At 43.5% G+C, this 144,179-nt stretch overlaps 1 protein-coding gene and 1 long non-coding RNA gene across 2 annotated transcripts; one reads left to right on the top strand and one right to left on the bottom strand.

Annotated features, from left to right (window-relative positions):
* Window positions 1-41,442: 41,442 nt before the first annotated feature.
* Window positions 41,443-49,700, bottom strand: LOC142777447 (uncharacterized). The gene is made up of 2 exons (XR_012888098.1): window positions 49,420-49,700; window positions 41,443-47,191 (listed from the first exon to the last, which is right to left on the bottom strand). It is a non-coding gene; the product is annotated as an uncharacterized LOC142777447 (long non-coding RNA).
* A 26,298-nt stretch (window positions 49,701-75,998) lies between these two features.
* Window positions 75,999-119,325, top strand: LOC119175581 (beta-3 adrenergic receptor). Its single transcript, XM_037426485.2, has 2 exons — window positions 75,999-77,359; window positions 118,809-119,325. The coding sequence occupies exon 1, from the start codon at window positions 76,120-76,122 to the stop codon at window positions 77,083-77,085; it is 966 nt and encodes a 321-aa protein (XP_037282382.2). The 5' UTR covers window positions 75,999-76,119; the 3' UTR covers window positions 77,086-77,359; window positions 118,809-119,325.
* The last annotated feature ends 24,854 nt before the right edge of the window (window positions 119,326-144,179 follow it).

The following is a 144,179-nucleotide window of genomic DNA, read 5'->3' on the forward strand; positions in this document are numbered from 1 at the left end:
GATGCATGCATATGACATGTAGGTGCACGGTAATATAAAAAACAAGCGTAAAATATGACACACAAATAACTTTACCTTACCATGTCGCACAGTCCTTCTGAAGCTGCTCTGACGAAAGAGATGGATGACAGGCATCGCAGACGCAAGCGGACACAGTCTTCAGCACGGTGTGTGCCCACGGCTGCACAATAAGCATGTAAAATAGTGAGTCACACGTGAAGGAGGATGAATACAAATGCATGTGAGAAATACGTGCTAGGTGAAATGAAATCATAGGTGAGATATGACATGCTAATAATTTCACCGCGATGTCACACGTCGTCAAAGACTCATTTCGATCCCCGTAGCGCAACAGCTTAGGAGCGGCGGCCGCAGCCACACCTTCGCGAACCACCGTGCCACCAACAAGTCGGCGAGTCCTAAGCGGGCGACGTGGTTCAGCTCAAGCAAGCGAACGCGAGACCAAACACGGCGCCACACACGGAGTGTCTGCCACCAGTGAACTTCGAACAGGAGAGCGAGCGTACGCTTGGCCACCGCCACGAACAGCACCGAGCTGGTTTGGAGCTAGCGCCGAAGAAATCGACGGTAATGCGGCCCTTTTCCACAAACTCAAGCAAGTGGAGCGTGCAAACGCTAGTTCGCCGCTGCGGCCAACGTACGGCACCGAGCTGCTTGCGACCGACTGACGGGAAAGCCAACTGTAATGGCGACCAATTTTGAGTGAGTTCCGGCGCTAGTGAAAGCCCCGCGAGCCCGTGCTGGTGCACTTACAGCGTGCAACATACTACAACCATGCTCTATACGAGAACCCGTAACATGTTTTCGACGACTCCCAACACAGCGACGAGGTCTCAGCCCAATATCGTCCGCCCGGAGCTCATCGCGGTGGCGAAGACAAGCGAGCACCCGATGAGCGAGCGTACATGGAGGCCCATGACAATAGCGGCCAATTTCCAGGCGGTCGCAAAGCACGGGCGAACTGCTGACGCCGAAGGTGACCTTTGCGATGCATTTCGTGCGTGCGATATACAACACGACCGAGCCCGTTGCCGGCAAGCGCGATCGATATCGCACACGCGACAAGTAGAGTAGAATAATTAATGATAACCTACTTGCCTTAGAATCCAGCGCTGCTTTCTGCCCTGAGTTGGACTTAAGTATATATCCGATAGAACCGTTGTCTTCTCGGCCGCCATATTGGCCTTCCCAACTGTTGCTGTCGTGTGTTGGTCGTGACTATGTTGAAGCCAAACATATACAGCACGGCGTGGTGACGTGCCGAGACTTTCTCCAGACTTCATGGGTGCAGCGAAACGCAAAAGCAGCAGCCCACGCTCATCCAAGTGTATACACAAGCACCACGTCGTAATTCTTAGATAGTCGAACCATGTGGCTGTAGTCGAGCACTCCGAGCGCGACGCAACGCAAACCGTGGCCGGCAAAATTCGGGGAAAGACTGAGCCAGCAGAGGAGGAGAAGGGAGAAGGTGGGCTGGTCTCCTTGGCAACGCCTACTGATCGACTTCTCAAGTTAGGCCTTCACAACACTATCAGGGAACTTATAGACGCGCACCGCCAAGCACAATACCTTCGTCTCACACAAACCGACACTGGTCGGCATATTCTACATTCTCTTGGAATCCAGATACCCGCCAATGATCCCACATTACTCCCCATACCAAGACCCCTGCACCGCGAACTCCTCATTACACCACTTCCCCGTAACATGCACCCCGACCACCACGATAAACGTCGCAGAGCTCGCGCTAAAACTCTACACCTATGTTACGGCGCCGAACCAGACGCCGTATGGGTAGACGCAGCCTACGTGGGTGATGAAGCGGTCGCTGCCGTGGTGGATCACAATCTCTCTCCCATAGGTACACACACACTCCCTCCGGACACGTCCCCCGAAGCTGCAGAGGAAGCTGCCATTGCCTTAGCAATCGTAAACACAGAAGCACGGTACGTCTTATCAGATTCCAAAACCGCAATCTTAAATTTTGCACGAAGCCGAGTTCACGTCCCTGCTTTTTGCATACTGGATTCGCCCGCTGCAACCCCGCCCCGTCAAGTGGAGTTGATTTGGGTGCCCGCGCACTGCGGGAATCCTGGAAACGAGGCCGCCAACCTCTGAGCCCGAGGTTCTTTAAACCGGGCTCCCGCGGCCTCCGATCTGGGATTCACGAAGGACCACGCGCACACTTTCAACGAGCTGACTCAGGCCTATAGGGCAGCACGTCAGCTATATCTCCCACCGCACAAGTACCTGAGCAACCGACAGGCAACCCTCTTGCGCCAGCTACAAACTCACACTCTTCCCTCTCCTCTCATTCTATCGCACTATCACCCCTTTTTCCTCACCTCAGCCTGTACCCTTTGCCCTGAACCTCATGCTTCTTCTATACACATCCTTTCTCACTGCCCGGCGGATCCTCCCCCGCGGGCCCTAGAGCACCTAAAGACTTGGGAGGACTGGGAGACCCTACTGCGCTCAGAGGACCCGGTTGAGCAGACCATGGCGGCCGACCGGGCTGCCAGCGTCATGGACCACCACCAAATGAACGCTTGAGCGCAAAGGGGTCGTGCGGGGGCCCGGGAGCCTGCGTGCTCCAAACTCCTCTGTTGAATAAAGTTTTTCTCCTCCTTCCCTCTGTGGTTGCTCTTCAACGGTGTATCCGTTCTTCGCGCACGCCTATTGGGCTCCGTTACTCCTTTTTCGGGTAATTTTGCCTTAGAGTGTATGGTGTAGAACGCGAGGCGATGGGTAGGTGCCACCACCATCTCGTCTTAGCAAAGCGTTGGAAACACTCTCCGTTCCGTGCAAGCGTTGCATGGTAAGCGCAGCGTGAGTGATAAGCTCTACGGTCCTTAAAATTACTTATGTATGCGTTTTCTAGTAAGAGATGCATATGCAGAATATATGCGTGTTGTTATGGTGCCCCAGACATTCGTAATAACTTCTTTTTAATTGGCAATCGCACAAGCATGAACGCTCAACCTTGAGCAACATTGGTTGGTCACTGCGGAAGCGGTCGGCAGTTTCAAGTGCCCGATGCCGGTAAGAGTAGACAGACAGACAAATGTACCGAGAGACAGAAACACAGAGAGACAGAAAGACCAAAATTTTCGCGTCGAAGGTCGCCAAGAAAGACTATCGTCTTTAAAAGACATCTCAACGCGCTCAATAAGTGCAGAAATTCATGTCGACCGACTGAAGATGTCGGCCGAAGCAGTGATCCCGAAATGAACTCTTAGCACACTGCTACAGCCATACCCATCCCCTGAGATCTTTAAAATGGTGACTTCTTATCTGCAGTAACGTATCATACAATGAAAACTTTTTTTTGCATTGGCTGATCTGGTAGCCAATTTGACAGTACCCCCGAGCAGCATTAAAGCATCGCAGATTATTTTAGAGCGATAAAAAAAGTTTCCTGACCGTTCATGGCTTTCGTAGCTTGTCATTGTCACAGTCACAGTATGCAAAACAACAAAAAAACAACTTCTAAAGCACTGATATTGCCTGGAGAGTTGCTCTTTTCTACGGAGCAGTACGAAAATGCGCGCGTGCCGCTGCTTACCCGTGTGGAGCGTCGAACCAGAAGCCGTCGTATCCCACAGTTCGCTGCGATCGCCCATTTTACCGGTCACCTATTTATAGTCGATGAGATAGATTGAGAAACGACTGCCTTCATAATACCAGATTGCCCGTTTGAATTCAAGGTCACTTTCTTTCGTCGTTGCTAGGCACTTGCTACTTTCCAACCAGTCATAGATATAATCCTAGCTGGCTTGAAGAGGTATACTTGCCTCGTTCACTTGGAAGACGTCTTTGTGTTGTCCCCGAACTTCGACAAGTACTTCCAGCGCCTTGATTCCTTACTTCAAGCAATCAAGACTTCCGAACTGACCCTGAAACCAGAAAAGTTCCACTTCTCGTGCAAGGAATTCCTGTTTCAGGGTCACATGTTCAGCAACGCTGAAATATGCTCAAAACCTCCGAAAACATCTGCCACTGCACGGTCTTCCCGCCATCCACTGAAAAGAGGGCGTTATGCCGATTTCTCGGCTTGAGCGCCTCTAACAGTCGCTTCGTCAAGCCCTTCGCACGGATCGCCAAGCCACTAACGTCAAATTCAGGTGAAAAACGGTGCAAGTTGAAGCATCTCAGGAACTGAAATGACGCGTGCAAACGCCTCCGATAATTGCGCATTTCGAAGAATACGCCGACACGGATATTCACTCCGACGCAAGCAGCGTAGGACTCAACGCCATTCTTGTGCGCAATACTCACAGAGAATAAAGGGTTATTATGCTAGCTGGTCACTTATCTAAGGCAGAAGGGGACAATATCAAAACAGAAAAAAAAATTGGCAGACCCCACGTACAGTGGGTATCAATTATATGCGAAGCACGATTAAGGAAGGTTGATAAATCACTTTAAAATCGGTAAAATGTTACGAGGTGGAAATTATTTATGCCATACACGACTTCCATATCGTGATTATCATGTTTGCGCCGGGTATTTGTGTTCACCTTCCTTTCACGTCACGTACTACCAAGTTTGGTATATGTGAAGCTAGCAAAGTGATTGTGAGCGCGCTATGAGCTAGCATGTAGTCATGTCTTACATAGCACGTATATCATGATTATCATGTTTGGACGTGTCATTTACCTTCGTCGTCTATTCACGTCTCATATTACTAAATTTGGTATATGTGAAGCTTGTGAAACGGCTGCGAGCGCGCCTGAGCCTTGCATGTATTCATGTTTTACACGATGCGCATAAAATGATTATTATGTTTAGACCTGTCATATACATTCTTCGGTCATTCACGTCATGTGTAACCAAATTTGGTATATATGAAGCTAATGAAACAGCCGCGAGCGTGCTACGAACGTGGCACGTAGTCATGTTTTACATGACACGCATGTTATGATCATCATGTTTGGACGTGTCACTTACGTTCGGCGTTCGTTTGCGTAAGGTACTACTAAATTTCGTACATGTGAAGCTTGCGCAAAGGTCACAAGCGCATCATGAGCATCGCATGTAGTCATGTTCTTACATGACACGCACGCCATTACTTCCACTTTAGGGCTTGTCACTTGTGTTTGCCATGCAGTCAAATCATACCATACCAGATTGGCAGTGTGGCATGTGAACGAAACCATCGCAAGAGCATCTAGACCAAGATATGCAAATTATTACATTCATGACATACATGTCATAATTTTTATGTTATGACTATAGTCACTCTCGTCATACGGTCATGTTATGCCATACCGATTTTGGTATAGATCCCATCATTAAAACATCCAGGAGAGCTAAATGTCATAGGCGGCTAGATAGACAGATAGATGGATATGGTCAAAGTCACCGAAGTTCACTAAAAAAAGCTTCGCATTTAAAAAAGTGTCTTGCCATTATCCTGTCTCTGCCGAAATTTCGCTCCTAGCTTTAGGAAGGCTCTTCAGAGTTGTGAGCGACCACTACGCCTTGTGCTGGGTGGTGAACTTGGGAGACACTTAAGGTCGTATAGCATGACGGAGTATAAGACTTCAAGAATTAGACATTACCGTTGGTTTCAAGTCTGGACGAAAACACTCTGACGGTGACTGCCTGTCCTGTACCTCATTGACCAACCACAGCAGGACGACGAGGACAGTGACTTCTTTGCCGAACTTCACTGGATGACAGCGAGCCGATGTAGAACACAAATACCTTGTGAAATACCAAAAATGCAAGACCACCGTTTTTTCCTAAAGTATTCAAACGAGTACTGGAGCCGTTTTTTTTGTGAAATGGTGCTCTCGCAAATAAAAATTATGTCTGCCCTTTTCGGGCCTACTACTTCCTTTTATACCTTCAGCATTACCTCCAGAAGTTCTACGAAGATCTGCATGAAGACCTGAGGCTGGACATCTTGGCTTTTCCTGCACGCTCGTGAGGGTACAATAAAAACAATACTGGCCTTTCCTCCCTGCCGAAGTCTCCCACTACATGAAAACTTGTCGAGATTTAAGCGCCGGAGCGCACCAACGATTAGGTCAGGCGGAATTCTGCAGTGCATCGAACCATCTCTCCAGCCGTTCTAGCAAATTTGCGTGGACTTACTGGGGCCGTCCCCAACATTGAATGGCGGTATCAAATGTATTGTCTTATCTACTTACTACCTCACATGCTGCGCTGTTACAAGAGTGCTGCCCAAAAGCAGTACCATCGAGGTAGCAAAGTTCTTCGTCGATAACATCAACCTTGTCTAGGGCGCCCCAGAGACCCTCGTTAACAAAAGAGGACCTATGAAGGAGCCTTTACTACGGGCCTCACTCAAGTGATCCTGAGGTGCAGCCAGACAAGTCGCTACCGTACCACCACCTACCACTCACAGATCATTGGCCTCCCTTTGCATCTAAACATCACCATCACCGATATGCTGGCCTTGAATGTCAATGACGAACACAAGACATAGGACGCCATCCTTCCGTATGTGACCTTTGCATACAACATGGCCGTACAAGAAACGACGCAGGTGATGCCGTATAGATTCGTTTACGGAAGCGCTCCAGAAACGACGCTCGACGCCATGTCACTCAATGCCTCTGACGACAAATACATCGAGGCCACCGCACACTTTCAGCGCGCCGAAGAATCTTGGCAACTCGCCCGTCTACGCATCCAGAGCCAGCGAAAGACTGACAGCCATCGCCTTCGACAGTAGCGCGTAGAATACTAACTTGGTGACGACGTATGAGCCTGTACGTCAGTGTTACAGTACGCCGACGAGGACACTAAAGTTCCTTCGCCGATACTTCAGCGCATACAAGGTGCTTCAACATCTTGGTGCTCTGGATTACGAGGTTTTCTCGGATGGCATCACGAACTCTTGAAGGCGTGGAGGGTGACCTGAATTCATCCATGTCACGCACCTCAAGTCGTTTTACGGGTGATAGTGAACCTGAGGACGGTACTTCTTGCTTGTGCATTTCGCTTATTCTACCGTTTGCCTTATTGTTACTCATTCTCGTATGCGTTTCCACCCCCCCCCCCCGTTTTCTGTTTGAAGCATCGGCACGATTGTTTTGCAGAGGAAGGCACTCCCACGCGTGCGCTTCTTATTTTGCTTCTGCTGAATTCAGTTTACACCCACAAATGATTGTCAGCAATTCTCAGCGCAAACCATGCCTTAGTGTTTGTTCCATAACTTTCGCGACAAGTGATCAGGCTAGAAAGTTGGAAGGCGCGTTTCAATGATAAGCAACTTTAGATACGAAGTGCCTTATGGTCAAAATTCATCCGGTGTGAGGTGTGTGCACCCCCAGTGCACATGTGCGTGCCGTCACCCTCTCTCTCGCCTCCTACGTTCTCCCCTCTCGCCTCGCGAAGCCAACACAGACTGCACCTGCCTGCCCACACGCGTTCGCCCCTCTCTCTCCTCTAGCAATCTCTCTCAAAGGAGTTTACACAACCATTGCGAATGCGTGCCACCTACCTCTCTACTCTCCTACATCTCCCCGCTCTTTCTCTCACCTCGCAACGTCGACGCAGGCAGCGTCTGCTTGCGAATTTCCCGATTGAAGAAAAAAATAACGACTGCTCGCGCTATGTAACAGTTCACCTCCCACCCCTAATATGCACTGAATCTTTATCTCCAAGGTAGCGCTGGTGGCAGATTTCTCCTGTGCGTTGGTAAACAATAAAAATTTCTAGCACGCGCGTTATTTGAAAGTGAACTGTGCGCCTCTGTTTACAATCGGGGTTGGCTGTCTCTCGTTGCCCAGTAGCAGCGATGAACATGTTCCAGAAGGAGACAGTGGTCCATCACTGCGTGCTTTGCCCCTCCCCGCTTCCCTGCTGCGAAACGCCGCGATGATCGCCAGCGTCTACGCCGCCACCCGTGTAAAGGCTGTTTCACATGCCGCGATTGCAGCGAAAAAAATTGTTCCGTTCGCTCCAATCGCTCTGTTCGCAACCGTCGCTAATGGTGGTTTCGTTTTATATGGACCGCGAACGGTCCACGATTTTCGCTCTGCGACTGGAGTGGTGACTTCTTGCCACCACTCATTGTGACAGACACGAATGTAATGTAATAATATGTGCATTATGATATCATGAAGTTACCGTGAACGGTAACGAAGGGCGTGCTTGTTTTGTAATTCCAGTCTGAATTCATTTTAAAATGCACAGCATCGGCCATTACCAAAACAAACACACCGACTCTATTTCGACGGCTTGGCCGGACCAGCCCTATTTCGACGGGTCCCGACCAAAAATCGCTTCCGCCGCTGCGATCAGAGCGAAACTTTCCAACATGTTGGAAGCTCGCCGCGGACCGCGGCGGCGGGAGCGAACTGCCCTTTTTTTCTCTGCGAGCGAATTCGTAGCCTGAAAATCGCTACTTTTTGTGTAATCTGAAACGGCTTTAAGCGTTAGCGCCCGTTGCTTCGCATCTACACACGGTTCCCTTTAGCGAGAGATGGTGTAATATTATCCGATCATATATACTGTGTACCCCCCGTATCATTGTACAGCGTGCATTGCTGGCTGTATTTTCGTTTAGTTTTACGGCCACAAGTTCTGTCAAATAAAAAAAACTCACCTTGAAGACTTCCCTTCATCCCCATCACAACCCCGCGACAATACTATGCTATCACAATCGCAAGAGTGTGCTAGCATGTTCTTGCCTGAGAGAGGCCGGCTGTGCATTGTAATAGCTATTTGCATGGTTATGCATGCAAGGCAGTGAGGCCACGGCGGCTGGTATTCGATCCCGCGACCGGCGGGTTAGTCGTCGAGCACCATAACCCTTAGGTCACCGTGGCGGGTAGCGGCAGCAACCTCGTTAAGTATGCTTGCGTCGATTACAACAACCTTTAGATTGTAATACAAAGAAATGCAAGCGTTTTGTATTCATTCGTGCTTACATGTATATGTTGACGCGTTCAAACCTTCCATACATCTAAAATACGCTTCATGTGTTTACAGATTTTAGTATTCAGCTATAAATATAACAGATTTCGGAGCCTTTATATTAATAGTATAATATTATTTTATAATATTATTATTGCCTTATTATCAATATTAGGTTCTTTAATTTTAAGGAAGGAGATCAGGGAGGCTTGGAGCAAAAAATTACCTCGTATTCACGAACTGAATCATGATGAGTGGGTGAAGCATCGAGAGATAAATCAGGCAACCATGAATCTGTCGTAGGTTGCCCCCTGCTATAAGGAACTGAGTGACAACACGTGTTTGCAGCATATACAATGTTGTTTTATTTGGTCGTATATGGTTTGAGGTGTGGATTTCATTTTACATATAGAGCAAACCAAGTGCTCACTGTGTTCGTTATTGTCGACAATTTCTCGCTGCAGCACAGCAGTGGCTTTGGTCCGAAACTGTGCGTTTTCAATGTTGGTGATTTTCATGAAATTGTTTTGAAACGACTGACGATCGTATACTTTGCAGCTGTGCCCGAAACTCCAGTGAAAGAAATCGCGCTTCAACCGAGCATAGTGCCACCAATCTCGCGTAGCCTACGCTACCCGCATTTGTCTCCGCTTTCTGCGTTCTCGCACCTCCGGGATTGCTTGCCTGCGTCGCCGTACCTCGGTAACTTTACGAACCCTCAGTTCCGCTTGCAGTTGAGCCGCCACTTGCGCCTTCCTTTATTCGTTGTCATCGTCCAAAGTGGGTGTGTAGTTATCGGTCCCTGGCTGAAAAGCGAAAAAAAGTGAGCGATGAGAGGGAGCCCTTCGGAACCCCCGTACTCCTAACAGACTCCGACGTAACCAGAGCACGCGTTGACTAAAGCGCAGGGTCCTACTGGACTCTGATCAAACCATCATGACGACAGATTGGGGGACATGGCTCAACCTTAAGGATTCTCGCCTCTAAATATGAGAAGCAGCTTAACTACTTCCTGCTCCTACCAAAAGTACACTTTGGTGAGTTTACAGCAGTGCGCATGAATAGCCTCACTAGGAGGTAAATTATAGTGAGTGTGAAAAAATGAAACGATGGGAGCAACCACACAACGCATTTTTTCCATTTTCATTGGAAATATAGAGTAGAAGAAAAGATTGCAGAAACATATAAAACAAAGTTACACATCAAGTTTTGAAGAATTGAAGATTTACGAGATATACACTCCAGTAACAGCCGAATTTTCATAAAAAAGAACTCCGAAAAATTGGCAGATCCCACGTACAGTGGCAATCGATGATACGCAAAGCACGAAGGAGGAAGGTTGATAGATCACTTTAAAAACAGCACAACGTAACGAGATGGATGTCAGTTAGGCCATGCATAAATTCGATGTCGTGTTTATTATTTTTGCACTTGTCATTTACCTTCGTTGCCTATTGAGGACACGTGATGCCAAATTTAGTATGTGGAGCTAGAAAACGGCCAAGAGCGTGCTATAAGCGTGGCATGTTGTGATATTTTACATGACACGCATGCTATGATTAATAGGTTTGGATATATTATTTGCCTTCGTCGTCCACTCTCGTCGCGTAATACCGAATTTGGAATATGTAAAGCTAGCGAAATGGCTGTGAGCGCACCATGAGCGTTGCATGTAGTCATGTCGTTACATGACACGCATATCATGATTATTATGTTTGGATATGTTATTTACCTTCGTGATCTATTAACGTTTTGCAATACCAAATTTAGTATATGAGAAGCAAGCGAAACGACTGCGAGTGCATAATCAGTTTGGCATGTAGTCATGTTGTGACATGACACGCATGCCTTGATTATGATGTTTGAACGTGTAACTTGCCTTTTTGTCCGTTCGCGTCACGTAATAACATCTTTAGCATATGTCCAGTTAGCGAAACACCCGCGAGGACATCATGAGTGTGGCAAGTAGTCATGTTGTTACATGACACAGATGTCATAAATTTAGAAGCCAGATTTATAGGCGCTGAAAAAGTGTGTTTAAGGCGCCAAAAACAGACAGATAAAACACCGTTTTATGCCCCCAAAACCATTTATATAGGTACAATAAGTTTGTACAGAAATTTAAATATCCTAAAGCAATGACATCGGTGACTTGTATCTGCGGCAAGAAGCAAAAAAATTGATATTGTTTAAGGTAGCAGAAATGTACCAACGATTGAACATACGCATGTATTACCCGCGTGATTCGCAGTATGTGATCTTTCGTTTTGTTGTCTAGCATTGTGCGTCAAGTATCCACCCTTCAATTAACACTCTCCTGGGTCTCTTTCGTTTTGTTGTGGCTGGGAAGGGAGCGCAGGAGCAAATAACCAGACCACTGATACCCCAGAAAAGAGGGATGCTATGTCAAATTGTGTAGGATCAATTTCTTCGCTATCGGTGTACACCTTAAGGGGCCCCTCACTAACTAATGTTTGGGTATTTCGAGCTGACTAGCGCAATGGTGCACTGGGCTCTCCGGATCATTTCTGTGAAAATTTGCGAAACTACATGTCACGGAAAAACTCTCAATTTCTAATGAATGCCACTAGCCCATTCTCGTGGGTGTGCGCCCCAAGATCTAGGGAGTGACGCACAGCATGGAATGGTCCTGTTTTTACGTCGCTTCTTTATGTTGAAATTGGTTAGCTGACATCGCATACCATACGCTCATCATCAGAACTTCGTTAAAGGTTAGCGATATCTCCAAAAAAACAGACGAATTATGTACTGTCTTCCTATTATGTCCTGCATTTTAAACGGTACCTCATTAGGAGCGTTGAACGGGACATTACTCTACTTGGCATGTGCTATTTGTGTGTTCTGTTGTGTAGCATGAATGAAGAGTAGTCTTGTTTGGGCTAGCTGTTTCATATAATTTTGAAAGGAAAGCGCATTGATAAAGAAAAAAGAAAGACGGGGCTCTTTTTCTCTATGTCTTTCTTTTCCTTCTGTTTTTGCGCTGCCCTTTTAACATCAGAATAATGAATGAAAGCTGAGAAAAATAATAAAACACGCAAACAAAATCTAAGCTTGTTCTTATTTGTATTTTTGTTTTGAATAGCCTCAGAATGTTATTCACTAATCGCCCCTCGTTTCGCGTCCGCCTAGGGTGTACCGGTGCTGACCCTAATGCCGCGCGTTCGATTGTGGACTCGGCGGTCACATCTAAATTGAGGCGAAAAAGTAGATGCCCGTGTACTGCGCTACGTCAGTGCACAATGAAGAACACCAGATGGTCAAAAATTGCGGAGACGTTCACTACGGTGTCCCCCATATTCATTTCGTGTTTTTTAACGTAAAATCACACACACTACCATTGCTGCTGCTGCTACTACTACTACTACTACTACTACTACTACTACTACTACTACCACTACTACTACTACTACTACTACTACTACTACTACCCCGTTTCGCCTGCGTTCGTCTTCTCGTCGTTCCTGCATCGTGCCTCCGCCAACTCTGACCGCAGTTTCAGCGAGCGACGTGGCGTATCGCAGTCACAATGCATGATACTTGCCAGCCTCTCCACACGCACTGACTGATCCGTCCCACAGAAACTGGTCAAACACAGCAGAGAACGCCGAAACAACACAACATCGAAGGCGCACGTGCACTATTAGGCTTGGGCTCGTCATGCGCACGTGACTTTGCTTACACATGATATTCTTGGTGCCTATGCATCATGTGATTCTCCAGCTTTGATAACGAAGAAAACAGGGAAGGAATGAGGCTCGCGATAGCTACATGGGACGAGAGGCAACAGATTCAAGCTTGCTTTTTCGTATCATACTTTGGTTTTTCGTAGCGAACCAATTTGAAAAATCACCGTGATATAACGCTTTTCATTGGGCACGAAAGAACTTCTAGTGCATAACTACAACTTAATTTGTCACCTAGAGAGGGACGCCTAAAAAGTAAATGACAAACAAAACAAAAGCTGCGTGCACAGCAGATTTTTTACCCAAAGGCGCTGCAGCGGATGGGTTGCAACGTTAAAGAAAACAGGCCTTAGTTGACAAAACACACTTTGTTCTCTTTATAAGCCATTTCATTCTGTCATAGAACAAACAAAAACAAATTATGAAAAATTATATCTGATACGACATTCTAAAATCCTAATTACTATAGCGCGAAGAAGACTATTTAGGTGCATTCATTTTCGAATGTGAGTTTTACCATGAAATACTTGACATAGAAGCGTTAACCACAGTTTAATTAGACGTGATGATAGTATTTTCCATCCTAGTTTATTCTTCATATTGTTACAGCTGTCATTTTTGAGTAATGCCTTAGGACAAATCTTAAAGCCCTATTCTGTATTTTTTTCATTTTTATCAAATAAAGACTGATGACAAGGTGTCTCATACAGAACAAGCGTATTCAAGCATACAGTTATTGTATGCCAAATACACTGTTGATTGTAAACATTCCGGTGCCTATCTCAGGCTTCGCTGTGTAAAGTATAACCATTCAGCGACCCTCGCCCCCACTGAATCAACAAGAGAATTCCATGAGTGGTCCTACATGATTTTCCATTCGTTCTCCAGCTACCCACGACTCCCCAGAAAAATCTGCTGTTTCTTTCCCAACGCAAAACCCAGGTTTTCAGCGCGGTTCTTCAGTGAATTCCTTCAGGGCACTGGACAGCTGCCTGTAGAAGGCGGTCGCCGCGAACTCGGCCATGGACGTCGCTTTTTTTTGTTACCTTATTTTCAAATCTACCCTTCTCCTCTTGCAGACGCTGAGACGTGCTTTCACTTATGGGGCTGCAGAAATTGCCCCCTTTCGCACTCCTCTTGCTCCTCCTCCAAACGCCCGCAGCCTGTCAGCTTTGTCTTCGTTGAACATTATAGTATTTGGAAATATCAACTTGGTGCCTTCTCTACATGAATGGCTTTACATGAACGTCATGTTGAATTTTTCACACCTCGCTTCAAAACAAAATTTGGTCTTGAATAGCGCTGATATAGGCGCTCAATTGAAAAATAGGCACTTATAGACATTTATAAGCATTTAGGCACGAACACTCAAAGTCGGCAATAACAGGCACTATGAAAACACCATAAAGCCCTTTTTAACCTCTAATTCATACTCATATACAAAAATGGCATGATAGGAAAGCAAGGAACAAAACAGGCATTTGCCTATAATACGGTCTCCATTCATAATTACCATGTTTTAACGTGTAATTTACCTTCTTTGTCTGTTCGCGTCACGTAATACCAACTTCGGCATATGTCAAGTTTGTTAAACAGTCGCGAGTGCATCATGAGTGCGGCCTGTAGTATGTTGTTACATGACAAGCATGTCATGATTGTCATTTTTGGACGTGTCACTTACCTTCTTTGTTCGTTCGTGTCACGTAATACCAAATTTGGTATATGTGAAGCTAGCGGAATGGCCACGAGTGCAGCATGAGCTTGGAATGTATTCATGTGTTCACATGACATGTGTATCACGATTTCCACGTTAGGGTCTGTCACTTGTGTTCGCCAAGCAATCATGTCATACTATACCGCTTTTCCAACATGTGATGTGAATGAAACAACCGCAAGAGAAGGAAGACCAAGAAATGTCAATCATATCCAGTCGAAAAATCCACCAGTCCATGTCAGGTGTGTATTTCCCGTTCACACCAAAGCGGGAATTCAGACACGGTTTCTGACGTATACGGGCGGCCTGGTGTATACGGCCGTTTGCTGGTGTGACACGAACGGGTGTGTTTTGGCAAGACTCGGGCGTGTGTGTTTAGGGAAAACCCGGACTGGTGTGATTTGGTAGAAACCGGGCTGCTGTGTTTTTGTGTGATAGTCCTCGTGTGTTCCTTCCCTTTACGTAATACACGCATTGTGGTTGAAACTATGCACTTTTACGTGCCCATGTCTTGCACAGTAGTGTGGGACTGAAAATGAATTCTCTGTTTATTTTTACTGCGATAGCAGTTATATGGGCACTTTCGGCTAGATTTTGCCGTTGGCGTCAGCATCGATGTCATGCACCGTATATGAATAGGTATCTATATGTATATATATATATATATGTATATATATATATATATATATATGAAAACGGAAGAAAGAAAATGAAATTCAGGAAAAACTCTGGTGCACGGAATCGAACGTGGGACCTCTACGTCGCGAAAGTGAGGCGTTTACCACTGAGCTGCCCCAAAGCACACCCTTCACCGTTAGAACGGCAAGATACTTTCTACAACTTACCACTGCTCACGAGTATCTCGCAGGAAATTGTGTTTTCAGCATTACCAGCAAGATGGCGCAATGAGCGTGCGTCGCCTCATAGCGCGGCGGCGCCCGCTCTAATCTTCTACGCGTACTTCGCCTGGCGAGGAGGGAAAGGTCGTACGCCTTGCCTGGCCTCGGGCTTTACGTGGAACGATTCTGCTGTAGTGACCTGGTGCACAAATGTCACTGCAATCATTGCAGTCTCCGTTTACAAAAAAAGCGGGCGCTTTTCAGACACACCAAAGTAACAAATTAGACACTTATTCGCGTGCAACCGTACCTGTGAGTACACTTTGTGCGTGAGGAACGTGTGGGATTTTTCAATCTGCTTTCAATTCTGCGCGTGGCCTTTCAATTTGTTGCTATCGCGTTCATTGCTTCGCCGTTCCGGCAAAGCTGTGCTTTTTATTTTCTTTTTTCATCTCAGCTTGATCTTTGAGTTGACGTGCGTTGCTTCCTTTTCCACAACGCTTCAGGCAGTACTGCAGGGCATGGAAAAGACGAACAATTCATTAAAACTTTGACCAATTTGATAAATGAACTTAAATGTTTGTTGGCAGATTTGTGTTTTTACTTTCAGAAAAAAATTAACAGCGTGCAAATATTCGAACTTTGAAATATTTTTCGAACAGCACTTGATAGTCGATCATTTTACACTGAAAGTTTTGCTGTTAGAACTTCCCAAAGAGAACAGTCAATACACAATTACCTACGGCTCCTTCAAATTTTTCAATTGCTTTACTTCAATACTTTTTCGTTCTGCGGCAAAGCTGTCTTTCAGGCTAAGGTAGCAATTGCATTGATTCGAGAAAATGCTGGTTTCAACTTGGAGACGCACTGTGCCGTTACTGTCACCTCTTGATTTTTCTTTATATGCATCACCGCTTCGTGGGCTACGCTACGGGCATAATCAGACTGACTCATGAAAGCGCTGGTTAAAACCTTCATGGCAGGGGTATAAGCAGTATTTGATGTTTCAGACAAAATAGTCCGAAAAAAATGTACGAACCTTATCACTATCTTAAACTTCAGTAATTTTTATACACAGACATCTGCAGGGCAGAGCAGCAACTCCAGATTCGAAAAGAACATGCCCTTGTCCTACAAATCAGAAAGGTCTCCACAAACGTTGATGTGGAGGACGGGAGGAGGAACGTGCCACGTGTACACTGCCGTCGACACCAAATTGGTTGAACCAAATATAATAAATAAATACAATCCGATATGCAATGCGTCATCTTTGATAAAACAAGGGCGCACCTTCCCACCGGATCTTAACCAAGCAAGCCAAAAAAAAAACAATGCCATTTTCCTATCCCATAATAATGTGCTCAGAATTCTTTTGCAACTTTCCTTCTGTAACTTCTCTTGGAAGTATTAAAATTATTCAACAAATGTTCAAAATACTTTATTCACACTCACACTTCAGTATTAGAATTAGTTTTCCACACAACGTTTTGCTAATCACACAGCTGTAAAAAATAAAGAACAAAAATTCATTTCTGCTCATTAAGAAATGCTTATCGCTGAACTACGGCAGTTCATTATGAGCTCACAAAGGAAGCACTTGCAGTAAATGTACATTTGCAAAGAATCTTATGTGCTTCTCATACAGCCTAACCAACTAAGGAACTCATTTTTAAAAGTAGGACTATCGTTCAAACAAACTGTGACTAAGGGAAGGCTGACAAATTATGAAACAGCAACGGCTGAAATGTCAGTACATTTATGGATCACTGTTAAGGTTTGCCTTCCGCAGACCACTACACACAATGGAGGTACATGTGACCTAAGTTTCAAGAATACCAAATTATTTCTGTATGCAATGAATGACAAAATCAAAGTAGTCATGCCTTTTAGCATTTCCCCCATCAAGCATGTACAGCCGTCAGCAGCTTTACTTGAAAACTCTGATGCGTGACTTCGGTTCGCTTGAACTACCATCAGCGCCACCAAGAGTTCAAAATAATCTTCTTGCTGCAGTTAACAACAGATGTAGCGCACGTCAGTTTAACTAGTAAATTTATGTGTCAGCCTCGCTGGCGCGTCGAATGCACTCACTTCCCATACCGTTTTAGCCCCGTTTCACTCGTGGCTACGTTATCACGCGCGCCCATGGCGTTCTTTGTTCTATGATTATCTCGACTATGAACCACTGCGTGCGGCGGCTTACCAACCTTATGAGTTTCAATTCGCAGCAAGGCGTCACAAGCTGAGCAAACGCATGTTCATGGTGTTTATAAAAGTAGCACAACGAATAAGTGTCAAATGTGGTGGCGTTGTTCATAATCGCATTCGAAAGCCTTCAGACAGTGCCACTTGACCTGTTCTCACAATTTGGAGCGTGCCTTTCTGTTCGGTTCATGCTCCACACAAGATGTCGTATGAAGCGCAATGTTTGTACGTGTTGTCAGAGAGGAAGGTGCACGAATACAACGCAAAATAAGCAATTTTTAGTGCGTAGTTATCGCATAAAAGCTTAAACTGCCATCTCATCTTAAACTTAAATCGTAGTACTGGAACGCTAAAGCCCGGATGTTTACCCACTCAAATGTTGTGCCCCAAGACCACAAATTCTGTGCCGCGCAAACCGAGCAGAAGCACGCTCTAAATTGCGAGAGCAGTTGGATTCACGCTCTTTAAAAATTACTGAATAAGAACATGAAAAACGACACTGCATTTTAGATTTATTCTGGAACTTTTACGAACGTATTCAGCGTGCGTTTGCTCTGCTTTTTATACGTGTGATTCCTTTTGAGCAGCCGCTCTTAATTCAACCACAAAAAGTGCGTAAGCTGTCACACGCAATAGTTCTTTGTCGAGAAAGGAATAAGAAAACGAATGCCATTGGTGCACGCGATAACCTAGGCATGAGAGAAACGTGGTGAAAACGGGATATGAAGTGAATGCATTCGGCCCGCTGGTCAGGCAGTCTTGCAATAGAGATTTACTAGTGAATCTGACGCGCTACATCTATTCCTAACTGCAGCAAGTATATCATTTTCAACGCTTGGTGGCGCTGATCGCCGTCCAAACATGTCGGGGCCACGCGTCAGAGCGTCGAAGTTAAATGTGCTGATGGCTGTGCAGCGTCAGTTTTACTCTACCACATGGGACCTGCTTCGACTGATGCTAACGCTGCCAAGTGGTGGACACAGTTTATTTACTGCAACAAATGATAGATGAAGTGCGGGTTGATTTCTCGAGTAAATTTCCAGTTCACTTATGCATAACTGGCGGGTCGAAAACACACTGGGCAGGTCCGTTTTTACCACATTTTGCTTGTTTATATTTTTACGCAAGCCCATGAAATTCGTTACCATCGTTTATCTCATTCATGCCCAATTGTGGGTGACAACTCACGCACCTTTCGAGTTTGAACTTGCAGCTGCTGCTAAAAAAAAGCAAAGTCTCGGAAAATTGAGGAAACGCACATTCGCATTGCTTGTAAATCTTCCACAATAAATAAATCTGAAATGTGGCGAGTAAGCAGTTGATCTTATATACTACTATATTACTTCGTTCAAGCAGCAACTGCAATTTTGAAAACGAATGATGCGTTAGCTGTCACACACAATGGTTCATTGTGCGTGACAATTTTATGGGAGTGCATGGAACATAGCCGTGATCGAAACATGCCGAAAATGGAGTTGCCAAGTGAGTGCAATAAACCCGCCGGTCAGGCAGACATGAAAAGAAATTACTATTCTAAACGACCCCCCCCCCTCCATCTATACTGTAAGGTGCTGCAAACATGCAAATCCCAACTCTTGGCAGCACTGGCATCAGTCAAAGCAAGTTAAGGAGTTAAGTGTGCCGATGGCTGGAAATTCTGTGGCTGACAATATAACTTGCAGCTATGCTCATTAACAAGGCACTGTAATCGCCACACTGGAAACAGGTTATGAAATGCATGTATGGCAAAACAAACACTCCACTGAATTGAGCAAGCTTCCTCACTAACCTCTTTATGCTTAATCTTCTTGTGGAGGCAATTGCTGCCGTGCAGGCTTCTGGCGGCCTTCTGCTGCAAACCAATTCCAACAGTTTCTGTGAAGCTCCTATGCGTGCCGTACTGGCCTCTGTCTACCTCATTGTGATGGTGGACCACTTGATCAAATGGAAGTCCTTGGAACTCTCATCAGCTGACTCTAGGCGGCCCTTGAGGCCATCACACTATTGGCTAGGTGAACCTGCCCACACACAAACCAAAAATTATTTTATAATAAAACAGCAAACCAGCACTGATTACTTCATACCGGAGACTGAAATGATGTGCTGAGTTTCATAAGCTTTTAATTACAATTTGAACTGAAACACATGCCGTAGAACCGCACTGATTTATCTTTGCGAGCACAGTAAGAATTGAACTTAAGGGCTGTAAAACAGGCCAAACAAAAAATGCTGTGCTGAACCACACAAACTTTGTTGTAATTTTTATTTTATTTATTTATTTAATATTATTGTCAACCCTCGCTTGAGGGTCGTAAGAGGGAGGGAGTACAATAGTACGTACAAACAGAAAATCAAAACAACTGGCACTCAAATAGGAATGCACACAAGAAACCAAAATTGGCAGTAGTTCAATTCAACCATGACCAAAATAAGCATGGATTTCTCTGTCAAAAGACTGCACATTGGTACTATTAACAACATGAAAGGCTAAACGATTTCATTGTTCTATAGCATCCGGAAAAAATGACCACTGAAAGATGTCACTGGTAGCGTTGTAAGGTTTATTGGGGGCATCATGATTCAATCTAGCGCTACGTTTTCCGGGAAGGCGTATGTACTCGTCTTTAGGTCCCCAAGAAGGACTATCGTCTTTGAAAAAATATATATCTTGAGTCCACGACCAACCAGAACACACCACACTGGGTCAACTTTGACACCAGAACACATCCCACCAGAACACACCATAGTGGGTCAACGTTCCCACCACAACGCAGCACACCAGGGCTAGTGTATACACGACAACACGCCAGTGTGTTCTAGTGTATCCACCAGATCACACTAGAACACACCAAGTACACCATGGTGCAAGTTTTAACTGGTTTGCCTTCATAAGATGCATTGTTATGATTTTCAATTATGATTAGTCACTTAATTTCGTCATAAAGTCATGTTATGCCATACTAATTTTGTATCGATACCATCCTTGAAACGGCGAGTAGAGCTAAATGTCGTAGGTGGTTAGATAGATAGATAGATAGATAGATAGATAGATAGATAGATAGACAGATAGATAGATAGATAGATAGACAGATAGATAGATAGATAGATAGATAGATAGATAGATAGATAGATAGATAGATAGATAGATAGATAGATAGATAGATAGTCTCAAAGTTGCTAAGTTCGCTAAGAAATGCTTCGCATTGAAAACAACCTCCTAGTTTTAAGAAAAGTAAGCTCCAAAACCATAAGGTTCTGAACAGAACTTTTTTGAAAATGGTGCCTCCCCGTGCCTCTCAGTGCTCAATTCAAAGAGAGCAACAAAGCTTTAAATTTATATAGCTGGTTTGTATTGTACATGTCACACAGTAGTACCATGAAGCCCTTCACCCGCCTTACTAATGCAGTGTTCAGGGCTTGAAGTTTACTCACGCTTATTTTGTAAGTAAACTCGACATTGTAGAATGCCATAAGACTGAATTAGATGTTTTTATTGTGATAGTCTTATAAGAGCTGCTTTCGCAGAAATGACGGCGTTTGGGTTCAGTGTCAGCGTCTTTGGTTGTGAACAAAAAACCATCTTGTGGAGTTCTAAAAAATCAGGAACATTACAAGTAAAATCAGTTAGGTATAGAAATGTTCGGTTCAAGTGAGAATTGATTCCAGACAGTCTGCGTGACAAGCAAATTACCACAATATCACAGTGCTTCAAATTGTGTCATAAAAAAACACTATGATTGTCTTGTAGTACAAAGAGTATCTTAACCCTCTCATCCCTGAATTTTTTTAAGACACGAATGTTTTTTCTTGCTGACTTGGAGTTACAACAACCTAAGAAACAAAAAGATTTTTTCTGAGCATCCCATCTGTATACAAGGGAAATGACTCCATCCCTAAATATAGCATACCAGTGCGTAATAGGAAAGTGATATATGGTGATTTTAAATACATCAATTTTTAACCTTGTTAGTGCAAGTTATCGTTCTAAAAATAACATGTAAGAACCACGTATTAGTTAAAGCACCTAAACTGTCTAATAGCAAGTCTTTACGCTTGTCATACGCAGCTCCTCAGTGCCCTTGAACGGCCACTGTCTACATATTGAACGCTTTGGAAGATCCAACATCATAAAAAAATTGCCGTATCCTGCTTTGTGGTACGAGAATTATTTTTACCGATGTTTGAAAGGGTAACTTGATTGAAATACACTTCATCATTGTCTTGTTCTTGCTCGATCATGCAACAATACTACACTTCATAAAAAAAATTTATACGTACTATCTCGCTAATACACACCCCTTACATATTATCTAAGTGATGTTGGTAGGTTCCTCGACTTAAATAACAAGAAATCGGGAGCTTTTACAACAGCTGCACATGTGCCATGCATTAGCCTGAATGCATTCTTGGGTCGCACAACGACTGAGCCCTGATGTTCTATATTTAGGACATAAAAATTCTCCACTGCTGCGGGTGATACGTTAGTGTTAGAAAAACCAACTTTGTAAATAACTAGTTACACATCAAAGGAACAACATGAAAAATAAGGTATCTACTAATCTAATAGTTCACCAGTAAGATGTCATTCATTATTTGGTTGTAGCGAGTGCAATTGTTATCGTGATCCGCCATTTTGTTGTTTACTTTGCAGAGTTCCAAAGAAGACGACGACGAAAAAATTACTACCTATGCTTACACAGATGTATTGAGGATATTTCTCACTCCTTTTTAAGTTTCTTACTTCAGTTTGTGACATTTGGCGGCAAATTGCTCCACGTCCTTTTCATAGATTGCCAGGGCCGAATAGGTTAACACACGTAAGATTGCGGGTGAGAAGCGTAGAATCCTGTCAGGCGTGAAAACGTGTGACTTCCAGCGAGTGGGTGTTTTAAAGGCTTACCCATTACAAAGCACCCTGACCTTTTTCATTTTCGTCAGCTGTAATAGCATTTACATACGAAGCAGCGACGTAGGTTCTCGTGTTTCCTCCCGGACGCGTAATTGTACCTTCGCTGATTCCCAAAAGGTAGAATTAGGACTGAGTGGGCACTTGAGAATTGCACTAACAGCAGACATTCTAGGACATAGCTTGAAACGTCCAATCTTACAGGCGCAGTCCTTCGTTTCTTTACGGCATGGCTGATGCATGCACCGAGAACCGCATCGTGGCAGGAAGTGAAAGCAATGCACATGAGGCCAGTTTACAGCAATGTGTTTCACACTTGATCGCATAGCTCAAGTGTCCTGTGATTTTTTTTTTGGCGCGGTAGTTGTCAACACCAAGAAAAATTATTGCTATATTTATGTTACTTTTGTTTTACCGTGCAGTTGGGTTTGGACATTATACCATTGTGCATGTGTATGCAATTCCACATCTCTGCATATTCATTACCTACGTACTGAAGTAACTTACATTGCAGTCTTGTTCATTTCCGTATTATTTTTTCATCATGTTGCCGTATATGTTTGTTGACTCTGAAAATTTAGAAATATATGTATGTATATATGCAGGTTGAAGTAACATCGACTATTTATTATGCTGCTATACTCCACAAAGCAAGACATCCTGTGCTTATTTATCTAAAAGTAGAAATAAAGTGATTGATCCATTCAGTTCAAGGCGTTTACAGAGAAGCAGAGAGGGCACCTTTGTCGGTGCTTTGTGAAGTAAGTTCAGAAGCTAACCGACGAACTGAGCTGGTGTCATTGGCGCAGCCTCAGATTTGTACGCACGAAGACTATCCCGGGAATCAGGCCTATCATGGCCAGCAGAAAGGCCTCAGCGAATGAAGCACGCTTCTTTGAAGGAGTATGTCGCAGGGCGAAAGCTGTGTAATGGAGCGGTCTATGGGTGCACGCCTCATTAGTTGCGCACGCAAGCAGATGCAGCTTGCCTCGGAAGGAGAAGGCAGCCACAAAGAGGTCGTCGTGAAGGGACCCACGTGCAAAGGGTAGCAAAAGCAAAGCAAGTAAATATCAAGGTCAAAAGCGAGATAAATGGCTCTTCGCCTAGAAAGTGTCGTGCTTTTCCTTGCATATACAGCGGCCGCTAAGAGATGAGCTACCTTGTTTGGACATGTTTCAGGGGGACTAATAACTCCTGCGACACATCAGCGCATTACTATACACTTCCTATATTATCGCTGACGTACGTGAACATACACCATTTAGCGAGCCGACACTCAGAAAAACGCTGTATAACAACCAATACATTATATTTGAGTATTTCATTCTTTGTTTTGACTGCCCTCCAGGGCACTTATGCAGCAGCTTTTGTTAGAAATGAAACATACGGTCAGCTAAAGAATATGTGTAATCAAACCAACTGGCACGTGTTTCTCATGAGTTAACAGCAATCAGCACGGCCACCCTATTGAAAAAACGTCCGCCATCCACCATGTTAGTAGGTTATGGTGCTGGAAATATTGGTGGCACATGGTGTATAGTAGCACATGGTGGACGATGGAGTGCCAGCAATGCAGGAGTGCGAAACGGCGTCAAAACCACCGTGACGAGCTGCCACTAAAAAATAAAAAGAATAATTTTAAAGAAAACTATGCAAAGACAACCATTAAAAAGAAAAAAAAATGTGAATACGAATATTTCAACGTGCAACCTCTGGATTTCCAAATGGACACGCTAACCACTATGTTATGCAGACTTGTGTGAAATAGTTGTTAAATCGCCAGTGAACTTACAACCTGACCAATAAACTTAAGTTTTGATTGTTGCTTACTCCAGATAGACAGGATCTTCACCTGCTACTAAAAATGGCATATTCATTAAAAACAAACAGCTGCTACCTAGAACGATTTCCACTGTGACATTGGCAACAGCGCTGTGTTTTTTCTTACAATTCACAACTGCAAGAAAAAAAAACAAGTGGACTAAGAAGCAGTTAGTGTTTACCGGCGGTTACTGCTAAATTTATTATCCGTTTTTCGCTCGTACTAAAGCACGACATCTGCTCGGGCTTTATGACACCCCCAGGCTCATATGATGAATACGCCCACACAAGTGATCGAACAGGGAGTTTTAGAATAACGTTTGCAGGCGCTGCGGGCGTTGCGGATATAGTTAGCGCCATATGAGATATAGAATAACGTTTGCCCTCCTGCAAACTGCAACGCACAATCTCAGCGGCACCAGCGTCTGCGGCGCCGCTGAAACCAGCGTCTGCGGGCCGCATGCGGGCCACACACGCCGCCCGCTTTTTCGAATTTTCGGCGGGGGGGGGGGGGGGTGAGGGCGAACGTGAATAGCGGCTCAAGTTACGACGCATGCGCAGTGGCAGTGACCGCAAGGTCTTGCGGTGCGCTATTTTAAAACTCCCCAGTAAGGCGATGTTTTTCGCCCAACGTACAGTGCAGTCGTGCCAGTGCACTGCTGAAGCTCTATCATTATCAACAACTACATAACGCCTTGGCCGAAACGAATGCAGTGCGCAGGAAACATGCTGTCACGTTGGTTCAATAAGCATATCAATGAACAAGTCTGTCTTCTCGCATAAAAACCAGCGAAGTGCCGGCGAGTGCGACCGGCGGCTGTCGGTGACGGGAGGCGTAGGTTTGCGGGAAGTGCTGCCACCGCGTCGCATCGATGTTTGTCGCTTCGAGCGCGGACACTGTACACTATAAAAAATGCTTCATTTAGGTTAAATGATGCATCAGCTGTACTGTATTGTGGTTCTTACTCTTAAGCACTGTTTATTCTGAAACAGCGAAGCACCGATAACACTTGTACGGGCTCAGTCGGTAGGCCTAACATATTATAGAAATCATGGTGGTAGAACAGAAGGGTGAAAGTAAAACTTGCTGAGACTCGTTTCGACGTATGTCGAAAGGAAAAGTTTATGCATTTTAGCGTCGCACGCACTTTGTTAACTTAAAAGTACGCCTGAAGTGATTGGCTCTGCAAGAATTGCCAGAGCTGCGTTTCTAGCGGGACGACATCAAGTGCATGACCTGTATTCTGGTCGCACTTTAATAGGGGTAATTGCGAACTGGAGCTCATTTATTTCTCGACAACTGCGCGGCGATGTAATACATTTACTGCCGCTGTTCACAGTGACGCCTCTAGTCTTCTGACCATCACAACAAAGCACCACATCGCGCATTTCAAACTTATCTATACGTGCATGAAATGTGAATATTCATAGCCACATTTCACGCTCCACAAAAATCGAAGCATTGTTGACACCACACAAACAAGTGTGCTAAAAAGCGTAGTGAGCGGCGTTGGTTTCTTTCGACCGTCAACATATTTTTTTGTGCATTTCAGAGTGAAACACTACGAATAATTAGGTGTTTTCACATACTGCTATCTGCTTTTTCATCATGCCACCATCATCCACCAAACTTACATCATGCTACCGTCATCCAGCTTGCTAACGAAACCATCAAGCAAACACGTTTTGAATCGTCTTTATCAGCAGGCATTTACTACTGTCATCACCATTCACTCGCCACCACCACCACCACCACCACCATCTGCAACCATTTCTTCCACTCTCGCTGTCATCAGCAATTATGACCACTACAGCTTCCACCATATCTACTATCGTTTCCACCATATCCAGTATTATTTCCATCATATCCACCAACAATATCAGCATCCCCAAACCAGAATTTCAATAGGGCTGTAGAGAATATTGCCCGCTTTTGATTTAATGAAGTATAATAGAGAAAGGAAAGCAAGGTTTGGGCTTACGCAGAAGGCTTACAGGCATGCTCTAAAAGTAATTGCGTGGATGAGAAACATTTGAGTGAATCATTACGCGAGAATGCTCATGAGGTGCTCCAAGAACCAGCTTTGTAATGTTTTCCGGTCCCACAAACTTTCCACGATGTTCCATCACCTCCGCTGCATGTTTCATTCCTCTGCTGAAAGCGCAGAGCTCTCCGTGCCCAGTCCAACCTAAGTACTACAACTTAAAGGCGTAAGCGTCTTGAAAGGGCAGGAGGCTGCAATCTTGCCGTTGGTTTCATATCGGCATGTAATGTTTCGTTCGACAACAGATGACCCGAAATTAGCTTGTGGTTGCTCTCGCTCCTGCTTGATCACGCTGCTAGCAGCCGCCGCAGCGGGTAGGCCATTACAAACATTGACATTGGATAATTTGTGTTCACCGCACTTCCGTCAGGGCCAATATTTCGCCAACTTTACAACCAGAATCACCGCCAGCGAACTATGTAACTCATAGAAGCTTCGCTTAAACAATACAAACGTTCTCGAGAAGCAATATGAGGCATAAATGAGGTGCACCTAAATAATGCTACTCCGGTTTCTAGCAAAGAAACAAGTGGGGTATGTAAGTGACAAAGGGCGAAGCCCAAAGAACCTTTCACCCTCCGCTCACCATTCAATGAGAAGTGAGTGGTTACTTCCATGCCTTCGCTGCCCTTGCTACAAGCGCCATGTGCTCTTCGCCACTAATCAACGAGATAACGTCAAAAATCTCTGTAATGTATTGGTATACAGAAAGCTGGGCGAGTTCGTTGAAGGACTTCATTCGAAACATTTTGGCGCGCACACAACAGACGTAAAATGATAGGCGAGAAGACAAACAGCTTTTGTTTTTGTCTATTTTAAAAACCTTGTTTAGCAGAATTCTGGCGTCACTGCCGATGTCAGCACTGTTGGTTGGAAGATCTTTCATAAGCCACCAGGCATAGCATAGCGTCGTTCAAGAAACTTGTGGGACATGGTGACGTCGTCCAACACAACGACTTTTTCCGTTCAATATGGTTGCCGTCCATGCCGGAAGCCACGTTGCAAAGTGTGCTACCACATGACAATCACAGCATCAGTTAAGAGTTCAGCCATAAATTTCGCACTCAGAATTAAAGAAAACTTTCACTGCGACACCAGCAACTGCGTCTATCTGCTTGAACGCTCAACTTGCCATTTTCAGTACATAGGGCATACTGAAACACCTTTTATAATAAAATTCAACAACCACAAGGCGCACGTTACCACGTTTCCCAACCTGCCTCTATCTAAACATGTCAGTATGCTAGGACACTTGCTTGAAAAGCTAACGGCTACGGTATTAGAATCTGGTTTTAAAACTGGCCATGAAAGGGAAGTGCGCGAATCATCCCTCATCTACAAATTAACGGCAGTATCATCTGACATTAACGAAAGTGCGGGAGCACTGACATTCCTACCAAAGTAAAGGCCACGCGAGCTCGCTATATAAAATGCAGTGTTTCATTTCAGTGATTATGGCAATTTCACAGTTGCACACCTTTACTTTTCTTAACCTGCTTTTATTAGCTGTTATGACGCATAGGCTTCATTGTAGAAGCTTTTCACTGCAGTTACCGCTTTTACTCCTTTTATCCTCTGTTTGTTGTTGGTATACACATGTTAGGTTCTTGTACATCTTGTTCCACATTTTCACTTTTTCTTCGTTGTTGGTATGCTCATGTCATCCCATTTTGAAACATCTTGTTCCACATCCTCACTGTCTGTTTGTTGTTGGTATACTCATGATAGCCCATTTTTGCGCATCTTGTTATACATCCTCCCTGCACTTTTTCTCCGCTGTTTATAGTTGCTCTACACATGGTAATGTTATGTATTTATGACGCATTGCAGTTGTAGATTTCTTGTACCTTTCTCGGTGTAAGCACTGATTTAGTTATATTTTCTTTAATACACATGCACGTACGCTTCAAGAAGACATCTTTTTTGCGAAGTATGACTTCTACACAAGTATTGTTGCACCGTCATGACACAATCACGTCGAACGAATGTTCACAGCTATTTATGCAATTTGTATATGTCATGTTTGTGACAATATTGTTACACACGTAATGGGGCCCCTGTAGTACCGTATATATATATATATATATATATATATATATATATATATATATATATATATATATATATATATATATTTATATATGTCTTAAAAGTCTTCCTGGATTCCGGTCGAGATATAAGTCACCAGAAGAAGCGAACGAGCAAACGAAAAACGATGCTTTATTGCCAACGTTATGGCCGGGGACCGGCCTTCGTCAGGGCATCGATGCCCTGACAAAGGCCGGTGTCTTTAGGAGACTCTCTAATTAGGAGCTCTCTAAGCTCATCGTACTCCTGCGCTGTCCCTGCAAGTTCAATCCATCTGTCGAAATAATGGCAAAGTCGGGCGGCCTACTGCGTAGCCGTCTCACCATCAGCTGGCTTTCCTGTCCGAAATCTGTCCCGGAATCCTTCCACAGTAAATCTAAATCGCTTCAGCAAAGCAGTTTTCACCTTTGCATATAGTTGGCTGCATCGGTCAGCGTCAGCCTACCGTACACACTGAGCGCTTCACCACTCAAGAAAGTACTCAAAGCAGTTGCCCATTGATGTTCCAGCCAATTCTGGCTCCTCGCAATTGTCTCAAATCTGTGAAGGTACGCGTCAAGGTCGTCCTTCTTTTCATCAAACGCTACGAGCAGCTTGCTTGGGTTCAAGCGGAAGCCGTGATCTTCCCGTTCGCCTCTTTCAACTCTAGCTTGGACGGGAGTTTCAGTTCGCTGTTGCAAACGGAGCCGCTCGAGTTCTATCTCGTGCTGCCGCTGCCGTTCCCTTTCAGCCATCTCCGCTTCTCTTTCTTCTTTCAGCTGTCGCTCCTTTGCTTCTCCTTCTTCTCTCGCCCTTTCAGCTGCCAACTTTTCTCTCTCCAGCTCCAACTTCAATTGCTGCTGTCTTTCTTCTTTCGCTCTCTCAGCTGCCAACCTCTCTCTCTCCAACTCAGCTGCTTTTTCTTCCTTGGCTCTCTCTTTTTCTTCTTTTTCCTTCTGGGTGACCCTCTTCCATAGTTCGTCGCCAGAAAGACCCATCTTCTCACCAAGAGTGACTAACTCTTCGAGATCCATGTGTCTCGCAAATGAAACCTTGCCGCGTGCAAAAAATATCTGCCTAACTCAGTATATCGGAACACTCTCCCGCACTCGTTAACGAGAACACTCAGCAACACACAAAATTGTTCCGATAGCACTATCAACAACTCGAGGCTCTTTCTCACTACTTTGGACACACTGTGCACCAAAAGGTCCTGTCGCGGACGCCAGAATAATTGCCACGCAGGTCCTGTTAATTAGGGAGGCAATCGCCGGGCTAATTCCAAGGGCCGAAGTATCGGCCCCCCGAACCACACCACGAAAGCGTGAACAATTTAGAAGTGGTCCTTTTTGGTGCGCCAGCGGACGCCGGCTGTGGCCCCAAGAACAAGTCAGAGCCGAGAGTTGATAAACAAAACAGAATTATACTCTCAATAATGGCAGATCAAAAACAATACACAAGTATGCACACTCCACAATAGTTGAATACAATATGTCACCCACCAAACAACGTACTACACAGTACAATCAGCCACACTCGAAACAACGGACACAGACAACAATACGCACTACAATGCAGTCGCATGCATTGAACAACCAAGACACTTAAAGACTAAAGAGATAGACAACCTATTCAGTCCAAAGTTCTTGGAACAAAAGTCTGGATGATACTCTTCCGAGAATCACTCACTCAAAGTCCAGCGTTGTTGTTGTGCCGCTGCCCCCGAAGTTTCTCTTCCAGGAAACCTCACGTCTTCAATAGGCCACTTTCAAAGCTTCAAAATTCTTCGCCGGAAACACGTCAGCTTCACACACACAGCTGTTGCCACGCGTCTTCGCTCGATAGCGGTAAACAGACACTCTTGCCTGTAGCTCGAGTCGTCACCCCTCAGGTGGAAATCATCTTCTCCTGCTTTGTCTCTATGGACAAAACCTTCGCCGACTACACGGCGGAATCCCTACGCTCTCTTGCGCTAACTTCCGTCTTCTCCTGATCTCTCGTCTCGGCTGCTCGATTAAATACCTTCCGCGCGAGATTCCAGAAAGTTCTCGTCATTTCGTCGGCGCGATACGCAGCGAAGGCTGGGGAGAGGGCGAGATGGTTCGAATGCCGTCCGCGACGGATGACTCAACCCGGCATCACCCCGCCCCTTTCCATCTAGAACATTCGAGAGCTTGCTCGGCCACCGTTGTGGGATGAGGAGGTTTGTCGGCGAACCTACGCTTCCGAGAGGGGAGGGTCGCGCGCCCGGGGAGTCTTTGGATGCTTGTTTTCTCTTTTTTTTTCGTTGACCTCGCGGCATCTCTCCCGCGCGTTATCGCAAGAATTTGGCGGCGCGCCCCTTTCGAGCGCTCGTTTTGTGACAGCTGCATCACACTGAGCGCTTCACCACTCAACCAGGTACTCAAAGCAGTTGCCCATTGATGTTGCGGCCAATTCTGGCTCCTCGCAATTGTCTCAAATTGGTGAAGGTACGCGTCAAGGTCGTCCTTCCTTTCATCAAACGCTACGAGCAGCTTACTTGGGTTCAAGCGGAAGCCGTGGTTCTCCCGTTCGCTGCTTTCAACTCTAGCTTGGACCGGAGTTTCACTTCGCTGTTGCAAACGGAGCCGCTCGTGTTCCATCTCGTGCTGTCGCTGCCATTCCCTTTCCTCTCTTTCTTCTTTCAGCTGTCGCTCCTTTGCTTCTCTTTCTGCTCTCGCCCTTTCGGCTGCCAGCGTTTCTCTCTCCAGCTCCAACTTCAATTGCTGCTCTCTTTCTTCTTTCAGCTGTCGCTCCTTTGCCTCTCTTTCTTCTTTCACCATCTCAGCGGCCAGCTTTTCTCTCTCGAACTCAGCTGCTTTTTCTTCCTTGGCCCTCTCAGCTGCCAACCTCTCTCGATCCACCGCCTCTTTCTCCTTCTGGCTTACCCACTTCAGTAGTTCGGCGCCAGAAAGACCCATCTTCTCACCAAGAGCTACTAACTTTCGAAATCAATTGTGTCTCGCAAATGAAATCTTGCCGCGTGCAAAAGGTATCTGCCTAAATCAGTCTATCGGAACACTCCCCTGCACTCGTTAACGAGAACACTGAACAACATACAAAATCGTTCCGATAGCAGTATCAACAACTCGAGGCTCTTTCTCACTACTTTGGACACACTGTGCACCAAAAGGTCCTGTCGCGGACGCCAGATTAATTGTCAGAGGTCCCGTTAATTAAGGAGGCAATCGCCGGGCTAATTCCAAGGGCCGAAGTACCGGCCCCCCGAACTGCACCACGAAAGCGTGGACAATTTGAAGTGGCCCTTTTTGGCGCACCAGCGGACGCTGGCTGTCGCCCAAAGAACAAGTCAGAGCCGAGAGTTGATAAACAAACAAAATTATATTCTCAATAGAGGCAGATAAAAACAATACACAAGTATGCGAACTCCACAATAGTTGAGTACAATATGTCACCCATCAAACAACGTACTACACAGTACAATCAGCCAAATTCGAAATAACGGACACAGACAACAATACGCACTACAATGCAGTCGCATGCATTGTACAACCAAGACACTTAAAGACTACAGAGATAGAAAACCTATTCATTCCAAAGTTCTTGGAACGAAAGTCTGGATGATACTCTTCTGAGAATCACTCACTCAAACTCCAGCGATGTTGTCGTTCCGCTGCCCCTGAAATCTCTCTTCCAGGAAACCTCGCGTTCCGCTGGCCCCGAAGTTTCTTTTCCAGGAAACCTCGCGTTCCACTGCCCCCGAAGTTCCTCTTCCAGGAAATCTCGCGTCTTCAATTGGCCACTCTCCAAGCTTCAAACTTCTTCGCCGGAAAGACGTCGGTTTCACACAGGCAGTTGTTGCCACGCGTCTTCGCTGGATAGCGGTAGACACACACTCTTGCCTGTAGCTCGAGCCTTCACCCCTCAGGTGGAAATCCTCTTCTTCTCCTGCTTTGTCCCTACGGACAAAACCTTCGCCGACTACACGGCGGAATCCCTACGTGCTCTGGCGCTAACTTCCGTCTTCTCCTGATCTCTCATCTCGGCTGCTCGAATAAATACCTTCTGCGCGAGATTCCAGAAAGTTCTCATCCTTTCGTCGGCGCGATATGCAGTGAAGGCTGGGGAGAGGGCGAGACAGTTCGAAGGTCGTCCGCGACGGATGACGCAACCCGGCATCACCACGCCCCTTTCCATCTAGAAAGTTCCAGTGCTTGCTCGGGCGCCGATGAGAGGAGGTTCGTCGGCGAACCCACGCTTCCGAGGGAGAGAGTCGCGCGCCCGGGGAACCTTTGGATGTTTGTTTTCTTTTTCTTTATCGTTGACCTCGCGGCGTCTCTCCGGTGTTTCGTCGCGAGAATTTGGCGGCGCGCCCTTTTGAGCGCTCGTTCTGTGACAACGTCAAAGGAGTTTGCATGCTTTTCCAACAAATCAAGCAGCTGCTGCTTCTGTGAGTCTGGCAAGTCTTTGTTGATGGCTGCTGTAAAGGCCGAGGAAGCAGCATGATCTGCAGGATAGCCGTAATATACGCCGTAACCGCGATAGCCGTAATATACGCCGTAACCACGATAGCCGTAATATTAGCACGTAGGCCGAGTCGATCGATGAGGAGGGTAGTAGCTTGCGCTAACTGCACCGGGAGAGAACGCAGTCAGAGGGACAGATGACGGCTCAGGCGGTGGTGATGAAAAGCTCGTGTGAAAGCTTGTGGGAGGTGCGGCAGCAACCGACGCGTACGTTCGTGGCGGGGACGTTGAGCTGACGGTGCCTGGTGGTGCGGCGGCGGTGTGCGAGAACTATGGTAGAGTACGAGAGACAATGGGCTGCACGTTGGCCATGTGGGTCATGGACGTGAGCTCTTCCCTGATGACACCCCGCAATGGCGTTGAAGAAGTCTGGATGGGACACACTGAAGGTAGTGTGAATCCCATTGATTCTAAGTCTTCGCTTATAATCGCCCTTATCGTGTCTCGCAGGTTTGGATCAGTCGTAATACGGGCCGCGTCACTGTATGGTTGTAGGCGTACAGACTCAAGTTCTTCGAAGCGCTGACAGTTTGTCGCAACGTCAGCAACGGTAGCCGGATTCTCGATTGCAAGGGCATTGAATGCGACGGGTGCAATTCCCTCAAGAAGCTGGCGCACCTTGTCTCATTCTCTCATTGGTGTGTCAACCTGGCGGCAAAGTGAAAGAACATTCTCGATGTAGGATGTATACGACTCACCGATGTGCTGTTTCTGAGTCGCGAGAGCTTTCTTTGCGAGAGCCGAACGAACAGCCGGTGTGCCAAAGACATGGCGAAGCTGATCTTTAAAGGCTGACCAGTCGGGGATGTCGATGAAGTGGTTGAGGAACCACGTCTTCGCGACACCCGTGAGGTAGAATGACACGTGAGCGAGTTTGTAGGTGTTATCCCATCGGTTAGCAGCGCCGACACGTTCGAAATCATCCAGCCATTCCTCCACATCTCCCCGCGCATACCAGCGAAGGGATGGGGCTCACGCTGGAGGCTGTTGATGACGTGAGAAGGCGCGACACGCGGTGGTGGAGTGGGAACGGCTGCAGCACCGGCCTCGTCTTGGTGCGACATATTTCCGGACACCTGGCCCAAGCGGCGACCTGAACGTAGCTCCAGGGGGTACTGTGGTGGAGAGGATGGCGGGGAATCTAACAGCACGCTCACCCACGTATGAAGTCTTGGTTTGGATTACGTTTTATTAGGCCCGAGGAACCGGCAGCCGACAGCTACGATGAATGAGCCAAGATGATGATGCTATGCGACAACGATGAGGATGCATGAGCCACACATGATAATGATGATAATGTACCGGTGAAGAGGATGCGTATACTAAATGCCCACAATATAAATATATATATATATATATATATATATATATATATATATATATATATATATATATATATATATATATATATGTGTGTGTGTGTGTGTGTGTGTGTGTGTGTGTGTGTGTGTGTGTGTGTGTGTGGTGTGTGTGTGTGTGTGTAGGTGTGTGTGTGTGTGGAGAGAGAACGAGAGAGAGATAATGAGAGCTAGCAGACAATAACGCCAATGAAATCAAAGGTGAAGTTATTAGACCGAATTGTAGTGTATATGTCAGGAAAGAAAAGAGGGTGGAAAAATAACTTGCCGTGGACGGGAACCGAACCTGCGACCTTCGAACAACGCGTTTCATGCTCTACGACTGCGCTACCATGGCGGCTATCCTGCCTCCCACTTCATTGGGTATATATGTGAATTTAAACGTGGGATGGTCAGTCAGGGCCAACAGTAGCCACGGCGGCAGTGTTGCACAATCTTTATAAGCTTGTTTAGCGTCACGTAGCACGTGAAGTTATTTTGAGCTGGCAGCTCACGAAAAGCCGCCGTATATATATATATATATATATATATATATATATATATATATATATATATATATATGTATGGCAGACTTGTAAAATATGACTACGGGACCAGATGCTTGTCTTGTTCTTTCTTTTTGCATTGAGTGATGATAATCATCATCACCCTAACCAGTACACTGCAGGGCAAAAGCCTCTTTTATGTTCCGTCAGTCAACTCGGTCCTGTGCTTGCTCCTGCCGTTTTATACCCACAAACTTCTTAATCTCATCTGCCCACCTATCTTTCTCTCTCCCCCTTACGCACTTGCCTTCCCTGTCAATCCAGTTTATTACCCTTAATGGCCAGTGGTTATCCTGTCTACAGACTCTATGCCCAGCCCATATCCATTTCCTCTTCCTTATATTACCTGCAATAACCTTAACCCTGGTTAGTTCTCTGATCCACTCTAGTCCCATCTTGTCTCTTGAGTTTACACCTATCAATTTCTTCAATCGCTCGCTATTTGTCGCTAATTTAAGCTGAACCCGCTTTGTAAGTCTCCAGGTTTTCGCTCCATATCCATGTACCAGCAAGATTCAGCTGTTATATACCTAACCCTTGAAGGATAGCAGCAATTTGCCTCTCATGATTTGAAGGGCTTGCGAAATGTGCTCTACACCATTTTTATTCTTCCAGTTACTTCAATCTCGTGGTTAGACTCCGCGGTTATTACCTGTCCTAAGGCGCGTTCAAACTTGGCCTCGAAGACTGTGAAACTGGCTAAACACTGAAAACTAGCTCGTTTCACCACCCAAACGGCCGGAAAACAACGCTGTGCGGGCGGCGGGCGAAAATTGGTCTGAGGGCGATTTTCCCGCCACGTGAAACCGGGTCTGGTTTCTGCTTCACAGCCTTGGCTATGCTAGATTAAACGACGTAACCTAACCAGCCGGCCGCAGATTCAACAAGACGGCACAGGCGTCGACGGTGGCTCGCATCTGCTCAAATCAAAAACTACCCGTGCAGCACGACGAAGCTTGATGGCCTCAACGAGTATGCGTTCATCGAAAGCCTGACTTGGATTACGATCGCCGAAAACACTGGAAGTAGGTGGTGCAGCGGCAGTAAGTCGGCATGCCCCAACATGACCGACGTTTGTGCACAGCCTGCTGAATGCGCCGCCATTTCGTTTCTGCCGGCTTATCTCCCAAAACAACGTTTGAAAAGGTGCGAGCTGTTTCTTTTCACTACTTTGCGTGAATAACTAGAATTCATTACGAACTTTAGTTTTCAGAAAGGAGGCGAAATCTAAATTATTGTCAAGGTATCGGCAGCAGCGGGGGCGGGATGGGGTAGAACTTATGTCAGCATTTTCGACGCACGCGGTCGGGGTTTTCCGGCCATCTTGCATTTTTGTTTTTCTTTAACTTTCAAGTGTCAACGCGCCGTAACTTATAAGCAGACGTAGTCTTTTGCAACTTCAAGTGTACTATTACCTATTTCGAAGGGCTGTTCTTTTCTGAGGTTGTTGTGCAATACTTTCGCTTTCTGCCGATTAATTTTAAGACCAACTTTATGCTCTCCTTGTCTAACTTCTAATCATAAGTTGCAATCATTCCCTTGAGTTACTCAGCAATGCAATGTCATCGGCGAAGCGTAGCTTATTTAGGTACTTTGTAATAACTCTTATCCCTAACTTTTACCAGTCTAGGCCTCTGAAAACCTTTTGTAAGCACGTGTCATTTATATATTTAAGAGGAGGCACTGATGTTGCTGGCGTCACGGTCGATGCCGATCTTGCTGCGGCACTTGAAAAATTATTTCTTTCGAATGGCCAGCTCCGATGAGATAAACTGCAGAGCATCGTGCGCTGGCTTCTATCCAGGTAGGTGCTATTGGCAGCCACCGGGGAAGTCACGTTGGATTGTATGCTGAGCGGCAGGGATGCTCCGGCCTCGGTTGTACTCAGGCACTCAACAAGAAGCTGAAAAACATAGGGAAGCACGAATGAGTACACGTCTCTGCCGATGATTCCATGCCCACTGCCGGAGTTATGCGTATATACTGGCATTGTGGAGATTGGGCATTGATATGTGGGGTTTCACGTCCGAAAACCACCATATGATTATGAAAGATGCCGTAGTAGATGGCTCCAAAATTTCGACCACCTGGGGTTCTTAAACGTGCACACAAATCTGAGCACACGGGCCTACAACATTTCAAAGCTGGCCTCCGCCTTTCACTAGATCTGATGTTGCATGATCCTCACCAGCAGGTTTGCCTCTCTGCATTCCCTCCAAAGCTCTTCTGACTTCTTCTGTCATTACTGGTGGGATGTCATACGGCTTACTGCTAGTTCTTTCTATATGGTCGTGGTTGTCCCTGATACTGTGCAGATCTCTGTAAAGCTCCTCCGCAATTTGAACTACCCTATCTGTATTGGTAGTTATTTGTCCTGTCTTGTCCCTCGGTGCATACATCTTGTTTTTGCCGATTGCGAGTTTCCTCTTCAATGCTTTAATGCTTCTTTTGTTCTTTAGAGCGTGTTCAACTTTCTCCATGTTATACCTTCTTACATCGGACACCTTGCGCTTAAAATCAACTTCGAAAGCTCTGCCAACTCTGTTTTGCCTGTTGTACTTAAGGCTTTCATGCCTTGATGCTTCTTAAAGTGTTTATTTGTCTCCTGAAACGGCCTGTCAGTGTCCTGTCTAATTACCGTACTTCCAACATCCACATCACACTCCGTAATGATACTCGTACGTTTATCATTCATTGCATCAACGCTTAGGCTGCTTTAGTCGATAAGAGCCGAGTACCTGTTCTGAAGCGAGAGACAGAATTCCTGTACTTCTCTCTCAGTGCAGCTAGCAAAGTGACTGGCTTTTTGCGTATGAAATTCTGTCTTTTCTTCATCAAGACTAGGAGAATTCAAGACTATAACATTCTTCATGCGCGCGCACGCCTTCCTTTATTATCAAAGATAACTGCCAGATGGCCCTCGTATGTAACGTGCCTCGATGCACTCGCTCACCTTCGCTGCGCCCATCGAGACATTCTGATGCAGTGCCTCCAGAATACAATTCACCCATTTTCTCGCGCAGAACATCAAACAAACGTTTTGTTCACTCTCTCTAGGCGCAAGACTATTGTGTTTCGACATTTGCAGTGAAACATGCAGTTACGGCACCAACTCTTTTTAAAAATTTATTACAGTCACGGGCGGTTTGAATGAAAGAGCGGAGAAATGGGGTACGTTGCTTCAGTAACTGCTGTTAACATTATAGATTAGCCCACATGTAATCCTTCTGCACGTATCACGACTGCAAGGGTGAGAAATGTCCCGTTTAGAGTGGGGCATGTGTCGTACGTTCGTTCGGTCAAAACATAAGTATTAGAGACAGCAGAATCCAAATTAACAAACTGAAAACTCAAAGGTGTACAAAAAAAGCAAGGAGAGAGAAATAAAGAAGAGGGGGATATGGCGGCTTACGCGACGCACTATCGAAGGCCGTGAAGGGATATTGTTGGTGAGCTTGGGTGGCAGGCAATTACTTGTAGCGAAAGGGGCGACTCCGGCAGTAAGAGTCCCTGAAGCGGCTGCCTTCTGTGGTCATCTAGGAAAAAGGGGAAACTGGTGTTTCGTATTCCCTGAGATCACGCTGACACGTTCCAAATGTGTGTGTGTGTGGGAGGGGGGGCGGCAAATTTCGGATCAAATATGGTGAAAACAAACAAAAACAAGGCAGTTTGTAAACTACAGGCTATATTTTGGGCCAAAAGACACGCGTTGTTATTATGACGGCGTGCATGTATCCAGCCCTTCTTTACCACTTGCGGAAGTGCTTGTGATTCAAACAGTTTGTAATTGATATATATATATATATATATATATATATATATATATATGTCATCACGCAGACCTTCAATGCGAAATCGCGAGAAGACGGTTCCCCGACGCAATGGGCGTGGAGCTGTTCTAGTTGTAACGTTATGATCATAGAGGTTGGTGGCAAGCTTCAGTCTGGGCTGAGCCTGTACGCCTGTATGTCGCTACAAGCGCCTCAATATTTCAATAGCGCCTACGGCTGTTTACAAAGAAGGAATTAGTATAGTGGGTCATTACGTCGGGCAATGAGTAACAGATCTTACATTTCTTGCTCACCATTTCTCACATGTGAATTGCGATGCGAGTGGGTAGCTAAAGCAGTCGACCCCTTACAAAGAGCTGAGAATTGTTTCATAATCATCAGCCTTAGTATCAATGAAGTTGCCAGCTATTGCCCTGCAAGTGGTCAGTGAGTACTTTGCAACTGTAAGTGCAGTAGGCAACTTACGAAAGTTCGCAAAGGCCTATGTCACGCGCCACATCTATGCAGCTTCAGCGGTTTTATAGTGGTTATGGTGTGTGAGTGATGATCCGAATTTCGCGGGATCCAATCCCGACTGTGGTGGCCCCATTTGAACGGAGGCAAGAGGCTACAGCCCTGTGTACTCAGACATGGGTGCATGTTAAACCACCCCAGGCAATAAAAATTTCCGAAGACCTCAACCACGGCATTTCTGATTATCATTTCCAGGTTCTTGAACGTAAAAACGTAGGAATTAATATTATGTCACTTATAATTAGAGGCTTCACTATAAATATAGGCGTCCAATAATGAATAAATAGGAGAGGACCAATGTTTCTTCCAGTGCTTGCTTTTGCATATTTTGACCCTTCGCTGACCATATTAGAACCATTTTAGAGTGTTACAACAGATTATTGCAGTACATTAGTACGATACTGGCAAAAGAACTTTCAGCACTCTCTTGTGGTTTATTTTTTTTATAAGCCGAGGCACGAACCGTTCTAACAATTTTCGCAGGCTCACGTGTTCGAGCTTGGTTCGCAGGGTACGCAGATTTTGTCGCCGCAATTGAAAGGGTGATGTGTAGTCGAGATGATTTGCGGATTTCAGCTACTGGCGGTGGACATTGCTGGGTGTCTTAAAAGTTCCAAATCTAGAGAGCAGTGAAAGCGAAATCAACAGCACTATAAAAATAACGCCTTAACTACACAAGAATGCCCACAATATAAAGTATTCAGTTAAATAGTCAAGAATTTCAGACTGTTCATGCACATCTGCGCTCCCTGCAAACATAGAGAAATAAATAAAAAGTTAAGAGAGGGCACCGGCGGGAAGCTGCGTTGCACCACCGCTTTGGGGCCGAATGACTACATTTAGTTTTGGTGTTACTCTATGCTACAACTCTTGAAGTCATCCTGCAGCTACACAGGGACAAATTGCTGTGCCACATTTGGAAACATCGAATGATAGGAGGCAAAATGAGCCTGGAGGTGGAGCTTTGATTGTCAGTACAGATCGGACCATGGCCACGAGCTCAGAAGAGGTGGGAGGGTAAGAGAAGAGTGCCTTAGACACATGGTATGGGAAGAAAGCAAGCGTGGAGGAGGCCGGCAGCTGCCCGATCGATGTCGCGAACTGCGCTGCCCGGAGTGCTGAATAGGGCTGGATACATGAAAAGGGTAACAAAAATGTCGCACACGTATAGACAAGACCTCCATTCATCAAAAAAAAGAAGGCGGTTAGGTCACTCTACTCGTACGTTTTTTGTAGATGAATCGGCTGAATGCGATTTTATCTGAAACGGTAAGTTGGCTTAGTAAGCGGAATCTGGATGCTGAGTGAATGAGCCAACATCTCCAATGAGCAGAGCTGCTGGAATTTATATAAATGTGAACACTGGATACACTCGAAGCAGCACGATGAGGAGTGACATTCTAATTATATTATTAACGTTCTATCGCATTTTACGTGCCTGAACTTTGATATTGTTATTGAGCACGCCGTAGTTCAGCGCTCCGGAAATTTTGACCACTTGGTGTTTTTTAACGTGCCTTGAAATCGCAATGTACATGACCTTGAAGCATTTGGACTTCAATAACTTTGACAAACCCGACCGTGATCAAACCCGTGACTTTTGGGTCAGCTGCCGAGCAGGCGAGCAGTGAAGCTATGAACGGGGTGTTTGTTTATAGTGTGGTTTTTGTCGTGCAGCAAAATGGTTCCCAGGAGAGATACCCGCGCACAGGTTCTAAACCAGAATGCAGGCTCACCATTTTTATTTTTAGTTCACTATACTGTCAGTGCCATTTGGGCTATAACACGAGTGCAAAAAATCAAAAAGTACTCTCTATACACAGTAAATTTTTTTACACCCTTAAGGGTGTAAACTGGCTTGTCGCCAGAGGAACACCCTATGGGTGTTTTCAGATACACCCTACTTAGAAGGGTGTTGAACACCCTAACATTTTGCTGAACACCCTTCGTGTAGGGTGTTCAGCTAACACCCTTTAAGAGGGTGTTGAAAGGGTGTGCGACCTTCGAGTAACGCGTTATTCAAAGGTCGCAGGTTCGGTTCCTGTCCATGGCAAGTTATCTTTTCACCCACATTTCTTCACATTTACATTACAATTCGGTCTAATAACTTCCCCTATACTTTCCTTGGCAATATTGTCTGTTTGATCTCATTATATATATATATATATATATATATATATATATATATATATATATATATATACATATATTAATGAGATCTAACAGACAGTAATGCCAAGGAATGTACAGGGGAAGTTATTAGAACCTATAGAATGTAAATAAAAAGAAAGAATAAAGAAAAGTGGATGAAAAAATGTGTGTGTGTGTGTGTATAAGCAAGCTTACTGAAATGCAATGATATTTCTCAAAGCCTTCTTTGTAAAGCCGACTATAGAAATTTAGACTGCCTTCTATAGTTATACAATTAAATACAAATATTTAGTGTTAAATAGCATAAACATCTGGGGTATATCAATTGGTGGCTCAGTGAGTCGATACAGCAAAGGTGCTTGGTATGCATACGTTTGTGTAGACACACGAACACATTATATTCAAAAAACATTATTACCCGTAACAGTGCACACTTCCCATGCAGGATGCAGACATATACATATTTCAGCAACTTAATTTGCAGTTACACTTGGTATCGCAAAACCATGCGAGTTCAGCCTCACCTAGTTCATTTCAAACTTTCTGATTATACAAAAATAACAGAGCTGCTCTGGCAGACATCGTTTCCACTTATTGATAAATATCTTTTCCCACTTCCTAAAAGCAGACATATATTGGCGTAAGATAAATGTCAAGTACATGTACCACAACACAGGTTTTCTCTCAACTGAAAGCAAACACAGTTATTATGATATTTCATACATACTACAGTTGGAGCATTTTACCGCCAATATTCGAACAGGTAAGGTCAGTGGCCGAAGAAAAATGATTAACAGATCAGCCCGCACCCCATGAAGCTTCACCACATATTAAAATTGCAAGTTTTATTTTTCAGCATCTTTCTTGGTAAGAGAGACAGCATCCATTTCTCAAAAACACACTCTTCACAACAAAACCAAAACGAGGGCCGACAGGTGGAAATGCCTCAGATAGGCTGACCAAAGTTTCGATAGGAGAACCTATCTTCGTCAAAGGTGCCTAGCCTTCTCATCATTGGCATATTAGTTTCAAGGGGGTTAGTAAAGACGTCATCTCCTGGTGGTGGCATGTGTCCCTGTTGGCAATCGTAGCCTGAAAAACAAAACTATAAAGCAGAGGAGTGCAGTCCTTGCTTCATTTCAAGTTGGGTGGTAGTGATTCAGAATGTTCTCAGAGGGTAGAGAAAAAAAGAAAAAAAAAAGGAAACACCCAAAGTAGGAGCGGTGTGCTGCCAATGGGTGGCCGCTACAGACACGAAAAAAGCAAAGAGGTTAAAAGTTGGAAGCCAGCAGACTGTCCCCGCGTTTGGCCATCACGAAGGGTTGCTGATTGGCCTATGCCGTTCTCGAACATCTATGAATGGGACTTATAAGAAAGAGGTTACAAAAAGGCGCAAGAGAGAAGCAGGCGGCTACTTTTAAATGCCAAGATTTCAAAGGTAAGCGACACCATATGTGTTTGTAAGACCACGTGTTTATTGGGGAAGGTCATTGATTAAAATATGCTTTCACTATCCCCATAAGTGTCCCGCTCAACGGAATTGCCTCAAGAATTTGGCGGCATGTTGGCAGAGAAATAGGCAAGTTCGGAATGCAAAAGGAATAAGCAACTACGAGAGAAACACAAAAGAAAAGAAAAAATGAAAAAAAAAGGCGGATTGGTGATAGGCGACACGCTAGCGTTAACAAACGAGGAAAGGAAAAAGAGACGCAGAGAAATCTGTGGCTTGGCAATGACTTAATGGTGCACGGTAGGAGTGTTTTTTGAAGCGACAAAAGAGGAAAGGAAGCTGTAGTTGAAAGGTTCTGGAAAATAAAAACTTCATAGTTGTGTGTATATAGACACATGTATATCTATAATTAAAGTTTTAAAATTTAGAGTGAATATTATTATTACAATATGTAGGTTAGGAGTGATTCCATGTAATACCAGTTATGTATATTTGAAGGTTGAACGTTTCTAGTCCCTAAATATGGCCGCAATTATGCAATGGCTTTCAGCGGTTCCAAATTACCACGTGCAACATTGATTCCTGATTAGTGTAGGGACATAAATTTGTGTATAAATTATGATTTCATGTATTTATTCTCTCGTGGTGACCGGAAATTATTTTGTAGAACATAAAGCTTTGCTTTTTAGAAAGTGTGGTCCTGTTGGTAGAAGTGACCGGCTACTACTTTCGGTAAATTGTGCTTTGTGTCTGCACGGTGGCCGTTCAGTCTTACGTGAATTGGCGGCCCACTTTCGCCTATATATTGTTTTCTACAGCTGGCACACTCAGAAAAGTATATTAGGTTGTTTAAAAGTGCAGGTGAAGCTCTATGTGACCTTGTGAATGTAGTCAGATGCTGTGCTTTTTATGTTGGTAGCCGGCTGTATATATTTGCAGGGTGAGCACCTGGGCCGGCCACAGGGATCAGACGTCCTAGTCTAAGTTTGCGTGAACAAGCATGTCTTTAAGTTAGCGTTGCAAGCCACGTGCCACGCATTTCTAGTTCCCGCAAAACTTAAAGCAAACACTAGGACGTCTGGTCCCTGTGGCCGGCCCAGATGCTCCACCTGTAAAAATATATAGCTGGCTAACAACTTAAAAAGCACAAAATTTGACTACATTCACAAGGTCCCATCGATCTTCATCTGCACTTCGAACAACCTAATATACTGTCTTAAGTGCGCCACCTGCAGACAATATATAGGCAAAACTGGGCAGCCAATTCACGTAAGACTGAACGACCACTGTGCAGACACAAAACGCAATTTACCAAAAGCAGTAGCCAGTCACTTCAACCAACAGGGCCACAATTTCGACCAAGCATAGCTTTATGTTCTACGAATTTCTGCTCACTATGAGAGAAGAAATACATGGAATGACATTTGATACAGAAATGTAAGCACCTACACCGATCACGAATCAATGTAGCACGTCGCAATTTGGAATCGCTGAAAGCCATAGCATAATTACGACAGCATTTAGAAATGAGAAAGGTTCAACCTTCAAATAGACATAACCGGTATTACATGGAATCGCTCCTAGACTACAAGTGTACTATTGATGTTCTCTCGAAATTTTTTAAATTATAAATATAGATATACATGTGTCTATACACACACAACTACGAAGTTTTTATTTGCCAGAACCTTTCAACCACAGCTTTCTTTCTTCTTTTGTCGCTTCAAAAAAGACTACTACCGTGCACCCTTAAGTCATTGCCAAGCCACAAATTTCTATGCGTCTCTTTTTTCCTTTCCTCGTCTGTTAACACTAGCGTGTCATCTACCTCCAACCCGCCTTTTTTAATTTTTTCCTTTCTTTCTGCCTTTCTTTCGTTGATGCTTATTTCCTTTGCATTCTGAATTTCTCTATTTCTCTGCCAACATGCCGCCAAATTCTTGAGGCTATTCTGTTGAGCGGGCCACCTACGGGGATAGTGAAAGCATATTTTAACCAATGACTTTCCCAATTAAACACATTCTCTTCCGAACACATCTGTTGTCGCTTACCTTTGAAATCTTAGCATTTAAAGGTAGCTGCCTGCTTCTCTTTCGCGCCTTTTCGTAACCGCTTTCTTACGAGTCCCACTCATAGATGTTCGAGAACAGCATAGGCCTTTATCGTCGGCAACCCTTTGTGATGGCCAAACGCGGGGACTGTCTGCTGGCTTCAAACTTTAAAGCTCTTCGCTTTTTTTGCCTCTGTAGCGGCAGCACACCGCTCCTACTTTGCGTGTTTCCTCTTTTTTGTTTCCATTTTTTTCTCTACCCTCCGAGAACATTGTGAATTGCTACCAGTCAACTTGAAATGAAGTGAGGACTGCACTTGTTTGCTTTCTAGTTTTTTTTCTTTTCCGGCGGCAATTGCCAACAAAGACACGCACCACCACCAGGAGATGACATCTCTACTAACCCCCTTAAAGCTAACATGCCAAGGATGAGAAGAAACGGCACTTTTGACGAACATAAGTCCTCCTATCGAAACATCAGCCAGCCTATCTGAGGAACTTCCACTGTTCACCCAGACTATCCCACTCTTCACAAGTTTTTTCTGATCCTAAGGCAGTTTTCAAGGCATTCGAAACACTATGGGCTGTTTATATAAGCTCTGCACACACAATTTAGCCATCTGATGTACAATATGCAAAGTATAACAGAGTGACTTGTTGGGCTTTACACTCTTACAGAGTATAAAAGAAGGAAAATTCGTAACTTCATATCTAACTCAGAATACGTGCAACAATCATTACCACTTACAAAAAATTAGGAATGTAATAAGCACCAGCACACACTTCGCAGAGCTGCTCAGAAATGCATCTTGATAAAATAGTTAAATATTGCAGTAAATTACGAATGCAAAAACACAACACCAGTGCACTAGTAGAGATGCCTGGTTGGCACCAAACTGCTGTACTTAAGATGCATCATGGAAGCAAGACCACAGCCCACAACTAATATACGCTTCAAGTAACCCTTGACTGCTAAACTGAAGCCCACAAAATCAAACCATGGCTGTGGTGGCTGCAATTTCGATTAAGGAGGAAATGCATGACACGTGTCTGCTTAGACGTGGATGGATTTAAAGAACCCCAGGTGGTCAAAATATCTGAAACCCTCTACTCCAGTGTCCCTGATAATAATATCATGGTTTTAACACGTTAACCTCGGTAAATATTATTCTCATTACACTTGACATGAAATAAAGCAAGCAGATATTACTATGTAGTTGAAAAAATTCACCATTCAACCCTCCGATCCAAGGACTCACGTTACAATATTCTAGTATGCCTTCTATCAGTTATCATTAACAATGTTAAACATGAGTATGTATCACTGTAAAATATCCGACATGGTTTGGTATTGGCAAAGTTAGGTACGATGAAGTATGACGGTGGGAAAACACTTGATTGTACTTATGAATTGAACTTCCCAAAGGCAATGAAATAACTACAGTGACAAAAATATAGTAAAATAGAATATTCAGTGAAGGTTACACTGAAGATAAAATCATTAATGTGCTACTTTTTATCACAACACAAGAAGTGTTTCTAAATGGCCAATTGCACATAAGGCATCAATTAACATGACATGCAAGTCTGGCGAGCAACACACTCAGTAGATCTTGGAAAAAACAAAATATCCAATAAAGAGCTCAGTAAGCAGCACTGACACATTCTTAAATGCACTGCCTAGTTACATTGAATTTTAGCCTTAGGAACAGAAAAACACCTTGGCAGATTGTGTCCAGGGGGACACAAAGTAATAAAATAATGCTGTCATCTGGCCTATCAACCAAAAATATTGAAATTTTAGTAACGCAAATAAGCAGGTATGTTTGCATTAAAAAGTTGGAGGCAGTCGTGTTTCTACACAGTCCCACTTGGAAAACTTTTTTGATTATGTTTATGCTCCTAGATATCCCGTTTGAAAGTTTAATATTGCTTTTCATGATTACGCATGCAAGGCAGTGAGGTTTAGCAAAATATCACTCCATAGCGGAACGAGCAGTCGGTTCTTGCTATCGCCAGCGAATAGCAAGAGTAACCATTTTAATGTTTGCCCATGCCTTCCACCGACGGTCAGATTAAATGCATGAAATCAGAGTCTGTGCTAGTGCTCACTGTCCTGCACACATAATAATGCAAGCCGCAACTAAATTTCCAGCAGGATATCTGAGCACAGGCATGCTAGAATTCTTACAAGTGACAATATGTAGAAATGTGACTGGCTCAAATATTTAACACATACATGATCTCCTGCTGTGGTCACTATTAAGTTGATTAATAAAACTTAATGGCACCGCTGACAGTGATAATTATTGTCTCACATTGCATCCTCCTCGATACATAGCTATCAGCAGAGGTGGCTTTACATAGATAACTTACAGCGCTGACTTCTCTTTTAAGGAAAAACAAAAGGGTTAACTTTGAACACCCTGAACCTTTGTGCTCCTTGAATACAGCTACCAGGTGGCTCTCTGCAGCTCGCTTTTCAGAAGAAACAGAAGCCATGCGCCACTGATGTGCACCAGCAGTCAAATTTTCCACGAGCCAGCCTTGGATGATGGGCTAGTCCAGACGTCTCCCACACTCTCTTCCTACGACGAGCATGTATAGACTGCGAGAGAAACAAAAAAACAATTTACTGATGTGTCTGTTAGCGAAGCAGAATTTGGAACTCAATTTAGAATGATCTGGAAAGTTTTGTTTTAAAAGAGTAGGATGTACGAAAACCAGACATGCTACAACAAAAACATCCTCAATGTTTTTGGCGAACATAGCTGCAACCTTACGAAAGAATATGCATTTTTCACATAACAGATCTGTCACAAAATATACTTGAATAGCGCTCTGGCATAGTGCGTATACATGCCAATTCAATAATAGGGCAGTGCGTACATGACGGTATGCACTTTGATCAAGTATCCATTGGAGGTAACACATAAAGTTATATTACGAATTTTAGTTTGAACACAACTAATGCAACTCTCTTTCGGCTGCCTACATTAGAACGATTATGCCGATAACGAAGAAAATTGGTTTCACTAAATTACTATTGTCCACTGCTAAATTATGGCTGTTAATTTAATGATTCCAGGTGGCTAAAAAGGCAGTGCCCCTCACTCATCCCTAACATACCCCTCATTACAGGCTGTCTAATAAATAATGGGAAAAAATGTGGAAGTGCTAATACAACGCACCCATCTTGAGCTAAATACCATCCCAATAAAGCATGCAAGCTTCTGCAACGATCTCTAGTAACAAGAATACTGGAAGGCATTGGTCACGATTTAGCAATACACAATAAACGTTTGACGAGACTGATTTCTGAAGTTGTGTAATTGCGTCAATGCCAACAGCTTGGAAACATGCAGTCTATATTCATGATTGTCAGATGAACATACTGTCCAATTTTCCATTTTCACAGCAACACGTGCATGCCTTATGTATGCATACTATGATGTATAACATTATTGCAAGTTTTGAGCGTTAAATGATATATTTGTTTCTCCAAACACCACAGATCCCTTCTATAACTGTAGCGCATGACTATAGAATTTACTGAAGCTTGTCATCTGATGTGAAGACAAAACAACATGCTGACCCTAATTGAAATCATGACGTTTTGGCCCCCACACAAAAGCCCTATTCACAAGTGACAAAGACTGCGCTTTTATTCGAGGCCAATGTGTGGTTTTTCAATGTTTTCATGTGTGTTTCTGACCAGATCGGCATAAGCTTGTCATCTGTTATTAAATGCCATTGGAGGTGATGGTCTAAACTGTTCTTACTGTTCGTACAAGTAAAATTGCTTAGCGAAGTTTGAACACAAAGTTTTGGCGAGGCACATACAATATTTAATAAACCACCACAAAACAATGAAATCTAAGCATAGCGAAAACAAGCTGAATAAAATAAAATGTGCTCTACCGCATGAACTACTGATCGAATTAGGGCTCGCACAGTTAAGCTACAGTTATTCGGCCCCAATAAGCCATGAAAATTTTGTTCGGAAATACAGTTCAAGTTTAACGAACGGCTCAAAATTCATGGGTTCCGAACGCATCAGACAACCTATGTTGCGAGTGTATAACGTAAGCTCAGATTTGACTAAACGGACTGCATAAACACGTAAGCGTACATACGTGCAAGCCTTGCGAGCCGTATCTAAGACGAGGCAGCATGCTGCACGCGAACTCGAATAACACGGTAGTTCAAAGATGCGTGCCGGCGTGGATGCATACACCGGCATACGTTCGGCTGCCCGCAGCAATTTCTGATAGCAGTTTAAAAAAAGGGCGTACAACATACGAAACTTTTCAAACTGCTTTGGACGTACAACGTATGAAACGTACAACAAATGAACCCGTTGACTCCTGTAGCACACAATATGAACAGGCATGCAAAAAAAAAAAATCCTCAAGTTAAGAGATCCAAACATACGCGCCCTAGGCGTAATCAACGCTTACAGCTAACAAACGCCGTCTTCGTCCAACAATTATTTAACCAAAATATTGGTCCATCGCGAGCAGGGCTCCCTGCCAACACCACTGCCGACAGAGGCGAGCGCCGTCACAACTCGCACAAATCCGCCGCCGAATTCCCACTGCGCAGGCACGCGCCATGTGCTTCACACACCGAAGCATGCTTGAATCGAAAGGAAAAGCTCGCCCACGCTTGACTTCCTACAAAAACGCCTTCATCCTGATGAAATGACACACACAAACAGGTTCGCTACGTTAAAGAACTTCACTTATCGCCCACATGTAACGAAAAACGTAGCATGGCGTCGTTATCACGCTCTCGGTGTTGACAAAGCGCCGACAGCAGGAACGTGGTACGTACCTGGCGAGTGTTCCGAAATGCGACGCCACACGTCCTCGCTTGAGTAGAGTTCATCTTCGTAATAGGCAGCACCGGCAGAACACAAAACACGAAGGCAGCGCGCAAGCACACCTCAAAAAACGAGAAAAAACGATGCAGAACCGACAAGCTGCAGCGCCCGACCAGCGAGCACGCCAAAACAAGTTCGGGGTTACAGCTCCGCAGACGTACAAAGGCGCAATAAAATGCTTAAGTAATGCGGTTAAGTATAAAGAGTAAACGGAAATATATATAACATAAAAACAAAGCAGAAAAACTAATTTTATTTTCACGAAAAAACGAAATAAGAAATTAACACGTGACTTTGGCGCGCGAAGTTTGAAACGCTTGCAGGTACAATGCATTTTTAACAAATGAAGAACAGCGGTAATAATCACCTAAAACACTCATGTTCTTGACTTCGAAATGTACTATGGTTGACGCACACATTTACACACAAAATTTTATTGCAATGATTGATGGTGCCTATGCATAGGCGTGCCCACCACGGGGGAAGGGGGGCGGGGGCAACCCTTGGTCACTTAGGGGGCAATGTAAATCCCTATAGGTACATAGAGAAATAGAGAGGGGGCACTGTAACTCGACGTAAGTTTTTTAACTCGACGGGGGTTGCAGCGCCTCCTGCTGATCACCTCATACACCCCCCCCCCCCGAGGGGATGTCAAAGAGAATAGATAGCAAATACAAATTTTACGGCGTGGGTCGCAGTGTCCCACAATATATATATATATATATATATATATATATATATATATATATGTGTGTGTGTGTGTGTGTGTGTGTGTGTGTAGGGGGGGGGGGCGAGAGGCGTGTCTCTTCCTCCTCTCGTACCCTTCTCCCCTTCGCTTCGCAAAGGCGCTGCGTGCACTGACCGTGCCACTCTCTGACCTTTATTTCTTCACCTAAAAAACCACTTCCCGTGCTCCCGCATGGTTGCAGAAGGTAGTGCATTGTTTTCTTTTTGAACCAAGCACGTCTCGTCTTCGATAATCTTGTGAAAACAACTTGCACTCGAACGGCTTTTGACCGAGCAAGGGTTTTTTGTAATAAATTCAAGCTTTTTTTTTCTCAATTGCTTCTACACATGAATATGTGCTGTCCGTAGATCGTGACAGTAGCCCATTCATTTATTCACATATAATGTGGACGATATAAAGCGGCAAAGCATGTCGAATCATACAGTGCGAGAAGAAGTTAGTCTCTTTTACATTCTCTCAATTATTCTTAGTGTTTTGTAAAATTTGTCAATGCCTCAATCATTTCCTTGATTTTTTTCATCCCTGCGACATTGTTATCTTAGGAAAGGCATGCATTCCTTGCGCTATGCGTGGTATTTGATTTGCAAGCATGGATGCAGCTCGATTCTTGCACGTGCACTCCCACGCCGGTGGTCTGGTGCTTATGGTGCTGAACTGTTGACCCGCAAGTCGCAGGATTGAATCCCGGCAGTTCACGGCGGCCACATTTTTAATGGACGAGAAAGAGTGCGAGACCTGTGTAGTTAGACTTAGGTGCACCTTAAGTAACCCCAGGTGGTTTAAATTTTCGGAGCCCTTCGGTACAGCGTCTCTAATGATTATATGACAACTTTGGGACGTTAAACGGAACAATTTTTATTCCAACAATTATAGGTGTACACCCTTCTGTTCTTCAACACCCTCACGAACGGCATAATAACACCCTTTTTCCCGTTACACCCTTCTCTGAGGGTGTACCAGCAAAGAAAAGGGTGTTAAATTCATTCAAAGAGGGTGTAAATCTTGAAAACACCCTTTTTACACCCATAAGGGTGTAAAAAATTTTTACTGTGTACAAACGATACTACATAAAAATAAATTAAATGAAAAGCCAACGCACTCGACCCTTAGCACAATAAACGAGCAATAAATAAACTACTCCTACATCGTTGAACACGAAGTTATTTAGATTTTTCCAAACTGGTATTTTATATCATTAACTAGTATGTTATGTCCAAAAATGCCAATTTAGCGCCTTTTAGGAAATTAGAGAATATTATATGTAAAATTTATTCGATGAATTTTTTTTATCCCTGGCATACCGTCCTTTGTATTAGCTCATGCATCAACACTGTGAGGGCCACATCTGGCGTGATAGCTTTTTGAGAACACGCCTGTCGAGTTTCTTTCGGTTGACATGTTCCTAAGTACAAGAACATGTCTCTAAAATTGGTTGAGGGTGCTGTTATCAATTACCGTTTTATTTATTGCGTGTATTCAGTGAATCTATCGTGAAGTATTGAGTTATTCATCAGATATGGTGAGTGACCATGTTTCATCTCATACAATGTCTGACCAGACAAAATTTGGCCAAACTCTCGACTACGTTAGTTAGTATTTTAGTGAAGGTAGCTTGATACCACTGTTCTTTGAAGAACACAGGAGTTTCATAAAAACTGCTGTGGCAGTAAGGTGGCTGTCTTCTTCGTAGACGACCTCTATATAACAAGGCAGAAATACACTACCACTACTATAGGTCATTTGTAAAGTGCACTTAAGATTCATTTGTTATCTAACTTTGCATGATATCCTAGTCGTTGGGAAGCTGTTCACATCGAAATGTTGTAGGGCGTAAAAATTGCTGGCAAACCTATTTCTAAAAAAATATAGAAAATCATAGATAATTTGAAATGTTATTTATTGGAGACACCGAGCCAGACAACAATAAAGAAAAAAGTAGCCCATAAGCGCACAATCAGATTGACGCTGTGACTTTCATAACACACTAAAAATTACCCCCTCCCCCTAAAAAATGCATGAGCATGCGATACCACAAGTCAGTCAAAGAAAACGGCTATATGAAATACACAAGCAGCGCGTTTATTCTTTTCGCGTCGTCGTCATCATAATTTAGCCTATTTATTGTTATCGTCGTCGTGCGTGATCACCGTACACTGCGCTTACTTGCCCTAGAGTTCTCAGCCAAACGAACGTCGTCCTGACTACATGGGACACCTTCAGATACCTCTCTCGTATGTATACGGTTCTGGGGCACTATCTTTGTATTTTACGCATTTACGTTAAACCTTACACCATCACTTTGTTTCTTGAGGCCATCAAGCAGTTGCTGCAGGCATTCTCGACCTTCAACCAAGAGCGGGTTCGATTGTCGGCCACGGCGGCGGATGGTGGGTGGCACGATACACAAAGTGCCCCAGCTGTATCTACTGAGAGCTTACAATTATGCCAACGAGCTTGAATGACGACACGTACAAACGCGTGTTATTGACTGTTGCCTGAAGTTAGTCTGCTTAATTCTGGTGTTGTGAATATTTACTTAACTAGTCCACTTTAATTGCAAACCTTGAAAGCATCCGGCTAGGCAAAAAGTTCCGATGCGAAAGTGGTATGTGAGCCACTGTTAGGCAAACCATCGCAGATTAACTTTTTTAAATGTGAAGCGCCTTTCAAACGACCCGGTGGCTGAAACAGGAATACGTTGAAGGCGTCTCTAAAACGTGCAAGTATTTGTGCGAGGCGGGAGATATTGAGGTAGGACTGCGCTTCGCTTGAGAAATCATTTTCTAATGCACTGGAAATCTGAAATGAAACATATTGCACCGCCCAATTTTCATTTTACGCGCAAAAATACAAATACTGAAAACCCGTTGCTCACATGTGAAAGAGGTTATACATAATAACTAGGTATGCATCAGCCACCAATGCCTCTATAAATGAAGAAACAAATACCTAATTGGAGCAAATTGTCTAGTTTTTCATCATCTGGTTATGTTTAAAAAAATTAATCATGGCTTGTCTGTGGCCAATTCACAAATTTAAGTACATCTCTTCGAAACAAACCTATTGCAACAGAATCGCGTCATTTGCACAAGGTCGAGAAGCACCCTAGCGATGCCAGGAGTTCATCGGATCATACGAAATCTGGAACAAGCGCTAGTCGCAGTTCGTCTTCAACTCGCAAAGACATGAATAGCTTACAAGCTACCTTGAATGAAAATGCAACATTGTCGGCATACTACAGACAACAAAAGCAGCGGTAAAATACACACTTGTAATTCTTTAATAATATCACACCAGCGTCCAGCCCGGGACATGGCAGTTAGATAAATGATATAATGATCGACGTCACATTTTTTTTCTGAACGCATGACTGAGCAGATAAGGCTGATGGTATACACTCATTTCAATTCAATTTTCACTCCAGTTTATTTTTTTATGCACACTACACAGAATGTAGTAGACCAAAGCAAACTCTGAGGAAATGTCGCCGTGAATGGACATGGACACACGGATATGGACGCACCTATTTCTTCGTCCCGCAGCTTCATCTGTGGCTGAGTGCCACTGCGGCTGGGTGCACGACATCGCACCTCAAGTCGGCGACGTGTCCTGCAGCCGTCAGGTTCTCCCGAGTGATATGGCCTGGTCCGTCCCGGTTTTCTCGGACTACCTCCTCCAGTGTACCGATAGACTACAGAACTGAAACTTCAGCTCTGATTGCATCGCGGGCCTGCTTGCTGATGGAAGTTGCCGTGTTCCAATGTGTAGAAATGCTGGTTTCACGGATCCTCTCACATCAGTGACGGTGCACGCTGACACCCCGCTGCTTCACCACGCATGCGCCCCAATGACCTGGCTGCTTCCGTTCCACTGCGCAACAGCAACGATTTCAACGCAGATTGCTGCCGAGTGAAAGCCATGTACATGGGACGTGGCCGACAGTGGGCATGAATACACGGCTAGAATGAAGTTGTTACGAACCTATTTCCTTGTCCCGCAGGTCAGTTGCTTTTCCCAGCTTGCATACTTCTGCTTTAAATCAGGCGATAGATTTTTATTGTGCTTCCATCCCCTGAAGCTATTGTGCGACCCTTCTGTTTATTGCTTTTAGTGCTGTGTGGTGACATTGAGTGTAACCTTGGTCCTCAAAAAGATCAGCATTATGAGGCACTGGCTGAAATTTTAAAAACAGTGCGTGACGTTGATGAATGGTTTATATGAATGAAGGGTAACTAAAAGTCAACGCTAGACACTGTTTTGAAGCAAACTTCACAACAGAAATCAATGTCTACTGCCATATCTGACATAATAGTGTTCAAACTAATGTGTTCAAATGTTCTCTTTTCCTGTGTATCTACCCCTTATGTAATACCCCCGAGTGGGGTCCTTAAGAAAATAAAAATGAATGAATGAATGAATGAATGAATAGTGAGGCTAGAGGGTGTAGAAACCCAGACAACCGACTTCGACAAATGACACAGTGTAGTGGATGAACGTCATGAAACCGTTGACTGCATGCGAAAGAGTCCGCGACTTTATGCGCATGGTTAGACGATGCCAAAGATTGCTGTCGTCGTAATAATCTACTTTTTTATAACGTACCAGATATCGCTACAGAAATAGCGCCCCAATCAGAAGAAGAAGTTATTGACTTGCTCGCAAATAGGTGGACACTCGGTATTACACGAGAGCACATATCCCGTGCACATTGTATTGGTGTGTTTTCTTTGAGTAAGGCACGACCACTTATTTTTACCTTCAAATCGTACAAAAGCAAAGAGCAACTACTATCGAAACGAACACAATTAAACATAACAGAAGTACTGTTAGTGAAGACAGTTGCCAGCGACACGTCAAGCAAGAAAAAAACATCATCTATGCAGAATCTTGAAACGTGCCTGTCAAGCTAAATTATAAGAAAATAGTAATTGATGGTAGGTACTACAGTTACAACGCCACCGATGACGTTGTGTGCGAAGTGATGCCAGTTGACGGTGTCAGTGGATCTGACGAGTCTCCTACCCAGTATTTGAGGTTTCGCTGCGCAGTTTCGGCAGCACGCCGATAGCATGACGTAAGGGGCAAGTGACGTACAAAAAAAAGCAGACACGTCAGTGTTACTAACATTCGTAGTTACTTTTCGAAGAACAGTGAAGTGTGCAGCCTATAGTAGAAGACTGTGACGCTGATATTATTGCTTTAACTTTAACATGCCTAACTTTAAATGTATCAGATTCCGAACTACGTCAATGCAACAAATCATACAGCATTTACCGATGTGATCGTGCTAACACTAATAATGGGGGTGTTCTGCTGGCTGTGAAAAAGTGTTATGAGTCTTTTCCTATTCCAAAAAAAGTGTGAAATTCAATCTGTGGGGTGTTGCCTGAGTGTTAACTTCCAGAAGATTGTCATCAGAGTTTGTTGCCGCGCTCCGTCATTTAGCAACAACCTGTACGACTGCTTCAGTCAAGTGACAGGTTTTTTTCCAGTGGCTGAGATTATTATCACGGGTGGCTTCAATTTTCCGAGTATTTGCTGATCAGGATCATGTCTGTTTTTGCCGCCTTCCTCATCCAAAGCTAATCGCATCAATGAATCATGCACCGATTTCAACTTGCACCAGATCGTCAGTTTGCCTCCACGCGTAAAAAAAACCACGTAATCTCTCTTGGATTTAGTCACCACGACATCTACTGATCTCTTCTCTTCTGTAGTTCACTCACCAGGACTAAGTGGCGTTCTACATTTTTTCATCTCTCTATCAATGTCGCCATCACGCAACCGCTTCAAAACAATAGGAGAGTAGAGGATAGGGAACTTTGATGCTATTACTAGTGAGCTCACAATAATTTCAAATCAGTTTTTGACAAACTTTGACAAACGCCTGTTAGAGCTGAACGGGCTAATGTTCAAGAGGAAAATAAATAAAAGTGTAGAAATAATTAATTTTATTAGGCAAGCTTTTTCAAACATCAAATACCATGGTACAACAGATCACTGGAGCGTCTTTATAACAATAAAAAAACGTATTTTTCGCATTGTAAAGCATTCTCAATGAGAACATAAATGGGAGCCCTATAAAAACGCAGCTTACACTTATTTAGCAGCACTAAATACCTCTAAGACCTCAATTTTCAACACTACAATTCCTAAAATGCTGAAAAGTGACCTAAAGGGTATTTGGAAACAGTTTAGGACTAAACATACGCAAACTGTATTTCTAACCACAACTAATGGTGATTCTGTACCCAGGCAACAATGTGCAACCATTTTGATTAATCCGTTTATCCAGTCATTTTCATCCACGAGGCCCGGTAATGAACTACCACATGTGACCCCTTCTAATTCTCCTCCAACAAGCCCTTAATCTTTTTCAGTCCACTGGCATTATAAATAATAAGAAACTTAAAACTGAGCTCGTCTTATGGAGCTGATGGTATCACCTCAAAATTTTTGAGAAATATTATTGAGTATTGCTCTATCACATGAGAATACATCCTTTCACATTCACTCCAGTCTGCCTCATTACCCCCGGACTGAGAGATATATAGGAAAGTTTGTGTCAATCTTTAAATTTGGTGAAACTCAAAGTCCTCGTAACTATCGACCAATACTTGTAACTTTATTACAATGCAAAATAATGGAGCACGTCATTTTTACTCACCTAGTAAACTTTCTTGAAGACAATATTTTTTCAATGACTTTCAGCGTGGGTCTCGCAAATCTGTCTCTTGCAAAACACAGCTGCTTTCATTTACTCATGACCAGCACACTTACATTTACTGTGGCTATCCCAGTCATCATCATCAGCAAGATGATGATGATGATGATGATGGCTTTCCAAGTGACTGTGTATTTATTTTTTTACTTTTGTAAAGCCTTTGTCAAAGTAAATCATCTGCTCTTCTTGCATAAAATAAGCGTACTAAATATATATTCTACAATCGTTAACTGGTAATTCGAGCGTTTCTTTTCTCTTCGCTTCAATTTGTCACCACCAATGATGGCGTGTCTGATATGGCCTTTGTTGAATCCGGAGATTCTCAGGGGTGCGTTCTGGGTCCTCTTCTGTTCGTAATTTATATACATGGCCAACCCAATAACATGTCCTCCCAAATTTCTTCATTTGCAGACGAATGTGTCATATATCAATGAATAACTGCTACCTATGACTTCACTAGTCTACAGTTCAGTCTGGACCACGTGCACAACTGGTGCGTCACATGGCGCATTGAGCTCCATATTAAGAAATGCCAATACATGTGGGTTTCATGCTCTAACGCAGCATACCCAGGATATGTGATTGATATCTACTTTCTTAAGTCTGTTACATCACATGTGATGCATCACGTTGAACACCTAATATCCAAGAGTAACCGTACTCTGGGATACGTCAAAGGACATAATTTTCTCACTATAACTTCAGTAAAACTACTGTTTTTCACCACGTATATTCATCTTCAGGTAGAGTATGCATCTTCTGTTTAAGATCCTCATTGGCACAACTGAAGCAGTGCAAAATCACTCTGTCCATTTTATATTACCGAATATTCACAGTACAGGAAGCTTAACAAAAATAAAACTCTTCTAAGCATCCCACTACTTTTCATTTACCAGAAGCAAGCTCGCATTTCACCTTTTCATAAAATATATTTTCACAACACATTCTCCGATCACTCTTCGTTCGACCACCACCATATGAATCTACTCGTAGAGTTCATTGTCATAAAGTAAGGTATCACTTTCTAACACTGTCACGTTTGCACGGTCTTTTGTTACTAAAACCTCAGTCTAATGGAATAATCTGCAATTATCTGTAGTAACAATGCGTGATCCAATTATTTTCAAACGTGTTCTTGGGAACATTATCAAGAATTGTGAAATTCTGCCATCTGTTTTGTCATTTTTTTATCTTGTTTGGTGCTCGGTGCTCGTGCCCTTGTAATTTTTTATTATATATTCATACCTGAATTACTCAATTGAGTGGTACATTTTGTATATTCAGTGTTTATATTGGTCTTATCCTTGACGTTTTTCTGTTTATTATACATGTAACTGTACTCACCTGACAAGATTTTTTATGTATCTCTTTTGTTTTGTTTTTCATCTATCTCTTCGTACTTGCCTGTCCCATCTATGACAAACTGTTTTGACCTTGAGAGTATTTCAAATAAATAAATAAATAAATAAATAAATAAATACCACAAAACAGACGGTGCTTGCGTACGCATCTGGGCTCTAGGAAATCTTGTTAATTCTCACCTACATCAGGCATCCAGGACTGTCTCCTTCTTGTGTCTTCTTGTGGCTAAACGCCACCAAAGTAAGGAGAGAAATACTGCAGTCGGACAGAATATTTCTGCCGCTTGCTTTAACCTTATTTTAAATAAACGTAAATCCAGACATATATAAATAACCAAGTTTGACTTAACCAATGAACTGTAATCCAGGTATATGTACATTACCAAATTTGGCGTAAACAATGAACCAATGAACGTAACTGGGGATGCCCAACTCAGTGATGTATTCACCAAAATTTTTACCAAAGGAAACTCCCGCTCGCTCTTTGAGAAAGAACATGATATTGAGAATAAAAAACAAATCAATGATTTACTTCTCAACCATAGTCGCCACAAGCAAGCTGTAGTTCAAACAAAGCAGCATAGTTATTGGTACATTCCCGTATATTCAGGGGATGGGTAGTATCGAAGATGCAGGTATCTTACGGACTATTTCAACGCGGTAGTGGTAAGGAGCCAATTTCACACGCCGCCGTCGATGTCATAGATGGCACCGGCGGGGGCGCGTGAAATGAGCTTTTCTTGGTCCTACTGAGGAAAGAACTCGGGCTTTCTGCGTCTCAAGTATGTATAACCACAGAGCCACAGCATTTCCTAGAAACTGCTTAAAAAAACTCGCTACATGAATGCCATGAAGTAGAAGGAGTCTCGTTAACGCATCATATATTGCGTAGCAGAAAAGTGGCATCGCGACAGGCTTCAAAATACGTAAATTGAGCAAGAAGTAGTTGTTTCAAACGCCAACCCACAACAAAACGCTGACGTATTTATTGATCATCAGGAGCAGGACCATCAACAAAATTAACAGCTGCGTTAATTTGCACGTTGCCCTACAAACTCATGGAGAGTCTTGCGCTGATTCGCAAAAGAAATATTTATGGCGTAGTAGGCACTAAACTGGGCTTGCAATAGGCATTCAATGATTCTTCGAAACAGCCAATGTTACGAGCACCGTTGTTCGTTCTTTCACGGTACGGCTGAAGCATCCACTGAGAACTAAGCAGGTTTGCAGTTAAGAAGACGCTGCGCACGACGCTCGATTGAAGGTGAAGCTCACACCTTTGCAGGCGAAGCTGAAGCATCCCGCAATTTTTTAGGAGGAAAGCCCCAGGTCAGGACACCGCCGTTGTCATCATCGCCGTCATCGTCGTAGCGCCCCGCCGCATCACCACTCACAGCGCTCTCCCTCCTGTATCCCTCTCCACTTTTCTTTGTCTCTGCCGTCTCCCCTCAAACCGTTGAAAACGCGAAACCATCGCTTCGCCCTGTCGTTTTCAACCCCGTGGCATTTTCGGGGTTCCACTACACCCTGTTGTGTCCGTTGCCTGTCTGGGCTGGCTCACGCTGCGCAGCGCGCACCGCCTACTCACTCGCTCTGTCGTTTTCACCACCGAGTAGAACAGACGATCTCCTCAGCCGCTCCCCACCCTACCAACTTTATGAACGCCAGCATCAAGATCAGGTGCATAGTCGTTCACGTTCCATTTAGAAGGAGTGTTGCTCATCGGTTGTATTCATACGCGGAACAACTGATAGCATTTCTATTTTATTTGTATCATAATGCCGTTAACAAGTCGGTTTCAGTATCTGCATTCCTGATGCATCCTAAGCTGTAGCATGTGTGTCAAAACACAAGATACATGTGTGACTCATGTGACTGAGGCTAAGAATAATTGTAGGCATTTCAAGTGTAATGCAAAATGTCAAGCATCTACGTTATCTTTTTCTAATGAACAAACACGTCTAACCAAAGCAGACGCATTGGGGCAATGGTGAAAATAGTGGTTTATTGTTTTTTAATGATAGTTGTTTATGATATTTTGATGCTTAAGCAAATATAAAACGCTCACAGCCACAGGCTAAAGCAAAACCTTCTGTACCGCGACACCCATTGCTGGTAAGAGCAATATATATCACTGCAAATATGACTGTCTATAGTCTAGCATAGCTAGCGAAGAGGGCCAACCAATATGACCGAAGCGTGGCAGCTGATCACCCTCGCGACGAAAGTAGGGCTCATGCACTCGGTAACGTTAACCGAAGGCGGGCTAACCAGCCTCATGACTTCGGTGTCGAGAGCGCACCAATTTATGCAGGCTTACGCCACCGGATTAAGCTCCCTCATAAAATGCTTCGCAGCTAAAATGCACTGTGGAGGCATTGACTTCAGCCTTTTTACTCCCCCATGCTATCCAATATGACGGTATTTTTTTCCTTCCTGTTAAAAGGTGTATACTCACGCACGCATGTAAGCGAGGCCTTCCTCAACTGTTTACTACAAATTTCTAACCATCCTTTCACACATCCTATTTCACTCCACGAAAAAGCTTCGTGGGCTATTTGGATAAGTTATATTCAAATAATTACAACGCTAAACAGTTTTTTTTTGCAGCAACTGGGCACAACGGTGAGTGTTATTCGAAACATTGCCTGCTGCGCAAACCAAAATAAAAGGGAGACAGAATAGAGCTGAGTTTTATTATGAGCTGTTTTTGTGGGCACAGTGATGGCGCTCTTGTTGCACATTTCTATTGCGGTGTTTGTGAGTCTCTGATTCAGTGACGTGCATGATTTTTGGTTTAGGTCGTACAAGAGTTGACCGCCAGAGGGTCGATCAGCCTCACATGTGGCTAGGCATGCTACCCTCTCTCGAAAACACACCAACTGTCATCGTGTATTCTCTAATGTGAGAAACAAGCAGACATATGTTGCACTGGCGATGATGGAAGCAAGAACTTATATGGCGAAGACACGGGCATGGTTCACTGCCAATGGTTTCTCTTCAAGCTTACATCAAGCCCTTCTCGGGGAAGGCCAGGACGTCATGAATTGAACACCCAGGGTTGTATTTTGCGGCGAATTGCAATATAGCCGACGAGAAGAAGTGAACCTTGCTCCTGACTTTGTGCGGGCGGGAGCCGTTTTAAACCGCCCTTGCACTGGTCGCACGAAAGAGCCCACGAGAAGTGCCAGATCAATAAATTGTCCAAACTATCGATTAGCAATGTGACCCATGCCCATCCGAGCTGTACTATCACTGCGAATTCCAGAGACGCGACCAACAACCAGACGAGTCAACCGCTGCTTAGGTTGCCACTTAACGCATTCTCGCCGCGGGTTGTGAAATCGCTGCCGGGGCACTGCTCGCGGCGGAGGCGATGGCGACAACGAACGCCGTAATCACTGCGATCCTCCTGGATATTACGTTGTCGAACCACTTCGTCTGTGGTATTCGAAACGAGCTTGCTCAACAGCGCATGTGCGCTAAAAGGGACTTTACCTTGTAAAAAGCTTTTGATTGCGCCGAGAAAACAAAGAGCACTGTGGAGCAGTACCAGAGGACAAAACTTAAACGATAAAATTTAAACGTGCGTCATACAAGCCAGAAGAAAGAAGGTGCTGCAGGAGAACAGCATGTGCAAAAACGTATGTGTGGCTATATCGAAAGCATTTAGACAATTGAATAAGCCAGCGCCCGTGGCTATTGCTAGTAGAACTTTGCACAGTGACTCGCACTCACGCGAGGAATTTGCTGAACCATGTAGCTATAAAAGTAAATTCTTTAGTATTAGTGTAAATATTGTCCATTTGAAGATGGAAGAAGTGATATGTAACAAAATTGCAAATATTGGAAGTAAATTCGTAAATCAGTACATAAAATTGTGTTGAGGCAGACAGTTTGCAAAAAATAATTATTAATAATCAAAATAAAGCAATTTAGATAATACGTATTGTTATTATTAGCTGTATGAACGAAATATTTTTGATCCCTCATTGACATCCTCCGAGGCATATCGGCAACACTTGCGCCACTGTGGCAGAGGGACGAAGCCCTGAACAAAAGTAGATTTGATGATTTTAGATATAATATACAGAGTCGACAGATGGCACCTAAAGTAGTTTTGCGCAAAGTAGAGTATCTGTTGTAGGATTGAGGTCTCATGTACTCCGCAAAGAATTGCGATGCCTACGCGGAACGAACAGCAGTCACAGCAGAAGCTGCAAGAGTGGCCTTTCAGATCCTTTAATTAGCACTCTAGTTAAATGCTGGAAGCCGATTTTCTGGTTACGCACTACGCCATAAATCTTAAAATGTGTGCTATACTATAGGCCGGCATTCACTGTGTTATCATACGTCATTCTTCGGAGAAATGTTGTATCCGCTAAACACTTGCAAACAAGTGTTTGCAAGTGCGAATTTTGTGCGAATTTGTGTTTCATTAAGTGGCTGACGACGAAGAAGAGCTACACCTGAAGTGAGTATGTGCCATAGTTAATTTGCAAGTTTTGTCACCTATAGGGGTTGCACAGTACAGTTCAATATGGCGTCCACAGAGAGTATTGCAGTCGCTGAAGACATGTGTGGCCTGCACTGCAGTTTTTTTTGTTTTTTTTTGCACCGCAATGGCTCCTTTCTTTTTTCCGTCCCATAGTATGCGCCACCTATAGACGATTCAGAAACTCGGATACGATACCTCGTTGAAGACGACAAGGTGCTGAATGCCAAACACATCACTTGTGGCGTGCGATCTACATGCACGTTGCCTTCCACTAAAGGCATGCTTCACGATCATTACGTGGTTTGTCACGCAAAACCCCAAATAGTTTTACAACACTTCTGTATTTCCTTGCACGCTCTAAATTTAGAGCGGATTGTTACCGGTGTAAGATTTCGCTAAGTTATCGCAATGCCGATATTTGTGACGCATGTTTGAAAAAAAAGTCATAGCTTTGCCGCAAAGGCGAAGCAATCAACGCGAAAGCAACAAATGGGAAGGTCACGCACCGAATGGCAAGCAGATCAAAACATGCCTCGCTTTTCTCAAGCACAAATGACGCGCAAAACGTACTCGCAGGTTCAGATGAACGCAAATAAGCGTCGCTGTTGCTACTTCGCTGTTTCTGAAAAGCGCACCCTTTTCGCAAACGCAAACGGAGACTGTGCAACGATTGCAGTGACCTTTGTGCGCCCGGTAACAACAGAATCGTTCCGGTGAAAGCCCCAGACCAGCCAATACGTACATGCACAAGCTATGAGTGCTGCCGCTCCACCGTTACTCCAATACTCTTTGAAAAAATTACGCTGGTGGCCGTGGGGCGGCGTGAGAGTCTACGGAACTTGCAAATAGGTGATGGTCTACGAAATATACCTACAACCAGTGTTAGAATTCGGCTGTGTTCTTTTTTCCGTTGCGACAGCATACAAGCTTCGGCCATTAGTCCTTTTGGAGTGATAGGCTTTGGGGCTGTCCTCAGGCCTTCCAAATGTAGGGAAAATGCAGTATTGCATCTGGAAGGAACAACACCGTCACTGTTCAACCAATTCAACCTATTTCTTATGGCTGTACGAAACACTGTCTAGACTTACCCTGTCTAGACTTACAACACTGTAGACTTTCTTACGGTTGTATCAAACACTGTCTAATCATACTGTACCAATGTCATCTCCAATCCCGATTCATTTTTCTCCGAGCACTGACCTAGATTCCGCAAGCCACAACTCATACTTGTAGAAACACTGCTCGACTCCCTAAATGTACAAATTTGTGAGGTGCGTCCTTTGAGAATGCAATTTAAATTAAAAGACATTATCCACCACGATATTTTTCCAAACCACGCAAAATCATAACGTCACGGAATTCACATGAACTTTTACAAGAGCATCTAAATAATCTGCCAGCGAATGCAGTTATTGCAACATATTCATTGCAAACTGAGGAAAAGCAGGCATAGGAATATTTTTTGCCTGAACTTGAGTAGTTTTTTCTTTCACAACTAACTGGTTTTATGCCACTTTTTCAGATTAATTTATAGCCATAATGTTAGCTCTCCAAAAGTGGCCCAGTTTAAACACAGAAGTAGCAATTGCCACTGACTCATTGTCTGTGTGTTCTTTTTTTCTCTGAATGTGGTAAAACGCCTTTTCTGCTCTTCAAAATAGTAGTTACCACGCACCTTTGCTATCTCCACTTAATGAGTACCAGGGTACAAGGGTTTGTTTTTAAACGAAAGCGCTGATTTTGTAGCAAAGGTGGCGCTTTTGGTGCCAATCATTTCGGTGTTCCCACTGACAGCATACAGTACATTTGAATGATTTCGCATGCTAACATTAAAAAATGCTTTTTAAACGAAGTCTTGACACCTTCGCCAGAATATAAGCACCTAATAATTTCCTGTAACAGTAAGTTATCTTGGTCGAGAGTACTGGAAGTGACTATAAGCAAACTTCACAGCCAGGTTACCTCCCTCAATTTCACCTGCATTGAGCAAGTCAAGCGCTGTTTCCTTTGTGTCTCTTCTGTAAGGAGGAGGAAACAAGTAGAGAATATTTCTATTTTGTCGCCAGTACACGTCATTGAGGCAAAGATTGGTAGCACCACCTCTTCGAAACTTGTTTCTGGAAATATCTGAATCAGTTGTTCTTTCATTTAGCGCCTCTACTCTAGGCTACTGTAGGAGGAATGTTCTTTACTATGCTTTATAGGAATTTATCAGTCAGACTAACAGACTATTGAGCTAAATGTTTTATTTTTTAAACATTTAAATACTAATATTCTGTAATAAGTTCGTTGTATTACCTATTCCTAGCTTATACGAGAAGTATTCTGAAGAAACACTCAAAAAGAAAACAAGAACAAATTTCACCTAACTCTCGGCCAATCCCCTGTATCGGATAAGAGCATGGTGTAAAAATAATCACGTGTGTACACTGAGTGCACCTGATCGGCCAGATAGTCTTCGGCCTCGCGGGCGCGCTGTGCTGTGAGCCGTCAGATGGCACCACGGCCAAAGTACCCAGAAAGTGATGCTGGCGCATTTAAATGCCTCTGCCTCGCCAACTTTTTCGTTCCAAGCGGTGTGAGTAAAGTGCGAAGCGCTTTACTTAAAAGCGCTTCCTTCACGCTTTACACTTCAAGTGCTAAGGAAATTTGTTATTTCAGTTTAAAAGACAACACTTTACCAGGTTTAGGGATTTATGACATGAAGATGCCTTGCGCTGGCTGTGAACATCGTAAACACAGATAGTACCACTCTTGTGCAATAGTATTTTCGTCTATTCACGGTATTGCACAATGCAGGGAAAAATGATTCAAAAAGCGTTAGCCAGCGTACTATTTCTCGATCAAAATAGTGTTATGAGATGATGTCACACTTAATCTATGAAATGGGCGCCGAGAAAGACGACCTGATTTTGGTATGGGGCATATTCTTGTTCTCCATCTTGGCTTGCGCGTTGGCGCTGTGTAAATAAATCTTAAACGCCTACTTTCCCGTGTGCACCCGAAGGTTATGTTGTGGTACAATGTTACACCTAATCGGTGAGATAGGCGCCGGAAAAAAGCTTCTATGAGTTCAGCCGCATTCCTCCAACCACTTGACGTCCCTTTTGATCTCTTCTTTTGACTTGGACTTGACATCTTATAGGCCCTTTCCCTGCGTCCACTTCTGGGACTAAGTGGATAGCTCTTGTAAGGAACCACACAACCTGGTAATCCATTACACGGGCTCTACCAACCAGCTGTGCTACTGACGTTGCCTAGTTTCTCTCGCACGACGTCATACTTCATCACGGCACCCCACGCCAACTCCACACAGATCGTGGCCGCTATTTCTTTTCCCGAGTTATCGACGACCTGCTTCGCTACTGCGAGACAAATCATGAATTTACGACAGCCAACCACCCATAAACAAACGGACTGATATAACGATTCAACTGGACTTTAAGTGATATTCTTTCTATTCACGTATCATCTGACAACCAGAACTGGGGCATTGCATTGCCCTTCGTTGCATTTGCCTATTACTCCTCACGCCGCGATGCAGCTGGTTTTTCATCTTGCTATCTCGTGTTTGGCCGTGATCCAACCTTACCTTTTGACACCATCTTCCCGAGAGCCGTCAATTTGACTACTGAATACACCCGTGATCCTATCACCAGAGCTCGAAAAGCACGAGAAGTTGCCCGTCAGCGCCATATAGCATCGAAAGATCAGCAGCGGCAGCGTTACCACTTCCATCATCGCCAAGTTTCTTCTAATCCGAGTTTTCTTGTGCTATTGTGGACTCCGACTAGGTGCGTTGGACTTTCTAAAAAACTGTTCTCCCGCAACACGGGGCCCTACCGCGTAGTGAGCCAGGTGACAGTTGTGACCTGATGCTGATGCTGATGACCTCAGATGGATGGCACTCACCCACAGATGGGGATAGCAAATGCAGTTTTTTTTACGTTTTTCGGTACTAAATGCCGAAACGTATTCATCAGCTCTGCATTTGCTGCCGCAGAAAGTGCATTACATACTAATAACGAATCTGTAATGATAACTGCTAATGATTCGCTTGAGGGCAATTTGCGTAGGGCAAGAACAATAGCCAATAATTCTGCAATAAATACAGGGGTATAATTTGGGAGTCGAATCGAGAAGAACCAGTCCAAAGAAGAAGAGAAGATGCCAACCCCAGCCTTTTCTTTTGACACAGATGCATCAGTCGCAATGATATTGCTTATCGCTAGGTGAGCTAGATAATCTGCTAACGGGTCAATTAAGTACCTATGTACCAATTGTTTCGCGTTATGAGGAAATATATCATCAAATTGTATGCTAAGCAATGACTTTAGGTTATGTACTGGACCAATATGTTTAATTTTTACATTCAGTTGCTGTAAAAGCGCTTGTGCAAATATTATTTGCGGGGTGTGTAGTCGCGACCAATGTGTTTCGAAAAATAAAGCCGGTTCTTGAATGTAAACGTAAAATAGGAGTCTTTGGTGTGAACTGTATATCTTTAAGAATGCTTGCACAGTAAGAGTTTTAAACCCATTTAGCAGATAAGGTAGGCTAGCTTCCATATACAACACGTTATTTGCAACAAATTTTGGTAGACCAAGATACAAACGCAACGCTTCTTTTTGCAGCAGTATTACGGGTCTCATTTTATAAGCTGCACCGCCAGAAAATAATACACATCCGAATTCCATGATGTGCCGCACATAAAGTTTATATATCAATATGAGCACATCTCTTCTTAAATCCACTTTACGGTTTGCGAGCTTCGGTAGCCAGCCCATGGCTTAAGTTGCCTTGGAGTACACATCATCAATGTGGCTTCTCACATTTAATGTGTCATTATATAGGATGCCCAAATATTTTTAAGGAAATTCGCCTGCGGAATGAGCTCATTACTGTATATTAACGAGATGTTGATAGGCTACAGAAAAGATAGTGCAATAAGTACACTTGTCTTTACGTTCACGGTCATACGAATATTTTTTAGCCATCTTTCTATCGTATTGAAATAATTTTGTCGACTCTGGTATAGGGATTGAAGGTCGGTATTACTAGCAAAGAAAGCAATATCGTCCACGTACACATATAACTGAATATCCTTAGTTGATGGAATAAAGCTCAAGAAGTTGTTAAATAAAACTGGCTTCAGTGACCTACGAGATAGCCCCTCTAGAGTCTTCCACCTTCTCCCCTTCACTGCCTACAGACATTGTTCATGTATGTCGCCTTAAGCTTTACCACTCGGCACCTTCATAGAAAGCACCGAGACGATACTTCAGCACCGGGGGTTATGTTATGATACAATGTCCTACTTAAGCAGTGAGATAGGTGCCGAAAAAGACGACGTGATTTTGGTATCGGGAGTACTGTAGTTCTCCATCATGGCTTGCGCGTTGTCACAGTGTAAATATATCTTAAAACGCCTAGTTTTGCCATGTGTCTTCAAGCAACAATACCTTCCCTTGGGGCAGAAATGCTAGAAAGTTTCACGTGCTTAGATGTAGGGGCACGTAAACAGCCCCGAATGGTCAAAATTAGACAGGGGGCTTCCACATATGGCGTCTCTGGAAATCAAATCGTAGTTTTGACGCGTTAACTCCCATCATGAATTATTACCCTTCTGTTAAAAGAGAATCCTTACTCAACCAGAAACGTATTTCATGCGTATATATCTCTGCTTTCATTTACACAGGGAATTGTTGAAGCATAGTTGCGCTTGTTCATTGTGAATGCAATATAAATGAATATTTGAAACACGCCAGGATTCCATATCAAGCACACAAAAACAGCGCAATTGTTCCACGAAATGTATAAATATTTGAACCATGCAAGTAATTCATGTGCAGCCCACCAAAAGAATGCGCTTGTTCATGGCTAGATGTTACAATGTGAATTCACATATGTATATCAACGATTACCGTCAGACGGTCACTGTCGGACGGAGCTTTGAAGAGGGGCACACGCTCCTCACAAGTCCGATGCCAGAACTACAATTCGGTACAAAACGAGTTCTAGCCATTTCCAGAACCTTTCAGCAATTCAATGTCACCTTCGTCGACAGATTACCAATAAACATACGTGAAAAAAAAAAAAACTGGCTTCAAAACAGCGCGGTCACACATGCCAAAAAAAGACCCAAAATCAGCAGCACGCACGTTTCTGCCGAAGCGTGTTGCCGAGACCGAGACGGCTAACGCCACTCGTCGTAGCGCCATCTAAGAAGGCACTGGTGAAGCTGGAGGTAAGTGATTACGTCCAGAACATTATTTGGACGCACTGAGATTGCACCTTTCAACGCGTTTCGGAGAGAGTGTCAGCACCTGTATATTCTTACAACGTGGGTAAGAGCCATGAGAAGCGGAGAAGACGAAGAACATGCTTTTCAAAAAGGTGGGAGCGTTGGACAACCCACTATTTACGCAATTAGCATTGTGTGAGGCCTGGTTCTTTCTTCGCTGTTCCAAAACACTTTATTACTCACATTAACGCGATTTTTTTCCCGTCATCAAGCCTACCTAAGGCAACTTTCTGAACGAGTCCCAGGCACCAATCCGGCTCAGTGGTTAAATACTGGCCTGCACGCAGTGGACGTGGAATTAAATCTCATTGTGTCCTTGGTGTTTTTTATTTGAGGTTTTTATACATATTTCGTGTGATACTAGTTACGGACACCAGCGGCGGTGGCGGACAACTGCAGCGCCGCGCGAGATGACAGTTATAGCGCGAGAACAGAACCACGGTTCTCGCGCTATAAATATCGTCATGCTGTACCAACTAGCCAAAGCTGCGCGAGACGCATGTTGTGATCTCATCACAGATTTCACTGTCGAAAAAGAGTTAGGTGTAGCTGCCAGCCCAGCCCTGTGTAAATAGAAATATAGATAAAGTCTGAAAACTTAGTCCCGTGATTTTCTGCACATTTTACTGTTCCAATGGTGTCTGAAGTGCTGAAATTCTAATGCGGCTGGTAATGACGGTGCTGAAATTTTTCTATGGCCCCCGCCCCTTCGTTTTCTTCTGTTTGCAACATAGCACCAAATTCTCAAGATGTGCTGCAACAGATTCGATGCAAGTTCTAGAATTTTTCATGCAACGCTTGCGAGAAAGTGGCATTCATTTAAGCAACTTGCACCACACGCACAAAAAATGCTACTCAAAAGTGCTATACGCATCAAATGAAGGCTAACCAACGTACGCTGAAGCGCTCCTTGACTTGAACTGGACTCGCCGCTGCCTTCGATGCAGAGAGCCTGAAACGTCTTCGCGCTGCATTAAGGACGGTGACAAGTCAAGTTCACGTCAAGAAACGTTTTTAATTACGGAAATAAGTCTGCAAGCATAGAAAAGCCTGCAAATAGGACAGCATGGGACCTGAATGAAGGAAGAAGCCTACAAGCATGCCTGTTATTCATGGTGCCACTACACGCCAACGGTAAGGTGCTGCAGTTCAAAGCCTACTGCAGTGCAGCATATTCGTTACATAGGAGAACTTAGTAGCGCCAAACAAACGTGACAAATTATAAGGTACAGAAATAACCGCAGACTGCAACTTCTACTTATTCGTAGCAGGAATATATACAAGAAAAGACGAGAGGGAAAGAAGGTTACTAGGCGAAGGATCAACATCAGGTGTTATTATCGTGTCGTCAAGAAACGTGATCTCACAATTTAAAAGTGATACAGAGGCGAGACCGACACCAAATATCAGTGTTCTCTTTTATAAAAAAAGGCTTCAGAGATCTCCCTAGTCCTTACGTCATAATGGACATACAAAACAGAAGTGCGTGGGAAGTATGATGTAAACGAAACTTTGCGTAATGTGCAGACAAGTGCAAACAAGGTGCAGACGTAAGCGCGTTACAATGCTCCCGCAAGCGCACACTCAGGCAGCGCCCAGTCTGCTCTACGTATACCCTGCTGCGAGAAAATGGGATGTAATAAATCAAATTCGTTCCACAGTTAATAAAACAAATGACATTATCGACATCCTATCCCGTTTTGGTGGGGCTTACCTTCATTTTGCTTCTCACGTAAATCTTTGAGCACAACTGCAGCAATTTTTTGGTACCAGCAAAAGCAACGCCAAGGTTGAATCTCTTTGTACATATTTTTATCCTATGCAAAACATTATGTACATACGGTGTAATCACACCGCAAACCTCAGTCACTTTATTTTGCACTATCACTGGAGTATACTTTTCCTTTCTTAGTTCGCAGAACCTCTTGAGTGGTGAACTTTCCGACAACATTAGTCGGAAATCAAGCATCGTGCATTCTCAACATTGTTTTGAAAACCTCAAAAAGCCAGCAAGGGAAAAATTCTGACAGCGAGTACCGTGAATGGGTTGTACAGTGCAAGTTTCTATGAACGGGAACACGGCAGTGCGTGGCCTGCGCACTCTGGTGGCTGCTCGCAACACAAGCCATCATAATGACATGAAACGACTGGCAAGATTGCAATCCCCTCCTCCTTCAAGGTGATTACTGGCTTTTCGTCTAATCGCCTTGTCCACCTCCCCATTCAAGAGGGAGGCGGTTTTAGTCTTGCCGCTTGTTCCATAACACCAATGAATGGTTGTTCTGCTCGCTTCGAGTTGACGTGAAAAAAAAAAACGGTAGTGGTTTCACTCCCACTTGAACGCGCTGCCAGCAGCCGCCAGAGTGCGCAGGCCACATGCTGCCGCGTTCGCTTTCATAAACACTTGCACTGTACATATTCAAGAGACTTCCATCCGGAATCTCTGCAGCACCGGCAACATTACTAAATATAGTAGAGAACACTCTCGCAGGAATTAGTTGCATTAGTGTGTAGCTCAACAACATAACTGTCTGCGCAGAAATATCACAGCTAGAAAAGAAAATGCTGGAACAAGTGTAGTCAAGACGGGGGAATACGGGTCTGTATCTCCAGGAAGACAAATATTGATTTCGAGACTAAACAGCGAGGTTCTTAGGAGACCGCATCGATGAACAAATTGTGCATACCACTACAGCGAAGGGTAATGCCATCGTCGATGCACCAGGGTCCAAATTTCGAGTTGAGCTCTAAGCAATTTAGAGTTGATTTCATTCTACGACCACCTCCTCAAGAATAGAGCGACGGTGACTTCGCCACTATACCAGCTGTCTTCGTTTGTTTGCAAACCCTGACGAAGACCGGCCCACTGGTTGAAACAATTGAAAATAAAATTAAGGCAACCGCTATATTGTGCCTCTTCTCTTTCGATATATATATATATATATATATATATATATATATATATATATATATATATATATATATATATATATATATATATATATATATATATATATATATATATGCTCCGAGCGAAATTTCAAATTCCACCTTGTCTTGTTTCAGCACGATTAAGTTCACGGCCATGTGTGGTTTGAACACACTATTCCACGACAATGCTTCACACACAATGCTGTAATATGAGCTTCACAACTGATCATCACCGCCACTCAGTATACTAGGGTGAAAAAGCCACTTGCACAAATATTTTCCCCAGGTTCGCATGACAAAATGAGGCCTGAAGCTGTACGCATACGGCTACGATCGTTTTTAGAGAATAGGCAGTAGGAACCACAACGCAGATACATTGAAGAGACCATGACAAGACCATCCAACAATTTCTAGGTTTTGGTGACAATACAGCTACAGAGGGTCTACATGACTATACATATATGAAAAGTGGACCATGCATCAGCGAACAAGCCTGGAAGTCATCGCCTATAAAGCACACCGGCAACCGTCATTTTGCTATGGCACGTGCCGGGACGTCATGTGTAGCATTGGGCGGAGTCGTCCGTCTTCTTCCAACAAAGTTTGAGCCATTGCAAATACTTCAATTTAAAATCCAAGCTCAAAAAGAAAAATATCTCGATTTCACGCGTGCAACCGACCATGGAACATTATCTTCCGCCGGAAGGTGGATGTTCCCACAGCAAGGGGCTTGCTACGTCCCGGCTCACGAGTACACCAGTGTTGCCCGACACTCACGCCACTCCCGCGTTAATAAAAATTTTCAAATACCTCTATCTGCCTGCCAGATTAACATTTTGCCGCCTTGTGAATCACATAAAATTTTCAATGATTTTTTTTCTTGACTGGACTATTTTGAGGTTGATGTTCAGTTTCCCTAATAGAATATCGTAATCATCGTCAGCCTGACTACGCCTACTGCAGGACAAAGGCCTCTCCGTCCTGTCAACTCGATATTGTGCTTGCTGCTACCACTTTGTGCCCGAAAACTTTCAAATCTAATCTGCCCACCCAAGTTTCTGCCTCCTCTTCACCCACTTGCCTTCTCTGGAATCCCGTCAGTTACCCTTAATGAAAGAATGGTTATCCTGCCTACGTGCTATATGCGCGGCCCATTTACATTTCTTAATCATTTCAACTGTGATATCATTAACTCCAGTTTGCTCTCTGACCCACTCTTCTCTCTTCTAGTCTCTTAAGGTTACACCTATCATTTCCCGCTAATACAATATATACCCACAAATGAAAGAAAAGCTAGAAAATGTAGTTATTTTGCTAACTAATTAAAGTAGTCTGCCTCTATCTTGGTGCCCGCTATAGCCTACATTATAGCCGCAATGCAAAAGTAAGTAAATTAGAAGGGTAACGGCTGGTGGTAGTTGGTGTGTCATTATGAATGCTACAGTGCGAACTAAAGATGATAACCCATACGCAAACAAGAGGGAGTGCTAACTTTCAACTGAGCCTACTGAGCAGAAACAAAAGTTTATATGTGTCTATACCACAAAAAACTATGTGTGACGAGTGAAGAGCGATGCAACAAGTCATGTGAAAAATTGAGCAGGCCAAAAAAGTCAAATAACAAAGAAAACAAACAAACAATAACAGCTTGGAAAAACAAAGGAACAACTGTGACTAAAAGTGCGCACCGGTGTTCCTGAGGAAACTTAATTCCTTCTCAGAGAGGGCGAGAGAAGGCTTACTAACGCTTGAAACACACTCACATGCCTTCTGCGGAGCCTCGACAATCATTCGAGTGTGATCGTCTCTGTGTTTACAAAGAGCAGCGTGTCCTCGAAAGGAGGAGCTGAGTTACACGAAGGACAATGCTGTGAAAGAAAATTGACTTTTTTGTTTACTTCCTCGACTTTTCTGCTAGTTCATCATGCGAGACGCGCTGTTGTTGTTTGAGGTTTTGGCCTATATAACCTTTTGTTTCCGCTCAATAACCTCAGATGGAAGTCAGTGCTCGTCTTTGTGTCCTCGTTCATGCTACAGCATTTTCAGCACGTTTTCCTTTTTTTAATGTGGTCATTCATAGAAAAAAAACAATGGGTCTATACTTGTGTTCATCTGAAATAACAGTAGTAGTGGACTTTTATTTTCAACCACAAACTAAGGACCAAGCCTTCTGACCGCCTGCGCGACCGGTTGACGCTGTTCTTCCCCTTCGTCGCCGGTCCCGTCGAACCAGGGGATAATAAAAAGGGAAATGGGAGGGTAAAAGGTGAATTACTGAGCAGTTAGGTAATAAAAAAGGCATTGTGACAGGTCGTCATATCTAGAGAGGGAAATATTCACATGGAATCGAAGAAGCTACGCAAAATACAAGTAAAATGCATTTGTAACAAGCATTAAAAAACTGGGCGAGTTGCTATAGGGTTCATTTTCTAGCAAACTACGCAGCAAACAGGACTGAAAGAAAAAACAAAACGAGACAGAGGAGCGCAGCCTGTTTTGCTTCGTTCTTTTTTAGTGTCTCACTAGCTACGCACTTTGCTAGAAGATGAAATGTATTTGTGGGAAAAGTATTAAAAAATAGAAACGTACAAGCAGAAGACAATATATAGTACAAGCTAGAAAACAGAAAAACAAGAAATGAAAGAAAAAATAACTGTGTATGAGGCACCATCATGTCATAAACTTTTTCTGTAGTGACATAACACGTTCAGCAGTGGTAAATTTAAGTTTTTGACTGAGTATTTTTACCATTCCTTGCGGAGCGCTAATATCACTGCTATAAAAATATTTTAAAGAAAACGCAGCATCCCTTGCCGCGGCACAAAAACACATTTTCTGCATTTTCCAAATACGTATCAAGATTCCTCATTTTAGCTCTGATAGAGCGGTCTATTGCAAGGCTACACTGGGATAATTCATTGTATGATATGATACTGTAAATACACACAGCTAGTTCATTAGAACAAATTGAGCTGCAAGATTGATTATCTGTATTTATTCTCATAGCGGAAATATTGCGAGTTCAACGTGATGGCGTTCTTTTCCTTCTTTGTCGCATATATATTACCCGTGTTTTTTTGGGGCAGGACTTTTATTGAAAAAAAAAAAATAATCCCTCTGGGAGATGCTGGTAATAAGAAACTTTCATTTTTTCGTGCCGTTAAGCTATGAACCAAATTCATCGCACCTTTCAGTTAACCTGAATGCATTTTCGATGGAGGCAAAAATGCTATACGTCTGTGTTCTCATATTTCTGATCACGTTAAAGAACCCCAGGCGGTCGAAATTTCCTGATCACTTCACTACGGTATTTTTTATAATAATATGGTAGTTTTCGGGCGTTAAATCCTATATATCAGTCAATAAATGAATTCGTTAACGTGAATAATGAACTCCAATTACTAAGCTTGACTAGTTATGTGCAGCTTGCTTAATTTATTCCTGTGTTTGGGTATTATCCATTCTTATTGGCAAGCATCGCTCGCAGGAAATCGTCCCCGGTATAATAAGTGGGGTGTACGTGCCGTTAGGAGTAGGGATTTAAGTTTACAACTACTAAAAGTGCCAAGGAAGCATCACTCAGGCCCACCTATTTACCTTACTACACCTGCCACAACTGCGCTCACCAAATTGTAGTCACTCGTTTCTGCGTCAGTCGATTCAATACAATCCGGTTCTTGTTTGTTCCATGATAGGCGTATTGTTCGGACGACAGCTTCTACGCGCACTGTCGCAGCAAGCGTAAGGCATCCGGGTGACAGAAAAGATGGTCGCTCAACTTGCTGGTGGGAAAGGACGCCCGTCCAAGGGCAGGACTCGCCAGCAGACCATGTAATTTGTTAGCCGCCGGTTCAATCGAGCCCCGTCCCGCGGCGGACTCGAGCGCGCCTGCGGCGCCCTCGCTCGGCGGCTGCTGCGGTGCGCCAGCGGTGTGCTCCTCTCAGAGTGCGTCTTGCATGCCGGGGGCCGAGGTGGCCGAGCCGGCCGCTCTGCGCTGGCTGGGCGTCGCGGTCGCCGCGCTCGTGCTCCTGGCCGCTCTTCTCGGCAACATTCTCGTGCTAGCGGTAGTGTGCCGCTTTCGGCGCATGCGGTCGCCGACCAACGTCTTGCTCGCGAGTCTCGCCACAGCCGACATTGCCGTCGCGTTACTCGTGATGCCACCGCGACTCGCCTACGACCTGGTGCGTGCCTGGCGTCTGGGACTGCTTGCCTGCCGCCTGTGGATTTCGTGCGATGTCATGTGCTGCACGGCTTCCATCCTGCATCTGCTTGCCGTGGCGCTGGACCGCTTCTGGGCCATCACACGACCGCTGCGCTACCGAGTGTCCCGGAGGCGCTTGGCGCTTGCAGTGGCTGCCATCTGGCTCTGCTCGGCCGCCATCTCGTTCGTGCCCGTTCTGCTGGGATGGCATGCTGACGGCAGTGCACCGGATGCCTCCGACTGCGGCCTGCACGTCAACGCGGTGTATGCACTCGTGTCATCACTTACCTCCTTCTACCTGCCGCTGCCAGTGATGCTCTATGTGTACTTACGCATCCTGCTAGTTGCTGGACGCCAAGCCCGCCAGATTCGGCTCCTAGAGCGCTCGCTGGCCGGACCTTCACCGGGACTGCGCCGGAGCCTGCGGCGCCGTTCCAAGCAGCTGCTTCATGACACCAAGGCGGTCCGCTCCTTGGGCATCGTGCTGGGCGTGTTCTGCGCATGCTGGCTGCCCTTCTTCCTCATGTACCTCATTACAGCCTGCTGCCCAGCGTGCGACCTCGGCTATGAGTGGAGTTGCGCCATCACGTGGCTCGGCTATTCCAATTCAGCCTTCAATCCGTGCATATACGCCTTTTTAAACCGCGACTTTCGAGCAGCCTTCCAAGAGCTGTTGGGATGCGGTTCTCGTCGGCGCACGGCCGACGCCATGCTTGGTCCAGCGCGGCGACGTTCACTCATCAAGCCACCACCGTCGAGCGCACATGCCGTCGCAACGGCCGTATCTACTACAGCACGCGTCACTTCCATGGACTGCACGAAGGACTCTTCTGAGGCCGAGCGCCGCTAGGGCCCGTCCAACAGCTGCAGCGCGCCCGACTCAGCCGTCTAGCAGCCTTGTCTGCAAACTATAGCGCCTACTCGCGTTCACCAGCTCCTCGCTGCCGCATCAAGTCCGTCGTTGTTCTGGGTCTGAAGAAACAATCCTAAGACAGGACGATAAATGTATAGGCAGCACGCATCTTTGAGCATCGCTGATGTCAAGCAGTAATGGAACGCAGTTCTTGGTGAAGCAACCGGCATGACGGCGGCCCCCATCCTTGGACCTGCGATGACGGTGTTCGGTATGTGCCAAAAAGTCACCCCTCTGGTACACTGACACACAAGCGATCTGGCACCTAATAGTGTCAACGCTCATCGTCTACTTCAGTCTAATATGTGTCTTTGGCGTCAAGCACTCTTCATTCTCTCTCATTGCATGCTCTTCAACGTCGTGGCGTCGTCCTGGTCTTGTTCACGTTGTTCCACTAGGTGTCCAAATATTTTGGATGTTTGGTCATCAAAAATATTCATGAAGCCTCAAGGCGAATACAAAGCATTGTCGTCGAATAGTGTGTTCAAACCACACATGGCCGTGAACGTAATCGTGCTGAAACAAGACAAGCTGGAATCAGCTTTGAAATTTCGCTCGGAAACCAGGGTCCTTATCGTCGTCCGAGAGAAATGAGACCACAAGAATGCGTGAGTTTATTAAAACAAAGTCGGTAGACTTCGTCCCTTGGTGGTTCCAGTACTGTGAGACACTGCAAAACATGCTTGCTGTGAGAACTGCCTCCTGCAATATTACATGATGGAGAACTCATCAATTGTTTAGAAGTGTACCAAGCAGCGGGCACTGCTTCGTGCACGTCTAAACATAGCACTCCTCTGTCTGTGCGAGTGTAAATATCCACTCGCGCGTCCACATCGCTATGCTGTCATTTAGGGAGGAAAATGTGGAAAGATACGACAAATCATTGTTGCGTCTTGTGCTTAGTGAAAGTGTATTGGCGTAGTTAATAAAATGGAAACTCCCAGAAGAGACGTTGTAGGTCAAAGCACAACGCTTCTTTTTCATTGATACTTAACACAAGTGAAGAGCGCAGACGCGAAAGGACATTTTTCATATGCATTCAACCAATAGTACTTGGCCAAAAAACCAAGAACAAGAAAATGTACACTGTTGCTTGTCTCCTGTCACGTTGATTATATGCTTTTGGGCTGACAGGCGGTCGTTTATTCTTTCTTAATATTATCATTCATTATTTCCTTTCAGAGTCTTTTGCCTAATATACGAAGGCAGCCAAAGAAAGTGCTAACGATCTTGCCGCAGAAGGTCTCTTCTTGAACCCGTCGTTCACTCTAAGCTTAGTCGCTTAAACTCTGCCAACTCGTAATATATTAGAAATGTAACAATGAAGGTGTGAAATAAAACACCCGTAATTAGGATGCTTTAAACTTATCAACACGGGCCGTAAATTGATTTCATAAATATACGCAAATGAAGGTAAAAAATTTTGTTTCAACTTATTTTCATATCTGCGTGTGCTATTCATAGAAAGAAATCTAGCATGTTTTTGCTGCGAGATATTTCGCGGCAAAATTCAATTGTGTAGTGTATGAATATGCGTGCAAGGCGATAAAGATTGACGCGGTGTTCCTCCCCGATGTGACGAACAGTCATAGCTTGTTATCGCTCGCTGGTAGTAAAAAGGCAATCGTTACCATATTTAGCAATGAATTCATGCCGTTGTGAGGTTAAACGGCGCATGCAACCACCGTCGTTCATCAAAGAGGAACGTCGCGCAAGGGCTGACTGTCTTTTATGCTTAATCATGGAAACCGCAATTAAATTTTGCCACGTAATATCTCGGAGCATCGACATGCTAGAAAAATTCTTCCACGTGTAACTGTGTCCAAGTGCGACTGCTTCCAACTTTTCTCAATACAAATATGCCCACTTGCTGCAGTCATTGAAAGCTTCAGCCTTAGTTAATGGGGGAACTGACAGCCAGAGTTATTGTGTAACTTTGTGTCCCTGTCAATACATACGTTATGGGCAAAGGTGTTTTTCGTATTCCTCCCAGTTCTTAATCTCAAGAAAAGTATAAACTGATAAACTGAACTTTAATCAACCGGTACACCTTCCACCACCTCATAGTACGCCTTAAGCGCTGAGCTGGAGACACGTTTATTATAGATTGATTTGATATGTGGGGTTTAACGTCCCAAAACCACCATATGATTGAGAGACGCCGTAGTGGAGGGCTCCGGAAATTTCGACCACCTGGGGTTCTTTAACGTGCACTCAAATCTGAGCACACGGGCCTACAACATTTCCGCCTCCATCGGAATAGCAGCTGCTGCAGCCGGGATTCGATCCCGTGACCTGCGGTTTAGCAGCCGAGTACCTTAGCCACTAGACCACCGCGGTGGGGCGTTTATCATAGAGCGGGCAGAGTTAAACCGATTGTGAAGCGGAGCTATCGCGATCAGCAAGTCTTCATTCTTCACTTCTGTCGCTGGCGCCCCTGCCTGTACCATATATATATATATATATATATATATATATATATATATATATATATATATATATATATATATATATATATATATTTATATATATATATATATATATATATATATATATATATATATATATATATATCATCAGGCAAGTAATACAGCTTAACAGAATACACGTGTATAATGCGACAATACAAATGGCATGTGAGCTTTTTTACAAAGACTGTACTGATAGTTGGATCATAAAGAAATAAAATACGCGTTCAAGATGAAAAGTAAAAGAAATATATATGAACTTACTAATTTTTTTTCATTTCTACATGATGAGCTGAGCGCACTTTAAAATATGTTCCATTATCATGATACTCGGCTGTGATAAAGAACCAGGCTACCGTATACTTGTTAATGTTCAGCAAGATAACTCACGTGGAATGGAGACACGTTAATGTGCGTGCATCTTCATTGATACCATCATCTGGCATTCTTGGTCGTGAATTGAGTTGTCATGACAGATCCCTGTTATCTAAGCTCAGAGTTGGTTCTGTGTCAGTACGCGAAAAAGTATACCATCAAGGACGCGCTGACAGCTGAAATTTTCCTCATGTGGCCCCAGTGAGACACTAAATTACGCCATCTTAGAGTGTCCTAAATTCTTTGTACAGCGAACACTAATAAAAATGACTATAGACTGATTGGACTAAGGTGCCATGGGGGTCTAGTGGCTAAGGTACTCGGCTTCTGACTCGCAGGTCACGGAATGGAATCCCGGCTGCGGCGGCTGCATTTCCGATGAAGGCGGAAACGTTGAAGGCCCATTGATTGATGATTTGATTGATATGTGGGGTTTACCGTCGCGAAACCACCATATGATTATGAGAGAGGCCGTAGTGGAGAGCTCCGGAAATTTCGACCACCTGGGGTTCTTTAAAGTGCGCCCAAATCTGAGCACACGGGCCTACAACATTTCCGCCTCCATCGAAAATGCAGCCACTGCAGCCGAGATTCGAACCCGCGGCCTGCGGGTCAGCAGCCGGGTACCTTAGCCACTAGACCACCTCGGCGGGGCTGTTTTAGGCCTGTGTGCTCAGATTTGGGTGCACGTTAAAGAACTCCAAGTGGTCGAAATTTCCAATGTCTTCCACTACGGCGTCTCTCATAATCATATGGTGATTTTGGGATGTTAAACCCCACATATCGATCAGGTGCATGACCCTTGACGATTGCTTGGTCCCAGTGGTAGATGGGGCTGCGTCTTTGAAGACCAGTAACTACTGCTTGCTGAAGGTGTCGTGCCCTGTTGATGTCCGTTAAGTTTTTAGAAAATAGAATGCGTCGTTCAAGTATACTGTTCTTTGGCATCAAAGATGACGCTAGGCAACACTGGACTGCTAAGGAAAAGAAAATGTCGACCTTCTGCTCAGAGAAACTCGATATTGCTGCTCACAGCATACAGTTCGAGAGAGCCCACAGATTAGGAAAGTTTTAAGATAAAAAAAAACGAAGACCGATTATCACTGAACTGACTCACTCTAAGGACAAATATCGAATCCTAGCCAATGCCAGAAAACTGCAAGGCTCCGATTTCTACATCAGAGAAGATTTTTTTATGGCCACAAGGCAAGCGCGCCAAAACTGCTTGAACTTGCGCAGACAAATAAAAAACCCTTCAAATCATCAGTGGACCGGATGTGCATAGGCGACAAAACGTACGCATACGATGTCGCATCGGCATCGGTGGTTGAGCTCAACAGATCGCTGGGTAGCCGGACGTCTCCAGCGCATCGCGTTGCTCCATCATTTTCATTATCATTCACAAATATTCGAAGTGTAATGTCAAAACGTGACAACATTGCTGCCTATCTGGATGATTGTGAGTGTGACGATTTTGTGCGGACGCAAACATGGCTGCACCTTGAAATTTCTAGCAGTGAAATCGCTTCTCTAGCGGACACTCATGATATATACCGCTGTGACCACACCGAAAAAAGAAGTGGTGGTGTCCTTCTCGCTATAAAAGAAAAAAACGATCACTTCCGAAGTGGTCAACACAAATTTTAAACTGGAGGTAGTGTGGGCCGTGTGTCTCAGTTTCACCACGAAGGTTCTGTTTGGTATTTGCTACCGCCGCACTGACTCCACAAACTACTTCTTCAATGTACTCAGGTCTAGCATCGATACAGCAACGCAGCTTTATCCGACTAAAATTACTTACCTCCTTGGTGACTTCAATTTTCCCCTTATTGATTGGACACAGCTGTCTTCATCTTGTCGCCTGTCAACAGAATGTATTGATTTAACTGTAGACTTTAACTTATCCCAGGTTGTTCAGCTTGACCTCATTTGTTAGACCTCGTCCTTACGAACGCACCAGAAACTATAGGGCACATTACACATCTAAATAGTTTTAGTGATCACAACTAACTCCAAGCAAGCATAAACTTTCCTTTTCAATTCGCAGGAGATGAGACAAAAACCATACATGACTACAAAGGAAAACTATGCGGAAATTAACAAAACTCGTGACTCTTTTTTTCAGCCACTTGCTTTTACGGTCGTTTTACTCAAGTCTCAAGGAAGATAACTGGATATGATTCAAAGAAAAGTTGTGCGCACTGGTCGACCAACATGTGCCCATTATCAAAATGACAGCCGATAACGAACAATTTATGGTTCACAAAATATCTTCGACAGCTTCGTAGCAAAAATAAACGCTTATATAAAGCTGCAAAACGTTCGGACAACCAGACATTTTGGGAAACATATGACAGCCGCGCTAAAGATTACTGCTACGCTCTTTCCGCTCCTAAAGATAAATACTTTTCTCGTGATTTATCCTCCCCGCTAAAGTGTAATCATAGGAAATTCGGGAAATCTTATGCCCCAATTTTCACATTAACCACATTGTGTTATACGAGGATAACGGTGCTCCTCTTCAGGACAATGAGTGTTCGTCTGTTTTCAATCAGTTATTTTCATCCATTTTAACAAAGAAAGCCTAGAGAATCTACCATTAGTCACTAATTGCGACTACGAATACATGGGACCCGTAGACATTTCAATCGAAGGTATCGCGCACCTCGTTCATAATCTTAAGCAATCCAGTACATCAGGTTTCAATAACATTAACTCCGAAAGGCTAAAAAACACGGTCTCATTTTATAGCAAGATTTTATTCCACATTTTCCAGCCATCTCATAACACTGGTCAGACTCTAGCCGACCGGAAAACTGCCAAAGGTGTACCTATCCTTAAAAATGATGACAAAAGCAAAGTCGGAAATTACCGACCAATTTTATTACCTTGCATTTGTAAGATAATGCAACACATTATCGCATCTCATGTTTACAGTCATCTCGAATCTAATAGCTTCTTTTTCGCGAATAAGCACGGGTTTCGAGAAGGCTTGTGATGCGAGACTCAACTACTAAAATTAACAACAGTTTTTTACTCCAACACCAACTCAAATCTACAGACTGTATCTACCTAGATTTTTCTAAGGCATTTGATCACGTTGCACAATATCGCCTCTTCATCAAACTATCCGCAATAAAAGCGAATTTGTGAACTCTATATAATCTGGCTTCGAAATTTCTTATCTAATAGACAGCAATTCATTATGGCCAATGATGTCTCCTCATCCTTTTTTTTTGTTTCCTCAGGGGGCACCTCAAAGATGCGTCCTTGCTCCCCTATTGTTTGCTATTTATATCAGCTACTTTCCCAATAACATATTATCCGGCACGTGCATATTCACTGACAATTGCATTATATATATAGCCCAACTAACAGTTCAACCGACCACATGCCCTTCCAGAAGACCTCAACTTAATTACCGATCGGTGTGACGCATGGCTAATGCACTTGAACTCAATGAAGTGTAAAGTAATGTAATTTAGCAGGAAGCATTCCAAATCCAACTTTTCATACAGTATAAAACCAGCGCATTATAGGAAGCCTCTTCTTTCAAATATTTATGCATCACTCTTACTCCAAACCTTTCTTCGACTACCCATATTACTAACGTAATTGCCAATGCTGCGAAGTCATCAGGGTACTTGCACCACAATTTTCGAAGCTCGCCCTCCCCCATTCTCAAACTTGCTTTCCAAACATTCGTCCATCCACAACTTCAGTTTTCCTCTTCTATCTGATCTCTACATCAAAAATATTTGATGACATATTTAGAATTATACCAAAAGAGAGCCACTCGTTTCATTGCTAAGAACTAACTATCGTTCAAGTTTGACACAAATAAAACTCTCTTTTTTGCCTCGAGCTGTTGAATGGCCATCGTGATATTGCCTTTGCCATTATTCAATGGGTACGTGTACCAGCTCGACCGTCATGCGTTGGGCCTGCATACATCACCGCACACAACTTGTAGAATACATATTAATCTAAGTTTCACGTGAGTTTACGGTTACAGTGACGCCTTCAACTATGCCGCGTTTCCGCGAGCCATAAGCCTATGGAACAGCTTATTTGATGATATAGTCGCTGAAACTCACTCAGCGAAATTCAGGCAGTATTTTAAATTGCATATCACTGGCAGACCACGTTCTGACTAACTTATTGGACGTAATTCGTTCCGGTGTTTGTGCAGCTTCATGTGCGATGGCTTACATGCTGTAGTTCCTACCCTTTTTTTCACCCAAGGTATCCGTTTATTCTATTCTTTCTAATGTTGTTGAGGTTTTATCATGCCCTATAATTTGCAATACAACTTGTATTTCTCTTCAATGTTACTTTTTCCGCTGGTACTTGTGTCATTCACCTTTTATAAAATTTTGATAGTACTAATTCTTTGTTTTACATACCGTGTTAATGCACAACTAATTTAGCTTCTTCATATAAATTGGTTTACACCTTCGCGGTATAAAATTTCTGCTCAAAGCATGATCAAAAACTGCGGGACATGCCTGTCATTAAAGTTCAATAATTCAGCAGAAAGTATCAATAAAAATGCCGGCACATTAACGTGCCTTCCTTCCACGTGAGTTATCTTGCTCAACAGTAACAACAAGTGTACGCTATAGCCTGCTTGTTTATCAAAGCCAAGTATCATGGTAGTAGAACTCTTCTTGTAAGAGTACGCTCTGCGGAGAATGTTCAAATGAAAAAGCAATAAGTTTATGTATTTTTGCTACTTGTCATCGTGAAGACGCGTTTTTTTCACGAACAAACTATCAGTATTGGCTCTGTAAGAAAACGCTCAAGCCATTCGTATTGTCGCGATATACACGTATATACCGTTAAGCCGCATCAATAGACAATGACTGACAAAGAGTGATATCACACAGCGATATATATTCTTATCAACGAAAGTCGTTTTTGTGTTGATGCAGAATAGCCTTGTTCAATACACTCGAACAAGTTTCGGGGGGCCCTCGATTATTGGCTTACGTAAGTGCGCCATTTTGTGAGCTGTGTATTTCCACATGAAGACTGATCATCACACGGCCGTAACTAAAGATTAAACTATGCTAAAATGGTGGTTGTCTGCGAAAAACGTTTCGTTTTAAAGTATAAGAGCCCGTTTTTGCATAGCCCTCATATATATATATATATATATATATATATATATATATATATATATATATATATATATATATATATATATATATTCTCTCATGTGGGAATATGGGAATATATATATATATATATATGTATATATATCTATATATATATATATATATATATATATATATATATATATATATATATATATATATATATATAGATATTGTTTCCGGCTTGCCCCGCCGCGGTGGCCTTGTGGCTAAAGTACTTGGCTGCTGCATTTTCGATGGAGGTGAAAAGGCCGTAGACCCGTGTGCTCAGATTTGGTTACCCGTTAAAAACCTCAGGGGTGAGCCCACGGGAGCGGCCGCGTCAGCAGCACGTGTAAGTGAGCTCTGCACATATCTGCCTATAACTTTAGCAATTTTGGTTCTAGGAGGGTCATAGTGGTGTCTATTTGTTCGTGAAGATACAAGGAGTTCAACCGCTACAAATACTGCTATTACAAACGAAAATTTAAATTATGGAGCGGAAAACTGTGTGAATCTGTGAAAACAACAACAGTCCGACCACGTGTTTTTTACGATCGCTTGTAGCTTCGTTAATATTTTTCCGGGAAACTTCTTACTTATAAAGTTGAAAGTCCTTAGGGTAGACCTGACGCTACTGAAGTTTGATCAGGCTAGGTTTAATAGTTCCAGAGTTATTCCGCAATCACAATTATGCCTAATCACTAAAAAGAATAAATTCGTAATATCACCTCGCAAACGCAATTACATTTTGTCCGCTTAATATAATAATAAACCGCACCCCATAGGCTACCAGGAGGCCCGATTCCGTACACTCTAGGCCCTTAATTAAGCTGGTAATCAGCAAAAAGCTCATTTCATTAAAACAAATTTTCAAAAGGAGCTACAAACGCCACCGAAAAATAGCTAATATTTTCTTTTAGAACAACACAGTCCGGTTTTTTCCGTGTAAAAATAATTTTGATAGCTTAAGGTAACCGGAAGATACAGAGTTAGAAAGAATATCACGAAAACCGCTAATAAACGTGTGGCGCCCGCGTCTTCCCTTGCTCAGAGGAGGAGGGTGGCTCACTGCTCGGGAAAAAGGTACGCCCGTCAGATCAGTCTTGAACCACGTGGTTTTTGTTCGTTACGATCGCTTTTAACTTTGCTAATAACCTACCGGGAAACTTCTAACTCATACAGTGCGAAGCCCTAATTGTAGACCTGTCGCCGCTCAGGTTTCATCAGGACAGGAGTAATAGTACCGGAACTATATTGTGACCAAAATTAAGCCTAATCACTAAAAGATTAATTTGGTAACACCACCTCACAAACGAATTTAAATTTTGTCCGCTTATTATATTAATAAACAGCACGCCATAGGCTAATCGGAGTTCCAACTGCGCACTTTCTAGACCCTTAAATAAGGGGGTAATCAGCAGAAATCTCATTTCATTAAAATATTTTTATAAAAATAACCACAAACTTGACTGATACACCGCTAAAACTTACATTTAGAACATAACAATCCGGGTGCGGCGATGGCGTAGTGGTTAGAGCATCCGCCTCGCATGCAAGAGGTCCGTGGCTCAAATCCCGGGCCGCGCAGTTCCCAACCGGAAAAAAAAAATCCGCGGGTTGATGGAACTGCATTAAGAGGCCTGGGGTGCGGCCTCACCGGCAACCACCACCGGGAACGCACTGCTTCACCAGAGAAGGATTGGCCACCCTGGTGCAGTATCTGGCCACTACCTCCCACATGCATACGTCAAATAACTCACGGCCCTCAGTTCCCAGCAGCTGCGAAGCAACTGACCATGGCGGCGGTCAGATCTGCAACGCAGCAGAGGGTGCTAAAAATCTCTGGACTACAGGCCGCCTTTGAAACCTGAACTTGGCAACGTTTAACGCTAGAACCTTATCTAGTGAGGGAAGTCTAGCTCCACTATTCGAGGAGCGAGAGGGTGTTAAATGGGATATAATAGGGCTCAGTGAGGTTAGGAGGACAGATGAGGCCTATACTGTGCTACAGAATGGGCACGTCCTTTGCTATCGGGGCTTGACAGACAGAAGAGAACTGGGAGTGGGGTTCCTAATTCACAGAAACATAGCTGGCAACATAGAGGAATACTATAGCATTAATGAAAGGGTGGTAGGTATTGAAAATAAACTGAATAAAAGATACAAGATGAAGGTAGTACAGGCTTACGCGCCTACATCCAGCCATGATGGCGCTTCAGTTGAAAGCCTTTATGAAGACGGGGAATCGGCAATGAGTAAGGTAAAAACACAGTATACTATAGTGATGGGCGACTTTAATGCAAAGGTAGAGAAGAAGCAGGCTGGAGACCAGGCAGTAGGAGATTGTGGCATCGGCACTAGAAACGCCAGAGGAGAGCTACTAGTAGAATGCACAGAACGCAATAGTTTACGGATTTTGAATACTTTCTACCGAAAACGAGAAAACCGCAAGTGGACATGGAGGAGCCCTAATGGCGGAAATAAGAACGAAATAGACTTTATGATGACTGCACACCTAGGAATCGTGCAGGATGTGGAAGTGGTTGGCAAGGTACGATGCAGTGACCATAGAATGGTACGGTCTTGAATTCGCCTAGACTTGAAGAAGGAACGACAGAAACTGATACGCAAGAAGCCAATCAATGAGCTATCACTGAGAGGGAAAGTACAGGAATTCAGAGTGTCGCTGCAGAACGGGTACTCGGCTCTTAGTGAGGAAACCAACCTTAGCGTAGATACAATGAATGATAATCTAACGAGTATCATTACGGAGTGTGCAGTGGAAGTTGGAGGCAGGGTAGTTAGACAGGGCACTGGCAAGCTTTCCAAGGAAACGAAGAACCTAATTAAGAAGCGTCAAAGCATGAAAGTGTCAAGTACAACAGACAAAATAGAACTGGCAGAGCTTTCGAAGTTGATTAATAGGCGTAAAGTATGCGATGTAAGAAGATATAACATGGAGAGAACTGAACACGCTCTGAAAAACGGAGGAAGCGTCAAAGCAGTGAAGAGGAAACTTGGGATAGGCAAAAGACGGATGTATGCACTAAGGGACATAGAAGGCAAAATAACTACCAATATGGATAGGATAGTTAAAATAGCGGAGGAGTTTTACAGAGATCTGTACAGTAGCCGAGACAAACACGACCTTAATACTATAAGAACTATCAGTAACCCAGATGACACCCCACCAGTAATGATAGAAGAAGTCAGAAAAGCTTTGGAGAGCATGCAAAGAGGCAAAGCTGCTGGTGAGGATCAGTTAACATCAGATTTGCTGAAAGATGGAGGAGAGATTGTGTTAGAAAAACTAGCCACCCTGTTTACGAGGTGTCTCCTGACGGGAAGCGTACCAGAGTCTTGGAAGAACGCTAACATCATCTTAATACATAAGAAAGGAGATGACAAGGACTTGAAGAATTACAGGCCGATCAGCTTGCTCTCTGTAGTATACAAGCTATTTACAAAGGTAATCGCTAACAGAGTAAAGAAAACATTAGAATTCAATCAACCAAAGGAACAAGCTGGATTTCGAACAGGCTTCTCAACAATTGACCACATTCATACTATCAATCAGGTAATAGAGAAATGCTCAGAGTATAACCAACCACTATAAATAGCCTTCATAGATTACGAGAAGGCGTTTGATTCAGTAGAAATATCAGCCGTCATGCAGACACTGCGGAATCAGGGCGTAGATGAACTATATATAAACATTCTGGAAGAAATCTACAGGGGATCAACTGCTACCATAGTGCTTCATAAAGAAAGCAACAGAATACCAATCAAGAAGGGTGTAAGGCAGGGGGACACAATCTCCCCAATGCTATTTACCGCGTGCTTACAGGAGGTTTTCAGAAGCCTAGATTGGGAACCGTTAGGGATAAGAGCTAATGAAGAATACCTTAGTAACCTGCGCTTCGCCGATGACATTGCATTGCTGAGTAACTCAGGGGACGAATTGCAACTCATGATAACGGAGTTGGACAAGGAGAGCAGAAATGTGGGTCCTAAAATTAATCTGCAGAAAATAAAAGTAATGTACAACAACCTCGGAAAGGAGCAGCGCTTCGAGATAGGTAATAGTGCACTTGAAGTTGTAAAAGACTATGTCTACTTAGGGCAGGTAATAACCGCAGAGCCTAACCACGAGATTGAAGTAACTAGAAGAATGCGAACGGGGTGGAGTACATTCGGCAAGCACTCTCAAATTATGACAGGTAGATTGCCACTATCCCTCAAGAGGAAGGTATATAACAGCTGTATCTTGCCGGTACTTAGCTACGGAACAGAAACCTGGAGACTTACAAAGAGGGTTCAGCTTAAATTGAGGACGACGCAGCGAGCAATGGAAAGAAAAATGGTAGGTGTAACCTTAAGAGACAAGAAGAGAGCAGAGTGTATTAGGGGACAAACGGGGGTTAAGGATATCATAGTTGAAATAAAGAAGAGGAAATGGACATGGGCCGGGCATGTAGCGCGTAGACAGGATAACCGCTGGTCATTAAGGGTAACTAACTGGATTCCCAGAGAAGGGAAGTGGGTTGGGGAGAGACAGAAGGTTAGGTGGGCAGACGAGATTAAGAAGTTTGCGGGTATAAATTGGCAGCAGCAAGCACAGGACCGGGTTAACTGGCGGAACATGGGAGAGGCCTTTGTCCTGCAGTGGACGTAGTCAGGCTGATGATGATGATGATGATGATGATGATGATGATGATGATGATGATTTAGATAAAAACGTCAGGTGGTCACAATTTTCGGACCCCTCCACTGCGGCGTCTTTCATAACTATATTGTGGTTTCTGGGCGTTCAACCTCCCTTATCAATCAATATCAATCAGTTGTCTCCAGCTTCTTGCACTTGAGGTACTCTAACCTTAGCTTTGCAATGCCGTCATGCACATGCCAGCGTAATTGCAACGTATACTATAAAAAAGCACGTGAAAAAAACTGCAATGCATAAATGGCGTATAAATGTTTTTATACACTTTTTCGAGTCGGTGATGGGATGTAAACATCGGTACACGTTGTGGTCATCTGGAGTGTCGTCGACGACACTAAGATAGTCCAAAGTGATGCTGTGATGAGAATGTTGCTTTTTTTAAAATCATGTATGTAATGATTATCATTATGCAATATAGAAGATAGAAAAGGTAACTGTAATATGATATCACTAGTGTTATGACAGGCAGAACAACGTAATGTGAGAAATGCTTTGTATGTAGCTAAAACTACAGCTTCTTATATGCTATAGTGGGTTCACCAAAGTTATATTGTCCTATTTTTAACTTTTTAACATGATGCGAAGCCTGAAAGCTTAGGATTATCGAGTAGATTGAATTCTGAAGCTGTAGATATGAGGCCTCTTCGTGTGCTGTCATATTAGTGAGTGTAAGTGTCACAGTGACCGCCTTTCCATGCACACAGAAGTAGGTACTGGGAAATGAACGACGAACATTAATATCGAAAAATGCAAGAACCTAAAGGAGCGACCTCCCTGCAAAACATACGGTTTGAGGAGCAACAGATAGATGTTAAGAGCGGGGTTATGACGACGGCAACCACAGGTGCACTGTACACTGCTTGTCTTAAAAGCGCCCATGAGTTCGTCTCCTATCATAAGCATCCTTGGAGGATTCTGAGGCTGCAGGCCTGCGTTTTTTCCTTGCAAGACTGGCAAGAACTGACTTTTTTAGCAATATTAGTTTATGACCAATAACGCGTGAACAAGCTTATTGCAGTGTGTAGCCTAGATACAACGCGCGTGATGCGAAATTGAACGACTAAAACTGCACTGTAAGACGTGGTAAGTTGTTTGGCTTTGTCATCCCCACCGCAGCTATTTAGCATCCGCCCTTTTGAATAAATTACCTGATCGTTGCTAAGCGCAGTTGTGTTTTAGAGACGGGCCCTTTAATCTCGGCTACAATTGTAAATACAATAAAATCTCTTTGTACAGAATGACGTATAGTCAATCTTGTTGCCCTTTTCAGTGTGATGTTGTTCAGAAACTTTCTCGTACTGTTTGACGCTATACCCTACTATTGTTCTGCTTTCGACTTCAGCGTTGCCTTTATTGTCAACAAAATATTACCTCCAAACTCATAACGGGAATGCACGTTTCAAAAGTAATTCCTTTTCTTTCGCTGGCGTTTCAAGCTATTTTTTAACATTTATTAGCTTAGCAATATTATTTAGAAAGAGGTTGTTTACTACTCAACCTATATACTTAACTAAACAAGTTAGTAGTAATACTTTGCTTATCGTAAAAAATCTTGCTTTTAAAAATAAAAAAAATATGTTGGGCTCTTTCTTTTGCAAAAATATTTAGTCATTTATTTCGGTCAATTGGTTGTTCGTTTTTTGAAATGATATTATTGTGTTCTCAATTCGAACGGCGTTCTGTACTCTTTCGGCTACGTGATAAAAGTTATCCTTCTCCACGTGTAAACACAAGAGAATCAGACAACGCAAACTTTCGAGAAGAATAGGCAAAAGGAAGCTTGCACGAACTAGCCTACCAACGAGTTTTCCTGAAGTGTATTTCACTGCCTACCTGTGAACTTCCGCAATACGTGTACACGTTGAAAAAGGTACAAACGCGTATGAGGTCGAATAAAAAAATACTGAAAAAATAAAACGTTAGTGCAAGCTGACCGAAAGCAAAACGAGCATGTACATGTAGACACGCGCTGACATGTTTGCTAAGTGTCGATCCCACGAAGCTTGCGAGATTTTGAAGGTTAGAAAGTAAGCATGGGTCCCCAATGTGCAACGCTTTGATACGTGAATGCTGACGCATTCGGGAAGGAGACTGCTGATCCGTGTGCCGTCTCTGCGGTGGTCTGTCGTCACCATGATTCGCACGGGGTTTCAAGCTACGTGACTAGGGTTGGAATTCCAACATGCGTTCGAATATTCTGTCGGCTATGTCGCACCAATTGACTCTCAATCTGGTCCTTCTGTTATTTGAGTAGCTGCTGGAGAGCATGAGGCTAAGCAGCTGGTGCCAGGTATCTTTCAATAATGCACGAGTATTCATGGAAAGCTGGTAAACTGAACCATAACCTATACTTGTCTTACAAGGATGCCTGATGGACGCAGGAATCAAAGTGCTATTTTAAAACTTCAATTGATGGAATTCCTTTTTTGCAATTTTTTGAGGAGCCGCTTCGCTAATACTTGAGTACACAAAATGGTGCTCCCCATTTCACTTCACGCTGAAAATAATTCATAAGAAACGATACAGGCTATCAGTGGTTTCAATTACAAGAGTGATTTGCTCGTAATTATCTTTTTTGAAGTGAAAAACAAAATGTAAACATTCCTTCACAATACATCGATAGTAAAATAATAATGTAGTAGTCAGTGGTTTTAGATCTTACATAGTACGCCACAATGGCGTAGCGGTAGCAGTTGCTGGCCTGCTGACCCCAATATCGCAGATTCAATGAAGGCGAAATGCCAGAAGCCCATGCACTGTGTGATGTCAGTGCACGTTAGAGAACGCCAGATGGTTTAAATTTCTGGAGACCTATACTATGGCGTCCCTCATAATCATAGATAGCGTGGGTTTGGGAGGTCAAACGCCGACAAATATTATTACAATTATCGGATCTTAGACAGGAGGCCCTGCTATAGCTCTTTAGAGTTGAGAAAAAAACACGACTGAAATCCACCTTCACTCGATCATGCCTGCTTATACCTCACTTAGTTTAGACATAACCGACATTTAGTATCCGGCAAAATTTATTAGATGCCCCACTTCATGAAGCACGAATGGCGAAATGATTGCGGTGGCTTACTTTTTTCTTGTTTCGTGCAAGCAAGCTACGTATTTTTGGTGAGCAGAACATCGCCATATTTACAGCTCAAATAGAATTGCGTTTTTTATCCAACTTGGAAAGTAACGCGCAGTAATATTTGTGGCTTCTTTATTCGTTTCCGGCGCATCTTATTCAGGGAAAATGGCTGGCTTGTGTCGCTGACTGCGGCGCCACCATGTATGAATGTGAAACGCTGCAATACTCTTGTGAGACACCCCCTCATGAAATTTGGACGGAACTTTGCAAGTTTGAGAGAGGCAGTACGTTTCAATGACTTGTTTTCATAAGCAACATGCAAGTTTTTTTTTAATTTGCGAACATCGATAATTGTAAAAAAAGACTTGAAGCATGATGGCTGCAACCAAAAGAGATGTCGCCAATCAACAAAATGAACTTCTAAAGGGTAAAATACGCGTTTTGATTTTACAGTTGATTTGAATTAGCCGCTATACCTTCAAGAGTTTTGCGAAACTCCTATCCACATATCCACATACATATGTTAGAGCAATGTAATGCACACCAAATTTTGCCCGGTTTAGATGTGACATAATTAGAGCATTTCAGTTACTTTGTTAGAAATTCGGTTGTCTCAGAAATTTCAAGATGACAGCAATTTAAAAAAAAGAGTAACTATAGCGCTTTTTATAGATGTCATTATCTAATTTTTTCTTTGAGGTGTAACTAACGTAATTAGACTAGGTGCAGATACATGGACGTCTTCGTTCACGTATCTTTAGACAGAAGCCTCCAGGTTAAAAGTTTCGTCAAGTCATGCAATGTACACAAAGTGTACTTATATACCGCCTCTGTGAAAATTCAGTGATCTTGACTGAAGATTCATCACGATATAAATATATGCCCTCACCCTTAGAATTTGCGCCGCCGCGGTGGTCTAATTGCTAAGGTACTCGGCTGCTGACCCGCAGGTCGCGGTATTGAATCCCGGCTGTGGCGGCTGCATTTCCGATGGATTCGGAAATGCTGTAAGTACATGTGCTCAGACTGGGTGCACTGTAAAGAACTCCAGGTGGTCGAACTTTCTGGAACCCTCCACTACGGCGTCTCTCATAATCATATGTTGGTTTTGGGACGTTCAACCTCACATATCATCACCCTTAGAAATTTTTATTAGTATCGCAGTAGCACCAAGCGCATGATATGGTGGCGTCGTAATATTCTCGAAAGGGCGCAAGATCACGAATTGCGCAAAGCACACTGAAATGCGAGTGCCTTCTGCTACGCTGATGTCCAAAAAGGCGAGACATCAGTGGGCGTAGCTCTCGGTGTCCTAAACGCTAGCGCTTTATATAGGTCGATGTGCATGACACACGCACATGCGCATGCACAGAGACGTTGATGGTCGACATGGGCTTGGTAGAAGAAGGTCGCATCGCCAGCTACCGCACTGGTGACGGGAGCGTCAGAACAGCGACTCAGCAAACTGTGACGCGGGCGTCCCGAGAAGTAGACGGAGACCTCAACCTGCTTCGAGGGAGGCTGCTCGGGATGCAGCAGCCGCGCACAGAAAGTGCCGACAACAGGCAGTCGGAAACGCATTCCAGGTCGCACTTGCAGTTGCCAATCGCTGCCCCCGCTGACCTGTAGTCATCTTCAGATTCAAGGTGCCACTGGGTGTCGTCTAAAGTTCATTTCGTCGCGGAGAGGGCGAACGCAGTTGCCAGCGAGGTACTCTAAAGATCCGAGTTAACTTTAACATGCCAGCTAAAAATAAACAGACTGTCTATCCCGTATGATGAAACTGAGATGTCTCACTGATAACGACCGAAGAACTTGGTACATCAAGCTGCTTCTTTACCACGCAATCTCTTCAGGCAGAATGAGAAAACTGTATCATGTACCCGGCCATTTGAGAGTTTTAGAAAATGAACTAGCTGACGCTGCAGCTGCATGAGGAGGGAGATCAGGCTTTGTGCGATACGCCAAAATATCAATTTCATCAGCGCGGACTGAGTGTCATAAAATCTCGAATTAGTATTGACACACCCATTGGCAGACTGAAGGACCTGAAAAGACATTAATTCTTTAAGTACCATGTGCATACAAAATTGTTCAGTGGTTCTCCCCTCCTGAAACCTAACTCATTTACTGTCCGGTCAAGGACACTTTCAGTATTATCTTCATCAATTTAATATAACCATATCGGACAGGCGTGTATGTGGTGCACCTTGCTTGAACGAACAGCACTACTTCAGTGAATGATCAAACACAATTTCCACCAATTTACTTGTGTGCAACAGTGATACAACACTACCCGTACACTATTATGAGCAAATAAACAATAAAAAATCTCGTTCGTATCTACTTCAGTTGGCGTGTGTAATGCGAAACTCTCTATACCATCTACATGACGCTCATTAGCTACCTACACTTTACCAGGACGTCGCTTCAAACTCTGATTCATCCCCCTTGCTACGGTAGTCTATCATATTTTTTTCCGTGGATGCTCTCGATTATAATCGCAGTCAAGCCAACAAAGGTGGGGGAAACCACTGTGAGTGATAACGATAGCATCACTGCTACGTCGTCCCTAAGAACATGAACCATCGCATCCGTAATGCTTGCGTGAGTAATTATCCCTTGCTCATTTTCCTTTGAAAAGCATGCCACTATTTAGACTGGTGCATTCTCTAAGCTCGCTAGTGCAAACAGGCTGCTCAAGGCTTCTTGTTGTATCGCTTGTTGGAACGACAGCCTGCAATGCCTGGCTACACTGCTCCTGGTGAAGATCTGAACTCCGACTTCGGAGAGACTGTTCGCTTACCTCATCCCTCAGACCACTGGCTCGATTCCCACCTCGCCGTTGAAATTGTACTTTCCCGCATTCAAGCGCCACACTTTTTAAATAAACACGCAGACACACTAACACACACGCACACACACGCACATGAACCCCAAATTCTGAACTTGGAGAACTACGCTGATGCTGCATGTCGATTGATTGATATGTAGGGTTAAACATCCCAAAACCATTATATGATTAGAGGGACGCCGTAGTTGAAGGCTCCGGAAATTTCGACCACATGGGGTTCTTTAACATGCACCCAAATCTCAGCACACGGATCTCCAGCATTTCCGCCTCCCTAAAAAATGCAGCCGCCGCATCCGAAGTCGATCTCACGACCTGCGGGTCAGCAGCCTAGTACCTTAGCCACTAGACCACCGCGGCGGGGCGCTGATGGTGCATGTGAACCTGTTCTTTCTTGAGATGCTAATCTGTTTTTTTTTGTATTTGCATGCCACACTGATTAGGTTTTACCTTTATTTTTTCAACGAATTGGATTTTAAAAGAAAATTTAACTTGGGAAAGTTCTCATTATGTATGTTAGATTGAGCTCGTTATACCTTCTGGTGGTGCGGGCCACTCCCATTTTCTTCTAGTTATTTCTCTCTCTCTCTTTCTCTCTCTCTCTCTCTCTCTCTCACACACACACACATGCACATACGCACGCACGCACGCACGCACGCACGCACGCACGCACGCACGCACGTACGCGAGCACACACGAACTAAATCGTAATGCAGCAGAAAGCACTGCTATCGAATACACCTATAGCTGACGAACACAGCCGATGGCACTTGCACTTGGCGGCGCATTGCGCACATGCGTCTACTCTTCCTCATTTATCCGATGTACTCCGTTGGAAGGCGTTGTTTAGTTTCGTTAGTTTTATTAACCATATATTGTAGTAAACAGCGTAGCAGACAGCGCTCGCAGCTGACTGTGTTTTCTGCACAAGCGCATCTTGAGCAGATCTAGTTTACCTTCAAAAATATGAGGCGTCGCCATATTTACCGCTCAGTGCTCACACGATACTATGAAGGTTATCAGGCGAGCGTCGGCCAAGCGCGAGAACAGTGCCACGGCCCAGATTCAATTTTCGAGGAGAGGGAAATAGTTGCCACGCTTCTCTCACTCTTTTGTGCTGTTCTTAAAACTGTGGTTATTCGTGTCTGAGGGAGGTTCTTTTTCCTTCATTCTTTTTTTTTCTTTTCTGGCGTAATTCAACAATCTGGGTTTATATTTCGCCAAAAAATTCATCGGTATTATTAGAAATAGGAAAAGCCAGTCGTGCCTTAATTAGGCATCAATCATTCACAATAATATTGAGGTCAGAGATTTTAGAGGGTGAGCAAAGCCGCGGAATCTTAGACGCGTTAAAATTTTCTAGCACTGAGGATGCATAGTGAAGAAACAAGCCTTGGTGCTGGAAATAACAGCGTCCGTCCGGAAATGGCCCAGTAATGGCGAACGGGAGGAGAACATCATCCACGATCTCACGGTAGACTTCGGCCGTAAGCCTTCCAGGGATGCGGAAGAGCGGACCCAGACCGGCGTGTATAGTGCACCCTAGACGTTGAGTGAGACATGACCACTTGTCCCGACACAGCGGATGTATTCAGGCTCGTATCTGCTACAAACTGGGTAAAGCCATTTTCTATTCAAAACACTAAAATGACGGTAACCACGTAAGACCATTTTCGTCGAGCTACACAGCAGTGGGTAAGTGAAAAACACGAGTTAAGACTCGTCTTTCGAAATTAAGAAGTCGGCCATGCATGAATTGAGAGAGAAAAATAATCGATAGTAATTAATGGTAGCAGAGTGGATTGCAAGAGAAGGCAAGCATAGCTGGGCGCAACAGTAGATCACTTGGATGGATGAGATTAAGGAGCATCCCTCTATTTTGGGGCAAGGCTTGCTTTTCGAATGGGTTATCTGGAAAACTATTGGGACTACCTTCGGCGGCAGTGGTGTTAGTCTGGGTGATGCTGCCGCGGAACACGCTGCTAAGCCTAAGGAGTGGTGCGTAACTGCGGTGTGAAATCTTACTAAGGCATTGTAAACCTCACTGGCTGTCACGGACTCTCCAAACACGCAGTTACTGGTTTCTGCAGAGAGACAACGTCGGTTTTTCACTAATAATGACCTGCGTCCAGTCTTCCACGCTCCTGTGTTTGTGCTGACGCACAAATTACAAGCACGCTTTTCAATGTTTACTAGTCAAAAGCGGCTTCTCGCCGCCACGCGGAATTGAAGTCCAGCAGCATTCAATCTTCTTCCGACAAACAAAAGACTCAGGCGAAGACCTATCTCTTCTTTATTTTTCTTTGCCGTGATTAAAGGGTCGTTGATCACGGCAGCTACAATTATGGTATCCTCCTCCTCAGCTGTTCTTCCAGGTATCCTTTGGTGTAATGCATCGTTCAGGCGATTCTCCTTTTGAAATGCTCAAAGAATGCGGGTAATTGTCTTCTGTGGCCAGTTCACCTTACGGGAAATCTCTGACAGGGACATAAAAATTTCAAAAAAAAACAATTTCATTTCGTTCCTCTAGTGTGTGCAGTCAAGGCATTTTCTTGCGACACATGGTCTGGGTTCATGTCCAGCATCGCAGCACTTATACCCTTGTGCGAAAATCTTTTGCACAATTTTAGTGGCAGATGAATTCACTATAACGACGCCATGCTTATGTTTGGCGCAACATAGCACGCCACTCATATGAAACAAAAGCCCCCCCCCCTCCTCCCCTATGATCACTTTTACTATAGAACCTTCACACAAACGTTACATTCCGGAAAGGTAACGTCCTGCCAAGTTACGCTTGATTGCAATTTGTGAAAAACATGAAATAGAAAGAAAGGGTGATGAGTTCGTGGTGGTGATGGTTGGCAAAGCATGTAACAGCCAACGAAGAAGAGAAGAATGCGAAATCTTGATTTTTAATTTTCCTAAAGGTGCCGTAGGTTCTTGGGAGGCTTGGCTGGCCGACGTTCGTGCGATGAACTTCTCATCGCACCCGTCTGTAGAGCCGCCCATTTTTTCACCCTGAACCCGCAAGGGTGGACCACTGATTCAATAAAGGCCTGTTTCTGGCGTCCTAGCGTATGGTTCTCAAAAAACCATCACAGAAGACGGGTGCATGGACTGGACTGCTCGTCGCGCACATTCACGTAGCACCATTCATGTCGTCATGGTGCTTCGTGGCACGGCATTTATTCACTGGGTATTTATCGACTGGGCACATTAAAAAAAGGTGGACGTAGATGTTAAACCAACGTGCAAGTCTTCTCAGATATTTTAGGTTTTAGCTCCCCAATCCAATGCGATACTTGTATAGGAAATATAATTGATAAGACCTAACACTTGCGCTCACAACCAGCCATAGTCATTGAACCTCGCCGCTGATATGTGAATAGCAGGTAATAATATTTGATTGATATGATGCTGAATTCCTTAAAAAACAACTTTGAGTGCGGCTCTGTGCATGATCTTGTTTGCAGTTATTCTCGAAAGTGTTAGTCAAAACACTGTGAGTATAGTGGTGTGAGAACGTAGTCGTCACGTAAGCTCATATCATGTCATTGTCCGCCATGGTGGAACAGTGGCTAGGGTGCTCGCCTGCTGACTCCATAGTCGCGGGTTTGATCACGGCCCTGAAGGTCACATTGTAATGAAGGTGAAACGGTAGTGTACTGCGCGACGTCAGTGCATGTTAAAAAACACCAGATGGTCGAAATTTCCAAAGCCCTCCACTATGGCGTGTCTCTTAATTGTGGTAATTTCGGGACGTAAAACCCCTCATGTTATTACATATCATCTCATACACATCGATCACCGGAGCCGCGTTTTGCAGAGTGGCACAGACCACTTGTAGAACATTCTGAGTCACCTATTGGGATCTGCTCTTTCCGTCACTGAGCAAAATTTTAAACTACACGATAAAGGCAGGCCGAAAACGGGAACACAGGCACGCGAACGAAGCGCAGAACTTCCAACTAACTTTATTTAGTGAGAAGTGGTGATTGATAGGCTTTTTATATCATCGGTTTTCACTAAATAAAATAAGTTGCAAGTTACCCATTTCATGCGTGCGCCTGTGTTCACGTTTTTATCCTGGTTCCTTTGTGCAGTTTATATTTTTACTGAATCTAGTAATTGAGCAAAATATATGAACCAACATGCCCAATGACATGTCTTTTTCCATTGTTGTGCGACGTAGGCAGCTCTATAGCCATGCGCTTATCATAAGTGGTCGGTGTCTGGCTATGCCATATGCTGACGCTTCTCTCGATGGCGACTTTGTTCTGCCGCAGCAACTATCCTGCTCAAGGTGTGATGTGTGTATTTAGAGCAGCAGTTTTCCTGATAATACGCGTGGTCATTACGATAACTATTACACCAAACCGTCTACTTCTCGATCCATGATTCGCCCACACATTTAGCAAAAAAAAATAAGTGTGTGAATTTTGCTGAATTATGAATATCAATTTGTAAAGTGCTAAGGGTAGGTTATCAATGCCCACGCTTTGGTAGGTTGCTAAGGTACACATAAAGCTATCATGAACTATGTGCTAAAATATACTGAAAAGAATGGCGTTTAACTACAATCAAAGGGAACTTTACTGCTATTATGCTCGGTAGTGTGACGAAAAGGGAACGCCAAAATGACCACGGCAGAAGACATGCAAATGCACGGGCTTTCAGCAGTAGTTCGCGGTCACGAAAAAAAATGAAGCGATGACACGCCTAGCCTTTCGTTTCTTCCTCCTTCCGCGTTGTCCGTGTAGAATCGCTCGCTTTTCAATGTCGACGTATGCGCAGTGCAGTCGAGCTGAAAAAAAAAATTTGAAATTGGACCCACGAAGCTGCTTAGCCCGGGAAACACACGTGACGAAGAAACTTCAAACCTTAGACAATCAAATAGCTTGCAACTAAGTGTAAAATATCTGTTCAGAAAGTCCCTTTTAAAGCTAGAGTATTTTCGTATGAGCTGAATGGAACATCGCGACCCATTTTGCGTTTCGCGACATGCGTCCTCTTATCTGGCTGACCACGTGCGCTTGGGTCTCGAGCATGATTTCAACTAGTTTTCTTTTTAGTGGCTCAGTGGTGAGGAGACACGTTTGCATTTGCCTCCCGTATGTTCTGTTCTATACTTTGAGTGGATTTCTGGCAAGTAGCGGAGCTTGTCATATTTCTGTGGCACAACAATAAATCTTCAGCTGAGCCTACCTTGCACAGTCGACATCAGTAGTTAAGAGACTGCTATGTTTGAGAAATCTTGCAATTTCTGAGCGATTTGTGGCTATATAGTCAGTCTAACTGCACCGTACAAGTTGTTTGTAAGAACGGGCTTAAAACCTAATTTCTTTGTTGAGGAAATATTCAGTTGTTTCACGCGTCTCCTTGTTTTTAATAGTTTGTCACTCATTCTTAGCTATATTCAAGGTAAAGTTTCAGCGAAAACACACAAGACACTCCGCGTATAAACGATATGACTCACCAAAGCGCTAACGACTGCTTTATTTTTTTATACGTCAGGGCATGTACAATGCAAAGGTAACACAGCCACACATACGTGCTCAAAAATAGATCTGATCGAAAAATGAAACAAGGTTGACAAACCGTACGAACTTCCGTGCCAGTGTGTCACATACGTGAACATATGAATTATTGTTCACATGACTGCATCACTGACACGTCTTTGAAATCTTTACTTATGTGGTAAGCTGCTAAATCCATCCGCACTGTTGTCTGTTCTGCCTAGTATTGACGTCTGTTCATGTAGCGCCTCACAACAACAGCAAAAATTATTATGAGCAACGATATGTGCTGCTTTAGCAGCGCTCTACCTTAGCTTTTCGCATGTTCTCTGAGTCACTCATTGATGGAACTTCTTGATTGACCGATGTAGGGCTTATCACACTAGTGCGGTCTCGCATAACGCCGACGGCGCACGGTATAGCTTCGAAACACCATGCCAGAATTCGCATCCTCCTCTGCTGACTCCTCAGGTGCGTGATAGTAGCTGCGAAAGCTTGTTCATCACAGAGCTTGGATGTGTCGGGTATTTTCTACGTGGAGCATAAGGTATGTTGGCACGGTAGTCTTCACGTGTAGCACATTCCTGTCCTGAAGGTTTCGCTTACGCACAAGGCCCAGCCTAGTCATGGACGGCTTCGCTGCCAAGTTTTGTGTAGAATATTTCTTCATGCAAATTGGTTCACAACTACAAACGATACACAGAAATGCTAAATATGCAGGAAAGTATATATTGTACAAAAGACTGGCACTGAGTCCGGTGTCTCGTTCGGTCTCTTTAAAGCAGAGGTTGGCCATGCATGGTATGTAGAAAAACGCTATCATCATAAATGGGCACGTTATCTCTCCATCCTCCTCTTCACCCTCTTTTTTCTGTAATGCTTTGCGTCCAGAAGACAAGCGCATATTTTTGCCACGTCGGTTTCAATGAATCTCATGCGCAAGGGAACGAGTATAGAGAGAGAAAGAGTAAGAATGACACAGAGAGAAATTCTCGGCGAAACGAATTTCTTGTGAAACCCGGGTACCCGCAATCCGAAGGAGGGCACCATAGACACTCGACAATTTAGGCACCCAAGCAGAGCGTAACGTAGCCTTGTGTAATAGTAGGGTGATGAGATAGGGAATAGATTGTGAGTGTGACGGAAACAAAGAGAGTAGAGAATGAAGAGTGGTACAGAAAGAAGGAAGGTAGAAATGGAGAGAAGGAAATGTAAAGAAAGAATTGAGAAGAAGAAACTAGACGGAAACGGACATAGAATGAAGAGGAAAGGATAAATAAAGGGAGCGAGGTAAAGTGAGATGAAGATGCATAAGGGGAATTGAAGAAATGAATATATTAACAAAAACAAATCAATAAAAAATTTATGAACATAGAAAAGAAAAAGAGAACAAACATAGCCACGGATACTGCAGTACAGCATGGCTAGGAAAGAGAGAAGTAAGACGGCAAATGCCTAGCCAAGCCAAGACCAGCTAGGAGCGCACGAACTTCGCTGTGGCCCCGCCTAGCACATCGTGGAAGCAGCGCAAGTGTTTTTAGAGCTTCAGTTTTAATTTTTACTTAAATTCTTTCGATAGTGACAACTTCCTGACATATTTGCATGGTTAGCGACCTGTTTTTGTGTCTGTAGCTTATGCTGACCGCATACAATACATCTGTGATGAATACCTCTGTTTAACAAGGGCAATGGTGGTTTAGGTTGAAAATCACGGCTGATAGACAATCGGCTGTTGTCTAACACACATGAAATGGATTGAAATAACACTAATGCTCGTATTCTTGTGCAAATGAGCAGACCATTGTTGCACACAGTGTTTTGTTCTGCACCGTTACCCATGTTCTGAGCGTGAAAATCTGTCGGTTCTTCCGTTGCGCACGCAAGAGGGAATCCCACGACACCGGGTGGGGTGTTTGTGTTGTCTGTGTTGTAATGCGTGCCCGTCCACAACATATGTATGATGGCCGCTGGCTCATTCAGTGCTCGTTTAATGCCGCGGTACCTCAAGGGATCCCCGCTGACCTCCTCTGAATTAGCGCTACCAGTCTCTGTACTCGTCCCCTCCATTTTTAAATTTTTTTTCTTGGAGAAATAGTGAGACCACCTCAACCCCGTTGCGCATAGCGTGTTTGCATGTTTTGTGTGTTGTACTGCATGTTAGAATAGTGTGCTGCAAAACGGGCAAAGAAATCATAAACACGAGGATAAGTAGCCATAAAACTAGCAATATATATACATACACACACACACACACACACACATATATATATATATATATATATATATATATATATATATATATATATATATATATATATATATATATATATATATAGGGGAAAGAATTGCATACTTCCGGGTTAAGGGCTCGTTTTTCCGTGAAATGAAACAATACTACCGAGAACTAATAGACAATATTTCCAAGCAAAAGGGAAGTTATTAGGTCAATTGTAATGTAAACGTGAAGATGGAAAAGTAAGTGAAAAGAGAACTTGCCGTGGGCAAGGACCAAACCTTCGACCTTCGAATAACGCGTCCGATGCTCTACCACCGAGCTACCACGGCAGTTATGCCCCAGTCACTTAGTTGAAACCCAAAACTTACAAGCATAACGAGAGAACATGAATATCGTTGATACAATTTACGATTGCAGGAGTTATATAATACTAACACTTGACATATAAATGGCCACGAAATATAACGCAAGTTTTAGGTATCATGCAATGTTGACATCAAACTTAATGCAAAAACAGAGGAAAAGATATGACGCCCGGGTGATGACAGGACGGATGTATTTTACAGCAAATATAGTTATTTTAGTGATCATCACACTTACCAACAGTGAGTTTGTGAATGACTTTGAGGTGTTTATAGTTTAATTATACCAGTCTAGCATACCCTGAGAAATCAACATGTAGGCGAACGTTAAGCATGCACTGGCCAACAAGCATTCAATTGAATTGTTAGTTACCCCTTCTAGTTCGGTTCACATCTTTACCGACGGATCTTTCTCTAAGAATAGTTCGTCGTATGTTTTATATGTATCTTTAACTAACCGGAGTTTTTCTTACCGTCTTGAATGACCATTAAGCACGTCGTCTGAAGTGCACGCAATCAAGGAAGTCATCCTTTACATAAAGCGACAAACTCCTGGTTGATGGGTCGTTTTAACGGATTATCAAGCAGGCCTACAGTTTATGAGAATTTTCAACTTTATGCGACGACGACATCCGGTGGCCCGAGACATTGGTTACATCCACCACATTACTCCTGTATCTAGTCACACTGTCGCATTTCATCAGATTCCTGGGCACTTCGACACTTACGGAAATGAAAAAGCCAATCTAGATGCACATAATGGCTTGCATTTAAGACAAATTTGGTGAACATAATTCACTGAATCATATGCGTCAACAATAGCAAGACGTACGTCAACCGAGAAAGGAAATATTTATGGAATCTTTTGCCTCGAGACTTTTTTCTTCGCTCCATATACCCTGACTTAAAATCAAGACTTCCGCATCACCTTCCTCGTCACCTTGAGACACTTCATCAATGACTTCGCCTCAAAGCAGCATTCACTAATAGCTACGCGTGCCTCCATGGTTTGACCTCTGGCCGAGATTGCAGCAACTGTGGTGCTTTAGAGTCAGTCGAACATACTTTGTTATGTTTCTGGGCATACATAGAAGAAAGATGTAGTTTCCAAAGTAGATTAGACTCAACTTCTAACGAACAGATAGATCTTGGAAAAATAAGATGAAACTGCTCCTCCTACTCTGGAACGCCACAATTTTTAAATTTTCTTTCAGACTTCTAGGTCACAATAGTTTATATTATAAATTGTATCGTGACTCTCATGAACACCATCTTAGGTGTTGATGAGAGTTACGATACAATCTTCTTCCTTTGTAAACAGTAGCATGTAGGCACCCTATACATGCCCCGGAAGAATTCTCTATTTTTCAATAAAGAGTTTTCCCTCTCACCCTGATTACTTTGGAGACAATGTTAAAACTAGAACACGCGTTTATAGGGCTCCGTTTCGGTGTGCATGCTCTATACACCCACAAGACTTGTCACCAATGCTGCAGTACAAACCAATTTATACCCTTAAGGGTACTTTTCTGCGTGTATAACTAACATCGTCAGATAAGGGTTTTTTGACGACGAACTGGACCCCCCCTGTTTCAAAACACCCATGAAATAGGTTTTTCGGTTTGTCGAAACACCCTTATTGCAGGGTGTCGGTTATAGATACAAGAAGCCTCCTAAGGGTGAAAACGGGTTTACACCATGGGGGGGGGGGGGGGGGGGGGCAGACTGCAATGCAATACTTGCATGCGTTCATAGTTGCGCATATTTTGCTGTACGAAATATTTAAAGTGAATTTTCCCTTCGTATTTTAGTATTATAATAAACATAATTAAACATATTAAAGAATAGAAAAACTAATTGAATTTCGCTTTTTAGGTGAATCTCCGCGAAAATAGCGCCGCTTCTTTGAGGGTTATTTTGTGATGAATATTTGCTTGTTAGATCGGTAGATCTAGCAACTCGGATTGCAAAGTATACCTGAAATTCAACACACAGTGTTTTATGATAGGATTAAGCTTCGTAATAACTGCATGGTCAATTTACATCTCACTCTAAATGATGGAAGCTGAAAAGAGCGCTTTTTTGCTGTTCTGGTAATAGAAGGTGCGTTCTTTTTTTAGTATGTCCACTACTTTGCAAAGTGTATCTTTATATGGTCTGTGCGGTGTTGCCAGGACTTGTACCTTGGAAGCTAACTGCGATTTCATTTGTACAAACGCCATAATTTCATTTTAATAAGTTTACGTAAAAAAATTCACCATATGACACTGCATTGATGCGGCTTGCAAAGCACGAGTTGTACCATCCAAGTGCACAAACTGTTCAAAGAGTGATTTTTTGATTCTATGATACTGATAACATTGTTTCCAGCAACATTGGTTCCAGTAAAGAAAAGTATAAAATGTGTCATCTGCATGAATGCCTTTTCCTAAATTCGCATTGTCTATTCTGAGAATGCCATTTGCGAATGATGATAAACAAAAGTGGACAAAGCCGTACGCCTGTGTTACGCCTTGTATCTAACATTGCTAGCGCTAACGGCTATTTCAGTATTGATATGCCCTAGTGCCAACAGACAACTAACTGTTGCTTCTCATACAACTTCGTGAAAGTCTGAGAATTTTGTTTCTTGCATAACTGATACATGTTTATGGTTTGTTATTTTGTCGTGTAAACGGCACTGGAGAAATCTATCAAAATCCTTCTAATAGTACTTTCATCTCTATATTGTTTGAGGTTGATTTCTTACATTATCCAACGCACATCGTGTTGAGAGGTCACTTCAGAAACTGAGCTATCATGGGGTTATAATCAGATCTTTATAAACATTAAATTTGTTCCAATGCTCATGAATAAAATGTTCTACTGCTCCTTTGAAAACCCGTGCAATGTGAAAAAATGGGTCTAAATTACCTAAGTTATTTTTCTCTAATCATTTTTAAGTTACATTTCTTTGTGGGATTTCACAAGGTGTATAAGGTATACTGATAGCTAAGGCATATGTGCGTTACATACGTAGAGAGGATATCAATAAAAAATAATGGGTTCTATTATTCAACGGAGGGTCTATTCACTCTTGCCTCACTAGAAGCGTCCGAATTTGTTTGAGAAAAGTACGAGAGGGAATTAACTAGCATTATTTGGTTTTATAACATTGTATTTAGTAAGTAATAAAACACTGCTTTCGACTCGGAGCTCACGTTTCTATAGAAAAAGAATATGCATATTTGTGCGCCGCTGCGCTGACTGTACATCAGAAGGGAGCGCGCAATACTTCATGTGCAATGCAAGCAGTGATATTTAAATTTTTATTTGAACTTGCCCAAACAGAAATGATAGCGTAGCAGTGGAGCCGCTACGAATGCAAAAATGATAATTAAAGTATAATCATATTAGCTTCTTCCTTGTTTAAAAATGCTGCGTTTGTCGGCACGAAATCTGAACATTTACGATGTCAGATCAAGCGGGCCTAAATGACATGAACTTCTATATTAGTACATGCAATGAGTTACAATGACCCATTTTTCTGAAGCAAAATTTTTGTGACATAATACTTGATCCGCAAAATTACACAAGTAAACTTACAACAAACAATAGAAAAATCTGCTTTCAGTAAGTTTTTGTGAGTCCTGTGACATTGCGGTGGCTGTAGATCCATGCGTTGTCGATTGGACGTTTGTGTTTCTGGAAGCGCCCGGCCTGTCACAACAATTCAGAAGCCATCAATGTGTGCGACCATTGTCCTCCTTCACAAATTATAATTTGATTATTCAAGTGCACTTTCGTTTTTACACCATGTGGCGAAGCGATGAAAGTGACGATTGCCAACCGCTTCTGTATTCGTAAAACGAGACTTGTGCTTTCAGCCATACGGATGTGGTAACATCCTATGTAGTTAACGAATGTACATCTATATATAACGCATGATGGACTAACCATGTTATGCCTTGATGTTTTCGTACACTCGTGCATGTGCCTGTCTTCTTCAACCTACATAAAGTTTGCTCATGCATTGTCTACATGTAGTTTTAAGCATGATGGAATAACGGGACGCATCCCGTCCATGGTTTTCATAAAACGCATATGGCCAGGCTTATTCGTCGAAGGCGGCACTTGTGTCGCTGTCTTAAGCAGCCGAGCCAGGTCTACAGTACCCAAGAAAGTTAATGGGGAAATGGTACCATAGTAGCTCATTCGTTATAAAAGCTTTGCTTGCACAATGCGGAGATGGAAGATTGTACCCTATTTATATAACAATAGTCGTTTGCACTTTTACATCCTTTACCATTTCGGTGCTTATACTTTGTTTTGCCCCTTGTTTTAGTTGTTCATACAATAGTTACTACTCCCTTTTCTTGGTTCTTCCTCCTACAATAGTTGATAATAAAAATAGTGCCTACCAGTAGCAACAATAATAATCATATTAGTTTTTGTAAGTATTCTTTCCCGAACGAGAATATATGATCTTGAAGAGCACCGTAGTCGAGGGCTTCAAACGTTTCGACCATCTGCTGTTCTTTAACGTGCACCTAAATCTAAGTACTTGGGATTCTAACGTTTCGCCTCCATTGAAATGCGGCGGGCACGGCTGCAATTCGATCCATCGTGTTTCGGGTCAGCCTACCTGCACCATAAACATGGCGAGCCTAGGCGTCGTTGCTTTTCTTTTCAGACTCTTTAACCCCGCGCAGTAGCTGCCGCTGTGGTTTGATGGCTATAAGGCACTCGGCTTCAGACCCGCAGGTCACGGGAAGTAATCCCGACTGCGGCGGTCGCAATTTGGATGGAGGCGAAGATGCCAGAGGCCTGTGTGCTTTTATAATTAGGTGCACGTACGTTAAAGAAGGAGGTAGTAAAAATTTCTGGTGCTTTCCATTAGAGCGTTTCTAATAATCATATTGTGGCCGTGAGACGTCAAATCCTAAAAATTATCGATATTATTCCACGGTAGCCCAACAATTATTATTATTGTTAGTATTATTATTATTAATATTATTCCACGCTATTGAGAACATCGTTTTATGGGTATAAAAGACGTCTCTGGTCGAGATGCAAAGATCGAACGAGCCTAAAATTTAATATATATGATATCCCAAATGTCGGCGCACATGCGACCTTCAAGCATTTCCGTGACACACACAAGAAGGAGCAGAGGTGCCAAATCGTGCGCTTGTGGTGCCAAATTACGCTTCCGCCATAAGGAAGCGTTTTAGGAGCTTGGTCGACAAGCTTCTATTGCTCGAGGGCGGTTCGGCAGCGGCTGCCGGCGTGTACACTATCGTTGCTAGTGTACCCTGCTCCGGTAAGTCACTGTCTGGTTGCCTCTCCGGTGATTCCAACAATGCTCACTACATGGCGCACCGCCACCCAAGGCGTCATTTTCGATGGCCCGTGCGCTCACCTCTTTTGGCTACAACGCATTTCTATTGGCACTGCGTAAATAGACGAGATATATCACCGCACAACACAAATATGAAGTGTAAAGTCTTCCACTATACGCCCCCTGTGAGATAGAACAGTGGTGGCAACCTAAGGACAGGCTAGCGCGAAGTCAACTGAGGTACTTAATGTAGGGGATGTGAAGCGCTCGCTTCTTTTTTTCATATGACCTGAATGAAAACCAACACATAACGAAGCCACGGCAGGTATAGGGGGGCTTAAGTTTACTGCTGTAACTGTATTGTATCTGCGATATGAATGTGAAAGAAAATTGATTGATTGATTGATATGTGGGGTTTAACGTCCCAAAACCACCATTTGATTATGAGAGACGCCGTAGTGGAGGGCTCCGGAAATTTCGACCACCTGGGGTTCTTTAACGTGCACCCAATGTGAAAGAAAAGTATGGTTGAAAAAGCTTTCACTTTCTACAAAACTTCCAGAAAAACTTTAAATAAACTTTTTTTCATTTATTCATTCCTCCATGCTACTTTCTTCAAATTTATATCCCACTTACTGCAGTACAATTAAAACAAAAAGTTAATGATCCTAATATAGGTTAGCTTTCATTAGGCTTATATTTAGGTAGTCATATTGATAAAAAATAAAAATAGGTATGTATAGATTGGAATAAGTATGTCATACATTAACCACCAAGAGGGGGCATTCACAATATTTAGTGATCAGGCAACACTAGGCGCGTCCGCCGTGTTTTGTAAAGCGCCGCCGCGGAATCATGTGCTAGCGTATCCATAAGAATATATGCTAATGAGAAGCTGAGCCGCTGTCACATGCGAAGCTTTCAGACCGAAAAAAATACGGCTTTTTCTTTCGTCATCCAGCAGCCTATGCTAACCGAACTTCACTGTGGAACCACAAGTAGACGAGAACGCAATATCGGAGCTTAGAGTACTTCAAAACTCATTTGGCTTAAAGCTTTGTGAAGCGATGCATTCGGGGCATCGCTTCACAAAGCCAGACAGCTATTCTGTATCTGCGTGTGTTTCCCATCTGAGGTAGACGTTCAGGAAAGTGTTCATTTCAGAGGAGATGCGTTTCCTGAACTTCTCACTGGAGCTTGCGTCACAACACATCTCTATTGTATTTCTCACTGCAATTATACCACGTTTCACGTATTTAAACCGCGGTCTCTCTGCGCGATCAGTGCAATGCTGTGCTGCTTCCCTCGACTCAATTTCTTTAGCCACAGGTATCTCTAGGCCCTTCGAAAGAGCGTGTCGTAGTTTTTCGAAATATACAAGGCATGGACATGTACATGAGCGTTGTGCCGCAATTCAAACAAAAATAGTGATCACGCGTATCGACTGTTTACGGACTAAGTGTTCCAAGTAACTCAGCTGTAATACACACTGGTTGTTTGTAATGCCTTGCGGTCGTAATATCTGTAGCGGATTGAGGTTATCGTCGTGGTTTTTTTGAACGCTAAATGTGTGCGTTCTATTGACTTATCTGTCTAAAATATTGTGCTTTTTGCTTTCGCATCCCATGGAGGCGTGCATTACCCGCGTCATTGCAAACATCGTACAAACATACGAGTGTCCGTGATCAGTGGAAATATGAGTACGACGATTTACCGAACAAACTGGTTCATCTATAGTACGGTTAGAGAACATGTGCGTCTCTCTGACTAAGCGCTCTGTGTTTATAGCGCATGCTGTCTGGAGGAAGCAGATGAAAAAAAATGGGGGACCCTTAACCTTAGCCTTTAAGAGTTGAACACGATAGTGAAATCCGGCCCCTAGTGCGCCTTTGAACCGCTAAGTGCATAGTTATAATATGTTTTGTTACACACAAACACACGCGCCCACCAACGCGCGCTCGCACAAGCGCGGCGTATCTATAGTAATGGTACAGGATTTCGATCTATTGAACAGCAGTTTTATAACAACTTCATAAAAATATTGTACAGTGATATGGTCACATGGTCCAGTATTATGAACTGCGTGTAGGCGGGAGACTTGTATTTGTAAATGGTCATAATCTATCCTCCGTGTTGCCTAGGTTATCTGGCAATTTTCGACTTGTTCTTGTGGAGACCTCTTCCAACGAGCAGCAACAACCATCGCCTTATGGTCGATGAAATGACAACTGCAGTACTTCACTTCTTTAATGGTGTCATGAGAATGAACAGCTAAATCTGTGCAAGTGTTGTGGTTTCTTGAAATGGCATTTCCTTGAAGGGGCATAGAGAGTCCCACAATGCCTCACAGATGGCATCACATTATTTAGCATTTGCTGTTTGCTTAAAGAACGCCTCGGGAAAGGCATGATATATTTTCCGCTTGATGGACATAGTTGTCGATTTTTAGAGCTGTTTGAAAGTTTCTGTGCATTTTTAGCGGCAATGGCTGCACTATTTCGACCTTTTCGGCGTAGTTTGATGGCCTCCCAAATGCGCCTACAAATCGCCGAATGGGCTCGTTTTTGTCGTGACACCTGTCCAAGAAAATGCGTGGATTTATGTAGTCTTTTTTTCCACAGAGCATCTACAAGTAACATCGTGGCTTGGTGGTAGGACAACCGCTTTTCACGCGAACGGCCCGGGTTCGATTCCGAACGAAACTGAAAATTTCAGTCTTTATTTTATTTGGTTGTTTCTCACTTTTTGGCTCACAACCAACGATGCCGACGCCGATGGCGGAATTTCTGCGACACGAGCTCTCTAACGCTATCGCGTTGAAAACGAAAACGAAGCGTGTAAAGTTCCAACCACTGGCACGCGTACGCTCGCCCCTACGCGTCAAAAGCGTGTACTCGCGCCGGCGGAGGAAAAGGGCGCGCAACCACAGCCACGCGTCGACCACGTCGACGCTCACGCGTCCAAGGCTGATGCGCAGTGTTGCTTGATCTTTTGTCTCAAAACTGTCCAAGTTCAGCACAGAACAACGCGTTTACAACTTGAGCGGATTCGTACGTTGTCGAAGATATGAGAGCACGTTAAAACATTGATTGTGCTTCACCCACCATAGTTTTGACTATTTGAGAAGTAATTGACATCACAGTGACCAAAATAACTACAGCGGTATGCACCGAAAATCAACATCAGTGCGTGCGCCGCTCCAACGAAGGAAAATGCGCGTCTAGGATAGTGTACATCTACCATAGGCGTGCGCAGGATTCTCCTTAAGTGAAGGCGGGGGGCAAAGTTTCATCGCAGTGCTGCCCCTCCCTGCGTTATGTCAATGTAGGAGCTGATTGAGCGCCTCCTGCCTAATATGTAATTCTATGGAGTTGACATTCCGCCCCCTCTCCCTTCGGTGACTAAGGGAGCGGATGCCCCCCTCATCAAGTTTATAAAACACCAGGCTCCTATACCTACACTAGGGAGATATATATTACTATTTGGAGTATGCTGGTACATTCGGTACATTTACATTTCATGTTTTACAGCACTCACTAACTTAATAATCATGCCTGAAACTTCATGATGTGGCAGATTTAGGTCATAGGACTACGATTGAGCCCTGTGTAGAAGGCTTTCGAATGATGTCTGCAATAGAAATGTTCTCTAATGCAACAAACAACGCCCGGCTCTTAATGATGCAACAGATATTGGTCGTAGGATAGGACTAAAGCACTCTGTAGAATGCTTCTGCACATTTTCTGTGGTCGAAATACTTTCTGATGTAACTAACTGTGCCTTACACTTTATGACGTGACAAATGTTGTCATAAGACTGTAACTGAATCCTGTATGGAATACTTCTGGACGTTCCCTGTAGTCAAATACTCTCTAACAAACAAACCACACCAAAATCTTCATGAAGTCACAAATATTGGCCGTAAGATAGCAAGTGAACCCTGTATGAAAAAATTTTGAACGTTGTCTGCAGCCGAAAAATTTCTTTAATGCAACAACTCACACCCTACACTTCATGTTGTGACAAATTTAGGTCATAAGACAGCAATTGTGCCTTGTGTAAAAGATTTTTAAAAGATGTATATGTTAGAAATATTCCCTAATGCAACAAAGCACCCCTGGCTCTTAATGTTACAACAGCTACTGAACATAAAATAGGAACAAAGCACTGCGCAAAATGCTTTTGGGCATTGTGTGTAGTCGAAATATGTTCCAACGCAACTAACTCTGCCTTACACTTCAGGATGTGGCAGATATTGGTCATAAGACTGCAACTAAATTATGTATGAAAGACTTCTCGACCTTGTTTGTAGCCAGAATATTCTCCAAATCGACAAACTGCAATCAAAACTTGATGAACTCACAGATATTGGTCATAATATTGCAACGGCACTCTGTATGGAAGGCTTTTGAATGTTGTCTGCAGCGAAAATGTTCTCTAATGCAACAAACCGCACCTGACACTTCATGATGTCGCAGATTTAGGTCATCGAGTCCTGTTTAGAAGGCTTTCTGTTGATGTGTGTTTTATAAATATCCTCTAATCCAACAAAGCACACCTCGCTCTTAGTCATACAACAGTTAGTTGTCATGAGATAGGAACCAATCATTGCGTAGAATGCCTTTGGGCATTTTTCGTAGTCGATATGTGCTCTAGCGCAACTAACTGTGCAAGACACTTCATGATGTGGCAGACATTTATCATGAGACTGCGCCTTAATCCTATGTGGAAGACTTCTGGACGTCTTCTGTAGTCAAAGTATTCTCTGAAGCGCCAAACTGCGCCCAAAACTTCATGAATTCACAGATATCGGTCATAACATTGCAACTGAACCCTGTGAGCAAAGCTTTCATTGTTGTCTGCAGCCAAAATGTTCTCCCATGCAACAAACCATACCCGGCACTTAATGATTCAACAGATATTAGTCATAAAAATGGAACCGAGCACTGCGTGGAGCGCTTTTGGATGGTATATTACTTTATTTTTAAATGGGGTGCTACTGCAGAATTGAAGTACATCAATACAAAATGAAAGCATTCAAACAGTAACATCACAAGAAGTGTGCCAACATAAACAAATATCACTATCTCCTGTGTGCAGCTAAGTAAAAAATTGAAGAAATAGAACATCAATATGATACAGGGGCCTACAAAAAGTCAGACACACTGGTATCACAAACCAAACCAAGTAGATCATTCGAGTGTTTGATAGCTTTATTTGAGCGTCACAGAGAGCACTAGAAATGGCTCTAAACGGGATTGGTATTGCAGATAAGTTCTGTGTTGAAGAATGTTCCTTTTTGTTGGTATTTTAGGTATCCCTTAACATCTAGAAATATGCATCATAAACTTCTTGATGCAAAAGATATTGCAACCAAGCGCTGCGTAGTAGGTTTTCACATGTCGTCAGTAGCCTAAATAGCCTATAACGTAATGAAGTCTGATATCTTATGATGCAACAGATATTGGTCACAGGATGGCACCCAAACACTGTATAGAATTTTTTGCATGCTTTCGAACATAGCTAAACTGAATATCTTGATACTTTTAATAAGCTGAAGTGCTTGCTTATTCTTAGTTATGCATATACAAAAAATATTTGAAAAGAAATGAACTAGTCCTTGTAAACACATAAAAAAATTTGGTGTTAGAAACCATCTGATAATTACTTCAGCTCATATCAGTCAGCAGGAACAGATAATACGTGCACACTGCTGAATGGTCTCATAAGTGAGATGAGGTACGATTTGCATATCTTCAAAACAAAGTGTAGTACAGTACTAGTGAACTTTCATCCATTCTGTGCATACATGCGGTGACCGACTATATTGTCATCGTGCAGCAGATTTCATATGAGGTGCAGATACACTTACAAGGTTTTCATTTAATTGGCTGTCCGGCTGTGATACGCGTGATATCGCGTGATATATTATAGTAAACTGTAAAACTGCGGAGAAGCGCGATTGTTTGCCTAGCTATGAGTATCCGAATGGGATTGAAAGAACGTGTGTTAGAATGCTGCCCAACAACGTATGTGCTACCGAGCGTGGCAGAGAAGCAGAACAAGACTCAAGTGAAATAGCAGGTAACGCCAGCAGCACTTAATCATTTAACTTTCTTTTTCCATCACCACAGCAATGCACGTTCAAGTTTCTATCATATACATGAATAGAAATGAAACCGCTGGCAGCTGAATGTGTCAGCGTCGCTGGTACCCGGCACAAAATCATATCACACTGTTACCAACCAGCGCACGCTTGTTGTTAGCTTGACAAAACTAGAAAACGATTTTCACCGAATCCAAGGAGTGTTCTAGCGTCCCACACTCCGCAAATACACTTATGTAAGTACGTACGTTTTCACATCACCAAAATGGGTTGGCTAGTGCGAGGTTGGCTTTCAGCGATGATGAATACCGGTTCTGCAAACAAATACAGAGATAATAAAAACACCTCCGTAGGCCCTACCCGATCTTCCAGGCATCATATATAGTGTCTACGTTTGCGACGGAGACTACCGTCAAAATTTTTCAACTAATGTTCCTCAGATGAGCTGCTTCACACAAATTCGACAGTATAGGCCTACGCTGAATGAAGACGACACCGCTCTGAATTAAGTTCGTGGTAGGCGAGGACATACTCTTCAAGCTTCAAACCTCCCTACCTTGATGATAGTTATAGCGCGAGAACAAAACGACGACACAGAGACAAGAAGGACACGAAAGACATAGCGCTCGTGTCTTTCGTGTCCTTCTTGTCTTTGTGTCGTCGTTTTGTTCTCGCGCTATAACTATCGTCATGCCATACCAACTAGCCCAAGCTGCCACACTCCCTACCTTGTTTGCACTCGATCTTAACACAGACAACAACAGATCAATGCACAGGAACATCGTCATGCTTCAGTAGTCTGTACGATGTTTTCACTTGGCCGACAATCGAACTCAGGGCAGGCACAAGCCCAGCCTGGCGGCATTCGCTGGATTTGTTGGCGTCGCTCGAACTCGACATGAAACCGCGTCTCGCTTGTACACCACTCGCAGTCGTTCGTCACGTCCTTGTCGTTCTAGATGACGAAGCGGTCATTCTGGAACGTTTGGAGTAGTTTCCGCACTTGCGTCCAGCACTCGGCTGTGCCTTCGAAGCGGCATACTTCAGACACAGCCATAGAGTTTCTCACAATCATACCTAGAGGAAACTCTGGCGCTAGTGAGCTGTTGGATGCAAGGGAATGACGGGATACGTGAGCCTCGAACTTGACTCAAATTTATGTACCCAAATGTGTCTGGCTTCACGTTAAACTGAATAATTTCTTTCTAAAAGAGCACATAATAAGCTGTTTATTTTTGTCATTGTACAGAAACGTGTTGTATTTAACACTATGGAACCTTCTACGTTGGTGTACAATTTTACAAAGCGTAAGAAGTAACCAATGGCTGCTAAACTTGGCAGGCAGACGAGAAACCGAGTGTTCTTTCTGCCACGCTTATGTCGTCTGTGTCGTTCTTTCGCCGTTTGGTTGTGCCATCAAGGTGAGTGGACTTTTATTTTAGAATATAATACGCGTGAAATACATCAGCTAATAAACGTTTTGTTTCAGAGAAGCTTTATTTACGCAGTCGTATTCGCTTTAGAGCCAAAGCCTCACTCAGCACCAGCCAACACAAGCCTCGCAGACACATATTCCGTGATTCTCAGTGCTCCCACATCGATTGATTCTATTGATTTATTATATGGGGGGGGGGGGTTAACGTCCCAAAACCACCGTATGATTATGAGAGACGCTGTAGTGAAGGGCTCCGGAAATTTTGACCACCTGGGGTTTCTTAACGTGCACCCGAATCATAGCACATGGGCCTACAGCATTTTCGCCTCCATCGAAAATGCAGCCGCCGCAGCTGAGATTCGATCCTGCGACCTGTGGTTCAGCAGCCGATTATGCCTTAGCCACTAGACCACCGCGGCAAGGCACGCCCCAACATCGCCCCTTAATAAATTCGCATAGACAGTGGCGCCACACTTCCCTCTAGGTATTCTGAGGAACTCTATGGGCACAGCATTTGGAGGCGTCCCAGCCTTTGGTAGGTTGACGCCACCGTACGTGTGGTGACGTAGACGATGATACCTCGCGCCTCATTGCGTATGCCCCTCCGACGCCGACGCCGAGTGGCGCTTTTGACGCGTAGGCGCAAGTATGTGCGTGCCAGTGGTTGGCACGTAAAGTGAAAAGAAAAAGTTGCGTGCTTTGGCGTACAGAGGGTGGCACGCACTGTCTTGCAGAGCTAGCTTGCAAAGCGGTGGCTGTGTGAATTTTGCGATGGCGTCTCATGTGGCAGCACATATTTACATCTGATGTGTTCAGCAGCATCTGTGGCACTGATTATACACGTGCAAAGCAGTCCTTGCTTTCGTCGATCACAAACACCTAGGGATGATGTTGATCAATCATGCTCGCTCGCATGTCCAATGTCGGTAATCTGTTCTAAAATGCTTATATTGAAATATAATATTTTCAAAGTCTGGCTATGTCACAGCCCGATTGAAAATCTTGGGTTGGTGGATGCTGGAATCGTTGGTGGATACAGTGGAAAGAATAGTGGATATGGTAGAAACTGTAGCAGGCTGATGACGGCGAGAGTGGAAAAAATATGGAAGATGGTGGTGGTGGTGGCTAGCCAATGGTGGTGACGGTGAAAAATGCCGGCTGATGATGGTTAGAGTGTAAAAAATGGTGGCAGATGGTGGTTGTGGTGGCGAGCCAATGGTGGCGACCGTGGAAAATGCCGTCTGATGATGGCGATTCAAAACGTGTTTGGTGCATGGCTTGGTTAACGAGCTAGATGACGGTGGTATGATGGAAGCTTGGTGGATGTCTGGCATAATGAAAAAGCACAGGACAGTATGGAAATTACTTATTTCTAGTGCTTAATTCATGAATGCACAGAGATATATGTTTACGGTCAAAAGAAACCAACGCTGCTAATTATGCTTTTTAGCACGGTTATTTTTTTATTCCTGTGGTGTGAACAACGCTTCAATTTTTGTGGAGCGTAGAAAATGCGGCCAAAAATATGTTTACATTTCGCGCACGTAGTTACATCAGTTTGACATCCATGATGTGTTTATTTCTTGTGATGTCTAGAAGACTAGAGTTGTCACTGTGAACATTGACAAGAAATGTTTTACATCGGCGCGTAGTTCTCGACAAATAAATGAGCTCTGGTTCGTAATTGCCCCTTTCAATATTAGAGCAGAGCACAGTGGTCACTTGATGTCGCCACGCTAGAAACACAACTCTGGTGATTCTTGCACACTTTATTGTTCGAGCCATACTTTTAAGTTAACAAAGAGCGTGCGAATAAATAAACATTCACTTTCGACGTCCGCCGAGACGAGCCCCGGCGAATTCAACTTTCATCCTTCTGTTCTACCGCCATGATTTCCACCAATGGTTAGTCATACCGACCGAGCCCGTACAAGTGTTATCGGTGCTTCTGGGTTTCAGAATACACAATTTTGCGAGTAAAAATGACAATACAGCACAGACGTGGCATCATTTGCCCTAAATGAAGCCTTTTTTATTGTTTACAGTGTCCGCACAAGAAGCAGCAAACATCGGCGCGACGCGCTTCCAGCACCTCCACCAAATGGACGCCTCCTCTCACCGACAGCCGCCGGTCGAACTCACCGGCACTTCACTGGCTCTTATGCAAGAACATAGACTCATCTATTCGTATGCTTACTGAACCACTATGATAGCATAATGTTTCTGGCGCACTGCATTCATTTTGGCCAAGCTGTTATGTAGTTGTTCCTAATTACAGAGCAACAGCGGTGCACTGGCATGACTGCGCTGTACGTTGCGCCAAATACAACACAATCAATTGTGTGGGTGTATCTATCGAATGAGCATAGAAGTGTCATAAAGCCTGAACAGATATCGCCCTTTGGAAGGAGCGAGAAGCGGATATTAAACTTGGCAGTAACCACCGATAAACTCTACCTGCTCCTCAGTTCACTGGGTTGTTTTTTTTTCTTTAGGTTGTAAATTGTAACAAAAAACATTGCACTGTTGTCATTATCGCAGTGGGAATCGTTACAGGCAGCAGTTGATCGTATTTATCACATGTGCAAATTTTAGTAGCAGGGGCAGATTCCGTCCATCTCCAATGAGCGACAAACAGAACTGAAGTTAAACAGTGACTTTGGGAGTTGACTACTTCTTTATACCTAAGTTGCCAGCTGGCGGCGTGGCGCAGTGGTTAGTGTGCTCAGGTAACAGTCCGAAGATGGAACGTTCGATTCCGCGCTGGCTTACCTTTCCTTACGGTTGCTTTTTACATCAGTTTTATAGAATTATTTTTATTATTTCTTCAGTGGCAGCTCGTCCCGGTGGTTCTGACGCTGCTTCACGCTAAAGCACTGCCAACTTGAGCGCGCCATCCACCATCCACTCCACCATACACCATGTGCCACCAACATTTCCACCACCATAATCCACCAAAATGGTGCATGGTGGAATTCACCATTACTATGGTGGACGTTTTTTCATTATGGAGTTGAGCAATTAATTCGCACGTAGAAATGAGAACTTATATTCTAAAGCACATTTGCGACGCTGATAACTTCCAAAAGACCCGATCTTGTTGTCGAAACAGATGCGTGTCTGTGTGTTTCTTTTCTTCGTTCATGTAAGTTATGAATTCGATTAAGACTAGTCCTACCTTGTTCCCGGCATTGTCAGGGCTCTCTCGTTGCTATACAGCACACCAAGCATTAGGAAGTTATCGCAAAATGAAAATAAACAATCAGCAATTTTCACCGTAAGTGCTGTGATATGCGCCTCGTTTTGTTGTCATGCCCACCTGATCATGGCATATCGCGCATATAGGATCATCGACAGATGACGCTAAACATTTTGAATGTCGCCTGGTACAATACAATTTCCCGAAAACTATATCTGGCATATAGCCTTTTTCTACATCAATGCATACTTGCAAACGCTTTTTCAAGTGACAAACACACCTCCGTAGGTCCTCAAATATTATGGTAACTTCGGCATCACTAGTTATTGCGATTGCCATCAGCGGCTTCGCCAGCATTTTGAAATGTGTAAGTTGGCTCCATGCCACATTGTATATACCTTCGTAAACTTGTTTTATTGATGAAAACACCGAAGTTGGGCGCAGTCTAAAAACCTAAACTTCAATACCGGTACAACCAAGGCGTCAACGTGCATCACCTAGTAACCCGATTTTGTGAGTGGTGATGCAGGAATTAACTCTGGTGATGGTAAATGCATCATTCAAACACGAATTTTCTCTGCAGCCGTGAACTCCGACCACGCACTGCTAGAGCATGCTGCGAAGTTTGTTTTGCTTTATTGAGTGCCGTAGCAAGGCATGTCTGTTGTCTGCTTTCTTTGTGTCATCTTATTCGGGACCAGTTGATTGATTGATTAGTGGGGTTTAACGTCCCAAAACCTTCATATGATTATGAAAGACGCCGTAGTAGTGGGCTCAGCAAATTTCTACTATCTGGGGTTCTTTGACATACATCCAAATCTGAGCGCACCGGCCTACAACATATCCGCCTCCATCGGAAATGAAGCCGCCGCAGCCGGGATTCGATCCCACGACCTGCGGGTCAGCAGCCGAGCACCTTAGCCACTATACCACCGTGGCGGGGCTATTCGGAACCAGTAGAATTTCAAGGGTGAGATCAGCGTTTTTGTGCTTACCATTAATGCTCTTATGATAAAAAGTCACATTTTTGCTAAAAGGGCGGAGCAATGAATGCGATAGCAACAAATTTGATGGTTTTACGAAGCAAGTCTAGAATATTTAAAAGCAATAATAATTGTAGTAAACAAGTGATTGCTAAATAACCAAGTTAACAGTGGCACGGCCACAGTAGATCACCACAACAAGGTTTGTGCGCAGTGACGGCGTTGATATACTAAGGAAGGCTGGCAATCAACTCATTTAGATCCAATCTCACGCAACTCTACAAAACGCAGTAGTGTATAAGAACACGACCGCCCTAAGTACACTTTTTAACCGTTTTTCTTTTCATGTTTAGAGTGCAGCTCGTAGAAGCTCCCGCCTCCTGGAGGGGCACAAGCCGCGCACTGATTGCTGTCGCGATAGTGCGGCAACCATAAGCCGCTCCCCTCCCCGCCACTCTTGTTCACTCACGCGATAAAGCGCCAGCGCAGACGACCCCGGTGGAAAAGCTGATGTTCGGCCCGCAGAAATTGGATGTTAGCGCATACTTCTCCGTGTATATATGCATACATATACATATACGTGATTGACGGCGGCTCCAGCGGTGGTTGAAGCAGGGACGACGTCGGTAAAAACCAGCCGAGACTCTCCATATAATTACTATTGCAATAAAAACGATTGTAACCCTTCTCCCTCCAAGCCACACCAACGCTCAACCTTCACCAACCACTATGCAAGTAGGGTTTGCTGCCCGAAGGCAAAATCCAGGCGACGAGCATGACCTGTGCGTTGTCTTTTAACCAAATATCAGAATTCAAGTAATAAAAAAATATACAAGAAGTCGTTAGGTTATCCCAAACATCGCGTACAATATTTCATTTATTATGCACTAATGTAAGTATTAGCCGCTAGCACCTTGTGGGCACTTCTGTGTTCGAAAAGAAGAGGCGTGCTGGTAGTGATGCCAAGATTTTTTTTCCTTTCTACCCCTGAGTAAGCTTCCAGTTAATAGTCATGATCCTTACAGTCTGTTTTCTTTTCCTCGCTTTAGAGTATGCGTGCCTATCTTTTACTAAAGTGATCCTCTGCCAACAACGGAACTTTTTGCAGGCTGCTTTGTGCAGAATGTTGTGAAAAAAAGAACAAAAAAACTAAAACAAAGAAACAAGTGGTTTGCCCATTTCCTAAACAATTCATTCGTGATTTTTTTCCCCTGAAGTTCGGTTAAGTTTGTAGCAAGTGAGCTTAACCATGTGTGGGGCTCTCGGAATACGTTAAAGACTGGTTGTGTAACGCAGTTGAAATGCCTGTGTTTAGCTTCCATGCGCATACAGGATAGTGTAAAGAAAGAAAGGAACAGAGCTTCTATATGGGTGTGCCTACATAAAGCCAATAAAGCTGCTTCTCCTACACTGCCTCGTCCGATTCTCTTCTAAATATTTCATGTGGTTTTTACTTGGACGGCTACTGAATGTGATATTACACCGTTTGTACCAAAAAGGCAAATATAAAAAGGCGCATCATTAGCGCAATTACGTATTGCCAAACGCCTCATATTACCACAGGCGCTGGATCTAAAAGTGGCCATGAATGGTCTGCTGGTTCATGATATGCCCCATGACGCTTCTTATTGCCAGAGTAAATATACCTCCTGGGGCCTACAATGGCCTCCAATAGCTCTCATTTGGGACAGGATGAATTGGTGGCAATGCGGGTATAGTGGTGTTCAGTACAAAGCGTAACTGTTGCAACATAGACCATAACAAGAAGGAAAAGAAAAAAAAACTAAGCGTAGAACAATGTAAAACTCCATTTATGATTCAATTAGAAATAAAGCTATAATGACTCACGTTTCACACGTAATTCTAGTTCAGTTTTCGTTATGATTTTTATATATATTATAACGTTTTTTTGTCATTCCCGTATATAGAGGGAGCACTTTCATTTGAGCTGCACCTACGGCTGCATATACCACCAACCAATTTTCTAGATGTTTTTCGTTATTGCGATATCAACTATATGGACACACCAAAGGAGTATCTGCGTCACCGTGAGGTACCGTCGATATCCCGCATCAATAACACTGTCCCACGACTCGTGTATGTTTCATGCGCAAGTGAAAACGTGTGAAGGCAGCAAACGATCGTGGCTCAGGCGTGGAGGAAACGCTTCTTCAGGTAAAATTCACCTGAAGATGTACCGGAAATTTGGTAGGGGGTGGAGGGTAGAAGGGTTTGTAAAGCTCAGACAGGAAGCTTTGATCTGCCTGCAGACCACTCACAGTTTTGTAAATGTGGCATCCGCGGCATAGTTTGCGTTCAAACCGTGGACAGCAAGAAGGTCGCCTCCCTCGCTGCAACTAGAAGAAGCAGACAGGACACAGACCAGAAGCTACTTCTGTGTTCTAGGATCTTCTAGCGTATGTTTTTCATTGCGCTTAAGAATTTTCAATCACGAACGTAAATCAACTGGCCCAGCTTGCCATTTCATAGCAGGAAAAGTGTTTTCTTGTGTCAGTGTTGTTTGATTTACGAAAGATAGAAGGCTCACGAAATGGGTGCTTGTTTTACTTTGGGTAACGTTTGAATTTGTTGCTATCAGATTGATTGTTTCGCTCTTGCGGTTAAACTGACTTTTTTGCTGTTATGAGCCATAATCAGTCTTTTTAAATAAACCTAGGCGACTTACATCCTTGCGTTTTCTCAAATATTCAAGTTTTGAAGAGGATTGTGTAATGTTGAGGAAGATAACTTGCGATGATTACTGACTGGTAAAGGTTATCCTTGTACTTGCTAAAATTACCTCGCGACTTGTAGAATCGCACTGATAAGCATGCATGCAGGGTTGTTTCCAAGTTCGTAAGCAGTTTTGCACGCACCAAACTAGAAAACTCGTTTGTATGTCCATCAGTATGCTCCTCCGTCGCGTAAGACGAATCACTGTAAAGAAAACGATACTAATTACATCATCTCCCGCTAAAGGGAACCATGTGTAGATGCGAAGCAGCGGGCGGTAACGCTAACACTGGAGGCGTTGCGTAGGAGAGAAACCTGTGGAGGCGCAAAGCACGCAATGACGGACCGGTGTTTCCTACTAGAACTTGCCAATTGCTGCTAATGGGCAATGAGAGACGAAACGCCCCGCCTGGAGACAGAGACCCGCAGTCCTTGTTTAGTTAATGCGCATGCTGAGAATTCTTATGCTTCAACAACGCGCAAGAGAAATCTCCCACCAACCCTGCATTGGAGGCCAAGATCGAGTGCCTATATTTAAAGGGTGGCTAGTGAACGAATGTGGAGTGCGAGCAGTCGGTTTTTTTTTTTGTTTTTGAATCAAGAAACACGCTAGCAGACGCTGCTTGCGTCGGCGTTACGAGGTGAGATAGAAAAAAAACCATAGGAGAGGAAAGAAAGGGGGAATGGACGCGCATGCACAATGGGGGTTTAAACGCCGCTGAGTTGCCTAGAGGAGAAGGAGGGAGAGTGAGCCTAGGCCTGCAGACGCTGCCTGAGTCGGCGTTGTGAGGCGACAGAGGAGGAAAGCATAGGAGAGGAGAGAGAGGGGGATTGGACGTGCATGCGCAGTAAGTGGAGGTTTAAACGCCGCTTGGTGAGTATCCTGGGTTAGAAAGAGGGAAAGGGAGCCTAGGATAGCAGATGCTGCCTGCGTTGGCATTGCGAGGCGAGAAAAGGGGAAGCGTATGGGTGGGAGAGAGGGGAGGGGCGCACATGCGCCGTAAGGGTGCACGCTGCCCACCGGATTGAGCTAGACCATAAGATACTTCGCATATAAAAGAAAATTAGTTCGAAAGCTCAGTGTTCGCTGGTCAGGCGCACTGTTGACTGATGAATCACTTGTGCAGCAACTGCAAACTATATCCCATTAAGCGAGAATTAGCGGTGGTCGGATTTCTATCAACTTATGAGCCCCCATTCATGGGTCATGGCTCAATTATTCACTCCGACATAGCGGAGTGAACACGAAACAAATCGTCATTATACTCCTGCTTTGAATGACGGCGTTCTAAATAAACAACAGGAACTAATTGCACTCCGCTCAAAGTTTTAGTCACGTTGGTGGAAACCTCGCACTGGAGTTCCCGAAACAACTTTTCGTAGCGATGGGCGTTTGCGTGTGCGTCCGTGTAAAGCTCCAGGGCATGGAGCTGTTGCAAAAAACGGATTATCAGTGTTTTCTATGAATATCTAAGATTACTTGCACTGCTTAACTGTGCTGGACATAGACAAGTTCAACTCACGAGAGCGTCTGACCACGAAACATAAAGCTTGCTTTCCCTGTCCATTCTACCGTCGAGCGGCCGTGCCCTTGTACGTACACGAGTGGAGGCCACCGACACGCCGCAGATACCCCGCTACAACTCGTCGACCAACAAAATGCGAAGGATACTTTGTGCGGTAACAAAAGTAGGCTGTTGTGATCCTCAGCGGTTCTTTCCTGCAGTGTCAACAGCAACAACGTCCAAAACGCACGAAGGAGGCCTTGGATACGTCGTCGGCATCAAGCCACCAAGGGCCGGTGACACCTGCTACGAACACGCAACAGCCGCCAGCGAAGCATAGAATACATTGCAGCAATAATAAAGGCTCCCAGAATGAAGGGAGGTTAGATTCGTCTCTTTTGCGCCATGCTACCACAGCTATCATACAACTAGCACAAATGTGGGCAACGACAAATCACCGAACCAACTTGCGGCAGCTGCTGCACTGTAACAAAAAACCTTAACGGCGAGCATCTAGTTCATTGTGGGTACTTTGCCTAGGCGCATAGAGAGACTGCGAATAGCAGACAGCTGTTTCGTAACCGAGACGTTTTTTAATCTTACCGTAATCTGTGTACATGGCCTATCAGAAACTAATTCATTACCATAAACGGGTATGGGCTGCAGAAAAGGGCTGAATCTCACCACTCAATCCAGGTCCACTATAAAATACGCACGAAAATGCTGCGGGCCTGAGTGCTGAGACTTGGGTGCACGTTAAAGAACCCCAGGGGGTCAAAGTTCCTGGAGCCCTCCACTTCGACGTCTCTCATAATTATATTGTGGTTTTCGGACGTTAAACCACACATATCAGTCAATAAGAAAAAAAGTACGATGTTTCCCTGAGGTCGCGAAAGGCTACTCTATATCATTGTTGAGCTTGGCTGCTTCAAGGTTAGGACCTCGTGGCACTTGGCAATACCATGGTTGTTTTAACGTTTGAGCTCCTGTGCATTTTATATCGACTTGTGATTGTCGTTGTCTTTCCTGCGTATCAGAAAGTTTCGCTTCACCAAACCTTTCTTCGGATGTATACGTACCGTCTCAAGGCGTCCCATGGCAGGATCTGTCTACACAGAGCTCGGGCGCAGTTGCTGCGCTGTTTTAGCTTGACGCATATGCGGCTCGACATGACGCCAATATACTTGCGCGTGAATGCTTCGGCGTGGTTGGTGCGCAGCTGCTATTCCAAAGTGCACGCGTCTTGACATAACACCACTCCAGCTGCTCGAGGTGAGTGGTTTCTAGTCAACGGTGCAGCGAGGACTTTTTGAGATAGGGTGAAACACATTACGGCTAGCTCGAACAACACACCGCTTATCATACACCTAGAGGAGAGGGGGGTTCAAACTGTACATTATGTATGTTCGTTCGTGCGTTTGCACGCATAGGCAGTAGTCGAGAAATTTATTTCAGCTTGTTCAACGCTACTGCTAAGGGCACTGCTTTGACCAAAACAATGCGAGAAACGACGCTGCCTCATGAAAGGAAGGACGGGGGCGGAATTCGGGTAACGATTGCTGCGTCATCTGTGACTGCTGGAATAATTGTTTTCGTTTATTTTTTTGCCACTGTTCACTGCGAATGCCACCCGCAATCAACGTGAATCGTTTGTAATTTGGTAAATAATTGTTCTGTTAAGTCGAAGTAGGCTTATGAGAATTAGTTATACAGAAGTTTTAAAAAATTGCTTCGCCAGTTCACGGCCTTGTGCCATTCAGCCGTTTGGCATTGCTGTACCCAGCCACTTGTTAAACACGATTAGCTAGGAGCTTCGGACGAAGCAATGCACTTCCGGCACACTAAGAGCAGTACAAGAAAATAAACTGACAAAAATATATGTTGTGCCCTCCTCCCCCCCAATAAAAAGTGAGGGCGAGAGCGTAGAAAGCTGTTCAGTTGCAATGTGGTCGTTTTGTTGCATAATTACATTTTACAAGCAAACCTCCTATATGGTCTTTTGCACCGTATATAGATATTCCTCTTAGCGACATATTCAAAACTGCGAGGGAAGCCCTATTGTGGAAAGCTGAATGGAGAAGAGTACTTGGTAGAAAAAAAAAGGCCTGAATGACTGAAAAGCGTTAAATTAGGGCTTTTAACAAGTGCTGCAGTTGGATATTTTTGGTGAAACTAATTGTAACTGTAATTGAATTTTCTTTACAGTAACTGTGCAAAAAAGTAACAGTGCCACAGTTACAAGTTCTTATAACATAAATGTAACTGATTACAGTTACAAGTGACTGAAAAAGTAACTAGTTACGAGCAACGCGTTACGAGTAACTAGACACTGCCCAAAACAACGCGTGTACCACAAGATTAATGCACATATTTCTTAGCTGCTGGTTCCGCACTACAGTTTCATTGCCACAAAGAATGTCTGCACGGCAGCAACATGTTCGCTATTTAGACAGAACCTCGCTTCGCCGCGGTAGTGTACTCAGGCACTGGCCCGCAGGTCGTGGGATCTAATCGCGGCTGCGACGGCTGCAATTTTGATGGAGGCGAAATTGCTGTAGGCCCGTGTGCTCAGATTTGGGTGCACGTTAAAGAACCACAGGTGGTCAAAGTTTCCGGAGCCCTCCACTACGGCGTCTCTTATAAGCATATGGTGATTTTGGTTTGCTAAACTCCACATATTAAGCAACGACAAGAAAGAAGCACTCCTATTACAATCGAAACTACGATTTGCCCTATCTCAAGATACACTGGCCCAGGTTTATAGCTCTGCTCGGTCATCTAGTGAACGGTGGGGGTATTCAGATTTTTACAGGACAACGGAACTCAATGGGATACCTGCAATCGTCAGCACGAGTCATAGCGTAGTCACATCGAAAACTGTAAAGGCCATGCCTGTATAGCAGTGTAGTAACGCAGCGCAAAAGTGCTACCCCCTTTAGGAAAGGCCCGTAGCACATGAGAAGTTGTCTTCTTCAACCTCGGGCTCGCGACAGGTTTTTAAACTTGAAGTAAATCTGATGCGGTTCACCAAAGAGGCTCAATGTATAGTTGCGTGCACATCACCAATCTTTCTGCTGTTAGGCAAGCGAAATCCTTAATGGCGACGAGAATGAGGCGCTCCACGGCTTGCTGTTTTCAGGCTTCGACAAAGCAACGTGATCCGGCGCCACAATCAAGCAACTTCGCCACAGCTTGAAGCGGAAGTGCTGCGTTATTGCCATCATTGTTTTTACGACTAGTGTTGCCAGCACAAGGGGATTTGTTTTGAGTTGCGAATTCTTCTACGCTCGAGATCACGGCTGCCATAAAAAAAAAGCTACCGCCAGGCCTCATGGGGTTCGGGCAAGGGAAACGGAAATTCGTTCAATGGGGGAAGTCTATTGAACACGCGTACAGATCAACGTGCCGAGCTCGTGCGAGCAAAGGTATCAAGAGAGCAAAACGTGTGTCAAGAAAGCCTAGAATTTAGGTGCCAAATCTGCGGTGAAATTCCTAAGCGTCCAGTGTCAATGCAGCAGCAGTGGTTCGACTTGTAGTGCGTCATGGACCCTATCGGCTTTTACAATGGGGAGAGGGGACTCTTTCTTGTTGTAGGTAGTTGTTGGTTATCATACGCCTCCTCTGCGCCATTAAGGTGTGACTTGTGCAATGCCACCCACAGATCTTTTCGTGAAGGCTGCGTTAAAATATGAGCCTTGTAACATTTCAGGTACGCAACAGTCATTATTACCCATGCAACGTAGCGATAACACGTACAATTATCTTAATTCAAGACGTTGCCTCATAATTTGTTAAACATCCTAATGTTGCGCCAAACATAGAGATCTAAGTTACCAGTTTTCTTTTTTTTAGCCACCGCAGCGGTCTAGTGCTTCAGTGCTTGAGCACTGACCAAAAAAAAAAAAAAGCGCATTGGAATCCCAGCTGCGGCGACCGCATTTTCATGCATGAAGGCAAACGCTAGACATCCGTGTGCTTAAATTTGTTTCGCGCCTTGAAAAACCGCAGGTGGTCGAAATATCCGGAGCCCTCCAAAATGAAATACATCATAATCACACAGTGGCACTCTGATGCCGTCCCCCCTCCCCTGGAATTTCTTTTCGCTATGGCATACAGAGCACAAATTGACCATTTGCTTTCATGGCTCCCACTATAATACAAGTCAAGGAATGGCCCCTTCAGAGAAAAAAGTTTCTGCTCACACCCCTGTAATCATATCGTGGTTTTGGGATGTAAAACCTTTTAAAGTATTGTTATTATATTCATTTCCTTTTTGAAGGTTGGAAAGATTTGGCTTTGTAGATGCGTCATAAAAACGCACCGTTGAAATTGTGTTCTCACTTTTGCACGGAACAATACCTTGTCATTCTTTCACGTCATCATTCTGTGGAGCTAAATACAATGACCGCTGGATAAGTGCTAGATTCATACCACTTTCTTCCTATGGCTGCCTGGATATTTCTGGCATCAACACATATGGACGCAAGAGGACCGTTGTATGGAGCTCCGCTTATACAAGAAGTTGCTCGTTGAACGATATATTTTTGCTTTGCCTGGCAGAACAAGGCTCCAAAAGAACTGAAACAACCATTAAAAGTGTTCGTCGTCATCAGAAGAGAAACAAAAACAGAGAATAAGACTTGGCGACACCGGAGTGGAGCTTTGTTGTAAGTGCGAGACGAAAAGGATGTTACGGGGATTTCGCCCTTGTGTTCGAGGCACGTGCCGGGAAAACAAATTACATCGAAACCTTACACTTCCTCTGCCGTGCACTCCTGAAAGTGCTTCTCTCTTCGCACACATGAGGAGTTGGGTATGCGCCTGTGCTATCTGAAAGTGTCATATTTTTTGTTGCGCATGTGATATTTCAGATGATTTTAATTCTACTGAAGTAACTAGCCTTTATTCGCTCTGATGGTTTGTACACCTGACTAAACAACCTGCTTTCACACAAAACTATGAACGTTTTCACCATCACTCACCACAACACGCTGGCAGCGGCTTTCCCCGCACTGTGCAGGTCAGTAAACTTGTTTATTTTTTTATGGGTGTGCGTGTGCATGTGTGTGTGTGGGGGGGGGATGATATCAAGCGGCTGCACTTCAGTAAAATTGGCCATGCCATTTGCCTAATATAGGAAGTATATGATGTCATTGCATTAAGAAGTGCTTTCAGCACGTGCTGTGATGCCATGCCGCTCATTGAAGAAGAAATGTCACTGGCTGTCAATTACGAAAGCCACAAAGAATATCTACTGATAAGTGGTTCCCAAAAGAGATGGTGGTTCTTCTTCCGATATTACCGAAGAAAATGGCGTTAAAAATACGCTTCACGTACTGCTCATATTCGAATCAGCTGAGTCTTAATTTAATTTTGATTTTATTATGACCGATGCCAGCGCCTAAATTAAAAAAAAAAACTCTAGTCTACAGATAGAAAATAGCGGAAAAAAGCTCTGGTCAAAAGTTCTGGTGAAAACTATGGTGATAAGCGTCGCGCCTTCCATCGTTAAAATGAAAAAAAGTTGTTCGTATTGGCACTCAGACACCGCCCCGACGCGGTGGCTGACGTATTCGCCTGCTGACTCGCAGGTCGCGAGATTGAATCCCGGCCTCAGTGGCTGCACTTTTGGTGGAGGCTAAATTGCTGTAGGCCCGTGTGCACGTTAAAGAACCCCAGATGTTCAAAATTTCGGGAGCCCTGAACTATGGCGTGCTTCATATTAATATGGTGGGTTTGGGATGATTATGAGAAGGGCTCCGGAATTTTTGACCACCTGGGGTTCTTTGTTCTTTAACGTGCACTTTTGCATATATATATATATATATATATATATATATATATATATATATATATATATATATATATATATATATATATATATATATATATATATATATATATGTATATACATATATATATATATATATATATATATACTGTAAGACGCTTTGATTCACCATCAGGTATGCTACAGATGGCCGAATCAGAGCAACTATCCGAAAAAAGAAAACGGACATGCTTGAATTTTTTATCTTCGGTTTAGTTTAATGAGCTCGGAATAAACTCTGACGACTACTTTCGGAAACACATTGGTCGAGCCTGACGTCACAAGTGTAGTCATTACATCAAACCTGTATTCGCAAGAACTAATTTATAGAAACGTTCATTCTTCCCTCGAACAATCACAGAGGGTAATTCATTACCATCCTCTTCACCTTTGCTATGCAGAGAGTTTTGATATTTTTTTTGTTTTTGTGTCTTTTTATGTGTATCTTTTGGTGTTCTGACTAATGTCTGGAGTATTGTACGAAACTACACACACACACACACACATATATATATATATATATATATATATATATATATATATATATATATATATATATATATATATATATAGTTTTTTTGTTTTTTTATGCAACCGCCGCGGCTGGGATTCGATCCGGCGAATAGTGGGTCAGCAGCCGTGTGCCTCAGGTACTGTGCCATAAACCTCTACACAGAGTGGGTTGCTATAACCGAATGTATAAAAAGTATCGGCTCGCCAGTCCTCGAAGGTTTATTGCGAGTTGATATATGTGTTCATAAAAAGCGGCTTGGGGTTGCCAATCCTTTAGTTTTACCACCTCTAATTCAATGTTAGCTTGCTAGATTCAACCACCCTGAATGTGCTGCTAGGCGACCAGGTGTATTCGAAGGCTGAATTATAGCGGATCCCCTAATCGTAGACGTAGATTCTCCACAGCCAGTGTGGTTAATATCCAGTCAGACAATACAACAAGAAAACGCATCTTCGTCTAAAATATATAGATGTTGCGCTTATATGCGGCGTTGAGATCGATATAAGTTGATATATACGTCTTCTTTCGGAATAAAGATCACACGCAACCTCTCCGTTTGTTTAGGGGTAATTAAAATTTCTAATACTTGCTTTCGTGCATTACGCTGCATATACTACTGAGACCGATTACTTCAGAGCACAGCACTGACTTGTGCTTACGTACGTTTTTTTTCGACCACGTACTAGAGAAAGCCAGCGCTTTTATTTCGGTCAGCAAGGTTATACTACGTGTGATGTTGACAGTATACGACCTACTCAACGCAGACGCATTAAACGTAGCGAGAACGTCTGCTTCTTGAGCGAATGCCTCCACTCAGGTATACACATCCGGTAAGTCATATAATGCTATCCACTTGCCTACTGCCGTCGGCGTCATGTCTCACTGATGCTCGAGTTAAAATGAAACAACCGTAAGTATCCTCTGCGGCCGTTTTGTTGTGTAACTGTACTTCACAATCACAATTTCACCAACCTCTGTGCAGATCGCGCGAGCAGCGGGTGTTGATCAGTGGTGGTTTCGGCGTCTGACGTGGTGTGCCTATCACGCGTAGCCTTACAGATATGCAGATAGACGCACATTGCTTTATAGCAGATGTATTGTTGGTCAGCGCCTGTGTTATACTTGGAAGGTATAACTATGGTTGCGCTCGAAGAAAGCAAAGGCAGGTGAGAAGTGGAGCCCCGCCGCGGTGGTCTAGTGGCTAAAGTACTCAGCTGTTGGCCCACTGGTCACGGGATCGAACCCCGGCTGCGGCGGCTGCATTATAGATGGAGATGATAATGCTGTAGGCCCGTGTGCTCAGATTTTGGTGCGCATTAAATAACCCCAAGTGGTCCAAATTTCCAGAGCCGTCCACTACGGCATCTCTCATAATGATATGGCGGTCTGGGACGTTAAACCTCACATATCAATCATTCAGAAGAGACACGGACTTGCACTCGTCCGTGTCTCTCCTGTCCTTTCTTTCTTGGTGCGTAACTATAGTTATACATTTCAAGTATGAACCAACCCGCCCAACAGCAAGCCTTATTGCGCCTCTGTTACGCCGGCTCCGCGCACAACCGGAAGATATCATGTTTTCGTGTGACCACGTATCTTAAATCTACCAGAAGGCACGCATCTTTCGGTATGAGAGTCGGGGGTTTGCTACAATAGCCTGACCGCATCATTGTTTGACAGCGAAACGCTGCAAAAGACCTGACGCCGAGTGCGCATGTGGTGAAACGAGAGAATTTTCGAACAATAAAAGGACCCTATAAATTTAAAAGGCGAGACAACAGTTTTTTCACGGCTTTACTACCATTTCAACAAGTTCTCTATCCTCCTCAGTACTCATTTCTTCACAAAACGCGTAAATGTCAGCAATAACCATTGCGCCATTCAGAGTTGTGTGCTTTTCAACTACACAGTGCTATCACTGCTTGCGCAGTCGCAAATGCAGAGAACGAAGCAAAATCAGTTTATCACCCACGATTGACATGCGGGACAACACAGACCGGGCATGGGACTGCATGTTAAATCAGGGTAGGCGACAATTCCCAACATTTATTTATATCGTATATAGAAAATTTAGGACTTACCTTATCCTGACGTCACGTGAACAAACAGCTGGGGTCATGAATTGTGCTGCAAAGGCGAGAAACGCCGACAGAAGATAACGCGTCGTTATTTGTGTTTTTAGAGGTGGTTCAGAAGTCTAATAACACTATATTTCACAGATGTGCAGCTTGCTTTGTGAGGCGACATCTCGCGTTGGCTGAGGGGCCTGACGTGTGTGCTCAAGAATATGTGCTGCCGAATAGACATGCGCTGCCAGAACTGCATGTCTGTCACGCTGTTCATGCGCTTGAGCACACCACGTCATTCAAGTCCCTCCCCCGCGGCAAGGTGTCATCTCGAAAAGTTAATCCGGCTGCTCAAGTGCTCTACACAGAGGTGGATGGTGCAGTATGGCGCACTCGTTAAGCGCTTTTCGCAGCGACTGTGAGTTTAAAAAAAATTAATTGGTGCTAATACCAATAGAAACTTTAATATATATTATTTATTTATTTCAGCACTTTCAGGGCCCGAGGGCGTTACAAAGGGGGGTTGGTTACATTAGTAAACAACATACCCAAAAGAAGCGAAATATTGGCCTTGCATAAAAACACTAATAAAAACCAACAGTGCACAAAAAATGAAAACAGCAATTGAATAATAAATGTAAAAAAGAACATAACAGGGTCTATTACAAAAAAAAATTGACGTGAACGAAATAACAAACAAGCACAAGGACGTGCATATAAACTTGCAGCTGCGCAGGCGAAGATAAAGGTGTGTTCAAAAAAATGTTATTAAGGAAGAGGGAAGAGATACAATAAAAATGAAGGTACCATATCTTTATACAAAAAATACTATTATGACAACAACAGGTTAGTTATAGCAGCCTTAAACTTAGATTTATGAGTAATCTTGACAACAGATCGGCGAAAGTGATTCCATCTTGCTGGCGTACGGACAATGAATGAATTGTAAAAACAGTTGGTGTGCATAGCATGTGATAATACCAACCTTTTGACGACGGTTGATGCGGGCAGATACGTGAAAGGAAGAGGTTTTCAGCTTATTCTTGAAAACTCTATTGTCGGTATATACGTTGTGAACTGGCCGAAGCGAGATATTTTCATACGTCCAGAAAGCAGAGGTAACGATAAAGTTGCTTACATGCAAATTACGCTGGAGGTGGAATGATAGTTAAAAAGAGCGAAACGAGATCTAAGCACGGCTCTGAATGAATTTACGCTGATGAATGCGCTTTTCTTGACTGGCGTCCCACGCAGATGCAGCATTTGAAAGTTTGGAACAGACTAATTGAAATTAAGAAGAATAATAGGACATAGGCCGAGCATGTAGCACGCAGGTAGAATAACCGCTGGTCATTAAGGGTAACTGACTAAATTCCCAGAGAACGTAATTGCACGGAGGAGAGGCAGAATATTAGGTTGGCTGATAAGATTTAAAAGCTAGCAGGTATAACGAGGGAGCAAAAAGCGCAAGACGGGGTTGATTGGCGGATCAAAGGCCTTTGCCCTGTAGTAGGCGAAGTAAGGTTCATAATGATGGTGAATCATTCATAAAGAAGTAATTTTACAGGACTGGAAGAAAGGTAGAAATTGCGGCGCATATAGGCCAGCGTGCGATTAGCGTTACTGGTTATACGTCCTACATGCATCTTCCAAGAAAGATCAGAAGAGATGAGTACGCATAGTTATTTGTAACAGGACACATGTTCCAGGTTAGTATTATTAAGATGATGAGAGGGCAGTGTTGTATTGCGACGTGAAACGCGGAAAGGCTTCCATTTGTTAGTGTTTATTTTCAGTTCCATGAGTTAGTCTAGTCATGAACCCAGTTTATATCAGACTGAAGATCAACCTCACAGTCACTGCTAACAACATGGTATTTAATTAACGCAATTATACACCATGTTACTAATATTAGTTATATACCGGGTTAGTATAACACAGTATATAACGGTCACTAAGAAAAAGTGCAGCATAAGCTAGATAATAACGCATACAGGAAGTAAAGTACTCCACAAAAAATACAAGAGAAAACACAATTGGAGGCGTTTGTGTAGCCCCGTTTTCTTCCCATGAGTCCGAGACCGTGTTGCTATGTTTATCTGTGACGTATCTGTTAATAAAACTTGAAAATATTCGAAAAAAGACAAACTTCTGCGGAGTGACTTCCTGCATAACATAAGTAATATCGGACATAGAGCACAAGAGACGCGCACGCTACTCTCAGCAGGGCCCGAAATTCTCGCTAAACCTGCTTACCGTCAAACTGCCAAAAGGGTCCTAGTGAAAAGATTTATAATGTTACCTTTATGTAGGTCGACTAAATCTATAGCTATATTACATGAGTGGCAGTTTTTTCTGTGTAGCTTTGCATACGACTGAATGAAGTTTCACTCGAATTAAGGACAAGTGTATGCCCACAAAACACATGTACAAAAAGCAATTTTTTTAACTTCGTTCCATAAAATGGTTCTGAGACAAAAAAAATGGCCGCTGCGCAAAATAGCTGAAGTTTTGACTGACCGCACATAACTTGCTCACCAAGAAAGGAGATTTTGCCAGATATACGTTCGAATTATATTCTTTCTTTTTGTACTTCGTACATGTAAAATGTAATCTGAAATCCCAAAAATGAAAAGACAATACTGCAAGCGTTGCCATACGTGATGCGATGATCATGTTGCTTTTTTTTGCTGCTTTTGTACTTCTTGCGAAAGCTTCGTGGAATCCAAAGGCTTTAAACCGATAGCGAGCAAGAAAATTCTGACGTCGTGCTAGTAGTGACAATGAGTCGAAAAGCACAGCACAGTGAAGGCATAACAAGCGACGAAACAGCAAATCATCAGTGAATGAATGCTTCTGCAGCTTGTTGTTCAGGTGGTCACTTGCAGCTATAGAGGTAAGCAATTTTTTCTGCTTGTAAATTTATTTCCGCTTGTGCATCGTTACGATCTCGAGCTGGCATCGTCTCGTATTTGCGACAGGTTAAAATAAAGAATAAAGATATTTTCTTAATTTAGAAGAATCGAATTATCGCCGGCACACTAGAATGTGTCAGCAATTATAAAATATGGACCAGTTAAGCAGCTTCGCTCACTACGCAGCATAAAAGTGATAGAGAGATAGTATTGGATTTAGAAGAGACGCGCAACACCTAATAAGATAATCATTTACTTACTCAGTACATTGTTAAACAAAGTGTTGTATTCAAAGAGCTAACGGAAGGCAGTGAATGTGCCATTCTTTGTACGGCAAATACGGCTCAGTCATCGACTCCTGCCCTTTGCCTAATAAATGAGACAGTACAAAAAAAAAAAAAAATGCCCGAATAACTCGACAGATTCCTTAATACACAATATACGTTTACTTCAGTAATCATAGCAAACATTCTGTTGTTATCAGTAGATGTCAGACATATTAAAAAGAAATCTAACAAAGTGCAAAATGTAAATTTTTTTTTTTTTTACAATTGAAACACCGCTGCAGCGACGAACTGCTTTTAGTCCTTCTCACTTCATTGTTTGTGCATTCTATAGGCTCGTAATAGCAAAACGTCTTTCCTTTAAGTGCTGCAAGTCATTGGCCAGCACTGCCGAATCATGTGCTAGCACGCTAAAAAGCGCTTGTATGTTTGAATATAGCCAAGAAGGTGCAAATTTTAGGACAAAGTAAAAACGCATCATTTTTTTTATGAGTGCTTTGGGCCACCCTTTCTTTACAGCAGTGACGTGGAATGGTCTCCCTATCTCATTACGCCCCAGACATATGCCTCAACAAGCGGTAAGTAACAAAAATATCTTTCGGCAGAGCTCGCGTAGCACAATCTAGCAGTATTACATCAGACTCTGGCTTGTCTCGCGCAGAGCGTCAATTCCAAGAATCTAAGAAGGCAGTCTGTTTTCCTCAACCTTATTCCGCCAACCACGCCTGAAGTTGCTCGGTGAAAGTTTCGTTGTGTTAGGCGAGAAACTGTAATTCTGGTACACAGCAACTCGTCTCGGAGCTGCTTGATAGAGCAGCCTGTCGCTACCATGAGCAAACAACGCCTAGGCGTGAGCTAGGGTTAGTGTTCAGCCAAATTAAACAAAAGAAGCACAAAGGTGGATTCTTCCTTGTTCCAATGAGCGGTTTGTACGAAAAATTGAAATCTGGACCCTACAGTTCCGAAACGGAAATTAACTCAGGAACTTGTCGGTCTTCTTCAAATTCAAGAGCATCCTAATTCAAAGAATAATTAATATGTCAGGAATACATGACACCTACCATAGGCCTAAGAAAGTCAATTAAATTGGGGTATAGTTTTATATGTTGCAAGTACAAATAACGGGCCATTTTGAAAATGTCTATTTCTGATGAAGAAAATGAGCGAGAATAATGCATGTTGATCAAATAGACGCCTCTTTTGTTATAAATGGGCTGTTCTATAGACGGCACCATTTTACTTTTTTCTGCGGGAGTTCTCGTAAAATGGCTAAATCAGACAATTTCCTGGGCGTTCGTTACAAAAACTGTAATGCATGAAAGCCTAATGGGAATACTCGCCACATTGATTCATCGAAAAGATTGCCGTCGAGAAACACTCGACGATTCAATTCCTTCGTTATGCACCAACGATAAATAAAGTGAGAAATAATATTACTAAACGAACAGTTCAACATTATTGAAATAAAACAAAAGATTATAAAAATTGGGAAGGAGTGAATCATATAGGGAAGAGTGCTTCAGCTCTGCTATCGCTGAGCCAGTTCTGGTGTGAAGCATCTAGTGTCCTTCTCCTTCTTCGTTACATGCCTTCCCTATGGCATGCAGGGAAGGGCGCTTCAGCTCCTCTATTGTCATCTGCTATTTGCTGGCTCAAATGTTCCCTTTATTTTTAGTGGCCAAGGGGCCAGTAGTCGGATTCAACTGACATTTGTGGTGCACACCCGTTTTTTGATGAATCGGGACTACATGACACGCCGTGATGACAGAAGACGCCAAGCCGCTACTATAAGGTGTTTCATCAGGCACCATACATCTATAGTCCCCATACCCACGCCTTTGCTTTGGCACTGGGCATCACTTACAAGTAACCTGTTCACACCCAGCCGCACTAATACCTTCTCAGCATTTTTTTATTTTTGTTCTTAACTGAGGGGAACGGCCTGCCTCGTTCTATTGCTTATATCACCTGCCGAAATTGCTGAAAAGCTTAAACACTAATTTATTCTTATATTTACACGTGGCTACTAGATATACGCATATTTGGTTGTTGCGAATATGTTATGAATTTGAAAATATTGTCTGCGTATAACTTTGGTGTATGTGTAAATATGTATATGTTATTATGCATGCATGTGGCTACAATTGTCAACCCAACCATCATATAATACCCCCTTGAGGAGGCCTTTAAGGAAATAAAAGTGAAGCGAAGTGTTCCGCTCTTACAGCATGACTATGGAGATTCCCACGTTCACGAAAGACTTCTCAAACACTGTCCTCCAAGCTCCGTTTACAGCAAAAAGAACAGCCGTGCCTTATTTCTGAAAGAACACATGGACATGTATTGCGTTGTGCGCACAGTACTTGCGTATTCAAACGCTACGTCTATTTATTTTTTTTTTGGTACAACTACGGACAGATATGCGCAGTCCGACTGACCAATATGCGCAATTCGTCGTGACACCACCACGTCACGTCAGGACGAATACAATATCTAAAGATAATGCTGGCTCTAACCTACGCCTTCGAGTCAAAATTGAACCTGTACGAACCTAACAAGTAATATGGGGGCTATGACAACCTATGCGAATAAACTGAACATGACGGAAACCTAAGTATGAGCTACTTCGACGTAAATCGTCCTGTTTCTATCAACGAGTATACACTATTATAAAAGCATGTATTTCATATTTCTATGAAATTTTTATTGACAATTACTAGATATGATTCATAACTAAAGGTGAAATAACATACCATAAATTTCTTTAAGTTAGACAATATGTTGCTGACCATTCATCATTGACTTCACTATCTATCTATCTATCTATCTATCTATCTATCTATCTATCTATCTATCTATCTATCTATCTATCTATCTATCTATCTATCTATCTATCTATCTATCTATCTATCTATCTATCTATCTATCTATCTATCTATCTATCTATCTATCTATCTATCTATCTATCTATCTATCTATCTATCTATCTATTTATCTATCTATCTATTTATCTATCTATCTATCTATCTATCTATCTATCTATCTATCTATCTATCTATCTATCTATCTATCTATCTATCTATCTATCTATCTATCTATCTATCTATCTATCTATCTATCCGCGTGCACCTGGGTGCTCTCGTCATCACCCCCTTAACATGGGGTGAACCTAAAATTGTATGGGAGAGAAAGATGCTTTGACGCGTTTGACTGAAAGTTCATAATGCAGTGACGTACGTAGTCAAACATTTTCCGCCAAACACGTGTGGAAGATACCCATATATGAAGATCGGGTATGTGCCAAAGGTGATTGAGAGTTTGTTTATTCGGGAATAATTAGAACCGACATAGAAGAATTCAACGTGAGAACCCCCCCCCCCCCCTAAAAAAAAAGTAGCTCACATTGGCAGAGTCGAGCCGAAAAATACAAAGAATGAATGTCAGGTCTCCAACTGCAATTGAATCTAAGGATTCTGCACGAAAATGAAGTATTCCACCATGGAGACACGCCCGGTCCCGGCAGGTCCCCCGTACCTTGGAAATTGATGTTTTGCGAAGAATGCGGATGGATGATGACTATGTTGTAACTTGTTTACTGAGTGAACTGCTACGAAGTGGTGCTAAAGATGCATGTGCATATGCACACACAGTACACGGGCAAACTTTTAACCGCCGCATATGTTTTATATAACCAGTGGTTTACAGTTGCGTAACGAGGAACTTAGATATTAACATAACCAACCAGAAGCGGTAAGCTGATATGAAGCGCTGGTGCTCGCGAGGATGGTAGCCCTGAACACTGCTACATAAATGAACCTCAGAGGATGACACCTCACTACATTTGACATTAACTCGGTGGGACGGCTGTATCATAGAAGTACATATGTAATATTTATGAAATCGGACTCAGCACTCCAACCGCAATTGAAATGTAATGAACGTTATGGTCTATTTGTAAAGTAGTTCCGCGACCTCGCATGGCCCTGTTGTAGAATACCTTATTACCACGCAGAATGCTGGGGATCAATTCCTGCTGAGACCCTGACATTGATTTGTTGCATTCGTCTAGTCATAACTGCCGATGTGAACTTTTTCTTAATGCTCGCACGTTAAAATTACTCATGCCTGTTCTCTCTATACCTGGGTACATATAAACTGTATATCACGCGTGTCAAATACTCGTACAGTGGCACATACCCGACCGTTGTATACCCGACCGTGGAATGCGTTCGACGACGTGCGCGACGGGACTTACACATTATTTATGTCGTGACCAGCGCGTCATATTCGGCAAACAATATTGCCCTACCATGCAAATTTTGGTTTAGTAGAGTTGATTTTGAACAAGTTGGTACATACTTAGTAAACTGCAAAGCCACAAAACGTCAAAATCGGAAAAAAGCAGAGCAATACAAAGACAGTCTCTGCTCTTTGTCGTTGTTTTTACTGTTCTGCTTGCTTCAAATTTTGACGTTTTGTGGCTTTTGCAGTTTACTAATTTTGGTTTACCCGAAGTTAAGGAGCTCATCACAAGAGCACCCGGACGTAGGCAGCTGAAAGTGCCTCCAGTAGGCAAAGCAGTGCTACGCAGTCAATACACTATTCAAGAGTAATGTTTATGAAATGTAAATTTTAGTGGCAATTCTCACTCTCCAATTTTTGAACATCATATGTGTACTCATATTACACAGCCGTAACATAGTGTTATTGTCACTTGTACGTAATCGCCATTTACATTAAAGTTGTTTTATGTAGCAGTGTCCAAGTGTATATACAATCATCTCCAGCACAAGCTCCACGTCTCAACTTACTGCTTCGGGTGTTAGTAACCCTCGTTTTGCTGTTGGCATAGTCACGCAAGTGTATACAACTGGTTAATTAAAACCTATGCTACTGTTCAATATATGTATGTACATAAATTTGCACATACCTTTAGCGTCATTTTGTAAAGTTTTGCTAGCACAGTCACCTTCAATCCGCATGCTTTGCATAACGTGGATTGCCGAGGTAGGTGGGGTCTGCCGAATTCGTTCCCTATTTATCTCATATAACTACACTACCCAAGAGGGGCATAATCGTAAGTGTCAATTACACACGTATAGCAGCAATAAAATGCTACAAGAGCAACAATCTATTGAACCACCATAAAGATGTATCATGGTAAATATACCCTGACATAATAATAGGAAAGCGTAAGACATTTCAATATAAAGACATTTGGAGTGATAACTCAGTAGATGGACACAAAAATTTCTATGGCAGGAGAAAGTTTCGTGCAAAGAGCACATCATCGAGAAGTAGATTCTGATTGATTTATATGTGAGGTTTAACGTCCCAAAACCACCGTGGATTTTGAGATACGCTTTTGTAGATGGCTCCGGAAATTTCGACCAGCTTGAGTTATTCAACGTGCGCCCAAATCTGACCCTACGGGCCTACAACATTTCCGCCTCCATCGGAAATGCAGCCGCCACTGCCGGGATTCGATCCCGCGACTTGTGATTCAGCAGCCGGGTACCTTAGCCACTAGACCGCCGCAGCGGGGCGGGAAGTAGATTCTGTAGCTCGACTTTTAGAGGAAATAACGAAAACCCAAAATCTCTAATACGACATGGGCAGGACCTTATGTTTTTTTTTAACGACGATAGCCTTTCTTGGGGTACTTCGACGAAAAAATTTTTGGTCTCTCTGTATATTTGTCTGTTTGTCGGCCTTAACGATACCCCGAACGGCCCCTTACAGTACCCCGCACTTCCATCCCCATCCGCAGCGCCCACCACTATTGCTCAAGTATCAGTGTTATTACTTGTGTGATTTCCAATTGAAAAGCAATTATTGCGCATATCTGAGTCACCATAACAACACGCCAATATTTTGTATGTGTGGGTTAATGTTAGAGAAGGGAAACATACGTAATTCTAAGGACCCTAGCGTTTATCACGCAGCGTTGACAGTGCAACGCAATCTCAAAAAAGCAAGTGTTTCCAACGTTTTGCTAAGAAGACACGGTGGTGGCACCTGCCCGTCACTCTGCGTTCTACACCTTATCGCCTCCGAGACAGGCGCGCATCTTTCTCCGTGGGTTTGCACGCCTTCCTTCGTACTCGAAGAGAACTGCCAGATGACGATCGTCTCTAACGTGCCTCGATGCGGTCGTTCGCCTTCGCTTCACAGATCGAGACTCTCTAACGCAGCGTTTCCAGCACACAATTTACCGAATTTCTCGCGCAGAACATCAAACATTTTTTTCACTCTCTACACATGCAAGACTATCGTCTTTCGACGACTTTTGCAGCGAAATATGCAGATACGGGGTCATTTTTTTTTATGGCGATAGCAATTATATGGGCAATCTCGGCTGGTTTATGCCGTTGCCGTGCCGGCCTTTTTTTTCTGTCGCTGCCATCATGCCCCATTTATAATGACGCAAGACAGACGCGGTATTCAAACTACGCACTCAAGTTCGTGCGCCATTCAAGAGGCCAGCAAACTGAGGATGAAACGAGAAAAGACCGTGACGGTACGCGCCTCTTCAGCTCAGGATTTTGATGAAAAAAAAGTAGGGCACCTCTCGGGGACTTCCTGAAGATTCATTTCTCTTTCGGGTCACCTGTGAGGAACGCTGCCATATTTTTGCTTTATTTTGGGGGGAAAAGTTAGCATAGTTATACTTACCCCAATGGATTCTGCTGTGTTACAATATATATATATATATATATATATATATATATATATATATATATATATATATATATATATATATATATATATATATATATATATATATATATATATATATATATATATATATATATATATATATATATATATATATATATATATATATATATATATATATAACAAGCCCTTACATGTGTACTTAAGGGCTCGTTTTTTCGTGTTTCGACACAATATGATCAGATTTAACAGAAGTGGAAGTTATTACACCAAATTGTAATGCAACTGCTAAGAAAAAACGTGCGTGAAAAGATAATTTGTCGTGGGCAGGGGATCCGAATATGTGACTTTATAATAACGCGTTTAATGTTCTACCAGTGAGCTACCACGGTGGCTATCCTGCCAGCTACTTTATTGGGTATACATGTGAAATTTACACGCGAGAGTATATATATATATATATATATATATATATATATATATATATATATATATATATATATATATATATATATATATATATATATATATATATATATATATATATATATATATATATATACAAAGAAAAGTAATACAGTAACTTATTTTCCAATGCGTGGAATCAGTCAGGTGACCGCGAGCCCTACACCACGTGGCTTAATTCGCTATTTTGCGCAAGCGCACGTCCTTCAACGTTCAAATGCCGAGCTATTGTTTTGCTCTCTTA

Source organism: Rhipicephalus microplus, chromosome X, assembly GCF_043290135.1.
Source record: "Rhipicephalus microplus isolate Deutch F79 chromosome X, USDA_Rmic, whole genome shotgun sequence".
In the NCBI taxonomy this organism is placed as follows: domain Eukaryota; kingdom Metazoa; phylum Arthropoda; class Arachnida; order Ixodida; family Ixodidae; genus Rhipicephalus; species Rhipicephalus microplus.

What these genes read in the sequence shown, in the direction of transcription:
- LOC119175581 (XM_037426485.2), top strand. Translation starts at nt 76,120, where the DNA reads ATGCGGTCGCCGACCAACGTCTTGCTCGCGAGTCTCGCCACAGCCGAC.